General features: G+C 36.9%; 3 protein-coding genes across 7 annotated transcripts; 1 reads left to right on the top strand and 2 right to left on the bottom strand.

Annotated features, from left to right (window-relative positions):
* Nucleotides 1-19,210: 19,210 nt before the first annotated feature.
* On the bottom strand, nt 19,211-30,221 carry abhd5a (abhydrolase domain containing 5, lysophosphatidic acid acyltransferase a). 3 transcript variants are annotated; one of them, XM_026284158.1, is made up of 8 exons: nt 30,151-30,221; nt 29,685-29,765; nt 28,906-28,991; nt 27,631-28,003; nt 26,993-27,147; nt 22,365-22,476; nt 21,917-22,103; nt 19,211-20,388 (listed from the first exon to the last, which is right to left on the bottom strand). In XM_026284158.1, the coding sequence occupies exons 1-8, from the start codon at nt 30,180-30,182 to the stop codon at nt 20,299-20,301; spliced, it is 1,116 nt and encodes a 371-aa protein (XP_026139943.1). In that variant the 5' UTR covers nt 30,183-30,221; the 3' UTR covers nt 19,211-20,298. The 3 variants fall into 3 exon arrangements, with proteins under 3 accessions (XP_026139943.1, XP_026139942.1, XP_026139944.1); XM_026284157.1 differs by having other exon boundaries at nt 29,685-29,789; nt 30,151-30,219; XM_026284159.1 differs by lacking the exon at nt 29,685-29,765 and having other exon boundaries at nt 30,151-30,214.
* A 392-nt stretch (nt 30,222-30,613) lies between these two features.
* ano10a (anoctamin 10a) lies at nt 30,614-71,518 on the top strand. 3 transcript variants are annotated; one of them, XM_026284156.1, is made up of 15 exons: nt 30,614-31,101; nt 33,494-33,644; nt 34,679-34,876; nt 36,956-37,090; nt 38,453-38,572; nt 38,932-39,265; nt 39,359-39,594; nt 40,215-40,270; nt 40,638-40,712; nt 40,825-41,007; nt 42,764-42,955; nt 44,175-44,303; nt 62,152-62,268; nt 63,903-63,919; nt 70,871-71,518. In XM_026284156.1, the coding sequence occupies exons 2-15, from the start codon at nt 33,506-33,508 to the stop codon at nt 70,920-70,922; spliced, it is 1,983 nt and encodes a 660-aa protein (XP_026139941.1). In that variant the 5' UTR covers nt 30,614-31,101; nt 33,494-33,505; the 3' UTR covers nt 70,923-71,518. The 3 variants fall into 3 exon arrangements, with proteins under 3 accessions (XP_026139941.1, XP_026139939.1, XP_026139940.1); XM_026284154.1 differs by lacking the exon at nt 30,614-31,101 and adding an exon at nt 32,654-32,763; XM_026284155.1 differs by lacking the exons at nt 30,614-31,101; nt 63,903-63,919 and adding an exon at nt 32,655-32,763.
* A 784-nt stretch (nt 71,519-72,302) lies between these two features.
* On the bottom strand, nt 72,303-121,966 carry snrka (SNF related kinase a). The gene is made up of 6 exons (XM_026284152.1): nt 121,736-121,966; nt 114,391-115,097; nt 94,696-94,837; nt 83,137-83,349; nt 79,655-79,789; nt 72,303-75,982 (listed from the first exon to the last, which is right to left on the bottom strand). Exons 2-6 carry the CDS (start codon nt 114,977-114,979, stop codon nt 74,653-74,655), a joined length of 2,409 nt encoding a protein of 802 aa, XP_026139937.1. The 5' UTR covers nt 114,980-115,097; nt 121,736-121,966; the 3' UTR covers nt 72,303-74,652.
* Between the last annotated feature and the right edge of the window lie 15,321 nt (nt 121,967-137,287).

Genomic DNA, 137,287 nt, shown 5'->3' with positions numbered 1-137,287 from the left:
TAATCAAGGAACTTTGCTCCCGTACCATGGGAGCAGCAGGCGCAATGATATTAGACCTGAAACTGGTCCCCAGCAACTCTGCTATTACCCATGGTACAGCAGCAAAGTTTCTTGATTATTATGCTGGAAGTGTCAAGTTGTAAATAAGAAAAATAGCAAAACTCTTTTGTCATTTTTGAGTTAGATGCTAACGGTCTAATCTGACTCAATTATCTATGCTGAGCTAAGATAAAAGTGCTACCACCAGACCCAAAGATCGGCTGAATGGATTAGAAAACAGTAAAACTCAACTGTTCAACTCTAGGGGAGTTTGCCTATTTTTAAAACAAGTGGAGTGTTCCTTTAAATCAGATCTTTTTCAGTGAATTTTAGGAATTTTTTTCTCAAATCTCATATGGTGTTCCACAGGGCTCTATTTTGGGTCCTCTCCTTTTCTCCTCATTTATGCTTCCACTCGGTTATATTATTCAGAAACTTAATTTATCATATCATCTCTTTGCAGATGACACTCAACTTTATTGTCCTGTTAAGAACAATAACTGTTATATATCTAATACTTTTTCATGTATTCAGGAAATTAAAAAAAATGGATGGACTTTAATTTTTTACAGTTAAATAATGAAAAAACTGAAATAATGGTTTTTGGTCCAACAGCTGTGTCTTCTGGCATTGTCAAGCAGCTTGGCCTCTGTCATCAAATCTACGCATCTGTTTTAAAAACCTTGGCATTGTCTTTGATCCTACATTGTCTTTTGATAAACAGATCAGTGCTGTTGTGAAAAGCAGTTTCTTTCAATTAAGATCAATTGGTAGAATCAAGAAGATGCTTTCCATGAAGGACCTTCAAACAGTAATTCATGCATTTATAACTTCAAGTTTGGATTACTGCAACTCGATTTATCTGGGTTTGCCTAAATCATCTCTGGATCAATTACAATTGATTAAAATTGCTTCAGCCAGATCATTGACTGGCACTAAAAAAATGAGCTCATTACCTGATTACTCGCCTCTCTACACTGCATGGCTCCCAGTCAAATTCTTTGTTGATTGAAATATCTTGCTTTATGTTTTCAAAGCTCTACATGGTTGTGCTCCACAGTATATTTGCAATCCTCTAATTTTGCAATCCACCTCTAGGTCTTTGGTCATTTGGGCAATTTCTCCTCTCAGTCCCTCGTTTACATTTTAACTATTGAGTTAATATGTGTGGGAGTTACTTTTAGAACTAACCACTGTAATAATTAGTGTTCCCTTAATTGAAAACTTGGGCTTTGTTTAGACTAAGCAATATGACTGGCTCTTAAGTCTAATCATAACTAAAATAACTAAAATTTGGCAACACAAAGGTTTCAAAAATTTCATGACTGCATACCATTAGCTAAGGAAGAATGCAATCTGTCTTTCATGAAGAATACAAACTCAAAATGCATTTCAGCAAACTGAAGTTGGTTGAATTATTAAAAGAATTAAAAAAATTTAAATCTATATTTATGTGTGCTGTGCGTTTTTATGCATGTCATGTAAGCTTAGAAACATGCTAAAGCCAAACTGTGAGTTGATTTAGAAACCAAACAAGGACACAGAAGCAGAAGGATTTTTTTTTAACAGAGATGTACACTTACGCCCTACACACATGTACATTAACTGAGACAGTTAAAAAAAAGTTTTAAAAGCTGAATTTACTGTAACATAGTTGTCATATTTTGTTGGTTTGAAATGTTACTGAAACCACATTACTTATTCATGCTGCTGTGTACACTTGAAACCTTAGCACCAGCATAGTTCTGTGGACATCTGTAAATATACAGAAGATAACAGTCCATTTGAAATATACAGGAGATATATGATTCTACAGCATAGTATTGTTACTGTATTCACAGCAATTTCCTACTCCTGTTCAATATGAAGTGACAGTGCAGTTGTCATTTAATTGTGATATTATAATATAATTTAATAAACATTCATATTTAATATAACTACTACAGTTAAAAATAATAATATTGGAAAACTATATTGCATGGGCATATAATATAAATGCACTTTAAAACTTCTACTTTCTAGAGTTTTGTAATGACATTGTCAATGACATGTTTTTGAAGCACTCTCAGTTTTCTTCTGTTTTATTCACTGTTAATGTGTCACAGGAAGTCAAGACCATAAGAATATGCTTCTTTGTGACAGTATGTGTGTGTGTGTGTGAGAGAGAGACGTCTTTTAATGCGTGTTAAGATGATACTTGTAAGCCAGCTCAATCATAAAGCCATTACTGCAGTCTTATGCTCACTCTCCCTCTCTCACACAGATTTTTCTAGAAATCAGATTTTCTCTGATGTCATTAGTGTGTAATAGACAGTGTGCCTCTTACCTCCAGCATGCCCTGAAGGGTTGTGTAAATGGACATTTTACCACCTCTATAATCTACTGAGGGCAAGAAAACTGGAGAATTGTAAGCCTGGAGCACATGGTGTTTGGAGGGCATTACTGTACAGCAGGTATTTATCAAGCATTTAACGCAAAAGACAATAGTGATATTGATAGTTACAGATATAAAAGTATCTAGAACAAAAAAAAAATCTGGACACAGAATATGAACACAAACAAAAACTGATCATATTAATGGTTTACATTTTTAAGTATGCTGTTAAAAATATAATGTTTAATTTAGTAATTGTGTTTTCATTCACTTTGGAATTTGAAAGGATTTAATCAAAACATCAGGAATTTCTGTCCTTAGCAACAATTAAACCCATGAATACAATATAATGTAATTTAAAATTTGAAGTATATATATGTTTATTATATATACTTCAAGTTAATTTGCTATTCATTTAAATTAAAATGTATTTTATATAGTATTCAAGTTTTTGTTTCCATACTATATGTTTGTGTTATGTGTGTATTTATTATGTTTATATAAATACACACACATACAGTATCTATTTTGAAAATATTTACATATATTTACATCCCTATTTTCATATAATTAATATTTTAAATAAATAAATATATTTAATACACAAGCATAACATTTTTCTGAAATATTTACATGCATGCAAAGTCCTATATATCTGTTACCTGTTTTTGCATTTAACTTATACAGTATATACAATCACCAGCTACTTTATAAGGTAAACCTGTTCAATTGCTTGGTAACATAAATTGCTAATCAGCCAATCACATGGCAGCAACTCAATGGATTTAGGCATCTAAATGTGGTGATGATGACTTGCTGAAGTTCAAACCAAGCATCAGAATGGGAAAGAAAGGGATTTTTAAGTGACTGTGAATGTGGGACGGTTGTTGGTGCCAGACAAGCTGGTCTGAGTACTTTAAAAATTGCTGATCTACTGGGATTTGATAGAAAGGCAACAGTGACTCAAATAACCACTCATTACAACCAAAGTATGCAGAATACCATCACTGAATGAACAACATGTCGAACCCTGAAGCAGATGGACTACAGCAGCAGAGGACCACACCGGGTGCTGCTCCTGTCAACTAAGAACAGGAAACGGAGGCTACAGTTCACACAGGCTCACCAAAATTGGAAAATAGAAGATTGGGAAAAACGTTGCCTCGTCTGATGAGTCTCGATTTCTGCTGCGACATTCAGATGGTAGGGTCAGAATTTGGCGTAAAGAACATAAAATAATGGATCCATCCTGCCTTGTCTCAATGGTTCAGGCTGGTGGTGGTGGTGTAATGTTGTGGGGTTAGGGTTAGGGTTAGGTTAGGGTTTTTTTGGCACATTTTGGGTCCTTTAACATTAGTTAATGTTTAGTAAGTTCATTAGTAAACATTAAAAAGAACATGATCTCTTTTCGAAGTTACGGTTAAGACGACCCATTATTTTATTGGAAAAACAACAAAATTGACTCAAGATACTTATGCAGATGATAAAGGATGTCTTGAATGTCCCCAAAAATACCAATAACTCATTTTCAACAAAAAAAAAAAAAAAAAAACGGTTACTGTTGCATGGCAGTATATCTATAAGCAGTAGGCCGAATAGAAATGCCACTAATAACATTTATGCATATACATGTCTCATATATAACAGAATGACAGAATATGTCACTTTTTATGTGTAAAAATATATAAAGTACAAATATAGCCTACATACAGTACATGTGGCCAGAACCCAGCACAGTCCAGACAACATTCCATAACACCTCATTTGGCTGCCACACGCCATTTACAGCGTTTTCTTTCAGCCCAAGTCGGTAACTGAAATACATGAATGCATTCTGGCCTGGGAGTAGAAAAATAAAGCCTCACTAGGTCAACCATTTAGTTTGCCGAGTTCATTCACATAGTCTGATAGATGCTAAAACTGTGGAACCCCACAGCAGTTCTTCACTAACTGTCAATACCTCACACTCTGTCCGGAACCTCGTACACTACTAGTCAAAAAGCTTCAAATGAGCTACTGAAGGCTTTCAGAGTGCTAAATATAAAGCTAGGGGCAACTTATCAAAGGACTAACAGAATAAAAGGACATAAAATAAAAAAAAAACGAGAGAAGACAGGGAAGGAGAGATGAGCAGAGCTAATGAAGAAGGAGTCTTCCTTTGGCTGAGTGTTAGCCTTTCTGCTTCCAGTAAAAGCTGGTCGTCTTCACAATCAATAGCACCATAATTCCACTGCAGTAATTGCCGTTTGTGCTGAGAAGCGATAGTAAATCATTAGCCAGTGAGACCAGCTATAGGCTCTCGGGAGCTGGAGAAGAGATGGTGACAATCGCTAATAAGGTCAGCGGTGGCAGCTTAACACTTAGTCAAATTCCCATACAGTGAACCACCACGGAGTCTTTCTCACTTTGAGTAGAAAAAAATGACGGGCCACATGAGTGGGAGCAGATGATGGAGCCTGAGACATTAGTGCTGCTATTATCAATGTGAGATTTTCACAAACAAAACTGAGAGAATTCATTGCGACTACAGCTGTGATACTAATAGCTACTTTTATTGCAGGAATTTCAACTTTATTTGCACTTTATTTTCTCGCTAGAAAAGGGGACATATGATGTTGCAAAAAACATGTAGATTTTTACAAAGCTCATCAGCAGGGTGTGCTCTAATTGGCCAGCTATCCAGTGCGTTGTGATTGGCCGAATGCCTCAAGCATGTAATTGAAATGTTACACCCCTCAACATATTGTGATGCGTGTCCTGGTAAGAACGCTGGCGAAACAGGCCAAAAATTAAACCCATTACAATTGAGGCATTTGTTGCATCCAATGAGGACATAATTACTGATTATAATGACTCATACTGTATTTTTATGCAGTGCATTGCATATCGCACTGCGTAAACATAAAACCATGTCTGCAGCGGCAGCCGGCGGCTAGAGTGGGGAACTTTCTCTTCAACAAAGATATAAACTAGTAAATATCTAAAGATTACAAAAGTATTTTTTTTTTTTTTTAAATGATGCAGATCCATTCAGGCTCCCCAAAGCTGCTCTATTGGATTGAAATCTGGTGACTGGAGCCCATTTGAGTAACGTGAACTCATCGTCATGTTCAAGAAACCAGTCTGAGATGATTTGAGCTTTGTGACATGGTGCATTATTCTGATGGAGGTAGTTATCAGAAGATGGGTACACTGTAGTCATAAAGGGATGGACATGGTCAGCAACAATACTCAGGTCGGCTGTGGCATTTAAACAATGCTCAATCGGTATAGGCTACTACTACAACAGTATATCATTAAACAGGGTATTCCATGAATCATAAATAAACAGGATAAAACAAATCTAACCCGATTTCATGAAAGTGCATATAAAAAGTATGCCAAATAAAAATGAAGACTCGTGATATTGATATGCAAAAATAGACTTTGGCATGCATATGCTAAACAATGGGTAGGTATAGAGCTGTGGGGTAGATGTGCATCATATGATGCAAAACCTGCGTATCATATGCACGCCAACCAATTTTGTGTCATATGCATGCGAAAACTGCGTATTATATGCACACCAAACACATGCGTATAATATGCACGCCAAAGTAAATCTTTGCATATCAATACTACAAGTTTTCATTTTTATTTGACGTGCTATTTATAAATCAAATTGACCTCTGTATGCTGTAGACCCCTTATCCAACCTTTAAACCTATGCAAACCACCAAACCAGTCCTTAACCATATAGAGACAAAAGTTTCTAAAATCTCAAAACACAACAGTGTATGCAAAACCAATGGTGTTTTTGATCTCCTGAGTAAAATCACTAAAAAATATTCATAACATCTTACCAACTGCATAGCAACACCCTGTGACAGTTTTAAACTCTCACGTCCTTCGGAAAACGTAAAGTTCTAATAGTTTACGTTAGGATTTCCCCAAATAAAAAATAAAACTAGGTGAGACGACAGCAAAAACGTCAGCTGATGGGATCTGATTAGCTGCACCCACACGCTATTGTATAATGCAGAGCAGCAGGGGAAAATGGTCTCAAGTAATTATCTCATCAGTCACGATGATTCTCTCTTTCTCTCTCTTCATTTCCCTTTTCAAATCTTTCACCCTCCAGCTTGCCCCCGTCTCTGTCTCTTCAGTCTTTTTATGTTTTGAATGACTCTTCTTGTATGGCTCATTCCTGACTCATCTCTTTAGCTACATTTACGCAGTCAATATTTTGGATCGACAACCATATTTTCTTACCGAAGTAACTATCACATTTTAGACAATAGTTCCAATAGAAGCCAAAGCATCAAGTTGCTCACATTTGTTTGAAACCATGCACACGGTATGTGAAAGACTCGGAGCAACAGTGATTTTACAAGAAAGTTTTTCATTTTCTGCTTCCCACTGACTGATGAGAGAAACTAGAATTGTCCATTGAAGCATTGAAATAGACATTTTGTATGCAATAACATAAAGGCTATACCACAAATAAAAAAATAAATGAATATATATATATATATATATATATATATATATATATATATATATATATATATATATATATATATATATATATATATATATATATATATATATTATGTGTAGTATTAATGCACAGGAATCACAGTTTTGGAAAACAATGTATCAACAAATATTATAATTTTAACAATTTCTTTTAGAGCTGACAAGTATAAATTATTTATCAAATATAAAATAATTTAACAAAACCTTTTTTCATGAAATCTCTGCACTTATTTGATATTTTTGACAGCTCTAGTTTTAAAAGTGAGAAACAGCATTTTGTGAAGATTTTTTAATATGGTATTTAACATGGAAATTAAAAATACATATTATTGAATTATAAATGTCTTTAGAGAACAGAAACGTAAAATCTGTCCACAGTATGTGGCTATGCAACTTAAAACAACAAAATGTTAATAATTTATCAATCACAATTATTTTGCAAATGACATGTTTTATATTTGTATAAATATTTATATAATATTTGATATATTTTCACTAAATACACAAAATGGATATTATTTGAAATAATAATTTGAAAATACTTAGACATTAAGTTAAACTGAACTGAGTACATTATTTCGGTTTGCAAACAACATGTTTTTATAATACCATGCTTTACATTTTTTTCACAGTATAACTTTAAAAATGTTAATATATAGTTAACAACGAGATCATCGCTGGAGGTATTTGAAAAAAGAAAAGTGCATATATAATATTGTGTTAAATGTAATTCGGTAAATGAAACATTTTTATAAAGATTTTTTTCAACTTAAAAGTAATCCCCCATAATTGGGACAAAAAACAGTATTCTGTTGTTGTGTGAATGTAGCTTATCTCTATATCATTCTCTTTCTCTCTCCTCTCTCATCTCACTTTTCGTCTCTTGCCACTCTATCTCTCTTCTTTCTCTTTCTCCCTGCATTACTCCATTATGTCCTCATGCACCCTCTCCCTTGAAACTTCAACAGATGCATTTCCTCCTCAGTAATGCAGTAATGCACCGATTTACCTTGTGAGCACCGTGGGTGTGGCGGCTGCTCTGAGGGACGTCTATAGGAGTGGCGTTAACTGAGACCTCATTACCCCTCCCTCCCCCTTCCTGAAAATGCACTCTCACCAGCTGTAATTGCATTGGGGAGATAAGAGGCTTGGTTTGGGACAGGATGCCGCGTGTGCTTGTAAGCGCTGGGGCTGGTCCGACTCGGCCTCTTAGCTTTAAATCAATGAGCCCATCTAGACCTAATGCAGAGCTGGACAACTCCTCCGGAAGCATTAGCCCTATTATTGCTGGCTTGGCAGGAACAACCCATGCGTTCATTTTACACACATACACACACACAATACAGACACAGTTGCATACTCTTGAACTATAATATTTCTAATGGCAAAAGAACATGCAGATGTGAAAAGTATTATGTGTACTGTACAAAAACGAATCTAGAGATACACTCACATGCACATAAAAAATCCCAGTTGTCAGGAGCAGGGGATGAGTAGTCCACTCAGCATTTCGGTTTGCTCTGTACTGTGGGGTCAGCACAGTTAGACAGAAAAAGAGGAAATACTCGGTCTCTCTGTTGTCTTTTGTCCTGTAGCTGTTTTATGGAAGCTCTATCTGAGAGCGCCTGCCAGAGTTTGTCTGCCTAAACAGCACAGACAGAGCCAAGCCCTTTTAAATGAAATAATAATAAAAAAATCTGCGAGATGTGACTATGCTGAGATTACAGGTTTATTTGCCAAGGTACTTTAGAGGAATGCACACATAGGCTGTGACATACACATGTATACCAAATGACGGTCCAAATGCAAGTGTAAAATATAATATACAAAAATCTATTACACACACATATATGTGTGTGTAATAGATATATATATGTGTATAAATATATATATGTATATATATATATGTGTGTGTGTGTGTGTGTACTGTATTCATACATGTGTTTGTTTTTTTGTTTTGTTTTTGAAAGGATGAGATCATTAGATAACTTTCTGGAATATTGGAGTGATTTATGAAACATTTCAGAACATCGTGGAACTAGTCATAGAGGCGAAAATCATCCAACGTACACTTTCAAGTTCATCTCGCCATCTGTTTCACGAGGTAGCTAATTCTTACAAATTTGTACGACCTCACTCATACGATTTTGTCTAGACTGCAGTGATGGGTTGGTTTAGGGGCTGGGTTTTAGGTGTAGGTCATTTGTACAAATTTATACGAATTGGGGAGCTCGTAATTGATGTACAGTTTAGCATGAATAGTATGAAATTGTACCACCTCACTCTTTAGCAAATTTATTATAAATATTAATATATTTTGCATAATATAAATATGATGCTAATATAAACACGCAAAAATATTATTGGTTGCTTTATAATAAAGCAAAGGTTAAGAGTTAAAATGCAACATAATAGCACTCTGAACTTAGCAACAACCAACAACACTTTAGCTTCATGGCAATAATTTTCCGATGTGTGCGTAGTTTGGTTTTTTGAAAGCCTGCTGAGCGATGTTTTAGTGCAGCAGGGACGCAGTGAGCGAGTGTTGAGCTGTCAAGCTTCGCCAGGTCCTGGTCACCATGGAGACGATTGTGCTGTTGTCTCACCTGAGCGGTTTCAGACAGTCAACAGTTGCGCGGCATTTCAGACGTAGCACGTGTGAGTGGCGTATCGCACACTGGCCAACCCAAGGGTTATGGTCAAAAACAGCAGCAGCTGGAATCACACACACACACACACACTCTCTCTACACACGCTCATCAGCTGTCATGTTTTATAGATTTTTATCTCTCTTTGCATGGCACTCAGAACTTATTATTCCATGGGTGTATTTTTAGCACATTTCTAGCCAGTCCAGAGGCTGACAGCAAGCATGAGCGAAATAGAGAATGCAGAAGGGAAATGGTAGATTGATTCCTCCCCTGACTCCTGCTCCAGCTGTGGCCTGCTGAGTGCCATGAGCTGTACAGGAAGTAGTGGCACATTGACGGAAAGAGATGGCTGTGCCCCGGGGGCTGATCACCAATCCTTTCCAAACCTTTTTTTTATTCTCGCTCTCTTCCATACCCTGCAGTGGAGTTTTCCTATACCAACATGCTATCGACTATTTTTTTTTCATGATATATTGGAGCAACTGACCATGTTGTGCTATGGTTCTGTTTCTGTTAAAGTATGATCACATTTCTGAGGACATTTCTGTGAAATTCCGGCATTTCAGTAGGAATCCATGTGATTGTGAGTTTTGCATTAAGGCAAAATCATTCTCAGCACAGATTTAGCTAATTTTCAATTTGGTAACATGTATTTGCATTGCATTGTAGCACTGCATTGTTGCCCTATTGACAATAGACAATGGACCTTTTTGTCTGAAATGTACAACCCAGAAGTTGGGATGTTTTGTAAAATGCTATAAAATCAAGGATCTTTGATTTGTTCATTCTCTTTAAAAAGAAAATGCATTGACAAAAGTACAAAGAAAAAATTTCCAAGGTTTTCACTGACCAACCTAAATGTGTTTTGTAAATACATTTTGATTTTGATGGCTGCAACACGCTCCAAAAAAGTTGGGATTTAGGCATGTTTAACACTGTTTCACATCAACTTTCCTTTTAATTGCAATGTTTCATTGTTTGGGAATTAAGGATACTAATTGTTCAAGTTTTGGAAGAAAACATTTTTGTCCAGTCTTTCTTGAAACAAGGTTTCAGATACTCAGCAGTCTGAGACTTGTTGGTTGATTCTCCATTTAATGACTGGTCATACATGTTCAATAGGAGTCAGATAAATAATAATAATAAATATAGCTGCATGCAGCAATACGAGGCCAAGCACTCCAGCGGCAAAATTAGGAGTTAAGCACGGCATGGAGCAGCAGACCAAATGCAACGAGTCATTAAAGCAATTTTAGGATGATTGTAATTGAAATGGCTGAAAAATCATAAATTCAACCTCTAGTAATATGATTTAATGGCTGATCAGTTTTGACAAACAGGTCGTGCTGTAATCAAATCATCTTGTGTTCTGTGTGAGGTGACAATGGCAAAAACAATGTTGTCATTATGTCACTGCTTTGCAAAAATATAGCCTCAGACTCATTTTGGCACCATGTCTAAAATTTGTCACGGTGCTGTACGAAAACATTTTTGTCAATCAACATGAAATCTATATCTTTTTGTCAGCACTGTCTGAAGATGATCTGACTCGATTTTGGTGAAAATCGGAAAACCATTTGAGAAGGAGTTAGAAAAAGTAGGTTTTTAACATAATAATGTCCACGACCCTAGGAATATTTTGAGACCAGTTTCATTACAACAGCCTAATGCAATCAAAAGTTATTAGCATCTTTTTAATAATAATTATAGGTTAATAAATGTTTTATTATTCTTGGCAAATAAGTGGCGCTGTTACCAACTTGATGTGCCATGGTCAGCATGAGGTGACAATGGCACATACAAAGTTTGGTGTAAATAAGTCAAACCTTTGCATAGATACAGCCCTCAGATGCAGTTTGGCATCTTTCCAACATATTCGTTCATGCGCTAAATTAAAACCATTTCATGTATCAACACAAAATCCATAAATTTTTGAAAGCTTAGTCTGAAGATGATCCGGGCCAAATTTGGTGAAAATAAGACCAACGATCTAGGAGTTCAAAAAGTAGGTTGTCAACATGGTGGACAGGATGTTCAGCCAATATTGGTAAAATTGATATCGCTGTTCTCGTCATGATTCAAAGAGTCTGATTACAATAGGTTGATGTAAAGTTATTTGCATTTTTCTAAATTTCATTATAATTTTTGCGACAAACTTTTTGAGTTCCATGAGGGTATGAAACCGAAGATTTTTGTAATTACTTTCAAATTATACACTAATGCGTTTCATAAAATACAGCATTTTAGAACATAATTCAAAATGTCCGACACCAAAATGGCTAACACGGGATAAGTCAATTTGATTCAGCATAATGCACTGCATCTAAAGAGATTTTTGTGATTTTTTGGTCGAAGCATTCAGAAGTTATGAGCAAAAATATGCATTTTTCATATCTCCTGACCACTAGGGAGCACTGCGATGAAACACTGCAGGTAGTCCCAGGTCATGTATATTATAACACACATCAAGATTGGTCTCAATACTCAAAACCATTTTGGAGATACAGGCTCACGTGCACTTTTCATGCTTTTCGTAGAATTCGTTCACGTGCTTTTCGGAAACACTATGACTAATCAACTTGAATTCCATAACTTCGTAGCAGCATTGTCTAAAGATGATCTGGTTAAATTTTTGTGACAATTTTTCTCCGTACAACCCCAATACGTGCCTCCATGTCAATGATCCCTTCACATGTGCAAGTCACCCATACCACTAGCATGTATGCACTCATATACCATGACACATGTATGCTTTTGCTTCGGTCACTGATGAAAGTCTGAATGGTCCCTTTGGTCTTTGGGACTGAGAACTCAAAATTTGGACTCATCTGAGTACAGAACTATCTGAGGTGAGCTTTGGCCTAGAGAGCATCTGCATAGAATGATGTATAGCTTTCACCTAGAGTAACAGAGTTTCAAGTTGCATTTCATGATGCAGTAGCAGACTGTGTTAAATACTTCTGATCCCATGTGGCTATTTTTAACACCACAGCATGACCGTTTCTGATGCCATGCCATCTGAGGGCTCAAAGGTCAAGCACATTTAACTGAGGTTTCCTGCCTTGCCCTACATGTACTGTTATTTCTCTGGATTACCTGAACATTTTCGCAATATTATGTGTGGTAGGAGACCATAGTATTTTTTTTTCCCATAGTATGGAAGTCAATAGCTATAAGTTACCATGTGTTCAGCAGAAGTAGTGTTGTTTCTGGCTGCCGGTTTTAATTTTTGTTTTAATCTAGTCTTTGTGTGAAAGCTGTCATTTTAGTTTTTATTAGTTTTAGTCATGTTCATACTCTTTTTATTTTATTTTATTTCTTTATTTATTTTTTTGTTTAGTCACGTTTTAGTCAACTAAAAGTCTGAACATTTTAGTCTTATTTTAGTCAGAATTATCCATGACTATTTTCGTCTGGTTTTAGTCAACGAAAACAGATGACATTTAGTCTAGTTTTAGTCAATGAAAATTTTATTTTAGTCTCTTTTTAGTAATGCAATTCTATTTAACCGAGTCAATATAGCACAAGTACCTAGTAGTATAGATGAAACCAAAATTGTATTTTAGCCAAACCAATTTCAAACAAGGTTATCTTATTATATTATTGTTACCTTTATAGACTCAAGAATATATCCATTCCAGACGCGAAAGACACTCTGTTTTGAATTTACAACATAAATTTTACCCACCAAACATGTTAGAAGTACACCTTATGTTTGTACACCTTACAAACATGTTAGAAGGTCCCTTTCTCTGTGTTAGACTTAACTTTGTTTGTCGTTCTAAATAATGCAGTGAGTGGCTCTTGAGGAATTTATTTATTTTTTTGTAAACCAAATTTAGTCTTGTTTTTATTCGTCAAAAATTTAATTATACATTTAATTACAGTTATCATCACATGACCAGCATTTACATTGCGTCTCATCTCGTTTTCATCACTTCATCACAGGTTAATTGACGACGATATTAAGTCAATTTTCTTTGACAAAAGCAACACTAAGCAGAAGAAACTCATACGGATTTACATCATTAATATTTAGGTGAACTATGCCTTTAAAGGCAATTTTCTGTTGGTCAGTGTGGTGAATTCAGTTTGGTGAATAAATTTGTTGTGAAATCTGTGTGGGGAAATATTTGGTCCCACTTTATTTCAATAGTCTAGATATTCTACTAACTATAAGTAGCTTTTCAACTACATGCCAACTAACTAGTGTGATCGTGGCTTTAAATGTTGACTGAATTTTTATTTTACTTTTTTACTTTCAAAATTTCTTCTTGTACTTCAGTGCCAGAGAGACAAGTTGTTCTTTATTCACAATGGCTTTGTGTAATTGTAATGACCTGTCATCTTACCAAGACTTTCCGTGTTGTTATTTCGTTTGAAATCAAATTAAGAACAAACTGCTCTGTAGTTATGCAATTGTAAATGCAATGATATTTCGACACGTAAATGCAGCTGCAGATTCTACATCACTAAATGTTTTTGGCAAGATAACTTAATTTACAGATGAGACCAAAAGCATACGAGGCTCCTTCCATTTTACTCACGGGTGCTATGTTTAAAAAGAGATTTAGGGAGAGTATTAGGATAGTTATGGTCCGTAAATTTCCCTCGATCGCACTGTAGAGAGATGACAGGCAGAGATGAGAACATGGAAAATACTTCGTGTTCGTTAATTCATTAATTAGAATGAAAAATCCCTATCCGCATAACACACATCATAGTCAGAGAGGCAAGGAGACTACTCGTATTCATGGAATATTATAGTTGCTATCCATACATTTTTGGTTTTTAAAATCCCTCCTGCGACTCCACATTCTGTCATTTCCTGTCTGTGATGCCTAATAATTGGCTCCTTGTGGACCACAGGAAGCAATCACTGAGGCATTAACTAATGAAGGTCTAAATAAATGAATAGGCACATGAAGACAGAGAAAACAGACTCTCACATACATCTCATTCCTCCTGAGGTTCGAAAACAATCTCTCTCACACACACTTTAAAAATACGTAGCATTGTGAAGTTTTACTGATGGATTTTAAACAAAGGATTCAAATGTGTGCAATTTTACTCTTGTTTCTCGCTGGGAACCATCTGTGTGATTAATGCTTTACAGCAAAAGAGTGTGATTATTATTAAATTGTGTTATGTGCATGTTGATTCAGACTGAGGTCACTGTCATCTTAAAGTTCAGATGCCAACATCACCATTATGAGTAAGTGTACAAAAATAGAATTACACAATTCACGTTTGTCTGTAGACGTACAGTACAAAGACAAGATGTGTATACTTATGTATGTTCAAAACTATTGTTTTATTAAAGAGATTATTATTGATTTATCAAAAATAAATGGATACTTTTATTCAGCAAAAGTGGCAGTAAACGCAGTTGCAGTTTTACAATATTTCAAATAACATTGTCTATTCATCAAATAAACCTCAAAACAGATCATAGTTTTTATGAATATAATCAAGCAGCACAACCGTTTTCATCACTGAAAATATAGAAAAACAGGTAAATTTTTAATGGATAATCCTTTGTGGGAAGAAGCAGGAGAACTGTAATAATATTACATTGAAATACACAGTAAATATTTATCTTTTTTGACCACTCTCTCTCTCTCATAAAAGGAACAGAGTTTTTCCAAGGACAATTTCAAGTCATCTCAGAGGTCCATCCTCTATTATACAGGCTTTTTCTAATCCAAACTGCACATCCTTTTCCACAACAGATTTCAAAATAAATATTAATTTGTCTCTTACACAGTACATTTAATTTTGTAAGGGCTAAATTTGTAGCATACTGCTTATTTTTGTTTTAGTGTGGTTTTATATTTTTTATTGATTGATTGGTAATGTGTATTTTATCTGCAATTTATGTACCATAATGTAAACTAGAACCATTATCGTTCTGTCATCCAGCACTTTGGATGCAAACTTATTTTTGGTTGCAATGCAACAAAAGCAGAAGCATATTTTCTTCCGTATCCATCCAACTGAAACAAATTACAGGGAAGAAAAAAAATATTCAGTTCAGGGACTTATCTATCTACTTATGTATCTACTGGTTTTGATTGGATGGAGGCAGAACTGAATGCAAGATTGAGGAGTAATTGAGTAAATGATTAAGTCATTTTGATTGAAAATTAAGGTAAATAAAATAAAATGGTAAAACCTTATTTTAAGGTGTCCTTCATTACACGTTACATGTACTTACTAATATGCTAAAAATTATTTATGCATAATTACATGCAAGTAACCCTAAGCCAAACCCTAATTTTAACCCTAACCATATACTAAGTATATGTCGTTAATTAATGTTAGTCAGTACGGAAATGTGTAATTACTTTACACTTCTTGCTTACAAGTGGCTTAATTGGACTACAGAGGTTGTAAATTACATGAAATGTTAAATATCCTAAAACTAATCTAATTAGTAATTCACTTTATGTTTACATTTGCACTCTTGCAAATTATTCTACCTCAAACATTCAGGGAAAACGTCTATAAAATAAAGACTGAAGGAGTTGCTGGAAGCTAAGTGGTAATGACGTTGAAATCACATGACCGTGCCTACACTTAGCTTTTTTTCTTTTCACAATTATATCTAGGCTTCCAATTGAATAAAAGTTGGGTCACACTCTATTTTAAGGTCCAATCCTCACCATTCACAATAAACTCCTAATTTGCTCCATATTAATAGTTGTTAAGTTAAGGTATTGGGTATGGATGAAGAATATGGTCATACAGAATATGTGCTTTATAAGCACTTATAAACAGGCAATATGCTAATAATATGGTGTTATTCTGTGCAGCATGTCACTGTAACACTATTGCAGATCTGTGTGTAGCCTATGCTCTACATCTCTGTTTTCTCAGCCTATGCAGAGAGAGCTATAGAGGGGAATAGTGAGACGCCCGAGAGATGGTGAGAAATCGGCGTGAGAGAAGGGGGAATTTAATAAATTAGATCTAATATAGGCGCCGGGCTGGTCTCCTAGCAACCCAACAGAGCCCTGTCTGCCGAGGGCTGTGTGAAGACCTCCTCCGGCCGTTTGCTGAGACGACCCATAGAGCACTGCTTCTCCTCCCTCTCTGCTGCGCTCGCATAGCTCTAGTGCTGTATACCTCAAGACAGAAAACACACTCCCACAGATTAACCTCATATCTGTCTGTGACTCACAGGAGATTGTAATGAACTCGCAAGGTTGAGCAATTTGTGGTGTCTGTGCGTGGTGTAACACATCTCAGGTGCTCTTAAAAGTCAACTAAACAGCTCACCGCCTTGTGTAAATACCACACAGTCTGGGGCATGAATGATATGAAAATGCAATAAAACATGTACAAGACACGGTGTTTTGTCAATACAACAGAGTGGAACAATTAAACACTGGTGTATATACACTCACGCTGCTTAAAGGTGGAGTTCACTCAAAAATGTCATTTATTCAACCCCACGTCAGTACTCACCCGAATGACTTTTGTTCTTCTTTGCACACAAAACAATTTTTTACAATGACTTTCATTTTATAGACTTAAAAAATCTCTCTCAACTCATAACATTTAGTTTTTAGCTGTCAGTTATGTTGCATTTATACATAGAAATAAAAATAGGCACAATGGCATGGATGTTAATGTGAAATGAATGTGAAAAACATACCTTTAAAAGTATATTAAAATACAACACTTCTATAAAATGTAATCATATTACACAATATAACTGTTTTTACTGTATTTTGATCAATTAAATGTAGCCTTGGTGAGAGTAAGAGACCTTTCGAAAACAAATCTTACAGACCTGAAATATTGGAAAGGTCTATTTAATTAATCTAAACACAGATTAAAACCTAGAACTGCGAATGAGGCTTGTGAGCATCTCCTCTCTAAGAGTGAAAGTAAGAAACCTGAGCAAAAGTCTCCTTGTAATCTGATTGCTGTCTAGGAGAAACAAATCAGATTTTCTTTTCCTAAGGGAGTGGAGTGGGCTGTTTGGAAGTGCATAGTTGCTTCTGAAATCATGCACTCTCAGAGAAGGTACTATATTCAGCGAGGCTGACCATAAAGCAATCTTTCAAAGTAGGTATGTAGTAACAATATGAACATGCTACGGTCCACCATGTTGGCATTGTCACATGACCTATGATGTCAGTGTACAAATCCTTTTACACTGGTCTTGTAAGATCAATACTTTTACTTCACAAGGATGCATTAATTCAATCAAAATTGGCAAAAAATGGCTGTTTAAAATTCAGTTTTGCACTCACAGGAACATTTAAAGGGATAGTTCGCAAAAAAAAAAAAAATCTGTCATTAATTACTCACCCTCATGTCGTTCTAAACAAGTAACTCGTTCACCATGACGATACGTTGTTTTCATCAGATCAAAGTTAAAACTATGTAAACAGTGTGTCCGCGTGGTGGAACAGCATACCTTCTACTCTCTAAAATGGCACTATAGGGTCAAGCAGAGGAGATGAATTGTTGAATAAAGGTTTTTTTTGTTTTTGCACAAAAAAAGTATTCTCGTAGCTTTGTAAAATTACATTTGAACCACTGATGTCACATGGACTATTTTAACGATGTCTTTGCTACGTTTTTGAGCCTTGATCGTGTTAGGATGCTTGCTGTCTATGGGAGGCTCAGAGAGCTCCCGGAATTCATCAAAAAAAAAAAAAAAGAATTTGTATTCTGAAGATGAATGAAGGTCTTACAGGTAATTAATTACAGAATTTCATTTAAATTTATTTAACATTTTTATAATATCACTGTCTCTGCTGAATTTAAATGCAGTGTTGGTGAGCATAAACCAGCTTGCAATACATGTACTGAACTGTAGTCAATAAGATGAATAAAAGCAATCCGTATTTCTTTGTAAATATACCATGTTGCATTCTGTTAGGAACGCAGGTTACCGAGAACAACAATATCAGCAAATTTGTGTGATGCACTATTTGAAACTAGTACTTAGTACTTTCAGGGCTAAAATGTGCTTTTTAGTTTAATTCAGTAAAGTACTCTTGGTCATCCAGCATTACCACATGCACAGGAAGTGCAGTTATAAAGTGCTTCCTGTGGGTTGAACTGGGGGGTCATATTATTGATGTAGCGGATTTTATAATGGCTTTACATTGCCCTGGATGCTTAACTGCATTGACTCTGTAGTCAGTGTCAGTAAGTGTATGTGATTTAACTGCATGGAGTGCAAGTGTGTGTGAGTGTGAGTGTGTGTGTGTGTGTGTGTGTGTGTGTGTGTGTGTGTGTGTGTTGGTGGGGGTGGTGCAGGGCGGTAACATCCCTGCAGTGTTACATTGTGCCCTCTTGTGGATATGAACAGACATTATGTACAGACCATTCGATGCTAAGAACATTTTGTATCATTTCTTAGTTTTTGAGAAACATTTCTGCAAATGGGGAATGTTACAAATATGTTGGGATATTTAAACATTTAACCATGAGTAAGGTAAAAAAAAAAAAAGAAGAAAAAAAAAAAAGGTATTTAATGTACAATATAAATCATGAAAGCGTTTTCTACCTGCTGTCTCATAATGGTCTCCAGACAACCATCTGGCCACAAAGAGTCATATGACCAGTGTGTTTGATACGGCCCTTAGGACAGGAGGCAGCTGTATTCAAGAGACTCATAAAAGAAGTTTATTATTATTAAAATTAACAATAGACGTCGGAGTTGGCACATGAAAAATAGACTGGACAAAACTGGAAAAATATAAATCTGAACAAAATGTTATTTACAAAATCTTTATGGCACCGGTGATTTAATTGTAAAAATATATTGACATTAAAATCACTGTTCCTTACAAAAAAATGCCCATTTATTACTGAATGCTTTTACAGAATATTGACTTGTCCTAAAGCCTTCAATTTCATTGCATTTATTTTGCCTGAATACTTAACAGACTGTGACCTGGGGCTCAGTCTCTCTACATATAATTTGTGAAAACTGTAACACCAGCCTGCAGGGCAAGATGGATTTTAAATGCCAAATTTGATAAATGTTTTGGAAACTGAGGCCCTTAAAAAAGATGTTGTGGGAATCCGTTGAATGAAAATGTTCAGGCTTTACATTAAGTGAACGGCATGGCCAGAGAACACATGTGCTTTCTGTTCATGCCTGTCTCCCTTCTAATCCCATTTGATAGTTTCATGAGGTAGAAAACAAACCAAAATGCTTTAAAAGCTCTAAAACACAATCATTGGTGTCTATATTCATAAAACTCTCATGATAGTTTAGAAACACAAAAGATGAAAAAGTATATCAAAATACTAATAATGAAAACAATTAACAAGGGATTTTTTAAATGCCTAACAGCTCCGATTTGGAGACTTTTGTCTGTGGATTATATTAAGCTAAAAACCTTAGTATATAAACTTTAATAATATATTTTATAATAATCCATAATTATTATATCAAAATCAAAGATAATTTTTTTTTTATATAAACATTTGAATTTTTTCATATCAGTATATCATCATAACTACGTGACATGCAAACTTACTGTTTGGCACAAAAATGCTTACAAGAATCAGTAGTGGTGCAAAACAAACGTGGTTTTCAAACCAAGCGGCTTTCAAACTCTCAGGTTCAAAATTAGGATGCCACACAGATAATCTGCTGCTCACAAGCTGATGTGGAGATACAGTTCTGCAGAAAGCCATGTGTGAAGAGTTTCTGACAGCATGTACCTTCATCAGCACTCTTCAGCTTATTGTTTCACAGACATGAAGTATCTTTTGGTTGAAATCCTCTGGCTGGTCAGCATACACATAGTGCCCTGCGCCTCGTATGGCCTAAAACCAATGCATGTCAATAAGAAGTTTAATATTAGTACTATACATACAGTAGGCACAGCCTAAGAATACCAAGAAAACAACACAATATGTATCAGAAGAGGAATAATAAACTGTAGGTGTTTCTTTTGATCCACTGCCACAGACTGTGATGTAAAACATTGCAATTTGTTAACCTGGCTCTTCTTTCCCAATAACTTGAAGATTACTCAATGTCATTGCAGAACTGGACTAATTAGCTCCGTTATTGTGGTGAGAGGAGCCAGTCTGGAACACGGGCGCTTTCATTGTACAAAGACCTTTGTTTTTTGACTGCCAATTCAAACAATTACAAATTGTACTTGTACAAGACTGCCTGCTCTCAACATTGTAATCTATTAGAAGATTTGCAAATTAAACTCCAACTTAGATTAAGAAGTAACTTGTGAAAGTTATTTCATCCAGTCAAAGCTCCCAATGTCAGTGAAATCCCATAATCATGTAAAGTCACGTTGACTTTGAAAAAATGACCCCATTTGCATGAGTGTTGCTCGTACACCAGTGGGTCTCAAAACAGACTCAAAAATAGTATTTTACCTGCTCTAACCATCAATAATAGCCTCTTTGAAAATGAAAAGGGATCTTGATAAAAAATAAATTCCAGCCCACTCATTTTGAACAGAATGATCATTCAGAAGCATATGCAGAGTTGTAGGTGCTACACAAAGCCAGGAGCAGCACTGTCTGGCTTTTTCCTTATAACCTTATAAGGCCTTTCGCACTGCAAGAACCTATTCATAGTACCAGAACTAATTGTGGAACTACACACTTTTGGGCATTTTCGTACCGCAGGAACTAGGTGCGATTTAAGTAATGGACTGCCTTTTCGAGAACCAAATTAGCTCCTACTCTGGAGCAAGGTCTTACCAGCACAACTGGTACGACCCGTGACGTAAGTAGACACTGATTGGCCAGATGCGTTCGAAAACGCCCTCACTCGCCATGATCTAAAACGCTGTGTAACATACTGTAAACATTGTGTCAACTTATTTCGCAAGTATGATGAACAGCGATAAATATTCGGACACTGAAGTGCAGGCACTTGTAGCAAATGTAGCACTGCCAGATGTTGTTGGAGATTCTTAATCCTCCTTTGCGTTCTTTAAATAGCTTTACGTATACGTCGACATTCCATGTCCATTATTGTGAAACCTGCGAGACACAACAAAAACACAGCTCTGTTCACAGGGTCCTCCATCCTCCTGTTGTCAACGTTGTTCTTCTTTGTTAACACTGATGAACATCGCTGTCGCTGCCGGATTACATCACGTCCTAGTACACACTATTGGTGCGAATGCAACCCTTTAAATGGTACCGAGAAATAGTTTGTGCAAAATCGTCCCAGTACTTTAGTACTGTACATTTAGTTCTGGAACTAAAGCGGTGCGAAAGGCCCTATTGTGACTAGGTGTGCCAAGCACATAGTTTAAAGCAATGCAGAAGTCTCTATGAGTGAGAGTGTGTGTTGAGCAGTGAATGGAGAACTCACAATGATCTCTACATGGGAGTTTGGCCTCATTTCTTTGATTGAATTGCCGGAGTGGCCATCTATGCTGGAGCGTGAGCCATAGATCACTGTAATAGGGATGTCGCTGTGAATCAGGCCAATTCTCTGCAGCATGGGCCTCTTTGCCCAGCCATACGGAATGGTCATGTTTTTAAAGGCTGTTTCACCGCTAAAAAATTTGAATCATAACACAGAAAGAACCATTAAGGGCATTTCAACATTCACACACATATACTGTATAAGGCCATTCACAACAAAAGCATAATGGAGATAGATAGATAGATAGATAGATAGATAGATAGATAGATAGATAGATAGATAGATAGATAGATAGATAGATAGATAGATAGATAGATAGATAGATAGATAGATAGATAGATAGATAGATAGATAGATAGATAGATAGATAGATAGATAGATAGATAGATACCTTGGAATTTGGACATTAAGATGGTAAATATATTCTGTCACTCTGTTATCCGTAAATACAGCTGCAAATTTCTTTTTGAAGTCTGGTCTCAGAGTCTGCACAAGAGTAGGGCCTAGAGAACAATGTGAACACACATCTGTAAAAACTAAAAATTGAAAATCCACCTGAAATCGATCTATCCAAAAATGATGGATAACCCATAAAATTTTCATCTTATCATCAATTCTTCCCTTCATGTGTCGCATGTTCCTATAGTCAGTGACTAATGTCCAGCTCCATTCAGAATCCTACAGAACTCATCAGAAAGCTCTGCAGATTTCCAAGGAACTGGACGTCCATCACTCACAAACTTCTAGGCACACACTACTCAAAATATTGAGGTGGAAAATGGAGGAACAATTTGCTGTTAATAGATTTTCCAATTATTCATTTTATGTCTCTAGAATGTGTGTTTTCTGTTTGTAATTTTGGTGCAATTACTGCCAATCCAACCAATATCAATTATTTTACATTCTCAGCATCTAGAGTACACAGAAAAATAATATTATTCATTTCTTACTTATTTTTTCTCTCTAAAAGGTTGATAAGAGAGTCTATTTTAAACAGTTAAAAATAAAAAAATAAATCTGCAGTTAAGTCTTCCTCCTTTTATTATAAAGAAAAAAACATTCAGCCACTACACGTGACTATTGGTTTTTTTGTTAATCATTCTGGCTAATTTGATTATTGGTAGCTTTCAATTGCTAATAATAGCATCGTTATCATAGATCTGTTTAACATTTTCAACTACTGTATGTTAACAGAACTATGCAGATTTACCTAAAAAAATTTATTCTGTCGGGGCTTGCTCGAGTCAGGGGATTTCTGGCTATGAGGTTACGCTACTCCTAAAATACTGGGGACTTTCTGTGTGGGGATATTATATTTAACCCTTGTGCGGCCCTCATTTGGGAGTCACACTCAGGGTCTTCACGGTCATAAGTGACCGGACACCTAAAATGTAACTTTTTTGCCCCCCAGTAAAATCAGTGGAATATATTTTTATTCAATAATATTTTTTCTTTTTTCTTTTGTATTTTGAGAAAATTTTAAGGTATTAATTCATATTTATGCAATAATTATGAACAATTTTTCTCATAGAAAATAGTACATAATTTTTTTTTCTAATTTTTCTAAATTATTTTCGAATTAATGTTGTATTTCAGATTAAACCAGAGACTAGGCCTTTCAAATAAATTTTTTTTGAAGATTTTTTAGCGCCACCTGGTCAGAGCAAAGAAAGAAAAACATGTAAGTGCATGGTGCAACCACTTATTACCAGTATAGGAATCTATAGAGAGGCTTGTGAATTCCCTTATTGTTTTTAGACATAATTGCTTACTCATATTAAGTAGTGGACTTGAATATATATTAATACATTCTAAAGAGTACTTTTTGTATATTTTTTTATATTTCTTCTGTTATAAATAATGATTTCATGCATTATTTGCATTAAAGTTTTTGCATTATGATTGCAATCAAACCTGAACATATTGTTCAGTGGCACAGAGCTCCTGCAAAAAAATAAAAAATAAGAATCCTCAGAATGGTGCAAAGGACCAAGTCTGAGTTTCTAAGTGCACTGACAAACCCAAGAGGCAGTGCTTGCTTCTCATCGCTGTTTTACAGACAGCAGGTCATAGGTGTGTGCGTGTGTGCGCGCGCGTGTGTGTGTGTATGTGATTATTTAGAGTGTCATACCTTCACTGCTGTTAGATTTTCTCTGCATTATGACTGAATTATTGAATGGATTTCACATTCTCAAAACTTTGCTCTGTGTTACAGACACAGTAGTTCATAGGTGTCTATGTGTAAGTATGTGTGTGTGTGTGTGTGTGTGTGTTTGTGTGTGTGTGTGTGCATCTGTGTGTGATTGGATGTGTCAATATCACACTCTTGATGTTTTATAGTGTTATCCCTTCACTGCTGTGCACTTTTTTCAGTTTTGTGATCGATTTGTAGATTGTGTACACAAATATTCTCTGAATTGTTGTATTTTTGTCTATTTCCCATTCATTTCCTATGGACGGTCATTTTTGACCGAAGACCATGAGTGTTACTATTTTTTTTACGCCCACTTAGACTGTTCGAATCATGCCCTCAATTTTTTTGTGTGTTCACACCCCAAATGCCATGAAGGTCACCGCATTTCATATCATTCCGATGAAGCTGTGATTTTTAACATTTCAAAACGTAAAATATTCCGGTCAGAAATGACCGAAGACCGCACAAGGGTAAAGGGTTAGTTTACCCGAGAATGAAAATACCTCCATCTCAGTGTTTCCCACAGCCTTACACTCTATTTGTGGCAGCACTCCCTAACCCTCATATATATATATATATATATATATATATATATATATATATATATATATATATATATATATATATATATATATATATATATACACATATATGCAAAATCATTTTCTGCCAGCAGGAGGCGCTTTAAGAGCAGGAGAGATAGAAGTTTCTCCGGTAATGACTGTAAAGCAGAGCTGAGCTCACAAACACTGCCTTATCAAGCATTACATGCTAAATGAAATGAAAATTAAATCGAAAATGTTCTAAATACAGTCACAGTTTGAAATACAGTGATATAAAAACACCTGCACCGGTTTTTGATTCTGAAACGTGCAGTGCTCATGTTTATTCAATGAAGTCAAAGCCTTTTGGAAAATCTATTTGTGGCGGTCAGTTTTGATATTGTGGCAGTAATAAAAACAGTTTTTCTCACTTCTGCTGACTGTTGGGAACTGGAAAACATGCAAGTGGATGTTGTAGTTTGTCAGTGCTGTGTGGTTAGTGACGAGAACGGAGAGAAAACAAAACAAAACGCTGTTCACAAATAAGAAACACAAAATTTCGAAATAAGCCAAGATGAGACTGGTTTTCCTTTGTTAAAGTAAGAAAACTTTGTTTCCTTTGCTTCTACATTTCCCAGAGGTGCGCGCGTAACGCATATGTCTTCCATCTTCCACTCGCACGTCTTCCGGTTCCCAGCAGTAGGACTGTGTGATATGGACAAAAAAAAAATTATAATAAAAAAAATCTAATAAAACCCCTGTTCAGGGATTGTTTTTTTTTTTTTTGGCATGCATACATACAGTTGGCATCTAGTCATAGTTGGGGGCATGGCAAGGGTGGAGTCGGCGTGGGGGAAAACGCGGCGAACATCGTATGTATTTGAATGACAAAAACGCTGTTTCTCAGAGACCCGTAGAACAACTGTAGTCTCTTTTAACTTTAATATTCATAAACACTAGTCCATATTGATATTTGATTCATTGTACAGCCCTACTGTAGATGTATTAGCCCCACGGGCTAAATTCACATCTCGTGACGGGGCGTTCCCGGGGCGTTCCCAGACCAACCGTCTGTATGTATTGGTCATAGAGCTCACTGTAGTGGTGCCTCAGGTGTTATATGTTTTGCCCAATATATTTATTGCCCAAGGTTCACACGTGCTCCGTCTGCAGTGTGTATACAGTAAGTTGTGTACGCGGTTCAGAAGCAGCAATGAGAGCGCATTATTGTAACGCGAAAGCACATAAAAATAATGCACGCAAAACTATCCACTCGCACGCAGATTTCCTTTGCTTTGTTAACAAAACCAGATGCGCGTGCTCAGATCATAGACTGTATAAGGCTCAGATACACGCTGCCTTACAACGTGTCTCCTCTCGCTCAACCGGAGTCCTGTGAACTCACAACTCTCTCTGTGCCCATTCGCAAGATATTAAATCTTTTCACACCTTTGTATTTATAAACTTTTCTGTTCTCATCTTTTTACCGCGTGCAGTGTGAACATTCTGATCCGTTAACATGGGCTCGAAAAAAAAAGGCTACGCATCACAGACAGTGTGTGAACCTGGAGTTATGCATATGCCCAGTCTGCTTTGTTCTCGCGCTCCACTTAGGTACGCTGCATTCTGATTGGTTTAGATAACATAATACGGGAGGTCGGGGCTGCATAAAATTGTGCTATAAAGCGATTTAGAAATCGCGCACACTCAAATCGCGATTTTATTTCGATTTCGATTAATCGCACAGCCCTACCCAACAGTCAGCAGAAGTGAGAATAAAAGTGTTTATTACGTGTGAAATATGGATATTTATCTGACAAATACACATGTATTTGCTAAAGGGGGCCTTTATTCACTCTCTAGAGCAGTGTGAGGGACGTTTTATTAAAGATGCGTGCACTTTATTTCACGTCTACTGAACAGTTGACAACAAACACTCGCTTACCCCCATTGAAAAGCTTGGAAGAGCAAGGACAATTTGTCCTTGCAAAACAATTTTACAGCAGCATTTACAAAGAAGGCAATGCGATTAAAGTATGAGATATGAGACAGGCATGAGGTATGATAAGTGACATTCTCCAATTACTGATGGAATAATTTCAGTGAAATTACAAGCACAACATCTTGACTAAATCTGTCCCTGGGTTTCATTAATGGCAGTCTTTATCAAATGGTGTTCCACATCATTTAAGATTTACAAGCACAACTTGAGCCTCAAGCTATCATTTCTCTTTATCTCATTATTACATTTGATTTGCACTCTCAGATTAGAGTAAATTTTACCTAAAGGTCCAGCCAATCTGAGACCAGCGAGAGGGTTGAATGGGCTAAGCATTGCCCCTATAGCTTTGATCCACACAGGAATGGGTCTATCTTGGTCTCCTGGGTCAGGACGCTCTGGAAAACCCCACGGTTCAACCAGAAGCAGGTGCTTTACTCTGGACAGTGCGTAAAAAGAATGACATGCTGTAATAAGTCAGTGGCATATTTTAATTAGATCACAACCACATTAAGATTATTATTTTTTTTTTATTCTCAACTTCCTGCAAATCTTTTTTTTTTTGTTTTTTTGGTAGTAATCAGCACACTTGTATTTAATATAAAAATAAAATATCTTAGTGAGTAAATATTTGCTCAAACTTAAAGCAATTCTCTGTTGTGACTGTGTTGAAGTTCTTTAAGTTACCATTGCATGAAAACAAGGCATAAAATTCCGTTCTAATGTTCTAAGCTCTGCCGGAACCATTATTATAGTGTTTACGATTATGATGCATGAAATGATGCAACAAACTTTCATCATTTGATATAACATTTGAAACTTTTAGTAAATTAATAAAGTAAATTTTTTTTATATTTAAGTTAGATCATGATAAGAATACTTCACTGCCGCCGAGCTCTTTTTTTTCTCTTTAGTTACAAACCTGGTTGGGTATGCGATAGCGTACGATGCAGCCAGATATCCTCCTAGGTTATGGCCCAACATAATCATACTTTCCAGGCCCAGCTTCTCCCTCCACTGTTCGATGGACTCCACAAACTGGAGCTCAGCCTCCCGTGCTTCCGTGTTAAAGTGAGGTCTGGAGCTCTGTCCAAACCCCAGCAGGTCGAAGGCATAAACAGGCCTCTGCTGTGAGAGAGAGTCCAGATTCAGCGCCCAGAGTCCCACACCGCCCCCAAATCCATGCAGCAGCACTAGAGGGGTCTTATTTTCCATTGGCCCCTTAAATACCAATGTCCACAGTGAGTTTTTGTCAGATATGTGGACAAACTGCCTGCAGAACTTGCTTGTGATGTCTGATAAGAATAAAAGGAAAAGAGAGGGAATCAGTAAGTATAGATCATCATCAGTTATGTGGATAATATAACTTTAGAGACAATTTGCTGTTTCTATTAACAATTACAATTTTGAAAGTTTAGATTTTGAAAAGCTAGCCTGATTTTATCCACCTTTTTCCTGTGTTTTAAGTTATGGGAGGAACTTCTGTTTTGGGGAATTTCCACTCAGAAAGATAAGATTAAGATTTTCCTATTTCCTTATCCATAATTGTGACTGAATGGGCTGTGTACATTTTTCAGAAAAATTTCAGAAGTTTGGAAAATAACATTATGTTTGGAATATTAATGTTACGTGATATAACAACAATATCTATAGAAAAGCTGTTTTCAGCTTGTTGCATTATTTTCCTCCTGATTATTTTCATGTTTCCTTTGTATTCCCCTGTAAGTAAACGAAAAAAGACAACATATACTGTACATTTGTGATCTGCTCTTCCGATTTAATTCACAATATAAACCATGAATAATTCCCTGAAATCTTTCATATTTCTCCCCAAATTCTCACGTCTCTTTCCAGGTTTGTTTTGACACAGATGCTGGAAAATGTAATTGTTACAAAATATAGACATAAATTACAATAATGATATTATATATCACGTTCGTCATATTGCTGTGGATAGAAGGAGGATCACTAGGAGTTATTAGTGGTATGTTGAAAGTCATTTGTCAGTGCTTTTACACTATTAAATTTGCTTTTAATGACTGATGGTTAAAGGATAAGTAAAATAATGTCACCTCATTGTAACCGGTTTTTGAAAATTCTTATTATTACATTTATAGAGTGAACTTAAGGGGTCATGGGGTGTAGGACAAAGATGGATAAATTCATACAAACAAAGGACACAGTGGCAGTTACTCACACTGCAGCATCTTCTCTTCTGCCTCCTTCAGTTGGCTCTGGGATGTTGGGCACCAGGAGGGCAGCCAGCCAGTGATCCACCATGAACTACAATACAATGAAATGTGAGCCTCTTTGTCTTATTGAGTAAGGGATAGAATGCGGCTGTATGTCCCAAAAATAAAGAGAAACTAAACCAAAACAGTACTTTCTTAAACAACTGTTGCTATGCACTGTTAAACTGCCCTAAAGCATGATGTCATCATGAGCTATGACTGATTAATGAGTAATGACAAATCGATGATATGGATCTGTCACTGAATCCTTTAAAAAATTTTTTGCAGATTTTAATAGTTAAATGCTATCAAGTTTATTTTGAGCTAAGAGACTTCATTAATAACCTTGAATAAAATGTTGAGTTAAAAAAAAAAAAAAAAAAAAAAAAAAAAAAAAAAGTTTTTAAGCACCTTTTCAATAAAAACTCAGCAGAAAAAAGACACACTCTCACAAAACAAACAGTGCCACCAAAAACACTATTAGGCCATTCGAGTTTCCTCAGAGAAATAGGCAGCCTACTTATAGCACATTATTCGTTTTCTATAATTGGAAGGGAATAGATTTGTTTAGATTTGATTTAGAATATTGGTTCACATTACGTAGTCCTATATGTTGTTTATTAGGATTGCATCGTTGTTTTGTATTAACATGAACACTGTAAAGCGACCAAAACATGCTGCTGGTACTGTAAATGGTAATGGCATTTAGTAGTTAGTTTATGAATTACATTTGGACACATTTTACCTCAATGTCTTGTCCAAGAAACAGAAAACATTGTAGAAGAAACTACGAATACCAAGTAACATCAGTACACGCTGTGCCAGTCTAAAGCAAGAGAATGTAAAAGAGCTGTCAATCAAAGACACAACAATTACATTACAATGAATACGAATACAGGCAATTAATCATTTAGATAGATATTAATTAAAGTGATTATTTATTAAAAAAATTAAGACAGTCGATTGTAACAATATTGACAATTTATAGAAGTAACACAGACCAGAACACATTAACAACAAACAACCTAATATTAGGTTTTATTGATCAACACTGTGGGTACTCTAAAAGGTTAGTTCACTTACAAGATGCAAACTGAAACGAATACAACTGACTTAAACAACAACATTAACAACGCAAATATAAAGTATTTCACACCATTTTCATTTGAAGGGTTTTGTAATTAAATATGTGTTTAGAGGGTCACACTTACCCAGTGTCCGCTAACACTGTCTCCTCAGCCATGTTTTCAGTACTGTTTGTTGTTCAACTTCAATGTCCGACTCGTGTGCGTTGTTCTAATGAGTCGAATCTTTTGAGTGAATCAGTCGAACAGTTCAATTAGCAGCAGTTAGCAGTTCAATGTCTATTGTAAATATGTAAACGGTTTAAACATAAACTAAACTAACCTAAATACATGCTAAACATAGTGGTTATGTATTGCGAATTCCGACCAATATAATAAGCCACTGAGTCGGTTGGCTGACAAATCCATACTGACTCGCGATTTATATGAATCAATTCAGACTGGTTCATTGCAAAGAACCGGTTCAAAAGTTTGATTCACTCACGAATCGGACAGCGCTAGAGTTGATCACGTGACAAAGCGTCAACACCAGTGAAGTTCACTGGTGTTGACGCTTTGTCACGTGATCAACTCTAGCGCTGTCCGATTCGTGAACTCTGATCTAGACTTCCTAGTTGGCTAGTGATTATTATCAGCGTTAAATGTAACGTTACAGTACAGAAGTCGTCTTCACTGCATACGTGTTGTTTGAAGGCACAAATTATGTTTACTTTCGTTGATGTTAAAACGCATGTTTAACGGTGTAACGTTAGACGTTTTCGCGAATAACTGTATCTATTTCAATCTGTAGGCTCTGTATAATTAAATCAGTGTTGATAAATCACCCACAGTTGCATATTCGTGTGTTTGTTTAACAGGTTTGAAAGGTGGGTGGGTGTGATCTAGAATTAGGGCTGTGCCATCTCGATGACGTGGAGGAACTCAAGTCAGCCCTAACTTTAAACCTCTCCGGCTCATGCACTTGAATTAAACACAAATTTAAACACAGTTTTAAAATCAACTGGCTTGAATGGGTTTCTAAAGCGCAGGACTGACGTCTGTTTCGCTTTCCGGACAGCTGATCGCGCGAGCAACACTGTGAGTAGACCGTTTCCATGTCAGTGGGGGTTCAGGCCTGACATACGACTTGTATCTTAAATATGGTACTTTACAAGCATTTAAGCTTTGCAAAGTGGTTGCAAGAGTGACATTTATGGGATACTTGTCCTTATAAATGTAAGTGGGGTCACATATAGCCAGTATTTGAATGTTTCCTAGTCGGGCATGTTTAGCTCCGCCCAGTAACTCATCTGTCAGTGATGTCAAACCCCGTTGACTGTTCATTTACACAGGACAAGCAAAGAAATATCAAATGTAATAAGAATCTCATGCTATTTCTGAGACATGTCCACAAACAGTGCTGCTCCTGCAAGTTTAGTTTTACACAGATCTTCTTTTGTTTTGTTTTTCTTGACACACCTTTTCATGTAATGTTACTTTTCAGGATGTTTTCACCCTTCCAGAATTGCATGTTTAAGGATGCATGCATCTTTAAATGGTTGATGTTATGTTGTAAATGCAGATACAATCCATAAACAGATGCATACATACATTAATCACATCAGGCAGTTTGCAGTGTAGCAGCAGGCAGACACCAAATAACACACACACACACACACACACACAAAAATTTGAAAAATGGGGACATGTGTTATGTCCTCATAAGTCACCCTCTCCTTGTAATACCTGTGTCATACCCATGTCATTATACAGAGTTGTGTCCTGATATGTCACAAAAAAATGCCCCCCCCCCCCCCCCACACACACACACAGACACCTGTTTTGTACCTTTATGGTGACTTTCCATTCACGTATGTAGTTTTTATATTGAACCAACGATATTTCCTCCCTTTTAACCCCCAACCTTTTCCCTAAACCTAACCATAAGAAAGCATTTTGCAGTTTTAGATTAATTAAAACCTCAGACATAATCAAAATATATGTGATATAAAGAATAACAATGGAAACTTGACTGTGCAGTAAATAAGTACACCCCTACATCAGAGGCTTCATGATGTGTTTCTTTTAAGTTTGATAAAAACAACAAGAATACATATTTTGCTCATTCCTCCATACTGTGTGATGTTGGAGGGTTTCTTTCATGTACGGCCCATCACAACAGTTCAACTGGATTAAAGGTCTGGATTACAAGTGGTCTGAAATCCTCCATCTGTAAATTGTTTTACATACAATAGAATTAGTTTGGAAATGCCTAGAAGTCCCTTTCCACACTTTCCTTTAACCTTATAGAATATTGTAGTATTATCATCAGTGCTGATGTAGTGGTGCACTACTCATTTTTTCCACACACAAAATCTATTATTATTATTATTTTAGCTGCAAATGATAACAAAATGTACACTTGAAGATTGGGTACAATACTGCTGGTCAGACCAGCTTAGGTGGTATAAAAATAAAGAGACCACAGTGATACATGAGACACAAAAATAGCACTTGTAAAGTGAAAGTCGTGACATTTGCCAAGTATGGTAACCCATACTCGGAATTGGTGCTCTGCATTTAACCATCCAAGTGCACAAACACGCCAGTGAGAAGTGAACACATCGTGAACACACACCCGGAGCAGTGGGCAGCTATAGATCCAGCGCCCGGGGAGCAACTGGGGGTTCAGTGCCTTGCTCAAGGACACTTCAGTCATGGGTATTGAGGATGGAAGAGAGCGCTGAACACAGACACTCTGTGAGCTGCTACAACTCATAAAAGCATCAGCTCCTTTAAAGCACCTTCAAATCTTGTCATCAGTTTTGTTATTTGACCAACGGAAAACTGATACACAGTACTTTTCAAAATGTTTAGTGCCACACGTTTTAATGTTTTTGAATAATGTTCTCCAAGACTGCATTTATTTGATCAGAAATACAGTAATGTGCTCAAGAAAAAATGTGATATTATTAGCCATGTTGAAAACAGCTGTGCTTTTTAATTTTCATTAGATTTCTTTTGTAATACTATAAAAGCCACATTTTATGATTTTAATATATTTGAACCAAATAAAAGTGTTTATTTCTAAAAAAAAAAACTAAAAAGAAATCCTACAAATTTGAAGGGTACTGTGTATTGGAAGAGTAAGTCATATTATAAAGTGAATTTACTGTATATGTGTTCAGCATCAAGCAAGCAGTACACAATATGTGAGACTGACATTTTTCTGTTTCCTTTGGTTTTGTTTCTTGTTTAACCAACCATGAATTTTATTCTAGCCTATTAGAATAGAATGACCTATTTGCATTAGTCTTCTGAATAACATGAAAACATTTTCATAAGCAGTTATGGATGCAAATAAGGCTCGCTCTTCACAGTGTCAATTGTGTGGCGTTACTTGTGCTGTTTCGTCTGCATTGAAGTAAAATCTAACCCTGTACCTTTTTTATGCCCCTTCCTTGTCTCTTTTTGTCTGTGTGTAACACAGGGATCAGGAAAAATGCAACTTGGCTTGTCGGTTTCTGACAGTGATGTCTCTTCGTTCACCCCTCTGGTGGTCCTGGAGCTAGCTGATGACACTAAAGCAGAGGCAATCTCTTGGTTACTAAACAGGATCAGAGACAAGCAGCAAAATGGAGGTGAGACCCCTGGCATGTTACATCTAGGAAAAGAGGCTGACAGGAACTTAAAATTTTCTGTAATATCTGATGCCTTCTGAAGTTGTCTGTGTTTGAAGTCCATTCTTTGTTTTTCGGGCCCCCGTCAGCGTTACTCAACCACTCTGACCCACCAAACATGGAGCATAGAGGAGCATAGACTATCAAATTCTGCTTGTAGAGGAAACACAAGTGCAAAGTTACTTCATACATATTGCTTGCACAGACAACAAGGAATGACTCTGTGCCATATGAACTGCTCCGTGCCCTATTCATCAATTAAAGTAGTTTGACACTGCAGTGTTACATGTATATAAGTTCTAGTTCTGTAATGAATTTTAACTGTACTTAAACTGTTAAGCTGTCATAAATGATAAAGTACTGCTGTAATGTTTCGATACTAGAGACCAGTAACATGAGATGTCATTGTATCAAGCTGTTTTTATATTTATACAGATTATGGTTCAATGACATGATGTTTGCTTTATTCAAAAGTAAATCGAAAATTCCTTCTTTGATTAGCATGTTTGCACTTTCAGTTTACTATTTCAAAACTTTTGTCTGCAACATCAAAATCATGTGATGTAGCCAGTATGCATAAAAAAAAAAAAAAAAAACAGGAAATGATTCCCTCGTGACTGTTCTCTGGTAAAATGAGCTCCCAACCACCACCCAGTCTACCATCACAAAAATCCTTTCTGCACTTCATCTCTGATTTATCTTGTTTATTAAATTAGATTTCCACTAAACTTGCCATTGTTTACTATGAATAATGCTGGCTTTATGTAATCTTCCTTATGTGTAATGATAAATGAATACATATGAATGTATATACTGTATGTCAACAATGCAAATATCATAAAATGTGACCTTTTGCCTGACAAGAAAATACTTTTTTTAGAGTCCATAAATTGAGTCACACAGTTTTCCTTAGTTAAATTTTATGCACATGCTTTATTCATTGGGAATTTGACATGGTAACGTATGTAGTGTAACATGGTGATTCTGTTTTACAGGAGCAGAGTTGTTGGTGAATCAGCTCCTGTTTCCAGCTCAGGATGATCAGAAGTCTAATCCAAATGTCTTTGTGGTGGGCTCTACATTGCAAAGGCTCTTAAATGGAGCTGAGGATGTTGGATTGTTTAAGGAGTTTCAAGATGGGACAATGCGAGGATTCACTTATGCCAACAGAGAAAGCTTCAAAGACTTTAATGGTGAGATTTGTTAGAAACGAGATATTGATACTTTGAGAACAATTATCTTTATTAACTAGTTGCTTACTAGCATGTACATTACTAGTGTAAGGTCCAGGCACTCGGCCCAAGGAAGGTATCCGGTGCTGGATGAAGGTTTTCTACACGTTTGGTCTTTCGGTGCGTAGAGTTATTCAGTTTAGGTTAAACTCAAATCTGACTCCGTTTTATTATCTAATCTGACTCCATTTTAATTATGACCTCAGATTTAGTTTGAAAGGCAAATTGGTTGTTTGCCTGTCTCTAATTATTATTACTCTGAGATTTGATTATTCTATTTATTCTCTCATATTATTGTACTCGTTCATTCGGGTGCTCATGTCGCTCAAAGATATCGCTTTGGCCTTAGCGTGTCTTATGGTCACATTCTCGTCAGTCTTGGTTATTAGACAGAGGTAATTGGCTAATACTTTAGAAGGCTGCTCATCTGCTTGCTCATTCTAATAGTAATTTTAATTAGCCCCCATAGATTTGTACACACTTGAATAAAGCAACATTATTTCTAGTCAGAGGTCACGACCACTAATATAGGTATAAGCCGACCAATATTACTTTCCCTGATAGTAGTTTTGGTATGGTCATGCCATGGTTTCCCATGTACACTTAGCTAGAGTAATATTACAATAAACCGAGGTGTGGACACACTTCATGCTATGGGCTCATTCCAGCTACAGAAGGCCCTGATCCTTTTGATGCAAACCTTTAAATACATCAGACCAAGACAAACACCCCCCGAGATGGAGACAGATACTAACAATTGGAATTTGCATTAAGTCAGGTCCCAGACCAGGGTAGTTTACACCTCAAAGGGAACAGAATGTAATTTATATGGAAGACCCTGTAAAAGGGCACTCCCATTACAGTCATCAAAATATCTCTTGACTCTTAAGATCTATATTATCTTTTAATCTACTTTTGCAAGATTGAAACCATTGTACCAGTTGCACTGAGACATTTCCAATGATACTAGACATGAGTGTTAGTTCACTTGCATTGACATTTTCATGTAATCATTTTGAGCAGATTGAGTAGAAGGAAGAATGGGTGAAGGGATTTAAAATGAAACAAATGGCCAGAAGGGAAGGAGGTCTCCTGCGCCTCCACTCTGTGGGGTGTCTCGAAGATGCCCGTGTATGTTTGTATTGTCTGTTTCTCAGGAGATCAAAGTATCTCCGGTTCTTTCATCCATACGCTAGAATACTGACTGTTTATTACTATTTCTGAAAAACTTATTAATGTCTAATTCTGAATGACCATATTTTAGATTCCCCCTACGTACACAACAATTACCTTACTAACTATTAATAAGTAGCAAATTAGGTTATTATTAGTTTATTGAGGTTAAAGTCATAAGGGCTGTTTACACAACAATGTTTTCAGTGTAAAACGGGAAACATAATATGCTTTATAAACTTTTTAACTCATATTTTTGAAAATGGGTTTCAAAGTGCAAGTTTTTGGAAATGCCCCTGTTATCGTTTTTGTGTAAACACCCAATATGGGAGTCTTTGAAAATGGTGACATCATGCACATGTGTAGTATGCGTTAGGTATGTAGACATGTACAGTACGTGTCGATTTTAAAGGCAAGCGTTAACAAACATATACAACAATGCTGGAGTATATGGTACTGTTATTGCTACTCAAGAGTTTGCTAACGCTTCTTCACCAAAATTACTGTACAACCAAGGTACTGTTGTTTACTAACAAGGTGACCGCACCAACTACTGAACTGCCATACGTAATATAGCATTTTTTGGCCGTTTTTGCAGATATATGTACGTGCGAATCATTTTGAAAATGTTGTTGTGTATATGTAAAACTTTTTTAAAAGTATTATGTAGACAAGCGCAGTACGTGTCGATTTTAAAGGCAAGCGCGAACAAACATACAGTTTCTTACTACATCATTGTCATGTAAACGTAGGCTAAAAGTGTGACAGGTTTTTCTAACATGAATACAGTATTAAGATACAATACACTCAGTAACTGTATTGGCGCAGATTGTTCTGTGACATTGCGTTGTTACATTTTAATCATAGGAGATGGAGAAGGATTTCTCAGTGACGCAGAGTGTCAATACATTATCAAACATGAGTTGGACACACTTAGGGCTAAGAATGAAGAGCATGTCCCTGGATACCCAAAGCTCAAGCTCTACCCTGGAAAATCAGTTGGTAAGTGTATATCTATAACCAGCTGCATTAGATATATACAGTAACAAAAACATTAAAGTTGCTGTGTGTATTTATTTTATTTAATTTAAAATGCTTCTATCCCAGATTGAAATGCAGACTCAGTAAGTTATTTGTAAATTTTCCACACAGTTTTATACATGCTGGGTCTTTTATGCTTTCAAAATTGTTCTGTTTGTTTGAACGGCCCGGCACAAGAACAGTACCTCAAACAACGGTGTGTATCAACTTGAAATCTAAATTGACCCCATTTACATGTCATCTGTACATCATATTCCTAGAAGCTGTTCATCCTCATAACCTTTAAGCAAAAAGTTTTGAACAAAAATTGCTTCTCTGAGGGGAGGGTGGTGAAAATGCTGGTAAAGGGTTAGTTCACCCAAAAATGTAAATTCTGTTATTAATTACTCACACTCATACTAACCCTCAAACCTGCAAGACCTTTGTTCATCTTCGGAATACAAATTAAGATATTTTTTATAAAATCCCATGAGATCACTCTTTGTGTGCAAAAAAAATAAAATTATTATAAAAATAAAATATATATAATTATTTTCTGCACATGTATGTGCTGTTGTACTATCTAACGTTGAATTCTGACACGAAACAGAAGAAATTATTGAATAAAGTTATTTTGGTTTTCTTTGTGCAAAAAAAATATTTTATTTTCGTAGCTTCATAAAATTGATGTCACATGGACTATATTAATTATGTCTTTACCACTTTTCTGGGCCTTGAACATGTCAGTTGCATTGCTGTACTGTCTATTGAGGAGCAGAAAGCTCTCGAATTTCATCAAATATATCTTAATTTGTGTTCTGAAGAACAAAAGTCTTACAGGTTTGGAACGACTTGAGGGTGAGTAATTAATGACAGAATTTTTATTTTTACTAACCATTTGGCCAATGGCCACACTTTCTGTGTGCTAAAACAATATAAGTTTAAATGTTGATTACTTGGTTATAGGTTATTCAAAAGGGAAATTTTGAAATGGAATATTAATATTGGTGTTTTACTTTAAAAAAGTAATGTTGAAATAAGTCTTAGTATTTATAAGGTCATGTTATCTCAACATGGCGTTTCTCAGGAGTAGGAGACCCTGCACATGTAGAATAAAACTATTTCTTTGTGTTGCTTTACATCAGGGTGAAACTGTCTTGAAATAGAAAAAGTGCAGCGTGGTCAACAGTTGAATTAAATTTAAATTTAAAACATTGCCATTCAGATTGTCATATTTGCTGTTTAACACTAAAGCTTTAGTATTTATTTTATTCACATGTTGTTTCACAGTGCTTTTTTGGTTTTATGTTTAAAATGACATTTTATCTGTAAACTCTTTTCCAGTGCGGAGGTTGCAGTCTAAAGGTGTCCTAATCCAGTATTTTCCTCTCCATAACAAAGAAGACCTTAAAAGACTCTCGTTCTCATGGTACAAAAAGTTCAAACTGTCCTTCCAGCCACTGGGTGAGTCACTCCATCTGTGTGCGCTGGCAGCATGAACTTTAAACCCAACTCCAACTTTATTATCAGTTTTCTGATACAACTTACTGTGAAAGAATTTCACAAGAGTTTTTGTTGTACATTTGATGGGTGTGTTTATTTATAGCTGTTCTCTTTAATTATTTAGGGAATTAAAAAGTACTGTTGATTTGCCTTGCTTAATACAAATGTAAAGTGAAGCAGATTTGTAGTTGCACCATATCAAGGCTCATCTCCACTTAAAGTCTGGTGTTTTTGAACATTAAACACATGCATTGAAACTGCTGTATGCACAGGATGCTATATTGATGGCAGATGTTCTGTTTGTGTCTTCCATGATGTAGATGACATCAGACATTACTTTGGTGAGGGTCTGGCGCTCTACTTTGGATTTCTGGAGTATTTCACATTTGCCTTGGTGCCCATGGCCCTCATCGGTATCCCTTACTACCTCTTTGACTGGGAGGACTATGACAAGTATGTGCTGTTTGCCGTCTTCAACCTGGTTTGGTCTACAGTATTCTTGGAAGTGTGGAAGAGATGTAGTGCTACGTTGGCATATGGGTGGGGAACTCTTTGCCGCAAAAAAGCATTTGAAGAACCAAGAGCTGGATTCCATGGAGCTCTGGGATTAAATCCAGTCACGGGCCGAGAGGAACCGGTCTACCCTAGCTCGAAGTACTAGTTTTTAAATGTTATCATGTTTAAAAAAAAAAGTATAGTATCATGATAAATATGGGATGTTTGACAGTCTTTATTTTCCCACGACAGGCGGCAGTTGAGGATATATTTGGTATCGGTTCCCTTCGTTCTGCTGTGCCTGTATCTGTCCTTTTACGTGATGATGGTTTACTTTGACATGGAGTTCTGGGCCATAAATACATACCATGAAAATCCTAACATTGCGACGAGCATTCTGCTGTTTGTACCCAGTATCATCTACGCGGTGGTCATCGAGATCATGAACTTACTGTATCGCTATGCTGCAGAGTTTCTCACTGAATGGGGTGAGCCAGAAATTCTTGGGTTTTTTTTCATTCTTATTTTATATTCTTTGTTTTTTGTCTTGGCTTAATAACAGTTAACTTAAAAGGGATAGTTCACCCCAAAATGAAAATTCTGTCATTAATTACTCAGCCTCATGTCGTTCCAAACTCATAAAACATTTGTTTATCTTCAGAGCACAAATTAAGATATTTTTGATGGAATCTGAGAGCTCTCTGAGCCTCCCATCAATAGCAACGCAACTATAATGTTCTCAAGTCCAGAAAATATATTCTTTTATTACTATATATAACTATATCCATTTGCGTATCTTCGCAAAATTTAAGTTGAGCCACTGATATCAGTTTATATTTTTATTGATTTTAATTTGAACATTTTTAAATTAGAATGGAGTTAGAGTATTTTAATATATTAATAATAATTTATTTAAATGCTTAAGGCATCACACTTCCTCCTTGAGTTTGCTGAGGCCCCATAGTTAAGAAACATTGGTTTAAATCATATTTATTTGTGATGTTGCCATCATTTCATGGAAAGGCTATTAATGACTCACGCCAATAATTAGTTTCTGTTACCTTCCAACACGAAGGCAAATCACATTCCTTGTATTTCATTTTTACAGAAAACCACAGACTGGAGTCATCATTTCAGAATCACCTTGTGCTCAAAGTTTTGGTGGTATGCTTTCAGTTTTTCTTTTTTTTCAGTCTTGTAATATTGAGCATTGAATTTACTTGAATTTAATGTTTTACTAATAAAATAAATAAAAAAAAAATAAAATAAAATATATATATATATATATATATATATATATATATATATATAATTTTTTTTTTTGCTTCTTTAAATATATTGGGTAATTTTAAAACCGTGATTTCAATGCCTATATGGTTCTATTTAAAAATCATTAGTAACTATAAATGACTGGAATAGTAGTGAAAATGCATTGGTCTAAAGGTGTGGTAACCCTGGCTTTATTAAAATAATGCACATTTCTAAAGCGAAGATTCTGTTTTTATTATTGGATGTTTTTGTTTGTTTCCAGTTTAACTTCGTGAACTGCTTTGCCTCTCTCTTCTATATTGCATTTGTCATGCAAAATATGGTGCTTTTGAGACAGGTAAGTATTTCGGACGAAGCTCAGCAGCTTCGCCAAGCAATATATCAAGTGTAGTTACAAGATGCCTCATGGTTTGAAATGGAGGGAATTGTCTCTGTGTGTGGATCCTCAGAGTTTGGCCACTCTGCTCATCACCTCTCAAATCCTGAATCAAGTGATGGAGGCCTTCCTGCCATACTGGCTACAGAGGAGGAGGAACAAGAAAGTCCATAAGAGGATGAGGAGACTGATGGGTGATAAAGAGCTCCCCCTGCTGGGACAAGTTCAGCTGGAGACCGAAATGAACACCTATCTGGTAGGTTATGGAATTACATTTGGTTCAATAATAATGAACGAAACTTTTTAAAACTGAACCTAAATTTTTCATAAGCTATCAAAAATATGCCATTACAAAAGTAGAAAAAGCACAATGAAAAGGAAAAAAATGAACTCAGTCACACAAATTTAACGGGCTCCTCAAATTCATTCTTCGCTTCATTCTTTGTTAATGTCTTTCAAAGATTCGTTTTGGCTAATGGTGGATTTTGAATTAATTTCGCTTATGCTTTGAGGTTTTTCGTTTGATGTTTTGACACAAACTTCTCGTGGGGGCGGGCTTAACAGTGGTCTACTCTGATTGGATAGCATATTGAAAAGCTCTCGCTGTGATTAGTATTACTAAATATGTAAATAATATTTTACCTTTGATCGTCTCAGTCTGTAAAGATGTCCTTCAAGGCAGCTTGAAGTAAGCTTTTTTTACTGAATGACAATAATAACAATAACAATGAAAATAACAAACTGTTGCACACTGTAACATGAAAAACTTGTATCGATGTAATTGGTTACTTAAGTAACACAAGCTTACTTCAAGCTGCCTTGAAGGACAAGAGCTCATCTTTACAGACTGAGACGATCAAAGATCAAATATTATTTACGTATTTAGTAATACAACGCACAACGTATTGCATACAAATCATTTTTATTAATGCAGAGAACAAAAACATACAAAAGTATAAACATACATCACATAATATCAACCACAAAAAAATAATAAAGAATAAAATAGAACTAAAGAAAAGATCAAAGGCGGAGCAAATTCTAACAGTCCTAAGCTTTCTTATTAGTAGATACTGAAATTACATTCAAATAGTTTTCCATTTCTTTTAGGAAAACAGAGAAGACAGGTTTTTTTTATTAATAACAAAACTGTTATTTTTGTTTGTGGGGTCAGTCATAATACCCAAATACAATGTTTTTCATATGTACTGAGAAGCCTGGCAAAATCTTACAGTTGATTAACACACCAATATAATCCCAAAGTTTCTGAGTGTAGTTACATGACGAAAATAAGTATACAGTTTCTTCAGAACTCAAACAAAAAGAACCTGTGAATGATCTTAAAATAAATGTCTTTCACTTTGTCTGGTAAAAAATAATTTTTTTGCGGTAGAGACCAGATTTAATCACTGCGAGAGCTTTCCAATATGCGTGGCGCGCGCCACAGAATGACGTCTGTACTTCCCGATCAGAGAGCACCTCTCCATCAAAAGCTCCATCCAATCAGAGTAGATCACTGTTAAGCCCGCCCCCATGAGAGGTTTGTGTCAAAACACCAAACGAAAAACTGCGAAGCATAAGCAAAATCTGTGGCAATGTATTCAGAATCCACGATTAGCGAAAACGAATCTTTGAAAAACATTAACAAAGAATGAAGTATATATGAAGAGCCTGTTAAATTTCTGCGACTGAGTTCATTTTTTGCATTTTCATTTTGTTTTTTCTTCTTTTGTAATGGCATATTTTTTATAGTTTATGAGAAAAGTTACATTGAGTTTTATAAAGTTTCGTTCATTATTATTGAACCAAATGTTATTCCATAGTAGGTCCCAGTAATGCAACTGTTATCAGTTGGGTACACCTTGAGTCTCAAAGAATATATAACAAGCACTTTCCCCTAAAGTCCACCTTAGGAGTTTCTTGCACCAAAAAACATCATCATTTAGGTTTTAAATCACAATATATGTCCCTTTTTGACCTTTACATTTCTCTGTTATAACTTCTCTGATCAGGGCACATTTGACGATTACCTGGAGCAGTTCCTGTTGTTCGGCTATGTGAGTCTGTTCTCCTGTGTGTATCCTCTGGCTGCTGTGCTGGTGGTGCTGAACAACATCACCGAGGTTTATTCTGACGCCTTCAAGATGTGCCATGTTTTCAAGCGTCCCTTTTCAGAACCAGCCGCGAACATCGGTGTGTGGCAGGTGAGAAATCCTCATGAGGTCTCAAGTCTCACATCCAGAAGAGCTGGTAATTGACTGTACTTTAGAGAAAGCTTAACAGACAGAAGAAATATAAAGTGCCATAAAAACAGAGTTGAATCTGATGAACTTCAAATGTTTATTTGAATCGTCATAATTACGCTGCATGTCATGGATATCTATGTTAAAAACAAATACAGAAAAAAAGGTGCTATTTTAATATTAGCAATCGAAAATGTGGCCTTCTTAATATTGATTGTTTAAAGTTTCTTACAAAAATAGAAATCGTTATTATTTATGTTTATTTATGACCTCATGCCCTTCTATTCCATATGCCCGTTGTTTTTCATAAAACATTGACCATCAAAAATCATCCTAATATGCGTTTCCTATTAATTTAAAATGAATTGTAACAATGAATGGTAATAATAATGTAAAAGAAGAATTAAAAATAAGAAACATGTACACGGTTATCTTAAACCATATGATAGCATTGTCTGAGGACATAATTTTTACTGTTGGGTGAACTTGCGTGCAAAGGCCCATGAAAGATGGATTTGGCACAGTTTTACTCCTATTCAGAGAAAAGGGCATGCGAAATTGATATCACACAGTGGTGTACAAAGTACACAAATCATATACTTGAGTTAAAGTACAAATGCTCCAATAAAAATATAAGTACTACTTTAAAGTTTGTCTTGAGTAAACGGTACAAAATTACTTTTTTTTTTAATGTACCAATGTATCAAATGTAAAACTCCATCATTTATGTATTTATTTAATGTGATATGCTTCATCCTTTTACCCAGAATACCTCAGAGTCAGAACTAGGCATAAGGAAGATTAGTGGAAACAGACATTTAAATGATCAAAAACATCAAAACACACTATTCTCTCTTATATATCTGATATCCACTTACCATTTTAATTTATTTAGACTAAATGTCTTTATAAGAAACATCTGTCTGTCCCATTTAAAATGTTCTATATGTTTACAAACCAGTGTTATTCTAGTACTATTATAGCATTTGATAATATTTTAAATTAGCTTTTATTATTATTTTTTTATGTGCTGTTGCCATCTTTATTTATTACATTTCTTTCTCTCTCTCTCTCTCTCTCTCTCTCTCTCACACACACACACACCCACACACACATACACACACAAAGGCACACACACTTACAAAAACAAAACTAACATTTCATCTTTTTATTCTTTCAGTTGGCATTCGAGACGATGAGCCTTATTGCCGTGGTGACCAACTGTGCCTTGATTGGTTTATCCCCACAAGTGAAAGCATATTTCCCTGAATCAGACACTCAGCTGATCCTCATTGTGGTGGCAATAGAGGTAACACATTCTCCTGTCCTTAAACTATGATAACCTGTAACCTCCTTTTGCAATGGCCCAGATGGTCCATAAGGTGGCATCAGTGAGTTGTTTTCATTCTGCATGTGAGTGTGTGAGTGTTAAAGGGTGCTAAACTTGGCTGTAGTCCTTGTTTCCTTAACCGCCATCCTGGTGGTTTGGATAATGCAGGAAACATAGTGTACTAGACTTTGTCAGTTTGTGTAAGAGAAGAATCCAGATCCCCACTACAGTGGAGCTCCAGTCCATGTGGGTTAACGTCAGAATTAAACAGGAGGTTCAGTAAAGGATAAGCTTTGCTTCTACCCTCAGGAGACCCGCTCAAAATAACTGACCCAAAGCATGGAGAGAATCACGCACTCACACACAAACACACTAGAGGCTTGTGTTTTTGGGGAAGAGAAAATAGAACTCCTGAAATTCTGTGTGAACCTGGCGGGGATCTGGGGAGGAATTCATTGTGCCATGTCTTGTTTTCTGCTAATTAAACTTCGCAGTAATCACTGGAGTTGTAATTAGGCCATACTGATTTGCGCACGGCATCGGCGTACCGTGACAGAATTTTAAATAAAACTCAAAAACCGGGAGTGCTGTGGGAATAGAAAAGTCTTGACAAACCTCAAAAGCAAATGTCTGTAGTAATTCGGGTTTGTGTGTGGCTTTGTTGTTTCGTTCTGCAACATTAAATCAAGTAAACTTAATCTAAATTGACTCAAGTGAGAGAAGATATGCATGTCAAATCAAAAGCAAACCGTAGCATATTCGCCTCGAATAGGCTGTATTCAGATTGATTGGATTGAGTTTGGCTGCTCCTGCTGGTGGGTGTAAATTGATTTGTTTAGGGCTGGTTCCGCTGGAGAACTGGTGTGCTGGCAACACTGGGACAGCTGCTTTCAGCTCAGGCCATGGCAGGTCAGCTTGTTGCTCCAAATCAACTTTGTTGTTTGTTTGTGGGTGAGTGTATGGTTACACTCTATGCCTGTATTTCTGATGTGTTTATTCATTTCCTGTGACGGCCATTGCACTCATCAACCTTTGATTGCTTGGATGGTAGAGTAGAGGATGTTACATTAGAACAGTTGTGTAACTAGTCTAATGTAACATCCTCTACTATCTATCTATCTTTCTATCTATCTATACCAGGGTAGGCAACAGAAGGCCTGACAATTATTTATATATATATATATATATATATATATATATATATATATATATATATATATATATATATATATATATATATATATATATATATATATATATATATATATATACATTTTGTGAATGATGCTGGCGATTAACTGTGCCGGTTACCTAATTTGGAGGCCTATTAATTTAGACAACGAATTAACAAATAAATAAATCACAAACATGATATTTCTGAATAAAATAATTTTATACACTTTTGTTATATGTAATTTGTCATTTTCAATTAATATATGCCTGCTATCTTCTTCTCATTGGCCTATTAGGCCTCTTATTATTATTAAGTTACTCCTGTTATTAAATTAATATTAGGCTACAATTTATTTGCCCCGCAATAATTTCATAGTGCATCATGGGAATGTGTCGTCACAGCGGCAATGCATTCTGGAAATTTAGTTCAAGGGAGCTACAGCGGAAACCACTCTTCACTCTGGGTGACTAAATGATGTATAATATAAGCCACTGGCTAGATTTTACTTACCAGTGTGTGAGTTGGAGGCTAAGTATAAGTTTAGCACCGATATATTTTCACTCGTCGTAGTCAAGGCCTAATGGTTAGATAGTCGGACTCCCAATCGAAAGGTTGTGAGTTCGAGTCTCAGGTCCGCAGGAATTGTGGGTGGGGGGGAGTGCATGAACAGCTCTCTCTCCACCTTCAATACCACGACTTAGGTGCCCTTGAGCAAGGCATCGAACCCCCAACTGCTCCCCGGGCGCCGCAGCATAAACGGCTGCCCACTGCTCCGGTCCACTGTGTGTTCACAGTGTGTGTGTGTGTGTGTGTTCACTGCTCTGTGTGTGTGCACTTCAGATGGGTTAAATGCAGAGCACAATTTCTGAGTATGGGTCACCACCATACTTGGCTGAATGTCACGTCACTTTCACTTTTTTCACTTTCATAATGGTTAGAGAGATGGACTTGTAACCATGAAGAGCACTATCCCACCCTCGATACCCATGGCTGAAGTGTCCTTGAGCAAGGCACTGAACCCCAATTGCTCACCAGGTGCTGGAACAAATAGCTGCCCACTGCTTGTGTGTGTGTGTGTTCCCTACTCAGTGCTGTGTGTGTGCACTTGGATGGGTTAAATGCAAAGCACCAATTGCGAGTATTGGTTATGGTACTTGGCAAATGTCACAACTTTATTTTTCTTTATATGTTGATTCAATTGCCAAAGTGTCCGTAGAGGGCTCTTATTTATTTATTTATTATTATTTATTTTATATTTTTGCAGAGCAGAATAACATTGAAATCGTGAGATTCAGTCATCAGAAATGGAAGTATGGAAATGATGTAGTGAATAAACACATTATACCTAACAAAACTGAATTGTTTACTTGACCTTATAATTATCTTTAAAAAAAAGGAAAATAAAATCTATTCATTTTAAGCTGTTAGACATAAATAAACATACAGTCATGTCTGTCCCAACTTAATATATATATATTTTTTATTAATTAGTTTTATTGAAGGGGGGAAAATGCTTTTAAATGGCCATTAATGGAGAAAACTGCTTTTTGGAACTATAATAATGAAGTTATGTCATCTAGCAGGTGTGTCTAAATGGACCATGTTAACCAGCCAAAAACCTAGAGCCCTTGGGTGTAACGTGTCAACTTTTAGCTGAATTAGTGGCTTGTGTTTGTGGCTACCTAAGGGACGGTTCTAAACCTGTTTGGAAATAACTGTAAAATTTGTCTGTCTGGTGCCGCAAATGATTCAGAATTATACACTTTATCTTTTATTAATCATGCTGGACTTGACACTAAATTGACGTGCATTAATTTACATTTACTTTATTTAATTTTAAAGGTATAAATGGAGGAAATATTGGTTGTATTAAAGAAATTGAATTTTAATGGCATAATGTTTTTTACATCATACAAACTGTATTTCGATCCTCTTAGCATCCCTCTAAAGATCGTTTCCTCATGGCCATGGGGACCAAAAGTGTCTCCACAACAAAATTTACTGGTATTATTATTCCTGTGGGGAAATTTATTCCACATAATTTAGAGAATACCAGGTCCACATGCACACATTATTGCATGTGTGGTTTAGGGGGCCATTACATTTCTATTCCCTTACACTAACCCTAACCTAAACCTACCTCTTACAGGAAACTACTGCCAATTTTTGAATGACAAAAACACAGTTTAGTATGTTTTTTTTTTAAGCCATTTGGTGTTCATTGACACAGGATGTTATAGTACCCATGTCATTATACACATAATTTATAATTTCAAATTAACGCGTCTAGAGAGAGCAGTAGATATTAGAGTTGGGTCCGAGTCCACCTTTGTCGAGTACGAGTCAAGACCAAGTCCACAAACATCGAGTCCAAGTCCGAGTCCGAGTCCAAAAGGGGTCGAGTTGGACTCAAGTCCGAGTTCTTAAAGGCCGAGTCCGAGTCGAGTCCGCCCGAGTCCAGAAAGTAATTAAATTAAAAAAGATTATAAATTGGTATTGTACATTTTTACATTCTATTAATATTTTAACCTTTCAACCCATTAAACCAATGGCAATATAAAAATGTAATAAAAAAAATACCACTGTTACATCTAGTCATTGCCATTGAACATTTTTATTTTATGTCAACAGAACTAGAAAAGTTCAGCCAATGAGGAGATCCTTAATGATGACATTATGAATTTCTTGTTGTCTTGGAGAACTTGCATCATAAAGTTGCATTGCTTGTTTGGTCAGTTCTGGTCTTGCAAATCCTGCAATGCTGAGCTGTGCAGCATCTGTTGGTTGCTGCTGCTGTCTTTGGTAGTCGGTTGCATCGGTTTTCGGATCACCAGTACACTGAACCGAAAACCGTTTCTTTCGGAGGCGTCCGATTTGAGAACCGATGAACTGATGATAACTGCGCATGCGTGTAATTTTTCAAGTATTTTGTTAAACATCGGAAAGTGTGATAAAACTATATATATATATATGTATATATATATATATATATATATATATATATGTATATATATATGTTTTTTTTAAGATAGGGGCTATGTTTCTAATGTGTATATTGCAATATACACATTAGAAACGTAGCCCCTATCTTAAAAAATAGTAGATTATGTATGGGTCAAAGGGGTTTTCAGGGAAGTTGGACAATAATTAAGACTCTAAAGACTCCATGTTTAATATGAATAAGGGATGAAATATCTGTACTGTATTTATAGTTAATGATGACAGATTCACAAACTGAGTTTGTAATAAACAGAACATGAACACGAGTAGAGCAGCTTATGATACTGAACTGCAGCATGTGCCGGTGTCCTGACATTATATCCTACCCTGTCAGATTTTCCTACCCGGGTTTTGAGCGATTCTCGTTCTCGAGTCAAGAACCGGTTGTATCAGTTTTCAGATCATCAGTAAACTGAACCGAAAACCGTTTCTTTCGGACGCGTCCGATTCGAGAACCGAGGAGCTGATGATACTGTGCATTCGTGATTCAGCATGAAGCCGACTGACTCTCAGCGCGTCTGAACCGAACTGATTCTTTTGGTGATTGATTCTGAACTGATTTTGTGCTAATGTAATGAGTGCGGGTAAACCGAGGGCTTGAATGAAGGGCAATCTGACGAAACATAAGTTCATTTAATAACAAATAATAAGTGCAATGGATTATGTATCCGGTGAACAGTTTTTTTTTTTCAACCGGTTTATTGAATCAAACCGTCCGAAAGAACCGGTTCGCGGAAAACAATCGAACTTCCCATCACTAATCCACACTGATATCCAGTGAGTGGTGCGTGTGTTTCGTCTGCAAGCATGAGACTTCTGCCTGCCGGTGTGGTGCAGTAAAATGACAGAAGGGGAGACATTCATTAATTTATCATTTCAATTTTATGCTGGTTTTATTGTTACACATGACGTGGACTCGACTGTACTTGGAATATTTTCCGAGTCCAAAATGTTCAAGTCCGTGTCAAGTCCGAGTACAAATTCACCCGAGTGCGTGACAAGTCCGACTTCATTAAAAATTGGACTCGAGTCCGGACTCGAGTCCGAGTCCAAGTTCGAGTACCCCAACTCTAGTAGATATTAACGGTAAAAATAGAGCATGAAACGTTTTACCAGCCAATAACTGGTTATTATAGTAAAAAAAAAAAAAAAAAAAAACTAACAATGATTAGTTGTCATATGACACTGTGTATTGTATATGTGAGTTTTGTTATAATCAATTTTGTCATTTTATTAAATAGAAATGTAATATATTACCAAAAATATAGTCCTTTTATTTAGTAAGGACAAATATTGCAGGCAAGGTGCTTTCTCAAAAGCGATAAAAAAGATTTGTTAATGGAATTTTTAAAGCACTAGAGTCTATAAATTCAGGATTTTACTCATTAATAGCTATAGCGATTCTCTGTCTTTAACAAACGTATGTGTGTGTATATGCACATTTCCTTAGAACTCACACACTGGGTAGAAAGCAAGTCACATTCTCTGTCTATTATGCAGGGCGCTTCTCAAGGCTGTCTTTCTATATTTTATTGACTCTTTTAGTTCATTAAGTGGAGTGAGCAGGGATTGGCATCGGATCAGTATGCAGAGGGGGAGGGTTTGCTTCTCATCGACTGCAGAGTGCTTTGTGATGTATGGATCGCTTTCAGAAGTAGTAATACAATATCATATAGTCTGACATGACAATATGATATATACCAATATAGCAGGACAGGACAAACGACTAAATTATTTAGATTATTGCAGCATATTATGACATTATAGAAGATGTTTTATATTGACTGATGAAAAAACAAATGTTTGTTAGCTTACTGGCCACTCAAGATTACACTTTCAGGTCTCTCATGTTCAAAACCCCCAGATACGGTTCAATTTCTGTCAATGTCAGTGGGATTATTACCGTAATTCCTCAAATAAAAACCGGTAGTCAAATAAACGCCGGGCCTCTTATAGTGGCTGGGGGAAAGGTCAACACGGACAAATAAAGGCCGGTCTTCAATAAAGGCTGGGGGAAAATTTGTGCAGCAGAGCCATATAACGAACATACCCGGTACACTGCCGGAGCGTTTCTCATTCTCGAGTCAAGAACCGGTTCCATCGGTTTTCGGTAGGGGTGTGCACGGATAGTCGAACATTCGAATATTCGTTCTGCTGTAATTATTCGATAAATAAAAATTATATTTGAATTCTGATATATTTTTGCTTGCCGTAAAAAAATAAAAAAAAATAATTAATGAATGAATAAGAACTGCAGTCTTTTACAGTGCTTCAAATGTGCTGTGGAGAATCACAGAAAAAGAACGAATTCAAGAACATTGTTGCGGCATATCTCAAGCAACGAATAAACACAGCCAACTTGGAGAATGCAGGGAAAAGTTTTCTTCTCGTGTCCGCCCTCGGCACAAACATCTCAGGTTCCTCGACGAAAACATGAGAGAAGTAAGAAATTTTTTTTTTCTTTTTTACATTATCAGAGCATTTTCATTATCAGAGTGACGCGAATGCAGCCGCCACCACCAGCGATGAAGAGGATCCAGTGTTCTGACCCCGGCAATGCCCACGCGTCAGAAAAGGCTGAGCCAATTCTTCAGCAATGATTATACATTATACATACATATATTATATAATAGCTACGTTAAGTTAAATGACTACGTTAAAGGCTACGTTCTGTACAATAGCCTAATTGCTGCAGGCTGCTTCATTTACTTTTTTTCTTTGTTCACTTTTTTTTTTTTTTTTGCTTTTAATCTTTACTTTTTTGTTTGTTTGCACACATTGTTAAAGGTTTTCAGCTACAAATCATGATGTAGCGCAATGTTCAAGCTTATTGTGTATAAGCTTGTTCAAAAATGACGGAAACAATAAATGTTGCTGAAAAATAACTGAGCTCAAATATTCGAATGTGATATTTGCGGAAAACGCCTATCCCTAGTTTTCGGATCACCAGTTCACTGAACCAAGAAGTGTTTCTGTTGGACACGTCCGATTGAAGAACCGAGGAGCTGATGAAAACTGCGCATGCGTGATTCACACAGAGCGTCTGAACCGAACTGATTCTTTTGGTGATTGATTTCTGAACTGATTCTGCACTAATGTTATGATCTCCGTCCACTGGAACACTATCGTTTTTAATTTAAAATGGGTTCTTTAAAACAATTACTTATCAAACAGATGGAATTAGAAATAAAGGCCTGCCTCTAATAAAAGCCTGCTTCAAATAAAAATCTGTTACCTTCTGCAGTTCAGGTAAATAAAGGCCACGGATTTTATTGGAGTAATTATGGTATATATATAATATAATTTTATATATTATAATTATATTTTTTTTTCACCTGTTTTATCATTTTCCATACCCCCCCCACCCCACCCCCCCCCCAAAAAAAAACTTTTGGGCAAATATTATGTGGAATGATGAGACAAAAATGTAACTTTTTAAAAGATGTATCATGTATGTCCTGAAACATCTGGTGTAAAATCAACACAGCATTTCATAAAAAGGACATCATACCAACAGTCAAACATGATGGTGGTAGTGTGATGGTCTTGGGCTGCTTTGGAGCTTCAGGACCTGGACGACTTGCCATAATTGATGGATCCATGAATTCTGCACACTGTTTGATGATCTGATTCATTCAATTCACAAATATGCAAATAAATAAACACATAAACACTGAAAGGGGGCAAATACTTTTTCACAGTACTGTAGGTCAAAACACTTAAATCAAAACGTGATATGGATTATGGTTTGTGAATATTAATCTGAAAAATGCTATTTAAATATACATCCTGTGTGTTCTGCATGTTTCTGTGTGAATGAATGGCACAGACGTGTGGTTTCGTTTACTACACATACAGTACTGAAGCGTGCGTGCATACATGAACACAAACATAATCTCTAGAACTGCTCTGAGAGTTACTTCAGGAGCATTTTACCATTTCTTTTGAGAAATTATATACAAAGGTCTTCACAGCAACCCGTCAAAATAAAAGTTTGGTTTAACTTGAAGAAACTGTAACAGAAAAATATTACTTAATGTAATAGTAGTACTACTACTGCTAATTAAGTTATTATTAAAGCTTTATTTAAAAGGAATATTCACCAAATTTATTTAGCAGAATAAAACACAATAATAATATTATAATAATATAAACTCAATTAATTAGAGATGCTTTTGATTATTAAAATAAGACCATGAAAAAGTAATCCAGAAAGTTAATGGAAAAAAGAATATGGTAAAAATAAATAAAAAAACTTTCACATGGCTTTAAAAATTTAAATTTCGCTAAACTTTTTATAAATTGCTGTTAAATATTGCAGGTTTCATGATTTAAATTAATTAGACAAGGCTTTAATTAATACAATTTAATTTAACAATTAAAACAGTATATTCTAGAGAAATTTAAACAGAAAAAAAATATAAAATACAGTATTTGGGGAAAAAATAAATAAAACGGAATTTGGGAAAAAAATACAACCGATTTCATAGTGCCTAATTATTATAAACATGATGTCTGTTGCACAAATGGCGCAAGATTTATTATGTTTAGAAGTTTATATTGGGGTTGTGTTTGTGTTTGTTAGCAGTGAGATTTACTGTAGATATGATGGTGCTTAAATAGAGCAAAACAGGATTTGATGTTTTTGTTGCATATGTGAGCAAATAATCTCTGTGCACTCAAAGGTCATCTTTAAAATGATTGGTACTGCAAATGCCCCCTCACTCTGTTATCTTTTCTTTACTTTGCTTTTGTGTGCATTGTTACTGGCTCATGGTGGAATGAATCAGAAAGGTTTGTAAGAGTGTGTGTGTGTGTCATTGCTTGTATTTCTCAGAGCCATGACTGCTGCCTATTTTTGGGCCATTCGATACTCAGGTAATTACAAGATGACATGCCTCAGAGAGCAGTAACTAGGCAACAGTGTAGCCACGGTGACAGGAGACGGCTGAGGATCAGGAAGAACTGAAAAGCTTGATGGTGGGGAGGCTGATTGTGACCTCTGAGAGGAAGAGAGAGAGAGATTTGTCTGCAGACCGATGTTTTTTTCTAACATTTTGCACTGTTTTAGTCTATTTCATTGCTGTTCCTTTGAACTTGCTATTTCTCACAGAATCCTGCAAAATGTACCACAGATTCCATAAAAATATTAAGCGGCATACATGTTTTCAGTATTGATAATAAAAAGAAATGTATCTTGAGCAGCAAATCAGCATGTTAAAATGATTTCTCAATCATGTGAAACTGAAGACTAGAAAAATTCATCTTTGCCATCCCAGGAATAAGTAACATTTTAAGATAGAAATTTTAACATTTCACCGTATTGCTGTTTTTACTGCATTGTACATAAAATAAAAGAAGTATTGGTGGACATAAGGCACTTTTTTTTTAGTCGACTTTTTTTAGTCGACTTTTATGTGAACTAGTCGCTGATGGCGTCATTAATGAATTTAGTTAGGGATTTAGTTATTAAGAAATATTAATTGAACTTTTCAGTTTGTGAAATGTGCAAAATGTGCATTCTCCTGTTCAGTTTCGAGCATCCAGTAATATAATCACACATGTCTTGGGACGCTTTCGGAGTATACATTTATTTGTCATTTTAACTGTTAGTTAACAGAGCGTAAATGTGGAAGTCGTTCAAATATTTCTTATCCTGTTGCGCCCTCTGTAGGACCAGCGACTAGTTGACGTCAAGCTTAAAGCATCATGGCAGAGCATTGAAGTCGACTAGTCTATTAGTCTGTGCAACCCCTAGTTAGTAGCTTGTAGTGCTTCTTTGTCATTGTTACATGCATGCATATTTATGTATTTGCCTGCCCTCTAGGGGCAGGAAAAGCGTGATGTACCATCGTTCTGATTTAGCAGATCCTCTACACCTGTGGACTATTTACGTGAGCTTAAAGGAAGTCAAGTTCCCACACTTCGGGGGCGGAACTTGAGCGGCCGTCCCGAGTCGTAGCTGAGCTCTCTTCTGTGTTTATCCCTCTTATTTCTTATTTTTCCTGTCTAATTTCTCCCACTTGTTGTTATATTCCGTTTTATTAATAAATTCCCCTTTTGATCGAGCCGTTGTGTCATCCCTCTTTTGTGTTATAGCAGTGGCTGTAACATAATTGGGGGCTCGTCCGGGCTTTTTCTTTTTTTTTCCTTTTCTCAGCTGTTTAGTGTGGGAGGAGAGAAAATGTGTATGGCCGTGTTTTCGTCGTGTTTGTTCGATTTACTTTTCGGTTGTGAGTAACTACGAGTGTCCCAGGTGAGTATTTGCCCTATTTATTCAGTAGTCGTCGGGTAGGTTTGAACCTGCCACTTTGTTATTTTGCCTTTTTTATTTTTAGTGGTTATTCGGAGTGGAGGCACGCTTCAGTTCGCCGGCAGCTGATCTTGTTAATGGGATCGGTGTGCAGGTGTTCATGATTTTAGCGTTTAAAGTGGCCTCGAGCCCCTAACGCCACTGAAGACTAGGGAATTAATTTAATGAAATGGGGTAAATACGCGCGTGTTGTGAGATGGCTTTTGGTTATTCACTTTGTAAATTTAAATCGGTAAGTGAAGTTTATTCTTAACTCGTATCATGCGTGGTAATTTCGTGTAGCGGCCAAAATCACTTTGTTTTCTTTAGTTTTGACAGGTAAAGGTTAGGATTTGTGGAAACGATTTAGTGGTTTCATTTGAGTATTTTTCTGAATTGTGTTGAAACCATTATTTTCGTTATTTTTGGTGAATAGCCTACGTGTGTCGAAATGACTTCGGTAGTTGATATATTTCGGGAGTCTCCTTCTGAAGAACTGCTTTTATCGTACACAAAAGAGCAGTTATTGCAAAATGGCAGAGTCTTATAAAGTCGAAATTGCTCCTAGGTATAAGACTTTGAAGGAAACTTTGCGAAACGTCCTTAAAGGCTGTCTAGTGGAGTTAGGCGTTTTACAAATGCCATTAGAAAACGTTAGTGTTGTGGAGGAAGTGGCTGATCCTTCGGTAAGTGAGAATGCTATTCGATTGAAAGAGTTGGCAGTTAAAGAAAAAGAATTGGAGTTAGAGAATGCCAAATTAGAGCTGCGAAAGCGTGAACTTGATCATCAGTTTGCTTTGAAACGAATGGAGTTAGAGATGAGCTCTAAGGCTGCTCACGCTGCCTCTGATGATTTTGATGTCGGCCGAAATCGGAGGATGGTCCCTCCTTTTTGTGAGAAGGACGTTGAGAAGTATTTTTGTCATTTCGAGAGGGTTGCAGCTTCATTAAAGTGGCCTGAAAATGTTTGGTCTTTGCTTTTGCAATGCGTGATAACCGGTAAGGCGCAGGAGGTTTATGCTTCGTTGTCCATTGAAGATTCTGCTGATTATACGATTGTTAAAGCTGCTATATTAAAAGCCTATGAGTTAGTCCCGGAAGCATATAGACAGCGATTTAGACAATACACGAAACTTTCGAATCAGACTTAAGTTGAGTTTGCGCGTGAAAAGGAAATTTTGTTTGATCGTTGGTGCGTGTCTCAAAAAGCCGAGAGTAGAGAGCAGGTTAGACAGTTAATCCTTATAGAGGAATTTAAGAGTTGTGTACCTGTTGCCCTTGCTACTTATGTAAACGAACAAAAAGTAGACACGCTCTACAAGGCTGCTACTCTGGCCGATGACTTTGTTTTAACGCATAAAGTCACGTTCAAGGATGTTTAAAAACCACGAGATAAAGTTCCTGTTGATCCACCTGTTGTGTTGCCTCGCAAATCGTTTAATGTGTTGGCCGCACCTGACTATTCACAACAGTTCAGTATCGTGGTGGACGCTAGCGATGTTGGGGCGGGAGCTGTCCTCCAGCAGATGGGTGCTGATGATGTGGAACACCCAGTGTGTTACTTTTCTAAAAAAGTTTAATACTGCACAGTTAAAGTATTCTACTATTGAAAAGGCGGCATTAGCATTAGTTCTTGCGATTCAACATTTCGAGGTGTATTTGTCCAGCTGTTATTCGATCCTTGTGTATTATGATCATAATCCGCTTATCTTTTTGAACTCCATGCGCAATTTTAATCAGCGTCTTATGCGCTGGAGTTTATACTTGCAGCCATACGACCTTGACATTAAACATGTCAGAGGTCGGGACAACCTGGTCGCTGACGCCCTATACCGGATTGGATAGGCCTGTGGGTAATGTATGTTTTTGAGAAAGGTGTCTTTTAGTAGATGCACTCTCTTGTGGTGACGCTTCACTTTTGGGGGATGAAGGTGTTACATGCATGCATATTTATGTATTTGCCTGCCCTCTAGGGGCAGGAAAAGCGTGATGTACCATTGTTCTGATTTAGCAGATCCTCTACACCTGTGGACTATTTACGTGAGCTTAAAGGAAGTCAAGTTTCCACACTTCGGGGGCGGAACTTGAGCGGCCGTCCCGAGTCGTAGCTGAGCTCTCTTCTGTGTTTATCCCTCTTATTTTTCCTGTCTAATTTCTCCCACTTGTTGTTATATTCCGTTTTATTAATAAATTCCCCTTTTGATCGAGCCGTTGTGTCATCCCTCTTTTGTGTTATAGCAGTGGCTGTAACAGTCCTGAAGCTTTTTTAGCTTGCATCCTTTTAACTATAAGTAGCTTAACTGCTATAGACCATAAGTAACAAGGCAAGTTGCAGTTCATAAGAAACTTACACAAAATTAAAGGGATAGTTCACCCAAAAATGTATACAAAAATTCTTAAAGGTCTTAATTTCCATTTTTGGATGAACTATCCCTTTAAGTTTGGTATTGTATTATTGTCCTGCATTGATTTTTGTAGGCTAACCCTGAAGTTAGCAAAACCCTGTTTCGCTCAACAAAAACCCAATAGGATTTTGGATTATTGTAGAAAATAAGCTCTATGACCAGCAAAATCTTGATGATACAGTACTTAACACATTTTGTTCATTATGAATCAACAAATCAACACAACTTTTATACATTTTCCAAGCTTATTTCTTAGCTAACATGATAACTAATTTCTGTGTGTGTCAATCGATTTTTGATCTGACATTGTGTGATTTTTGTTGTTGTACTATACAATGAGACTCTCTCACTGTGAGTTCTTTTTTTCATATCTGCACTGCAGCACGGCTTTCTACATGATTATAACAAAGGGCAAATTCAGTTTTCGTATAGGCTAATCTGATTTGACTGTGACTGTCTAGATGTCAATGGCTAAATTAGCAATCGGTCTCAATGAAATGTGTATATTTGTGTACAACCCACCCAGCGAGTGCCCATGTTAACCAGCAGACAGGCTCTTCCAGAGTGGTTTAACTGAAGACTGTGCTGTTGCATGACTCCCTAACCATGTCTGACATGCTGCAGGATCAGATGTGTCTGGCCGCTCTCTCACACTCTCTCTCACTTCGTTCCACTCACATCTTAAAGAGGATGACGGCTAGCCTGGAAAGACTCTGACACGCATTTTCTTCCAGTCCTCTGGTCACAAGAGATTGGTCATCAACAGGCTGAACAAATCACGGGTGGTACCCTCTCCTATCCATGATGCTTTTTTTAGTTACATTAGTCATATTACATTGTAATAAATTCCTTGTCTTCACCTTAGCAAAATTTTTGCTTTTGATGTCATAGCTTCTTTAAAGGTGACAAATCATGAAAATGTGAATTTTCAGTGTTTAAAGGGATAGTTGACCCAAATATGTATTATTCAACCTTATGTTCATTCTCTTAAGACCCTTAATTCCTTAATTCCAAATAAAGTTATTTTTGATGGAATCTGAGAGCTCTCTGACTCTCCATAGACAGCAGTGATACTACCACGACTGACACACAGACAAGTAGCAAGGAGATTGGTAAAATAGTCCATGTGCCAATTTTTATGCGCCATAAAACCAATAATCTGCGAGTTTCCAACCACAGCGCCACCACTGTGTTTTCGCATAGATCTAATAAAAACATGCAATTTCTTTTCCAGCTGTTTATCTCCACAGACATAACGACTTTTTTTAACATAAACTTGTGTGTATTTGACAGTTTAAGCACAGTAAGACATTAAAGAGAACTTAGCTTGGAACTCACAAGACGTGTGACTGCCGTTTTCTGTGCATGTGCTTCCGATGTGTACACTCAAAAAACCATAAATCAAAAGTTTCAACTTATATGGTTTAAAACGTATGATTTCAGCATGATTGACACGATAATCAAAACCAAACAGATGTTTTTTTTAGTATCTGAGATAAGAGCTGTAAAGGCACAGCCGTATTCTGGAAAAGGGGGTGGGGCAGCAGCTCATTTGCATTTAAAGAGACATACAGGAAAACACTGTGTTTCTGCTTTCACTTAAATTAGCCATTTTCGAAATAATATAATAAATGATCTGTGGGGTATTTTGAGCTGAAACTTCAGAGACACATTCTGGTGACACCTGAGACTTGCATTTCATATTGTAAAAAGGAAAATATTAATATTAAGATTTTATTCATTAGGGTTCCGTTTACCTATTCAGATAAATTCCATATTTGTCTGTATTTGTGGTGTGTTTGCCTTTTGTTTGTAATTAACATTTGCAATAATGATACAATTGTCTGGGAAAAATATGACGCACAAATAATCTAGGCTTTGTTCTCTTGTTATATCAGTTCTGAGATTCTCATTCTCTCCATCACACCGCTCTCTCACTCAGACAGCAATCAGCCTGAAGAGAGGGTGGCATTTTCCACAGTTCATGCTCAAACGCAGCATCCTTTTGAGTCACACTTCTGCACATGCTCTCAGCTTGTTTTAGGCAGTGCCCTGCAGGAGACTGTGCTTGTCTGTTACTGATGTTCTGTTGTGATAAATCACAGATGAATCATTCAGTTAGTGCTCTCAAACCCCTATACGACTGCAGTACTTAGTGTAGAGAGTTTTTTAGGCTTGCTGGGGAAAATTTCAAATACATTTTCAGATAAACACAGAAGTTCTGTTCCAAAGTCTAGTGAGTTCCTATCTAAGCATCGCAGGCATGCTCACTAGGATAAGGCTCCTCCAAAATTATGCCATAAGGAACCTTTTTTTAACCGAAATCCTAATGAGGTCACATTAAACATTTTCACTGGCAAAATCAAGTTATTACAAATGGAATCTTCGCAATCTGGATTTGCACACAAGAGCAGGTTTTATATATTTATATATATATATATATATATATATATATATATATATATATATATATATATATATATATTTACGAAGTTGTGACAAGCAGTTTAACATAAGGCAGCAATATAAAATGTGATAAAAAAAAAATCAAAGGGGGGGTGAATACTTTCACAAGGCTGTGTGTGTGTATGTATGTGTGTGTGTGATCTTGTTTTTGTGAAATATCAGGACACAACTCTGTATAATGACATGGGTATGACACAGGTATTACAAGGAGAGGGTGACTTATGAGGACATACAGTAACCTATGTCCCCATTTTTCAAAACGCTTATAAATCATACAGAATTAGTTTTTTTTTTTTTTTTTTTGAGAAAGTAAAAATGCACAAAGTTTCCAGTGAGGGTTAGGATTAGGTGTAGGGTTGGTGTAGGGCCATAGAATATACAGTTTCTACAGTATAAAAACCATTACGCCTTTGGGATGTCTCCACTTTTCACAAAAACAAACGTGTGTGTGTGTGTGTCTATATATATATATATATATATATATATATATATATATATATATATATATATAATAGCTAGTTTACATCTGCTGTCCCTGGGCAGGTAAACAAATAAAATGACATAAAATACATACACCCCACATAAAACATCACAATAAATACAGGTCCAGGAAAATAAAATTTTAACCAGAATATAAAAAAGATAATGTACAACACAGTCATTAGTGGTTGCAGATCTGTTGTGATAATAGCCAGTACTTAAGCTTATTTAAAAAAATTAAGAAGCTATTGAGGCTTCGAATGTTTGTAGGTAAGGAATTCCACAACCCCACTACTCTAACTGAAAAGGCTTTTTGCCCAAAGGCTGTTTTTCTGTACTGCGGTATCAAATCTCCCCTGGCAGATGCTCTAGTCCTACCTGCACTTCTGTTATGGGTCATAAGTGTGATGATTCATATATTTATTTGAATTTGGGTCATTTAAGTTCAGATAATGAACTATGTGAATGTTTGTGCATGTAAATGGCCCAGAGTCTCAAATTGGATTTTGATGTATTTCCCAAGCAACATCAAAATATTCAGTCTTTCACTACATTATGTATAATGATATAATACAAATGTATCTCATCCACACAAGAAGAGCAGATTTGGTTTTAGTTTTGTTTTTTGAGTCCCAGGTGGTTCCTTTGTCTCAATCAGTCACAGCTTTAGCTAATGTCTCTTCTGATTTTCAGGAGCTTTTTATAGTAATGCCACTGATCATTGAGATCTCAGCTAAACTACTGCATCCAAACAGAGCTGGAACATTTTCCACATTAGTCAACGATAGCTGTCTAACAGGGATATTAAGACAGATGCAGTTTTATAGGGAATTTTATAAATCATCACTTGCATTTGTAAGCTGGATATCAATCCATATGAATACAGTGGTTTGATCCGAGTCTTCTGAGGAAACACAATCAAACTACTATATAATGAAGAGATTTAATTGAGGCATTTATTAACAAATAAATGTACATTTATCTCATCAAATATAGTAAACAAGCTCATACGAGTTACTTGACTCACAAGAACTATTGAGTTTTGTTCTCACATATAACACAAGCATGTTTAAAATCCATCAAGTATGAATGAGATTTGTTCTCATGCATCAAGCTAGTAATTTTGAGCTTCTGTGTTTCTTTGATGAACTCCATGTAGGTGTGTTAATCAATGTTAAGAAGTTATATTGTCTCTTTGGAAGACTTGAATTAAACTTCTTTATTCATATGAATTACTTTTACACTGTTATGAAGTTTTGGGTGAATTTGAATGTAGGGACCAAAATCCCTGTGTTAGATTATAATATCTTCATCTGTGTTTAAAAGATGAACGAAAGCCTTATGGAAAAGAGGGTGAGTAAATGATGACACATTTTTGAGTGAACTATCACAGAAACATACAGTACAACTACTAGTTTTGGAAGCCAGCAGGAAAACCCATTTCATCCTTAAAATGATGTATTCACATTACGGAGTTGCATTGCAGTATTATTTCATTAACTTTAAGTTCAGAATTTAAATAAAGTCAGGACATCGTTCTGCTGAAGAGTTAAAGCATGCATCTATTATTAATAAATGTACTTAAACCATCAAGAGTTCTTTAGCTCTTTTTGGATCACACAAAGGTGAATAGAAAGCTGGTTTCAGAAGGCAGTGGGCATGTGGTGATCTATTTCACACACTGGAGTAGCAATGACAGCTCACTAATGTGGCCTTTGAACACACAGAGAGCCATAAAATCATCCAGCCATTCAGTATTACTGAAATACATTCCCTTTTGATTTTATATGTCTCTGTTTGTCAAGAGAGGTTCACATTGCAAAAAAAAAAAAAAGCCTCTCTGTTAAATGTCATTGATCAGTCTGGAATTAGACATTTTTAGGTTGCTAAAAAAAAAAAAAAAAAGATATTTGATGTGTATTTAGAACTTAATTATATTACATATAGATGTTACATAATGACAGTCCATGAATACTGTATAGTAAAATAGTCTTTTTCTGTTTATTGCAGCATGTTCTCCTCGCCTTCAAATTCATCCTGGCATTCGTCATTCCAGATGTTCCTAAACATATCCAAGTCAAACTAGCCAAGCTGGAGTTTGACTCCCTAGAAGCTCTTAAGAAAAGGGTGAGTACACATTTGTGCATGTGCACATATCTATTGCATGCAAACAGGAAATGTGACAGCCTATATGACAGGCCCTGTCAGGAAGTACTTCAGTGCAAACAGTATGTGCCTCGGTGGGCTTCACAGAGTCAACAACACATATCTGCGTCAACATAAGTGTTGATGCGGCAACCATTATCTTTCGGCTCAGAAGAGGCGAGAGCAGCATTAACATGCGTTCTGATCATTAAATGATCCGGAGAGACCTTTGTACATGCTGAGATGCTCTGCTGACATACAGAGTGTGTTCAGGTAGTGTTTGCTAATGAGGTTTAGCTATTTAGGCAGATGTTTATCAGCTCGTATGCGGCATAAGAAGTAGGTCACTCACAAAGAAACACATGCAGCAGTCCGCCCAAGCAGACTTAATAATGAGAGGGAAAAATAGTTTTCCTCAAAAGACAAAGGATATGTTTGGAATAAAATACTGACATATTGCTTGCTCCGAACAGCCTTTCAAACAAAAGTATGTAACATTGCTGTTTTATGACCTCATTGTGTTGCATGTTTAATTCAGCCAGCAGGGCTCAGTTATCATCTCTGATATAAATTTGGTTATTTGTAAATCAATAAAAAAAAAAAAAAAATGAGTTAATAAGGAAATATTAAATTTACACTGTTAAAATATTTATTTGCATAATCACAGTTGATACTAATTTAGATTCATGAGCTTATTTTTGAAGCAAGATGATGTTTAATAATGCATAAATGTTGAGATTTTGCTGTAATTAAAATAAAAGCTATTTATAATAAAAATATACAATAATATTATATTAGCTGCTTGTTGATATTGTAGGTAATAAAAGCATCTACCAAATGTCTTTAATTTGAAAACAGTGGAAACTTAATATAGAAATATTGCAGTTAAAAATAACTGTTCTGTATTTTATGAAAGGATTTATTTTTAGAAGAATATAAAGTTCTAAGAACAGCATTTATTTGAAATAGAGTTTTGTAACAATGTAAATGTAAATTTTACATCAATTTAACACACTAATACAAAGAGTATGGAAATCTTTCTGAAATTTCTGAACAAAAACAAACATATCCAAACAAAAGGAGCCTTAAAAATGTAAATTATGCCATCATTTATGTATATTGTTCTTTTCTCTTGTCCAATGAAAGTCATTGGGGTCCAATGGTTTTAGTATGTACACAAACAGTTGAAATATTCTTTAACATATCTCACACAGTAAATAGTCCACACAGTGAAGAAAATCATAGAGATTTGGAATGACATGACAATGACTTAATTTAATTGTTAATTAAACTTAATTGTAATTCTTAAGGGTATCTATCCCTTTAAGACATCTGTGTATATCTGTAAATTTTACTGTTATTCAGAAGTCAAGGTAGGTGGTGCCAGTGGCAGTAATTTATTGTTTATGGATATGAACCTTACCCTGCCTCAATTAGACTGAAACAGTGATTCACATTTATAACATTCCCCATAATGAATTCAGACAACCGTCTCTCTTCTAAAAAGGAAAGGGTGTGCTCTAATATCTAAAGTATTAATAATGATTCCATACAATGTCTGACAAAGCGACAGCATTGACACGCTTTAACATGATTCATTGGCTTTATTTCTACAGAGACGAACCCTCGGTCGGTAAGTCTGTTGCCATGGCTCTAGTGATATGGCACAGTTGGATTGTGAATGACAATGAGCTGGCGTGTGCTGTTGGCATCCAGCGTTTCCTTAATGTGGCCTTGTGTTTTCTCCTCTCACTAACAGCAGATAAGATGTGTGTGATATGGCCCCCCTTTGCCTCTTAATGCCGTGGATTATAATATTTTCCAGTTAATTTGGATACATGATGAGCACTACTCTAATAGTTTGGGATTTTTATGTGTTGGTTTTAGCAAATCACAGCACTAGTGTGCAATGGTGTAGGAACGAAAAGTAGTGGGGGGGAGATTATAAAATCATCTGGTTTATGAATATCAATTGGTTCTACCTTATTTGCTGAAAAGCAGACCCTGATAAATAAGTGCAAGGGAAAGGGGTTTATAATACCTGGGGAGAGCTATTCATTTGCACTGTCATTTATCTTAAAGGAACACTCCACTTTTTTGAAAATAGGGTCATTTTCCAACTCCCTTAGAGCTAAACAGTTGAGTTGTACCATTTGCGAATCCATTCAGCCAGTCTCCAGGTCTGGCGGTAGCACTTTTAGCTTAGCTTAGCATGTAACTACAGAAGAGTCAGGTTTTAAATAGAAAAAATATAGAAACTCTTTGGTCATTTTTAAATGAGATGCTAACTGTCTTGTCAGATTCAATGATCTATGCTGAGCTAAGCTAAAAGTGCTACCGCCAGACCTGGAGATTGGCTGAATGGATTCAAAAATGGTAAAACTCAACTGTTTAGCTCTAGGGAAGTTGGAAAATTAGCCTATTAAAAATAAGTGGAGTGTTCCTTTTAATGGCAGTTGCTCAGCTGGTGCTGGACCCCCCGAAAGTTTGTGAATTGAATTCTGCCATTTCGTTCATGTGCATTTAGTTTTTTTTAAGGCATTCACCTGAGCTGTAAACGCCATGTGACTAGTTAATCTTCTGCAAATAAGAGAGGCCATCTTGACATCTAGCCTTTTAAAGAGACAATTCATTGTTTACTCATCATCAAGTAATTCCAAGACTATACAAGTTTCTTTTTTTCTTTTGATCACAAAAGAAAATATTTTGAAGAATGTTAATAACCAAACAAAATTAGTTTCTGGTAGTCATTGACTTCCATACAAAATACACAATAGAAAGTCAATGGCTGCCAGCAATTTTGGTTACCAACATTCTTAAAACACACCTACACACCTACACAGCTACACACACACACACACACACACAGACACACACACACACACACACACACACACACACACACACACACACACACATATATATATATATATATATATATATATATATATATATATTTGTGTTCAACAGAAGAAAGATACTTTTTTGGAACTACTTGAGGGTCATTAAATGTTGACAATTTTCATTTTGGGGTAAGCTATCGCTTTAATAGCTATTATAGCTACTATCAATCTGTGAAGTAGAAGGTAAAAAAAAAAAAAGAAGACAAACAAAACAAAAAGCTTTTATGACATTTATTTCATATTTATTGTCTATTATAGCTTGTTTATTTCTCAAAAGACCAAAAGTTATTGATGACACGGCCTGTCCAGTAAATTGATCTCTAGAATGAAAATATCCCGTCTCTTATATCACTGACTAGCAACATGTACCAAATCATTGTTCATTGCTGTGGCATAAATCCTATTGGCTTTTTAAATTAAGGGGAGGAACACTTTAATATGTCCTACAAAAAATATGTCAGCACTCTCAGATCTGGAAGGTTTTTATTATTATTAAAACATTCAACATAATCAATTGCAATTGATATGTTGCTGGGTCAGACTACAAGGCTACATTTGCAGATTGTCACATTTCAATTAATCTTGAACGGCGATTACTTTATAATATAATAATATAAAGTTAACACCGAGATTACGTATATGATCCATATCAAGAGTAAGTACAAGAAAAATTGAAAATATGATTCAGTGTTTAAAGGTAGGGTAGAAGTTGTCAGAGAGGCTAACAATAGCAAGCTTGCTTTGAAATCCTAAGGTCCCACCCTTCCTCGCAAATAATTCATTCTCCCGAGCCACGCAAAACATATGAATGCAGACAAGAGGATAATAAGCATTACAAAAAGAGAAGGTGTTAGTGGTTGAAATCAACACTTTCAAAAGAGTACAAAGTGAATAATATTACAATACGGCTTCCAATCTTGCTCGATCTGCAATAGCGTAATGGAACGCGCTGATTTTATAGCATTTTATAGTCTTACGCCTTCAATTATAACAAACCAAATCACTTATCCTGCATCTAACCCTTAACTATGTAGAGAATGAGTAGTTAAATCTAATTTTTTATGATTGTTCGCTCATTAATAGATCCAGAGGTTTATTCAGAGAGGAAGCCATGAAAGCATAGTTTCATAAAGACTGTGTAGTGTAGTGAAGGATCATCTGTGTAGCTGTGGGAGCGTAGCTACTGAAAAGGGAAGACCATTCTCACAGCGAAATGAAGACGGCACATTTAATGGAATGATGAAGCACTTGGCTGACGATCTGCGATGAAGGCGGGGCTCCATAGAAGTTTCATCCTTCTAACATTTTTTTTTTTTTAATTTAGCAGAGAGACACGGGTTGTAAAACACATTGATTATGTTTCAGGATGACTGAAGACGTGATGTTTCTGGGCTTCTACCCCTCTCATTCTCTCTCACAAACTTCACCTGACACCGGCTCATTCCTCTGCGAGTGCTGGCGGTGCGTCTTCACCAGACTCTCTCTGTCATAATGATGGACGCTAGTGTAACGGAGGCCAGCGAGCAGTGCTGTGCAGGTAAACCTCACTCCCCGATCTCAAGAGACGCACTAGCGACAGACGCTAGTGGCTGTAGCCATTTAGCCTCCTTGTTAGTGCGTCCGCCTCCCATGCCGGAAGACCCGGGTTCGAGCCCCGCTCGGAGCGAGTGCGAGGAGCGTCAGAGAGGACCCGGGTGAGAGGGGTTACATTGGTGCCGTGACCCGGATGGGAGTGAGGTTTAGGGGGGTGAGTGTAACGGAGGCCAGCGAGCAGTGCTGTGCAGGTAAACCTCACTCCCCGATCTCAAGAGACGCACTAGCGACAGACGCTAGTGGCTGTAGCCATTTAGCCTCCTTGTTAGTGCGTCCGCCTCCCATGCCGGAAGACCCGGGTTCGAGCCCCGCTCGGAGCGAGTGCGAGGAGCGTCAGAGAGGACCCGGGTGAGAGGGGTTACACTAGCTAACAGCTTCAATGGCCTCGTCCAGATCGGAAGAGTTCAAAAGTGCCAACTGCAGTTAGACGGCACATTTGGTTTGTGATATAAGACTGCAGGACCTCTGGGAGGTGCTTGGTCCTGTGGTTTGAGAGTGCTAGTGATGAGCTAGCAGCACATGACGCCGTTTAGCTGTGTTTCCATGTGTTCAGCAGCTTGAGAGGTAAAGACAGCTGTCAGGAGAAAAGCCTGCCCTGCTCTAGGGCAAAGGGACTCTGAAAATAGACGGCACTTTCAGTGGCAGTGGAAACCCCCTTTTAGTGGCCAGCGTTTGGAAAGGATCCGGGGTGAACTTCAGGAAAAGGCCAAGCTGCCAACACTATCATGGAACCATTATGGCAACTGGCGATTTAAGTCTTTCCGTTTAGCTGAATGAGACCTTTTTAACCCGTAACAGCCGTATGAGTGGCTGATAGGAAAATAAAACAAAAAAAGAGGCTGTCAGTGAGGATCAGACGTGATCTTTTTTGTACATGAAGGGAAATGTTTTGGAACCATCCATGTGTTAATTCACATTTGTATATTTTCTCACTTTAACGTCAATAATTGAGCTCGATCCTTGAAAAGATGTTGGTGTCTACAATTTTCAACCATGGGTGATCCATAAGTAGAAAGTTTAAAGTGTTAAGAGCTGTTTTTCCCTTTAAACGGCAGCTTGTATTTTGCATGCATGCTTAGTCCTGGGTTTTAATTTGCTTCATTTTAGAACTGATAATAAATGGTTTGCTTTTTCCAACAGATGTCAATTTGTTGAAAGATGGAGTCCACTTATCTAAGAACTCGGGTTGTCAGTTTATCACACTAATTTAATGAGAGTAATTATAAAAATAAATAATGTGATACAAATTAATGTAATTAATCATACCTCCTGTCCCTTGCGTAAATACCAGATTACAGATTTCTTTTTACCTTCGGAGCAATTCAAGCTTGAATTACCACCTATAGTGAGTCTGCGTTCAGCACAGACCACCTGATACTGCACCACACTTACCATGTTAACTGAAGGTCAGATGTGTCTAATCCTATCCTGAAGGGCCAACATCCAACAGAGTTTAGTTTGTCCAAACATATCTGCCTGGGAGATTCTATTAATGTTGAAGACCTTGATTACTTTTGGTCAGGTGTGATTAATGGAGGTTGAAGCTAAAGGACAGGGGCCAAGCAGGAGCAGAATTGAACACTTGTAAAAGTTGTGATCAGATGAAAAGTTTGTGGTGGACACCTTGGGACATCATAGATGATAAAAAAAAAAAAAAAAAGTTAAGACAAAGTTATGAGTGTGCCACACAGGACCGGACCTTTGAAAATGTTTGTTTTGGTTGCACAGGGGCAGCTGTGGCCTAATGGTTAGAGAGTTGGACTTCTAACCCAAAGGTCGCAAGTTTGAGTCTCTGTGCTGGCAGGAGTCGTAGGTGGTGGGGGAGTGTATGAACACTGCTCTCTTCCATCCTCAATAACCACGGCTGAAGTGTCCTTGAGCAAGGCACTGAACCCCCAGTTGCTCCCCGGGCGCTGGATCTATAACTGCCCACTGCTCCGGGTGTGTGTTCACAGTGTGTTCACTGCTCACTGCTGTGTTTGTGCACTTGGATGGTTAAATGCAGAGCACTAATTCCTAGTATGGGTTACTAGTAACACTTTTTAGGGTTTTATCTTGTACTATACACTTAAAGGGGCCAAAAAGCTATAGTTGTCAGATCCTGTTTTGCACACCAATGGACCAGTTTCTGATTAGTCAGAGGCTCCGGGGTACTAGCCTCTTTGGCCTGGTCCAAAATCCAGTTCTAGTGCCAAGGAATGTTGATAGCGTGATGGACTTTGTAAGATTGAGTCTGCTTTCGCATCATTGCCTGTCCACCATCTCAGGAAGTGGAACAAGCCAGCCGTCTGAGGCAATCTGTCAACTTGCTGAAGTCCACGAGAATGTGACATGTCCCATGTTAACCTTTAATGGTGTTAAGCAAAATGAAGTCAAAACTTTTAATACAGCCAACATTGCAGTGCTGCAAACTTTGAGTCCGATTTTGGACCCAAATCACCCTTGGTTTTTTTCATAAATGATTAGGCTGTATAGACGATATCTTATCAATGTGACTGTACACGGCCATTCAACCTCTAATGATTTATTGACCCTGAGTTTGCACTTGAAATACAGTACAGTTGTTAACATGAGTGATGATGGAATTGCAGAAGCTTCAAATCTTTTAACCCACCTACTTCTAACATAATCAATACTGACAGGTCCTGTTAATTATCTCAGTTTGCCCATCAGGGCCTTCCTTGTAATCCAGAATATTTGTTCCATTTCGGTGCACGTCAACCACCTTTGTTTGAACACATCAGATCTCACTTTAGTTACTGATAATTCAGCCCACCTGAAGCAAAGGGAGTGTCTCCTGAGATGAGTTTCCACAAATCCAGTCTCTGTGAGCAGCCAAGAAAGATTGACTCACTATGTGAACAAATAGTGTTTTAGAGGAAGGACATTTTAAAGAGGCAATCCTCTTAAATATACAAAAAAACAAATAGACTGGAATGAAATCCTATGCATTCATACTTAATTGTGAATTACCTAACTTAGTTAATCCGAAGAATGGAATTTGCATGCTTTTAACATAATAAACCATTACTAAAATGCTGAGGTACCATTTGCTACATTCGTGTTTGTAGGTAAGTTCTTTTAAGCATTTCAAGAACATAATAATAATAATAATAATAATAATAACAGTAAGTAATACTTTATATATACCCATTATATTTGATTGAGATTATATATGTAATCATTTAATTCCATTGTTTTTCTTGGGGGAATAAAAGGATTAGGAGATTTCAGTGGAGGCCATAGTATGAGAACTGTTGTGTAGACCTCTTTAATTATTGAATGAAGTTTTTCTTTCACCACATTTGAAGGGCCTCTATATCTTGTACCTAGTAATAACCATTGTGCAGTTTTCTCATAGAGGAGAGCAGAGCTCAGTCTCACTGAACTTATACATAGAGAACCACAGAGTCAGCAGCTCCGGCCCTATTGATCTCTCGTTTGGATTAAAAAATTAATTGCACCTAACACTTTTTCAGTGAGAATGTAATTTGCTCTGGTTCGCTGCAGGCAGTGAAACTAATTGATTAAATGAAACTCTGCATAGGCCATAGTCAGGGAGTTGTGGATGCTGCAGAGAAAAACATCTGTTACGGGTAGATGGGTTCATAGTGTTTGTCTTTTAGAAAGATTTAGTAGCTTTCTGTAATGTTCTTTAATTGTTAAAAAGCTTTTCAGAATATAGCAGCATTCCTGCTCCCCTCCATCTCTGAAAACCCAGTGTGACTCATTTAAAACACAGTCCTGCCTGGGGCTGTGTGTACGCTGAACTAAGATCAGTTTCCGCCTTTTATAAGCCAACGTGTAAGACTTCTTTAGACCAGGGAGAACTGATGCTAAATCAGTTCTCTTACATGATGAATCCTGAAAGATTATGAATATAAGCCTTGGTTATTTATGTTACATCTCCTATATAAGAGATTATATGGATGAAGGGGGAACATACCCCAGAGTAGAACATCATATTTTGTGACCATTTGTACACATAGATCCTAGATATTCTTTTCACCCTCTGTTCATCTGTTATTTTGGTCTAGGTTCCCAAGTAAGTTCTAACATTAACATTTTGATACTATTTGTCTTTTCAGAAAACATTGGAAGATACGGAGACCTGAAATACGTGGAATAAGTGACGGGTGACGCCAACACGACGAAAGTACTCAAGGTGTACACATGCTGTAAACGATCTAGTATTATATTTAACTGACTTCGACTTTAAATATGCACTCCTCGCCAAGTTATCCACACAATGGCTTATTGATGCTGTACACTTATGAATAAGACATGGTTTTAAGACAGTTTTCCTGTTATTGAACTTGCACGCGTTGCTTTATTATTTCTCTATATCAATTAAACGGTTAATGGTATAATGAGAGGATCCAATTGGTGCATGATGGGGTCAAAAAACAAGGTTGATTTGGTTGTCAAAGTACTTTATTTTTATTCATGATTGTCTGAAAAATGTTTTAAAGAGATGATTAGAAGAAATATATCAGACATTGGGCCTAAAAAAACAAAACGAAAAAATGGATATAATGTCAATTTTGTTTCATTGTTGGTTCTCATTCACTCTATGTTCTACCAAAGACAAAGCAGTGCCTTGAAACATCTCTGTATTATTTTTAACTCTTATGGCTTTTGTTTACAGATGTCAGGCCACTTCACCCTGTACTGTACTTGAATTAAGCATATTCAATATTGTCTGCCTGAAAATAAACATTTTAAATACCCCTTCATTGCTTGGCATGAGATGTTTGTGTTTGGGACATTTTTGTCATTTATCAGATTTAAACTCCGATGCTGCATTACCAAAAACACCAAAATAAACAGTTCCCCATCTCTTCAGACTTTAAAATATCAGCAATTCAGTAACCACGTTTTCATTTTGTGATCAATGTCCATATTCTGTTTAAGCAGAAGGCTTGATATAGAGAAAGATAAAACTTTTTTTAAGACTAAGGTTTTAGGAGCCAAACAAACAACTCCCTGTGTCTTCACACTTGATGTTTCCTGAAGCTGAGGACTGAGGGCAGTGTGACTAGCCATCTTACGACTCATTCTAATTAAAGAACAGCTTGTCACACTTTCTGACAGTGAAGCAGTCTCAGCGGTTTCCATTGACAATATGCAGAACGTGTCTGTGTGCTCGCAAGGTGCTCTACTGACAACAGCAACAGTGTATTCGACCATGAAGCTGAAGCTGGACATGCACTTGGATAAGAAGTATCCCTGAAAAGCTCTTGGTTATTGAAGACGCCTTGGCAGCAAAAGCGGGCAGTAAATTAGGAGCAAATACCTTTCAGCAGCAGGGGCTTGTGGGCAGCGGTACTTTGTCAAGTTTAACTTCTTTCGACATTGTGTCCAGCGAAACTCTGAACCATCATTTCTTTTATTGTATAGAAAGCACTTTGATGTGAAATATTATCATTGCACTTCCATTATGTATTTTGAAGTAAAACAAACTATTAAATAAGAAAAAAAGTAGGGCTCCAACACAAAAAAGGACAAAGGGAGTCCAGGTTTAAAGACAACATATTTCACATTTAATTCTGGACATCACCATAGCTATATGTAACTTTTAAAGACAAGTTTCTGCAACAGAACATTTATTCGTTTTGCTTTTTCAAAGTAGTTTTTCTCTTTTTTTCTTCTTTTTTTTTTTTTTTTTTTTGTAAGCCAGTACATGGTTTGGTCCTGTAACATTTTGTGGTGGTTCTTTTCGTCTGAATGAATGTGGATCAATAATGTCAAACGCACAACACATGCACATGTCGTTTAGCTGTTTACATCAGGGTAGGACAAAGTCAGAGACTGACATATGCATATAGCACTGTTTTCTTTTCAACCTACCTTTCTCTGTTTTTGACACTCATATCTAATAAGGCTATATTACAGCTATGAACAAGAAGTCCAATACTGCATTTCTAAGTGTAGAGCACCATATTTACACCAATATTTACAGAGTTTATTTTTAAAAACAAAAAGACAAAAACAGAAATACTTAAGATAATTTGGGTCAAGTGAAGCCATTTGAAGGATGTACAGGTTTGAAATATAAAAATTAAACAAAATTATATTTACACACAGCTGCAAATTATAGCTTAGCTTATTGCAAATGCCCTTTAAATCTCGCGACCGATTCTTTCACACCTACAGTCCCGTAGAGCTTTGACTTATTTCTATACCAGTCGATGGTCACCCTATGGCCAACTCTTGAAGCCATATTTCCTGAAAGAGTGGCCATCCACTGAATAGAATACATACCATGCATTTTATTTATCAGTTATCAGGTGGCCAGGTGAAAAAAAAAAACAATTTTATCCCAACTATAAGCCAGTTCAAGGCTCACATCCAAAACAGCATTTTAAAACAGCAGTTCTTTCAAAAAATAAACTTTTAAAAAAATATATGTACATAGTTAAAAACATCCCCTAAGGCCAGTCGATTCGTAGACTGGTATATACAGTAACTCAAAGCTGGAAAGTACAAGAACAACAGGGGTTAGATGACAGATTTTATTTTCAGGAACCGAAAAATATTTATTAAGCCAAAGAAGAGTTGTTAATGGTAAAATAATTTCCCTGTTCAAATTTCATTTTAATAAAGACATTGAGAAAGAGGGGAACTGACTCAATGCTATTCTGTTCTACACAAGCTGAACACTGTCGCTGTCTGTGGGTTTGATTTTGCTCTGGCAGAAACAGCATTGTAAAGGCTAATTACCCCTGCTGTGATTTGTATGGTGTTTAAAGTATCCTAATTCTAGACTAATACTTATACCATAGTGCAATTCTAATTTGATAAAAACTAGGATGAACACATATATGTGTGGGTGTATCCACAGTGCTGTCTGGGTTGCAAATTTGGCAAAACATTATTACTTAAGAGAGTATTTATTTCACAGATGGAATTACAACATTTTACCACTTCAGTGTATAAATTACACGCAAATCCCAAATGTTTCCTGAAATATATAAAAAACTAAAACTAAGTGATTTGGTGTGATGTGAATCAAGAACATGGTGAATGTGTTTTAATGTTATTCATATAAAACAATTAAAAAAAAAAAATATTAAATAAAATTATAGGTTATTTGTAGCCTCCTTTTGGAAATGATCCATTAAAAATATCTATTGTTATTGCAACTGATTGTCATTAACCTCAAAAAGTTTATCTATACTGAACATTTCTAAATGGTGACGTGGAAATAGTAACACTTAAGAAAAAGGTGAAAAAGAGTGTGCAAATGGTTATTCAGTTTAAGACTCATCAGACAGCACTATGAAGTAAAAAAAGGCTTAGTTCTTTACTCTCACTATTGCTTTTACTGTAATACCATCTCATTACAATCATATTGGGGCTAAAATTTACAAACACCAGTTGTGGTCGAGTTTCTTTAAGTGCTTATTTTATGAATTGCCATGTTGTGTTCTATCATACTCTTGGTCTTAATTTAAATATCATTTTATTAAAGGTCATTTATTTATACATACAGTTTCCACAACTCTTGACTGATTGGGTGGTGTTTCAACCATGGAATTCATTTTAAGAAAATTTCATCTCAAGGGCTAAAAAGCAAACTGAACAGGACTTGGAAAACAAATATCGAAGTCTAATTGGGCAAATAAAATAAAGATACAAAAAAGAAAAGGATAGCAGCGTGCACTTCATTAAAAACCAATGGGTCCAAGAGGAGAACTTAATAAATAAGTTGTAAGAATGTTTAAGACGACATAGAAGGCAGATTTAAAGGTCAAGTTGGGATCAAGAGAGGTCATAGACAGCTACTGGTGGAGAACTCAAGTCATCATTTGCTACAAATGTGGCAATAGAAACAATCCACTCTGAGAACCAGCCGTGTGATGTGCCATCATATGACCTGACAGCAGCTGGCCTGGGCTGAGGCACAGAGTAGCCCATCCCTGGGGCTTCGCTGGATGTTCACGGAGATGGTCTTTTCACACAGAGGTAGCTGGAGAACATTATTTTTCAAGTTCAGGTTGTTCTCCTTGACCAGGCCAAGTTCATTTAACATGACTGCTGTTTGGTCTTGATAATGCTCCATCGCCCCAATGCCACCATTCAAAGCAGGGTTGATCACTTTGTCTAGACTGTTGTTAGAACCAATGCACATCTTCCAGGAGGACTTCTCCTGGACTTTGACGCTGGACAGGCTCTGAGGATCTAGGATAAACCGTCCACCACCACAACCTCCAGAGCTGCGATGCTGAAACTGGGAACTCAAGCATAGACTCATGAGTTTCAGACTCTCTACCAGTTCCCCAGCACTCCGAGCTGCACTACGTGTCGAGCCAGATGAAGCATTGTTGTTGTTGCTACGGGAACAGCTGGAAGGGCCTCCTTGTCCTTTTGTACTCCCACCTCCTCCACTGCCCCCTCCTGTACTACCACTATTCCCCCCTCCTGGAGGACTGCCCCTGTCTGGTCCTGAGTTGCCTTCCCCAGGTGGTTTGCTCTGTCCTCCGCTACTTCCACCCCCATTGCCCCCAGAGTTTCCAGGTGGACCCTCACTACTGTCCCTGCGGTTCCTGTTGTAGGTGAACCCTGTGTCTTTGTCTAGTCGTCTGCGATGGCTCTCCGAATCATCATCGCTGGTCTCAGAGCTAGAGCAGCTTGAACCGCGGCCCTGACTTTTGCGCCGGTGGTATCGCTTCTGAGCCGTGCCAGGAGATGCGATGTTCATCTTCAACCGGCTGAGCTTGGGTGGAAGACTCTCATCCATGTCAAAGTCATCATCTGATTCACCTTCCTCCTCAAAGATCTGATTGAGCACTGGGGCACTTTTGCGAGATGTAAGCCGGTTGGTGATGGACAGTGGTTTACGGCGTAGGACCACCTGAGTGGACAATGGTGAAGGCTCCTGTTCTTCTTCCTCCTCCTCATCTTCTTCCACCCGAAAGAGGCAGGTTCGTTGCTTGGCTGAAGCGGATGCAAGGGGAGCCACGACCCCAGGTTTAAGAAGGTTTGGGAGCAGGGCAGCAGGTGCAGCAGAGCTGCTGGAGGCTTCGCTAATCTCCTCTCTGCGGCTCACTTCCAGAAGCCCTTTACTGCGGTGACCATTTAGCAGACTCTCTGTACTGCGAGCAGGAGACTGTGGACCCCCAGCATGAGAGATGGATGAAGAGGCTAAGCTGTCCTCGATGTCCTGATGCATGTCGATTTTGGTTGGCCATGACTGCCTGCAATAAAAAAAGAAAAAGGGACACAGTCCTTGATATAAATAACCTTGCCTTAAAAAGAGTACAATTCCCAAAAAACAACCAAAAACAGCATAATGTGGTAACTTAAGCAGATGATAGTCAGTAAAGCTGGACATTGCCATTTGCCTGACTTTTAAAGACAGAAGCTCTCGAGACTGCCTTAGGAAAACAACCCAAATGTTAATGACAGTCCCTGACAAAAGCCAGATTTCCTTCTCGTGCCAAGCACTCAAGCAAGGAACATGGCGATTAACAAGATAACTCGGAATACTTACTGTAACTTGCTTTTATTGTCTTTTCTTATGTTCTAACCTTCCTGCTAGAGTTTCATTTACACAATAGTATGTGCACTTTCAGGCAAGTTGCTATGGAAAGATATACTCAGTTGAGGCTTTGGAACAAAGTAAATTGGTGAAACATGGTTCCAGCACGTCCTCTCCGGTTGCCCTTTCCGCATTAACACTGTAAACCTTATGCTGGTATGAAGACAAGCCAAACAATTCAAACATTGAGTAACCATTTCTGGGACATAATGAAGTGGACTTCAAAATCGGACTAGTTGTGTTTACAGGCCTGATGAGAATGGATCGTAAACATTATCATATCTGTTCATCATTAAAAAAAAATATTTACAGAAATACTGCAATGGTCTAATAAGGTTGTTGCAAATGCTGCTGTCAGTGTAAACGTTGAAAATTCTGCATAATATCAAGAATCAACCTCATACGTCAAAATAACATTCAAGTCAGAATTTATACTCTACTGCTATATTCTGCACTAGGATCAGGAATTACAATTCTGAGTACATACAGCCTATAAACTCTCTCTGTCTATGAAGGGCACACTGTTTAACATGAACACTGCAGTCCTGATCTGGCTTACCTATAGCCAAGGTCGAATTACATGACTCTGGGAAGAATCTGGGAGGCTCAGTTTGCTTTTCCATTCGGTTTATACAGTCTTGTTCAAAATAATAGCAGTACAATGTGACTAACCAGAATAATCAAGGTTTTTCGTATATTTTTTTATTGCTACGTGGCAAACAAGTTACCAGTAGGTTCAGTAGATTCTCAGAAAACAAATGAGACCCAGCATTCATGATATGCACGCTCTTAAGGCTGTGCAATTGGGCAATTAGTTGAATTAGTTGAAAGGGGTGTGTTCAAAAAAATAGCAGTGTGGCATTCAATCACTGAGGTCATCAATTTTGTGAAGAAACAGGTGTGAATCAGGTGGTCCCTATTTAAGGATGAAGCCAACACTTGTTGAACATGCATTTGAAAGCTGAGGAAAATGGGTCGTTCAAGACATTGTTCAGAAGAACAGCGTACTTTGATTAAAAAGTTGATTAGAGAGGGGAAAACCTATAAAGAGGTGCAAAAAATGATAGGCTGTTCAGCTAAAATGATCTCCAATGCCTTAAAATGGAGAGCAAAACCAGAGAGACGTGGAAGAAAACGGAAGACAACCATCAAAATGGATAGAAGAATAACCAGAATGGCAAAGGCTCAGCCAATGATCACCTCCAGGATGATCAAAGACAGTCTGGAGTTACCTGTAAGTACTGTGACAGTTAGAAGACGTCTGTGTGAAGCTAATTTATTTTCAAGAATCCCCCGCAAAGTCCCTCTGTTAAAAAAAAGGCATGTGCAGAAGAGGTTACAATTTGCCAAAGAACACATCAACTGGCCTAAAGAGAAATGGAGGAACATTTTGTGGACTGATGAGAGTAAAATTGTTCTTTTTGGGTCCAAGGGCCACAAGCAGTTTGTGAGACGACCCCCAAACTCTGAATTCAAGCCACAGTACACAGTGAAGACAGTGAAGCATGGAGGTGCAAGCATCATGATATGGGCATGTTTCTCCTACTATGGTGTTGGGCCTATTTATCGCATACCAGGGATCATGGATCAGTTTGCATATGTTAAAATACTTGAAGAGGTCATGTTGCCCTATGCTGAAGAGGACATGCCCTTGAAATGGTTGTTTCAACAAGACAATGACCCAAAACACACTAGTAAACGGGCAAAGTCTTGGTTCCAAACCAACAAAATTAATGTTATGGAGTGGCCAGCCCAATCTCCAGACCTTAATCCAATTGAGAACTTGTGGGGTGATATCAAAAATGCTGTTTCTGAAGCAAAACCAAGAAATGTGAATGAATTGTGGAATGTTGTTAAAGAATCATGGAGTGGAATAACAGCTGAGAGGTGCCACAAGTTGGTTGACTCCATGCCACACAGATGTCAAGCAGTTTTAAAAAACTGTGGTCATACAACTAAATATTAGTTTAGTGATTCACAGGATTGCTAAATCCCAGAAAAAAAAAATGTTTGTACAAAATAGTTTTGAGTTTGTACAGTCAAAGGTAGACACTGCTATTTTTTTGAACACACCCCTTTCAACTAATTGCCCAATTGCACAGCCTTAAGAGCGTGCATATCATGAATGCTGGGTCTTGTTTGTTTTCTGACAATCTACTGAACCTACTGGTAACTTGTTTGCCACGTAGCAATAAAAAATATACTAAAAACCTTGATTATTCTGGTTAGTCACATTGTACTGCTATTATTTTGAACAATACTGTATATGTTGAATCCCCCCCCCCCCCCAAAAAAAAAAAAAAAAAAAAAGCATTTGTCACCCTCTCATGATCTCTGCTGCATCCTGAGGACTCTTCCTCTCCCAACATCTTCCTCTCCTACATCTCTTTCCCACCACATCCTCTCATTTCTTCCACTGCCTGCTCCTTTCAGAAAGCATCCGCAGCCTCACTGCTTTTCTAGGTCAGTCCAAACCAATTTCAGCCTCATCTTTTAAACACATTTGTCACCCAGTGCGGTGCTCAGAGGATGTGCGTGCTGTCCACACACAGCATGGAGAACAGACAGGGATTCTGACATCTAGCAGAGCTGACCTCTCACAACCTCTTACAGTGAATCCTGCCCCTTACTCCACACAGACAACCTTCTGAGAGACAACAAACCTGCACTTAGCCTGCCTATGTCCACTAATGCATGGCAGACTAATTTGTAACAGTTTTTTTAGACAATTACAAAAAATAATAATAATAATAATGATTAAGAGCATTGCTATCAAATATACTAAGGCAGGAGCCAAGTACAAATTGGAGAGGAAAGTTAACCACATGGTTTCTCCACTGGTTTACTTTGGTACCAGTTCAAGTTTGTTACTAGATGGCATGAATGTACAAATCTCCATGTAATTGGGTTTTCAATTACATTTTTGTTATTATGTCTGTGTTGTGATAGCGCCTGCAGTAAGAAATTCCTAAAATGTAATTACCATTAAAACCATAGGGATCCACTGCCTGACCTTTCTACAAACATAAATAAAGACATTCCACAGGGTGCCCATGGGATTCTGCAATAAAGGAAGACACACTCCTTTCCTCCCCCAATCTATTTTAATTCTTGCTCTCTTGGTATAATGTGGCACATGGCAAAACCAATTGGTTGTAATTGGGAACGTCACAAAAACGTTTCAAACATCTTCAACACTGAGATTTTGATGTTGCACCAAAACCCAGTGTGCTTGATAAAACATACATAACTAAAAGTAGCATTCTTTTGACAAAACACAAATGACTAAATGACAGACAGCTAAGATAGAGTAACTCCCATGAGGTACCTGAAGTGGGCCTTGATGTTGCTGGGGCTGGAAGAACGAGGTTGCACCTCTTTCTCCTGCTTTTCCCTCAGGATCCGTTCAGCCAACAAGAAGTAAGTAGCAGTGATGTGGTTGTACTTGTTTGTCTCTAGGGCTCTGGAGGAAGAGCAAAGAGAATGGACAAGTGAGGAGGAGACACAGACAGTGTTTGAGACAGAAATACCCATTTAGACAAAGCAATCATGTCAAAGAACAAGTCAAAGTCCAGGGCTCTAACAACTAGAGACCCAAGTGGCTTCTATTAGTTCAAAAGGTCTTGTATAGTGCCCCAAATTTTGAACACCTGAGACTAATATAACTATGAAGAGTCCCAGATAACACAATCTCCCAATTCAAATGGGACATTCTGCACCCAACGTTTCAAGCTTGTGAGTCTGGGCATGTTAGCAATGATTACACTGCTTCTTCTGGGATTACATACCAACAATTGAACAAATTAGTTCAAATCAGGTTGCGACGATCTTTTGGTAAGGCTTGAATCCGCGTCATGGCCTGTGTTCATGGCTCAGTTCAGCTCTTAAGGCGCTGAGCAAATATCATAAATAGCAACATAAGTAGTGATCTTCAGGTGAGCTTATATTTTGTGTGTGTGTGTGTGTGTGTGTGTGAAAAGAAAATTGTAGAAATGACTTGTACATGGGATTTTAATGCGATTATTCAGTACACTTCTTTAAAACATATTGAGGGTTCCTTTAAGGCAGACAGTTTCTCACAGTGGGGTTCCCTAGCTGCTGTGGAGTGGGATCAAAGACAAAGAAAAGACTGATGGGTGCTTTGAACCATCACCCAGCATGCATCTTTCTACAAGACTGTACAGCGGGAGTCTTTTGCACTATGTTCGTTTCATGCTCCACTGACAGTGAAATGAACTTATTTTTTAACGCTTGTGAAAAATGGTACCCTACTACTAATAAAACCATGCTGTCTTACAACAGCCTAGATGGACACACCAGTATACACTCTTAAAAATAAAGGTGCTTCATGATGCCATAGAATAACCTTTTTGCCTACATGGTTCCATAAAGAACCTTTAGCATCTGAAGAACCTTTCTGTTACACAAAAGTTTCTTAGTGGCGAAAGAAGGTTCTTCAGATTATAAAAAGGTAAGAAAGAGATGGTTCTTTAAAGAACCTTTGACTGAAATGTTATTTTATGCCATAGCCTCTGAAGAACCTCTTAGGCACCTCTATTTTTAAGAGTGTAAAACATGGCTATTCATTTTCAGATTTCATAAAGATTGCAATTAAACATTGCCAAATTTACTGGTGTATAGAAATAATTTTTTTTGTGAAACAGAAACTGAAAAGTTTTCAATTGGCCAAAAACTAAAACTGAAAACAACATGAACATTGTTTTCAGGTGATATATTAAACCAGCCATAATTCATATTCTTCAGCAATGAACCACCTATCAATATTTCAGCCCAAAAATGTTTAGGCCTACATGTTGCTACTCAAGTATAATTTTTGGTTACAGTAAATTATATCCACATACAGTAGGTGTTATGTTTACCTGTTGTAGCTTATCCAGGCTGTTTGTATGAAACTTATGCTGACACAGTCACAACGCAGCATCAGAGATATACTATTAAAAAGTCACTGTTTTGGTTATTGATTGCTGCCCTCTAAAACTACTGCAGTTGCCGGAATTTTGGTACATCACTAACTGACTGTGTAGGGCTGTGACAAACGTGATGTCTACTGCCACCGGCGGTAGTGCATGCGACATTATGCACTTACCAAGCATAATATGAAGTTTTGTATACAAGTGTAATAACAGTAATAGTTGCAATTTTTTTTTATTTAGACTATAAGTATATGGTAATTCACAAATTTCCTCAGACACCATGCACAGCGTTTCCTTTAGATTGGCAGGTTTGAGCGCAGGAAAATACAGTTTATGCATTCAGCAAATGCATTTTCTGTGGTGCAATGGACCTTGTTGGGAAACCAAATACAACATCACCGATCTGGAGCCATCTCCATTCATGTCACCCATCCGCATTTGTACAAGTTCCCGTAATCACAAACGCTTAGCTGGTCAGGTTTGGTGAGGCTTTCTCCAAACTGGCCAAATACAAACGAGACGGTGATAAATGAAAAGTGTTAACACAAAATGTGGCAATGATTCCTATTTCAAATCGAGCGCATTTTAATTTTTAATTTTGGGTGAAATATCCCTTTAATAGTAGTAAAAAGTAAATAAAAAATAATAGTTTTTCAGATACATTAGGTTTACTTTAAATATTTAATATTTGTTGGTTAACATCAATGACACGAATAGGTACTTAATAAGGAATGCTGTCCCTTTAAGACGGCATGCATGTAATACTGACATACGTTCAGTTTTTACCCACCTGTTCACCTTCACTTAATCTATAGCTGTATTTTCGTGAGATATTCTACATGATAGACATGTGGACTGCTGTGTGTGTATTTGAGTGCTGAGCACTGATCGTGCGTGTAAATGAGAACTGACGAAGCGTAACATGCGCGAGAGAGAGCACCGCCATCAGCGCGATTCTGCCTATCCCGCCTTCAATAACTTTAAGTTTAATGGACAACAAATTGTGACTCCTGGGGAAAACAGGACATCTGGTCACCTCATCCTTACCCTTTTGGGTGCTAACTGCTAAGGCTATTGTTTCAGATCGATAGTTCACGTTTTGGTAGTATATCCATCCACTGCGGCTTCTATAATGAGACTAGATATGCGAATGCCCCTTATCTGATTGCAATCCAATGACAGGGATGCACATTTAAGGACAAGACAGTAGCCTATTGGATGTATTTTGAATGTCCGGTAGTCCTCAAATAACATTATAGTCCCATCTTGTCTTGTTAACGAAGACACGGCATATATTTTATCATAGTTTTTATCATCAGATATTAGTTTTAGCTCTTCAAAGTCTCGTCTTCATCAAAGAAAATTGGAGCCAGGTGACGCAAATTATGCTGACGTGAGATATTCACGTCAATCTCGTCTTCCGCAAAGGTTCAACAATTTTAATTTGAATGGAAAATTTGCCCGACGCCTTCTTATGCATGCCAATCAGCGAAGAGCTTACTTGCACATCTGGTTGAATCCGAAAATGGAGGAGTGCATTATTGTAGCTGTTCGCGGGCAACCCGAAATCTATGATACAACTTTACCGAGTTGTGTGCACCTCTGTATGGTGCTGTGAACCCACACGTCCACGTTTGGCTTTCCAGATGTTTTTCGCCTCACTCGCATGAATAAAAACATAGCGCGAGTTGATTACACAAGCTGATTACACAAACCTGGAGGCCCTTTCTAAATAGTCTTTCATTTCAAGACAGTCCTGCTTAAGAGAAATCAAAGAATGACAGAGAGGTATTTCTTCTGTGGAAAATGCTGTACATTAGCCTGAGGATATCCCAGCTTCTTAACATTTGTATCACAAGCCTACAACAAGCCTTACTCGGTGATGGCTTCTCTGTCGGCGATGTCTCCCAGCACCATGCGTTGGATGATGCTGTTGTGTTCCTCTTCTGACAGATTCTTGTGAGACACCAATGGGGTGCTGTATTTAGTGGCTGGAGATGGGTCCACTCCTTGCAACCATGCGTGGCTCTCGATCTCCTCCAGCGACGCTCGCCTCTTCGGATCCCTTTGTAGCATTCGGTTTATCAGGCTGTGAAGAACAGTAAGAGAAGATGAGGATACAGTTTTTTGGAAGGATCAGAGGTTAGTACAGGGCCTGTCCAATATGTATCTGGGGGTAAATGTGCAATGCTATTCAGATCATAATTAAGTTATCATGTTTCATTGGTAAAAATTCTAAATCAATTAACGCTTAGCCAGACGCCGGTTATTCACATTAAAAGCAAACGGGGAGCGCAATGTGCTTGAGATGTTGATGCCACAGAAGGGCCTTTCTATCATTAGCCGAAGAGAAGCCAATAAAACTTGTATTAGCTGACTGAAAATGACTTGAATTGCTGTTGCTGTGAGTAGCCGCTGAGGCAAAGTTCGAACGGGGCGCATCACCATTCAGCACACATACGTGGCAAAATTACAGCCCAACCACCATGAAAGAGCCGAAGAGATTCAGCAGGCTCACAGCAGCAGAAGCAGCCCAGCCTGCTCTAGTTATTATCTGCACGCAAGAAATTGGTTAAGGCCGAGAGAGAATAAATAGATATGAGAACTGGGGAGAGAATCTGCCTGTTTGTCTCTCCTTGGATATGCGGCCAAGCTCTTATCAACAGACATTACATCTGAAATTTCCATTACAGTGCCAAAAATGGGATGTGGAACAATGAGACACTTTTAGAACAGAACCGAAGTGATTAAAGCCACAATTTCTCCCTGTCACAATATGATAGGGGACAAGACTGCAAGTTGTCAGGACGACATTTCCTCTCCAGGGTCTCAAAAATAACTACAGTCATTGGGCTTTCTGGCAACAACAGCTGTCATTAGGGTAACGTAAAAAGAGGGTAATTATCAAAGGCTGTGGGACAAAGTAATGGGGTCCAGATGTAACCTTTCAATGTCAACATTAAAAAGCCCAAAAGAACAAACTATGCACTGCATTTGACATCTCAAATGTTCAAATTACTTTACCTATATATATGCAGCTGAAACATTTAACAGTAAAAATGAATGATTCTTTGTCATACAGATATTCTTTGCAGTTTAATGTAAGACGTTAATACACTATCTGCTTTGAATTTACTAATAAACTATTGAACCATTTAAAGGTACAGTGCATATTTTCTTTTTCACTTTGATATCCATGAAAACAACAAACTTGCAGTTTCTAGTAAGATGTTAATTTACTAGCTGCTCTTAATAGTTGGGGTTAGAGATGGTTTTGTCTGATTCAAATCTCTTTTTTTTACAAATAAATTAAGATAAGCTCTTGAGAATCATTTGTTTGCAAATCAGATGAAACTGGTCACATTGCATATTCTAGATTTATTAAAAAGAACTGGGTCACTGGGAACTGGGAGTTGTTTGTTTGTGAATCAGGATACACTGGTCATGAGGTCTGTTTTTGATTCACTAAAAAAAAAACTGTAATTTTTTCATGAATTTGGCTACACTGGTCAATTTGTATAAATGTTTTTGCACACAGCATCACTGCTGAAAAGTGATGCACTAAACACTGTTGTCCAATGCCAATCTGCAATCCCTGTTAAGTTTTCCCACTAACATTACTGGTTCCTTAAGGCAAAGGAGGAAGCAATGTACCTCCTTCCAAACAGAACATCAAAAAAAAAAAAAAAAACACCACTTAGATTCATAACCAACTATTTACTTTCAGCCCGTCACTGTTTTTAACACGCCGTTCATCTATGAAATATTCATGCTACAGTAGAGCTTTCCATTTCTGCACTCCACAGTGGAAAACAGCTTTAGCTGCAGGAAGAAAAGGCTTCAGGGCTTTATCTAAAACAGTTATATTTCCTTCTCTGTGAGGATTTACGCTCTTGCCACAATCTGGAAATGACAATTACATCTAGTTGCTTACCTCTCCGAGTAGGTCATTTAACTACTTAAATGTTCTTATCAGCTGAAAACAAGTCGAAATTCCCCAAAAGCTAGAGTTTTGAGTAGTTTGCGGTTGATAAGGTGAAGAACTGTCTCTCAGCTCAATAGCTTATATTTTAAATGCAAATCAAATGTGTGAAAACAGGGGTAGTTGTTTAATGAGAGTGAGAATATTATGCAAGCAGGCAGTGACTAAATTAATCTGCCTGACATGGTTGCCTTAAAATACCCGGTCTGAAAAGCCCTGAAGATAAAAACCAAATCCAGACAAAAGAGCTTAAAATGGAAATCAGAGATACTCTGACAAGCTGCAAATTAAAATGATGAGTGAATCAAATCTAATGCGAAAAACACTGAAATATGAAACTATAAAATGCTACAACATAGATAGCATGAAAGAAAAATGCCACTATTTTGCCAATTAAACAAAAACTGAATGCCAAAAAAGGAAGTTTAGACATAAAAAAATCCAACAATTTTCTTTCAATCTTCAAGAAAAGATTGACCCCATATTTTGACCCTTAAATCTAGCACTATTGTAATCCTTTTTTTTTTTTTTGCACTCTATGTTTTCTAACTGCTTGTTTACTTTAAAAAAGCCGTTAACACTAGCATTCCTATCTATCTATCTATCTATCTATCTATCTATCTACAGTATATACATATATAAATACCTTGCTATATGTACTGTTAGACTAACCAAGACTTGTCCTAGGCGCACTTGCATATTATTGCTCTTTTGTTGGTTTTGATTGATTCTATTGTCCTCATTTGTAAGTCGCTAATAAGTGACTAAATGTAAATAAATTTTTAAAACCATTTTATGATATGTAACCCTGGACCACAAAACCAGTTTTAAGTCGCTGGGGTATATTTGTAGTAAGAGCCAACAATACATTGTATGGGTCAAAATCGATTTTTCTTTTATGCCAAAAATCATTAGGATATTAAGTAAAGATCATGTTCCGTGAAGAAATTTTGCAAATTTCCTACTGTAAATATATGAAAACTTTTTGATTAAAAAAGTTGTCCAAAAAAGTAATAAAAAAAAAAAAAAAAAAAAAAAAAGGTAATCTAAAAAAAAACTGTTTCCATTTGTTGGCACATCACCTTTAAGCCTTGTAATATCAAACCTTTCATTTTAAGTAAAATTCAGCTAATATGCTGGACTGTGACTGGCTGCAGTGAGCTCAGGTGTGGAAGCTGAAAGCGCTGGACTCGTGGACTGACTCTATCTCTCTCTCTATGAAGCCAGACTGCTGTCAGCAACTACTTCCCCTGAGACTCCACACACCGCTCGGATCTCCAGCATGGCAGGGAGCCCTGATAAGACTCCTACTCAATCCTAATAATCACTCGATTGCTGCTGAACGCTCCAAAACACTGCAGCAGACCACTAGCTACCACACACACAAGCCATTTCAAGGTTGGGACACAAGTGAATGTTTTTAGTCTAACATAGAAGTAAATGTCTACTCGGTCCAGGTGAAGGATATAGAAAAGAGAATAAATTATCACACTTGGACTTCAGCAGGGATTTGTCAAGGATGTTCTTCCCCTGAGCTGAGAAATGGGCACTTTGATTGTTTAGTCTAAATTTATCTCCAGTATCTCTGCTAGCGGAAAGGCCTTCGCAGAAACAACCATATCTGCTTGGAATGTTTACGCTCTTCCTGAGGTTTCTGAGGATAAAAACAGCAGACATCACAAAGAATAATCAACAGAAGACACAATATTTAGCACACAAACGTCGGATGCAAGTTTATGCTCTCTTTTTGTCTTGCACCAAGAATGTGGATGACATCCAGAGGGAATTCAACACCCACCTCCTCCTCAAGGAATGTTGTGTAAAAAAAAGTGACTAAATAATGACGAATTATTAATGTTAACGAAGATTGACATGAAAATGGTGGCAGATGGAAGCACAGCCATGTTGATGAGCCAACCGCTGCTTGTACATGCATTAACCACATGGTGTGCTGCAACGCCTATCAAATTCATCTGTGATTCTGCAGCGATGAGAGAAAGCAGCCTGACAGCAGTCACAGGGCTACAGAGAGGGCTAAATCAGACAGCTGGCTCTTTTGGGGGCCAAAATACACCCTGACAGTGCATGCCAGCACTGGATGTTTATGTTGGACAAGCCAAACTAAACACAGAAAAGGAATAATAAAGTCATGGGAAGAATTTGCAGAAGTGGACGTAGAGCAGGGCACGCCCTGATGGGAAGAGATATTAAAACAAAATGACAATCTTTCCTTGTGTTGACACACTGGCTAGGTTTTTTTTTTTCTTTCGGTTTATTTTGTTGGGCATTTTTAGCATTATCTTTTAAATGTCTATACAGTTTTACTAGATTTAGTTTATTCAGTTTATTATTTTACTTCAAATTAAAAATAAATAATTTTGCTAAATATTTTTTTATTTTGTGTGTGTGTGTGTGTGTTTGTGTGTTAAAATAATAATAACTATGAAAATATCAAATTAATAGTTAAATTAATTAACAATAACCCTGTGCATTAATGACAGCAAACAGAACTACTGTACAAATCCAATGACTTATGCCTCCCAAAACAGTCTACAATCAATTTAAAGTTTTGTTGTTTATTTTTGAAGGAGAAGTGTTTTGTCATAAAGTCAATTAAATTAAATAAAAACAAACATACATATCTGGTTTAGTCTAGCCATCTTCTCCTAAGAACATAAAGGGCTTAAAAGCTTGGTTAAAAGCATGCTTTAAGTAGAGTGATGGAATGCATAAATATTACACTACTGAAAGGTGAAAGGAATCCTTCTAGAGAAAACCATAATCATCTATAATATTGTTTTTAGGGGAGACAGTTTGCTGATAAAGCCATAAATCACATTTACCACACTACGCTGTATCAGACAGTATGTCTGTGCAACAGAGCAGCAGAAGGAGTTTCACCGTGATGCCAAAATGACCCGGCATAAAAAAAATAAATAAACAAGAAGGGTGAAAGCACAGGACAAAAACAGAAAAATTATTTAGGGGGAAAATAAAACTGAACCAAACGAATAATAAAATGCTCAGAATTTTTTCATGCATCACTTGCTCGCATTTGAACGTGCTGAGAGAGCTGCACATTAAAAGATAATCCTCCAAAATTACCATATTTATTCAACTTCCAGAAAATAACAAAAGGCATGAGGACTGAGAAATGCAGGAAATGTCAAATTATTAACACACAAAATGAATACATCACCTATATAAAAAATTAAAAAAAATTGTTGGGAATGAGATCCAGAGGCAGTTTTTTTGGTGTTCTCTGCTGACAGAAAGAGATTCAGCTCAGTGCATTTGGAGCTGACTGGACCCCCATAGAAAGTTTAATCACATGCCAACAGCCAATTAAGCCCAGTGCTCTCCACATGAGCGTTTCCGCAGCTTACTGCGTTAACCTTATTAACAAGTAAAAATGTTGACTAGGGGTCTAAATTGTGTAGTTACCCTTAACTACTTGTACACAAACAAATACATTCTATGATTTTACACCATGTCCTAACCAGATGCACAACAAGTAGGTTGCCAGTGAATTTGTGAACAAAATGTTGTGCGAGACCACATGAGCAGTCAATATAATAACTTTTAAGATTTAATATACAATAACGCAAAAACTGGGATTGTGAACCAATGCCATTTCACTGTGATACTCTCTCACGCACATGCGCGCATACATAGTCACACACACGTGCATGCACACATGCACACACATGCACACACGCTCAACGTGCAAAACTCTGCATTTAAACATTTAATAACAAATATTTTAATTTATTTACAGTAGCTGATTTAAAAATGCCAGATTGTCGTGGCAAAGTCAGAATTGCCTCCTCTCCTAGGTTCACAGAACGGTCATCCATAAAATGCATTCATGTTCTTTTGTAAGTAATCTTAAAAATTCCCCAAAATTTGTCTACTCTCGGAAGGCCAAATAAAGTGCTTTTGCTTTCGCCTAGATACAAACAGCTTCTCTGTGACATAGCCTCTTCAACACTAACTGCGGTTACTGAAACCCCGCCTTCTTTCTTTTGCGTGAACCTTTGGGCAGCATTACGCAAATATTTCCACATAGTGATGTAGACATGTGAGGGCGTGTTTGAATAAGCAGTTTTAGAGTCTTAACTTTGATAAAGAATATCTCTTTGGATTTGAGACTTTAGTCTTTGCAAATTTACAGATCTTCTTTATGCAATCTTCTTTATCCAAAGAGAAAGGAAAAACTGAAATCGCATTCTATGACCGCATTAAGAAAAACTCAGTACCTGAGCGTTATTGATAATGAACTCTCAACCACGATACTGCAGAAATAGAAACCATTCCAAAAATAGAATCTCGTTTATACTGCTACAACATTGTTAGTAAGACTTCGCAGACATACAAACATTTATATATATATATATACTGCCAACACCGTAACATTACAAAGCTGGTTGAAAATTAGTGAAGTTATCCTTTAAGGCTGGAAAATACTGTCTTGAATGAATTCACTGTCCATTTTCCCTACGAGCTGTGCTGTGAAATATGTCTTACTCGTTAAATAAACTGGCTAAACTAGATTATTCTGAAGTCATGATGATGCAGCATTGAATAACCAACTCCTTTGTAGTAGGTCCCAATTTGTCACCTTTACAAAGACAAAACCAAAAATTCATTTCAACTGAAAAAGTCACTTGCATTTCAATGAGTAATTGATCTTTATGCAGGTATGTACTGAAATATTTACCACTAGTTACACAGGTTTTGTTTCATTGCTAAACTAGCCCAACTTTTCTTCTCATTTCCAGCGGAGAATTGTGTGATACTTCTAACAGCCTAACAATGTCAGGGTTCTGTCACTTCGATATAGTTTATTCATGCTTTTGTGAAAGAGCCCTGACACTCCCGTCATGTCGTTGTTTTCATGTGAGCGCGCAACTTTGAGTGTGCTCGAGCTGTGTGCTCTCATCTGCGTGTCTTGTTTCCTTGTTTCATGTTGGAGCATGGTGTATGGATCCCGGTACTCATGTTTTGTTGAGGTTTGGACACTCGCGCTCCATGTTCTGTCTTGTTGTGGGAATGCGCGGTCTCAAGTTTTCCGAGTGTGTTGTGTCTTGCGTAGCACACGGTTCATTCTTGTGTTGTTGCACGCAGTTCATGTTCCTATTGGCTGTGTGCTGTTATGTCTTGTGCTGTGTAGCACGCAGCTAGTGTTTTTCATTGGTTGTGTGCTTTTATGTTGTCATGTCTTGTGTGAACACAAGGCTTATGAGTATTCTCATTAGCTGTGTGTTCGTGTCTTGTTTTTTTTTCAAGCACATGGCTTTTGTCCTTGTTTTCTGTGTGCCATGTGCTCTCTTTTCTATTGTCTTGACCCCGCCCATTTTGTTTCCCGATTATTGCTTCATTTGACCCACCTGTCTTCCCTCATTACCCTCCTCATTTGGTCCCTATTTATTCTCCATGTGTTTGCGGTCCAGTGCGTCGTCGAATGTTCCGTCGTGTACCCTGTCCTGCCAGCCAGTCAAGTTTCCAGCTGTGTTTTTCCCTACAGGGTAGTTTTTGTTGTTTGTTTTGTTTTATTTTATTATTAATAAAGCCCATTCTCCTGCACGATTGAGTCCTCGCCTCTGACAAACAATGGCATCCCGCAGAGAAACGACGTTAAGACCCAACACATTTCCTTACCCTGCTGCACAGTTTCCACCTTGTTCTCTATGGAAGTGATAATGACAGGATGAAGTCTGCAGCACCATTATAACACATCCTAACTTTTCTGATGTGTTTGAAATGTGTTTTGTTACTTGAAAGTATGATAAGACATTAAGTATGTGGAAATAACAATCTGCTGAGACTGTGGGTTGTCAATGTGCTTATTGAATTTATATAAATATATAAGCTATAGCCAAACTTGACAGAATTGTGGCTTAAGTTTAATGATATGAATATATAAGACAAAAAATATATTGAAAAAAAAAAAAACTTTAAGAAATCAAATTTTCAGATTTTCTAAATATTTGGGAGCAAACATCATTGCATGTAAATAATTACAATTAACCATCATGTCAATATGTAACTTACATGAACTTGTAATGCAACTAATTTGCATACATATTGAAAACACACACACACACACACACACATCTGCAAAGACGATGTTCCAAGTTAAATTTCTGCTCAAATGGTGGCAGGGCACGCAAAGCACGAATAATTTTGGCCCAGATTTTGTCCACCAGCTGGACATGAACATGCTTTTGTGTTCTGCACTGTTTCTCTGTGAACAGACTTTCTATTTAAGCTTAGCTATAAGCAGAGTCTAATTTTAGCTGTTGGCAGTAGTTCTGAAAGATGTTAACACTAAACATGTGTGCTCACAAAGCCCGGACAAAGAACTGGAAAACAAACACACACTGGCCTGACATGCAAGTTCCTGAGGACAAACAGCAAGAGACAGCTAGTAGTGTGAGTTAAACGACACAGTTTGGAGATGGGGGTTGTGAATGAAAGGTTAGTTCTGGCTTATGCCTGGAGCTTATCAGTTACATAACCATGTTGTTTGACACGAAACGATCAGTATGGATGTGGCAGCCTATCAAACGCTGACTTAAGATAAACCAATCACAAGTACCCTGACACCTTAGGGACACATCAGATATCTTTATGTCTATTATTATACAATTTCATTTCTATTTTGAACTGCCTTTAATTCCTGGGATGGCAAGGATTAATCAGGCATGTGATCAGCTAGAGGCAAAAGAGAAGGAAAATCTGATAATGCCCCAAGCCACGCCCACAAGCCACAACCCCAGCACTCATTATTTAAAAAAATATATATTTTAGCACATAAAAATATATATCTTGTATCGTAAAAATACTTACTATCCTGTAAAGAATAAAAAGCAGCATTTAAAAATAATGACAACAATATAATAATGATATATTATAATAAAGTACTATAATATATTAAAGTATATAGATTATAGATTATTAATACATGCCAAAAGTTTGGAAACATTACAATTATTAATGATTTTGAAATTACTATCTTCTGCTCATCAAGGTTGAATTTATTTGATCAAAATAAAGTACACACATTCACACACACACAAACACACACACACACACACACACACACACACACACACACATATATATATATTAGGGGTGTAACAATACGCGTATTCGTATTGAACACTTTCGGTTCGGTACGCGATACGCATTATGTAACGAACGGTTCGCTGGACTAAATAATTATATAAAAAAAAAAAAAAAAAAAAAAAAAGTGTAATATAATGATATGCGTTCAACAAGGTAGCCCAACCCAAACGACGTAACAGGCAACGCCCCGACATCCCCGAAGAAGAAAAAAACACCAACTTATATGTTTATGTTAGGCTACTCAGTCAGGCGTTTGCTCACTCAGTACGCGCTGAAGGCTCGTTGCAAAATAGCCAATGCGTTTAACAGACCAGAAATAGAAGATCCTCCAATAACCAACAGGACTGGTGTTTGGGTGCACTTTGGATTCCCTGTAAGCTATAATGGTGATTGCAAGAGAGTGGTGGATAAAAAAAACAACGGTATGTCGCATCTGCTACACCAGTACACCAGCGGGAATACAAAAAAAAAAAAAACACCAGCGGGAATACTTGAAACATGTCAACTCATTTACACCGACATCACCTTAGTGTGTCAGTATCTGGAAAAAGACGAAAAAGAGGAGAAACATACAAACTATCTTCGCAGCATTTAGACAGACATTTCGAACGGATTCAAACAGGGCAAAAGACATCATCGTGGCGATTGATAGGCTACATTTACGTTATAGCCGCGGATATGAGACCTTACTATTTACCATTCATTCTATCATCACCATTATAGCTTACAGGGAATCCAAATTGCACCCAAACACCAGACCTGTTGGTTATTGGAGGATCTTCTATTTCTGGTCTGTTAAATGCATTAGACATTTTGCAACGAGCCTTCAGCGCGTGCTGAGTGAGCGAGCGCCTTAGGGGCCGTTCACATATCGCGCCTAAAAACGCGTGGAAAACGCTAGGCGCGTCTTTCTCCTCCTTTCCAAAGCGCTCGGGCAGAAGCGCCCCTGAGTCTTCTGCCTTTGCTAAGCAACAATGACCTGCTCTCTCCATGAAGATGAGGAAATTTCAGCAAAGGATAAATGGATTTGCAACTCTAAAAATCACTTGCAGTAGGCTAGCTCTGCTACTAAATTTATTTCAAAATTGCAATCCATATACAACTATGATCAGCTGTTCCTTCATCTTGGCTGAGCTTTCAACGTTGTTACGGGAAAGGATGAAGCTGATTGGTTAGTTCTTGTCACATGACCCGCAGTGCGCTTGTGGCATTCTGAGAAGTTGAGATGTTTTTACATTTTGTTGTATCTAAAACGTACCGAACCGAACCGTGACATCAGTGTATCGTATCAAACCGAACAGTGAATTTTGTGAACCGTTGAACCCCTAATATATATATATATATATATATATATATATATATATATATATATATATATATATATATATATATATATATATATATATATATATATATATATATATATATATATATATACATACACACACACACACACACATACATATATATATATATATATATATTAAATCTTGTGAAATATAATTACAAATATATTACAATTGAAAACTTTTTGTATTATAAAATGAAAAGTTACTCCTGTGATGCAAAGCTGAATTTTCTTCATCAGTACTCCAGTTTTTACTCCAGTTTTCAGTGTCACGTGATCTTTTTAGAAATCATTACAATGTATTTGACTCAAGAAACATTTCTGATTATTATCAGAATAATCAGAATTCTTCTGCTTCATATTTTGTGTGGAAATGATGGTGCACTTTATTTTTCAGGACTTTTTTGATAAATATAAAGTTTAATGAACAGCATTTATTTGCATTTATCTAATATATTAATTAAATTTGTTAATGCATTTATTAAACAGACACAACATTAGTGAAAACAGGCAGAGACAATGGTAGCTTTAGCAACATTAGCCTTACAGAGAGCCAAGAAGATTTTTGGAAAACAAAATATGACTGTTTATGATTTTTTTGAATTATTAAACAATGAGTGCATGGATTTTAACATTATAGCCACACAACTGTGTTCAAACACCTTATAAAAGTGATTTTTGCATTCTGTGGCACCTTTAAGGAATCTTTGATGAACAGAAAATTCTAATGAACAGCATTTATTTTAAATATGTTTGTGTTTCTGAGATGGTCACTCGGAGTCTGCCTGATGTAGCTTATTAACATCCATGTCAACATTACTGTCTGGCTTTCTAGATAATGAATGTACAGTGAAAGGCTCCATTAAGCCATTGTCTCTCAATAGCCCAAAGGAAAAAATGTGGACATTCAAGCTGTAGGAAATGCCAGAGATGATCGGACTGGTGCCAAGGCTGAGGTTAAGGTAGCAACTTACTCTTTGCAGGCGTTGGAGACGTGAGCAGGTACAGTGTATTTGCAGTCCATGATCATAGTCAGAGTTTCGCTGTCGTTGGCCTCTTGGAAAGGGGGCTGACCACACACCAGCATGAAGAGGATGACCCCTAGACTCCAGATATCTACAGGGAAGAGGGTTAAAATGTCATCAGCATTTTCAATAGACTGTTTAATTCATTAGAATACAGAAGAGAGAGAGAGAGAAAGAAAGAGAGAAAAAAACATCATAGAGCCTTCATTGTCTCAGGAAGCCAAACTGAAACAAGACAGACAAAGGTCTACATACCTATAATGTCAACCAAGAATTTGGCAAAGAGTAACATCCGGCACATTATCTGCATTCATTTTAAGTTTTTATGATTCTCAATAAACGGTGTCTGCTCATTTTCCTATGGTAGGGGTACACTTTCACAGGTGGTTTTAGTGCAGACCTAATTTCAACTGATTTATTTAATTTGCTTAGTGTGAATAAAAGCTGCCATCTAAACTTGGTTGCAAAGAAAAGGACCGCATGATTTGGTTAAAAACAAAAACACATTCTGGATTACATCAACCAAGTGTTGAAGAGACTGAAGAGAGACCAGAAAGAGCATTGTGAAACGAACATTCTGAAAAAAAAGATGGATGGACTAAGTTTGCTTCCCTCAAGTTTAACTCCTTCAAATGTACCGAGTTTGAACACAATTGTAAAGGATTAATTCAACCAAAAACAAAATAACTGTGATTATGGTATACAAAAGAACCATGTGATTCAGATTGACAAGAGTGTTCTGTAGGAAAGGGGGGGCAAACTCAATTTAATGTCAAGTGCAATTAAATGTACAAACAAGTGTGGACACAATTTTTAAGGATTAGTTATCCCCTCAAATTAAAAGCTTATCATAATTTCACAAAAAACCTCAAATGATTCAGACTGACAAGAGTGTTCTGAGAGAAAAAGAGACGAACTGAATTTACCTTCGAACTCAACAAATGTACCAACAAGTGTGAACACAATTTTGAAGGATTAGTTCAGCCCAAAATGAAAAGTTAATTTAATAATAATAATAATAATAAAAGAACCAAAAGATTCAGATTAAGAAGAGTGTTTCTGAGGGACAGGGGAACTAACTGAATTTGGTTTCAAACTTTATCAAATGTAACAAATATGGACACAATTTTGAAGGATTAGTTTACTACAAAAATTTAATTGTCATCATCCCACATCATCTCAAAGATTTCTTGTGTATTATACTACCAAAGAAAAGAATTAAATAAATGCATTGTTAAATTTTAGAATGAATGCAGTGCATAGAGAGAGTGACATGCGGGTTTCAGACTATGACTAAAATAGTCCCAAATGTGACAAAAAAAAAATTATAAACATTTGTGACAATGGCTTATTATCTAGACACTACTGGCAGCAGTTGGGAAAACTAGTAGAGAGTTGGCACACAGATATCCCAGGATTTGTTCCTGAAGTTTTTACTAATCACAAAATGCTTCAGTTTTAGAGACATGTGGTTTCTCAAACTGATGACAGATTTTCTGTGATTGTGTGGCAAAGTGTGATATGCTCAGTGACTCTGTGCTCTGGTGGTGAACAGTGGAAAGTTTGTGAGAAGTGGCCGAGCCTATTAACAGACATCAAATCAATTTAGCAGCGTGGGTGGCCCAAAGACTGAGAAAAATGGTTTGCAGTCCAAATCTGCCCCAAGAGCCCTAACAGTCAAAACACAAGTGATGTAATTAACAAGTGCTACAGAATGTTCAATAACTAAACAGTGGAAAAAAACTATATATGAATAAATAAATCAAAAACTATATATAAATAAAATAAAACCATTACATGAGCAGTGGCATGCACTTCCTAATCTTAAACCAGAAATTGTAAGTACATATAACTGAAATGAGAGAGAAAGTTTGAACAAAACTTCCATTATCCCTTCTCTCTCCAGAGATGTCACCACAACTACGGCAACAGTTTGCAGTGGCAAAAAGCAAACCACTTTAATAGGCCCATTTTATGAAATTGACAACACATTTGAGAAAATGGAAGAGGCATGATTTCTTCCTCTAGCTTGCACAGATGGCAGAGGTGCATTTCTGGAAGGTAATGGGAGATATTTGATCTGATAATTGCCCCTCGGAGAGCTCCAGTCTGCCGCGGAGTGTGCAGCAGTACACCTGAGGCACTGAGCAGCCGTGGTTATGCACTGTGACAGTGGCTCTGGACTATTTCCGTCCCTGCTGGGACTGATCGGCTGTAATGACCTGTACACCCACAGGCTGTGGGTTCGCTCTGATCACTGACAGACAGATGGATCAGAAACAAATCTGACCCAGCAAGAGGTCACTGTAGAGCCAGATATCCAGCAGTGTTTAAAACTCTACCATTGACACAAGGGTAAACACACAGCATGCTCTACCGATGGACAATATGATTGTGAGAGCTTTGTCAGTTCTGATTATTACATTTCAACTAAAAACAGTTCATTCGTGGTGGCAGCAGATAATAATATTATTTAGCATGTAGTCTTTTGCAGCCAGATTTCTGACTATGAGCAATGGTCCCGGTCTTCAAGTATTCACTTAAGGCCGATTCAGACCAAGAACAATAGCTATAACTATGCATATGTTGTATGGTGATAATGTTCTGTATAAGCACACACTGCAGTTATGTTGTCTAAATTCTGATTGGCTGTAAATGTTAATCAACTGACTTTTTTATTATATTGTTATAGCCGTGGCGTGGACTCCTATATTCTCAAGGAATTAGTGAAAGTGAAAGAATTAAGATGATAATTAAAACTTAATAGATATAATTATCTTCCTTGCTGTGAACAAGCATTTAGAATTGTAGCTCTCAATGGTAAAGTGAAATACTATATGTATTAATTAATTCAAAAATACTATAAAACGCAGCTCATACCCACAAAGGTTTAAATGTGTATCCAAGATGAGCATGTTTTTAATTTCCCAGTTTAAATCAATTTAAATATCTGTTCCATTTGGGATGGGCCTACAGTCAAAAAATACATTTGGCATCACACTTTGTTATTAAAACATTTACAAAATTGTTTCACTGCTTATTAATATTTGAAGACTTTCATCTGCCAAATCAAGCAACACGATTCTGACTGAAAGTCAGTTTCAAATATGTCCCACGTTATTTTTTCAGTCATTAAATTTACACTTCTTGATAATTGGTGTAAAGGTTTTCAAAACCAAATGAAAGAGATAATCCATAAAACACACCTTCATGATGCCAATGGTCTTGAAATATTAATGCTTTCAAATAAAGGCCTGCGGAACATGCCATGCTCCAATTTTAAACTATGAAAATAGTTATGAAAAAATTGAGAATCAAATGTACTCGACTGGTTTCATAATCCATCTGTAATATGAGACTTTGCATGGATAAAAAGAACTGCACTGACCATTATGAGCACCAGGAAATAGAATGGAGAGCTATGCCTTAATAAATCAAAGTCTGTTTAATTTTGAATGACTGAAGGCTATCGTCCTGAATCAATGAACAGACCAATATGCTTAACTCTATAATAAAATAAATAATAGAAAAAAAGTTATGACATGCCTTAAACAGTAGAGCAATGCACTAGCAATACCAAGGTCATATTTGATTCCCAGGGAAAGCAAGAACTGATGAAACGTATAGCTTGAATGCAAAGTCACTTTGGCTTAAAGCATCTGCCAAACGCATTAAATAAACGTAAAACTGTAGGATTGCACTGGATCTTTCTATACTGCTGAACAAAGTAATTACCTGGGACCGAAGAAAAAAACACCGTATTTTTCAGACTATAAGTCGCACCTGAGTATAAGTCGCATTTGTCCAAAAATATGACATGACGAGGAAAAAAACTTATATAAATTCGCACCGGACTATAAGTCGCATTTATTTAGAACCAAGCACAAAGAGAAAACATTACCGTCTCCAGCAATGAGAGGGCGCTCTAGAGAGCAGCATAGAGCACCCTCTGGCGGCTGTTTTCTCTTGGTTCATGTCTCTTAGTTCATTTCTCTCGGTTCATGTCAAATTAATTTTGATAAATAAGTCGCACCTGACTATAAGTCGCAGGACCAGCCAAACTATGAAAAAAGTGCAACTTATAGTCCGGAAAATACGGTAAATAAAAATTAAATATGTCAAAAACAAAAATGCTGTTTTCACTCAAGTCATTCCGAACCAATAACCTTCATTTACATTAATAGCTTTAATGTCTATTTATTTGTCAATAACTTTACGGTTGAACCACCGATGGCAGATGGACTATTCTGACGTTGTCTTTCATCCTTTACTGGACCTTGACAGTGTAATTTACTTGGCAGTCAATGGGACAGTCACAAGCCTCCTGATTTTCATCCAAAATATCTTAATTTGTGTTCCAAAGACGAATTAAGCTTTTACAGTTTATAATGACATGGGGGTAAGTGATTTATGACAACATTTTCATTTTGGAGTGGACTAACCTTTGAATTAATTTTTATGTGGCACTCCATATGTATTGCAATAATCCTGCTGTCCACAGAAAGATCTGGTTGAAATAATTTGAGCCCTGATGTTTCAACGCTTGACCTGTGCACAACTGTAGCTCGCCGTTTAACTCCATCCAACGTGCTTGAAAACATTGACACATATCATGTGAAAGGGCCTTTATTCACTTGATGGCTTCCTTCAGTCATTCAACAGAGGACTCAGCACACTATTATAACAATCACAGTCAAGTTACTGATAGATCATGCCTTCACCAATTCATTCCAGAAAAGAAACCGCGACAAAAGCCGTACACAAACAAAGACACTGAAACTCTCATTGAGATACTGACATCATAACGATACGAAGACATTCAGAGACAACATCTCTGACATTCACAGCTTTTTGGCACATCAAAAAGATCAATCCATGCAAAATAAATCAAACAACTCATTTCAGAGTCTGAGTACTATATAAATGCATTTGGCGACAGGACAATGCCTCAAACACACTCTTTCCAGTGCTAGAGAAAGACTAATAGGTTGTGGCCAAACAAAGGGCTGCTTTAGTGTACGAGTCCATCTGTGGTTCTCTGTCTGTCAGCTGTGGATGAACTTCAAATGTAGCTCCCGCATAAAGAAACAATGGCTCAGTCTGTAATAGAACTGCAGCAAGTCATCAACAGATGCCATCACCACTAGACTCCTTGGTGACTGAAGTGCTTTTCTTTGTGTCAAGCCGTCAGATGTAGCTCTATCCATTTGTTGTTCGTTGTCACAGTGCACTTGATGCCAAGGCCCATTCTGAAAAACTTGGGTTAATTAAACCTCAAGATTGGACAATGCTCAAGCCTGGATGCATCTTAGACTGTTTCACAACCTTGGCGCTAGAAACGTCTGCACTAAACATAAAATATTTACAACATAATGTAATCCAATATCGATTTGCTAGCATGGTGTGCACATACACAGTCCAAACCCGTACTAATCTCAAATGCTTTAAGATTTTAAATGCCCTGCTGAACAGCTAAAATAACAAGAATAACTCAATGTATTATTAATAACAACAATAAAAAAATAATTTAAAAAAATCAATCAATAAAAGTTGCATTTAAAAATTAGTTATTTTATTTTACTGTTAAATAAAAAAAAATTAAACATGACTTTAACAGCTTAAAATATGCATATTTATTTGTTCCCGGTTCCACGGTCTTCCCATGCTGCTCCATACATGCATAATGTGAGTGAAAGTCAGCATGTTAGACCTCTGGGGTTTGCTGTAAACTAGAGCTCTCTTGAATTCCGACAACCAAAAAGCTCACATGGAAAACTGCAGTGAACTAATATTCTCAACAGTGAATCTGATTACTACAAGAAGAAAAAAAAGGGTTAGGCTTTATAGTCTGAAGAATATAAACTCATTTTAAGGATCCATTTGCAGTAAATTTTCATATGCAGTAAAAACACTATATCTGCATTGTATTATCTGTGATTTATTGTAAACTAGTGTCAGATTTATGGTATTTGCAAGTAAAAAAATAAAATAAAAATTAGCATTCCCATAATTCTTCTAAAAATTGTTTTGTATTTTCAAATTTTTTTCGTTATCTTATATCTGTTAAAGGCAAAATTAAATGCTAAGTTAATTGCCAAATTAACTATATCGCTATTAAATGTACAGTAAGAAGTTGTATATGTTACTCCATAAAACTGAAGCATTAACACTGTTCTCACTCCATAAGTTTAATTGCAAGTTAAATTCATAATTTAACAATTAGAGGCGTCATGCATTTTCTTAAATAAAATTGATGTGGTTTGAATTCGTTGTTTTTTGTTCAATTTTCTAACCCTAAGTATGAGTAATAGTGCCACATAATCCGCAGGACTGCATGACATGACACTTTCAAATACACAAGACCTTAACTAGTGGGGTACTATTACATAAGACTCACTGGCCAACTGGATTTCAAAAAGTCATAAACTAAAAAAAAAAAAAAAAAAAAAAAAAACTGGTCCATCTCTAAATCAGATGTCTATAATTACAGTTTAACAAATGTTAAGTCATAAAAAAGGACTTTTAAATAACTTTGGTTAAATGTTAGTTACCCTGTACTTGTTACACATACAATGACTCATGGCATTTGGACACTTACATGTTGGATGAAACAAGATAGGAAAACATTTGACATTTATTTAAAAACATAAAACTGGTCCAGACATAATTTACAAGTCAAGCTATAAAACCATTTAGAGCTAAATAAAAGCTTGATGAACATCTGAAGTACCAAAGGAATTAATTTATTAATTAAAAAAGTAAATAATAAAATGAATAAATAAAACATGCATTTAAACAAAAAGTTAATATATTTTTGCTACATTTAACATTTTAAACATGACTTACTGCTTCAGTTTTGTAAGTTTATTTGTCAGTTTAAATAGTGAATCATTTAAGTTAACTACATTTTTTAAATTCCGATAAACTAAACAGTTTAAATTTATTTATTTCTAATAAATTATTGATTTATTATTGATTTAAATTAATTATTGATTATTGTCACTTTATTAAATACATTTTCAGAAACAATAATATATATATATATATATATATATAATATTATTATTATTATTATTAATTACCTCCTGAATATAAAATGCACACAAAAGCCATTCAGTGTGGTTTAATAACATCCTCTGACTGCTGACCTGAACCCATAGGGACCAAAACAATGAGGACTATTTAAGTTTCACGGGAGGCCCGAAAGGGTTTTTGTATGTTTGTGGCATCTGTGTGCTCTAACTGATGTTCCAGCAAGAACTGAAAGTTACAGATTTGTAGCACATCCCTATTTGAGAGCAGTAGGTTCATGAGAAAAAAAACTGCTTTGCGCTCATTTGTCCCATCACTCCTAACCACTGTGTTGCCTCCTTCTGTTCTATCACAAAATAAAGAGTCCTATTGAAACAAATGTCAGACAGCTACTGAAAAGACTCACTGTCTGAGAAGAAAGGTGTGTGTTACTGAATAAGGAAGTTGCGTGCAAAATCATGCACACACAAAACAATATGAAGTGCCTAATCACTGCCCAGACACCGGCGACAACAGAGAAAACCAACTGGGGAAGGACAGTCCGTTTTACTTTTAGACATTAATAATGTTCTCGGCTCACGCAACTAGACCAGCTGATGTTGCTTGATATTAACGGAATCCTCAGAGTTCAGAAAAACAGATTAATAAAAACATTTCATCTGAAAATACCATCAGGGAAAGCAATCTTGATGTGAGCAATGAAGGGAACAACTGGCATCAAAAGAACACTGCTAATACATTGAAGAACACTGGTGGCTTATACATTGTATATAAGGTTGCTAAAATCACAGAAAACAATTTGATATATGACATCACTGTTTTTCAAAATAAAGTTTGTTCATACATTTAGATGTTGATTTATGATTAAATTTAGTCAACTAGTGTTCCAGATTAAAACCTAAAGGGATAGTTCACCATCAAGTTGTTTTTAAACTTGTAAAAGTTTAATTTGTCTATTGAACACAAAGAAGATATTTTGATTAATGTTGGAAACCAGACAGTTGACGGTAGCCACTCCCCACATCACACACAACACACAATACTATGGAGGTCGATGGCTACCGTCAACTGTTTGGATACCAACATTCTTTAAACTATCTTCTTTTGTTCTCAACAAAAGGAAGACACTCATACAGTTTTTATAAAAACATGGGTAAGTAAATGACAAAATTTAAATCTTTGGATAAAATTTGCCTTCAAAAATAAAACATCAGTTTTTCTCCCTGACAAAGAATGTTTCAGAAATGATTATTAATTGAAAAAAATAAATCAATAAATAAATTTTTAAGAATTTATAGAATTATTATATTACATTAGTTACAGTTTACCAGAAGAAAATAGCTAGCATGCCAAATTAAAAAGTAATTGCCAAATTAAAAATATATATATTTTAAATTAATATCATATAAAAGTATTAATTTATTAAATAATAATAATAAAAAATGATTAAACTAAACTATTTTGAATTATGTACTGATATAAGGATTTTTATTTAATTGTTTAACTATTATTTTTAACCCTTTATTTATTTATATTTATGGTGACTGGGCCAGTGAAAATATTGGCTGGACAAGTGCAAATCTGGGCCTGTCTGGGAATTTTTTTTTAATGATAATCTTGTTCAGCACTGAAAGAGTGGGACATATCAGCGAAGCTGCACCTGGAGCCTTTTTTCTTGTGTCCTGGTGTCAGGGCTGATGGGTGATCTGAACGGGGGGCACATGTCTCTGGAAAACCTCACGAGTGCCGGACACACCTGGTTCAACAGCGGCAGCAGGTGTTACCATAGCAGCTAGCGGCCTGGTTTAATGACTCTCCGGGTGGACTTCACATTGTACACCTGTCTCTGGCAAAATCAGGAAAAGACACCACTCTAAACATAGTTCCTCCATTTCCTTTAATAGCCTGCACCATCCATCTCTCACGTTAATGCTCTGCTCCCTCTCTCTGTAATCCAGAGCTTCAGCACTGCACAGCACAGAAGAAAGAGACATGGGAGGAGCAGATACACCTCACTGCCATCCCCTCGTTGTGGTGCCAGTGCAGCAGAAGTGACGGCACTCGCGTAAGCGTGCAGGCAGCATATGTGCCTTGCTGGTGCTTTAATTAGAGATTGGGGATTAGTCACTTGGCAACTTTCTCTGCTGAGCTCACCGCACCAGTTCTCTCCAGTAACCAGCTTCAGAGAGGAGCAGTGTGCTGCTCCAACAGAAAGTATGCATCATTTCCTCTTCTAACACACATGCAAAAAGAGTCACTACACCTCACCAAAAGACACAACAGGCTGACATCCTGCTTACATTAGTTTCTGGTAACAGATGGTTAGAACAGGAATCTATATATATATCAGGATATATATATCAGCATCAGCATTGATTCAGAGATTTTCCAAATGCATCGTCGACTCTGCATGGCTCAGTTTGGCACGGCACAGCTCAGTTTGTGCTTCCACTGCAGTTTAGTTTCGCTTTAGAGTGGGTGGGATTATTCACATGCCCCATCAAGATCTCGCTGGATCCGCTCCTCTGCTATCAACGAGAGGAATGTCTGTACTTCCTCAGCAGATAACAAAAATTGTTTTTTTTTGGTTGTTAAAAAAGGTGTGCTCATTTAAAACTAAAGTTGCATTCGATCCTTTGCTGGCTGTGCTGATGTAAATCTAGTGGTTCTGTTGTGTCTGTCACAAGTTCAGTGACGCAGGTAGTGAATATTCTCTCCAGCCAATACATGATCAGCAGAGTTTACATCACGTTTTGTTAACTGAAAAAAGTACCAGGTACCAGGCTACTGTACCCAGTGGAAAACCCCCCAAAAGTGAACCGTATTGTGCCGTACCATGCAGTGGAAAAACACCATTAGAAACAGCCGTACTCTGCATGTTTCCACATCCTTACACACACTTGAACTTAAAATAATACTCATAAAATTCATAAATTCATAAAATTTTACACACAAATGTGCCATCTGTGGTTAAAATCTAAACTCAGAATGATTCCAGAGGAAATTGCGATGCATTCTGAAGATTTGAGCATAGATTCTGCATCGATTAATCATCACAGTCCTACATTGTGTTATGATTTTTGATGAATAGAAAGTAAAAAAAAAAAAGGCATTTATTTGAAATGGGAAATCTTTTGTTACTACGTAAATATCTTTACTGTCACTCTTGAGCAATTTAATGCATCTTTACTGAATAAGTGCTAATTTCTTTAAAAAAAGAAAAAAGAAAGAAAGTAAGTATAAGTACCGTATTTTTCGGACAATAAGTCGCATTTGATTATAAGTCGCATCAGTCTAAAAATATGTCATGATAAGGAAAAAAACACATATAAGTCGCAATGGACTAGAAGTCGCATTTATTTAGAACCAAGAACCGAGAGAAAACATTACCGTCTACAGCCGCGAGAGGGCGCTCTGTTGTCAGTCCTCTCGCGGCTGTAGACGGTAATGTTTTCTCTTTGTTCATTTCTCTCAGTTCATGTCAAGTTAATTTTGATAAATAAGTCGCACCTGACTATAAGTCGCAGGACCAGCCAAACTATGAAAAAAAAGCACGACTTATAGTCTGGAAAATACGGTAAGTATATATCTTACTGACTCCAAACAGTATTAACATACATCCAGTTAACCTCAAGCCCATTACACAAGGAGCTATATACGTAAAAACTGTGTATCATTTCAGCATATTGCCAGATGTAACCTGTGTTTTGGGAGCCTGAAACTGCTATTTTTTGAAAACAGGTCCCAGATTGGATAAATCTAGTTCCTTCGCTTTTTTCGTGTGTACAGCCAATCTGTATATTTTGTGAAACGATGATGTCATCACCCCACGTCTCGACCCTAATCAGACACCCGTCACATCACATAACAGCAAAAATTGCGGACTACATGCTTGTGTTTGTGCTGCAGAAGCTACTGAGCCTATCGGCTTCACTAACTTTACTGGCTTTTCTTGTTGTGTTGGGTTTGTATACAACATGCAAGGTTTATGCGCATGCAGGTATTTCTTGAGACGACGCAATGTTTACGGAAGAATGAGAGGGGGAACAAATATTGTTTAGGGAAAGCTCTGGCTTTGCCCTTTAGGTTCTCTGACAAGTTCGTGACAAATCATTCAATATTTATTTATTTATGAATATTTTCATTCAATTAGTCATATCTTTAGCAGACAAGGCCAAGGAAATGATTGACTGCACTATCCTCTTTTCTCTTATATCAGTTTCATTCCATTGGTTTGGGATGTCTTGATGCCAATATTTCATTAATTTATAATAACAGCAGCAACATTCATGCTCTAGATAATAAGTTTCAAAATATATACACTACTAAACACACTTGCTTATTTAAATAGTTGACTATTAATACAAACAAATAAAAAAATTGCACAAATTGCCTTAAAGCATTACTCAAGTAAATACTGTTCCAAGGTTTTTCAAATCATTATCTGAGAAAACGGTCAGTAATAAAGACAAAAATTTAATGCAGTGAGTGGTTATTTTTTTCTTCTGGCCAATATCGTTCCTTTATTAATATTAATGACATAATAGAGAGTGACAGGCAGGTCTATTAGCCTAATGCACTGTCAAGGCATAATGCAGTGATTTGTTTCGACTGTTTACATCAATCCTGCACCAGGATAGGAACTTGCGTTTGACTTTTCACACACACAAACTTGTCACGCACAGCAGCATACCATAAGCTACGCACAGTCTCCATGTATTGCGTGCCGATTGTTCGAATGCAGGCACCTGTCATTATGAAAGCAGTACAAGTGTCAGTACTTTGAACTCCCTACACTGTAGCAAGACTGGTATTGCTACTTTAAAAAAAAATGTATTGACAAAGTACTGGTATTTTTTTTACATACCCAAGTAGTATAAATAGAATATTATTGTATTAATATACCTAGTCATGGTAGTTGTATTGCAAAGATATTACAAGCTATCCGAAATACTACTATTACATTATATTTACATTTATCTTACTTAAGATATTGTGGCACGATGTGGGAGTGAAAATCTGTTTATATTACATTTCACTAAATATTGCATTTTTAAAACATAAGTCTTTAATAAATAATGCAATAACTATAGCATAAGTGCCATTTCATGATGTTCTGATGAAAGATAACTTCAGATAAAGTCATTTATCGCAGGCGTGAGACGCTCGGAGGTGAACCTGAGCTGTTGACTTGAGCTGAGGGACACTGCTGGAAGTGTGCAAGAAAGCTGAGAACATTCAGACAAAATCTGGACTTCAGCCATCAGTCTTTAGGTACGTGTGTGTGTGTGTGTGTGTGTGTGTGTGTGTGTGTGTGTGTGTGTGTGTGTGTGTGTGTGTGTGTGTGTGTGTGTGCGTGTGTTTGTGTGTGTGTGTACACATTTGCCTTTGGTGATGGTTTCCAATGACTGAATGGACAGGGTTCTAGATTGATGCAGCTACAAAAAACTACTACATGTGTTCACATATGCCTTTTGAATGTGTAAAATGGGGACAGTTTTTCTCATTTAAATAGACTAGTAAAATAAATGCTGGTGCACCATTTTTTAAATGCTTTGCAGGAATTTTCAATAGTCTGCTGATAAAGTTGGATTTTCAAAGAAGAACAATACACAAATTTAATGTGTAAAACAAACAAAAAAAACTCTTGCGAACTCTACTGTCATGGAGCCAATCAACCAACCGTGGTCAAGACTGAATGAACATAAGTGTTCATGGCCCAGGAATTCCGCCTGTGTTTTCCGGTGTTTAGATTATCATACAACAAATCAAACCAAAGTCAACACTACAGAGCTTAAAGAAAAACATGGAAAATATGAGCTTTGCTATAAATAATAAATATTTAAGATTACAAGGACTTGATGCGAAGAAGCCACTATTTTGCCATCATTTAATAAGGAAACTATTTAATTAACAACATCCAAGGACACGATTTTCCATGTGCTGCTTGTTACACATACTTCAAAGATCTCATTAGATTTGAAATAGGGCCAATATTTAAGACAGAAGCTCTGATTTGTTTGTCAGAGGCAGGTATGGCACCTTGCATAAAAGCCCTGTGATTACCAGGCCTGTTGCTATAATCAATATATCAACTTATCGCGCAATATATGTACATGACATAAATAATTTTTGGTGACGCAATTTATCGCCCATTATATTTACTTAAGAATTAATGTCACCATGTTTTGTACATTCCACTTTCGCCTGTGTCTTTTGGATCTTCTTGTACATAACATGGCATAGTCATGAGCTGCTAGTTCAAATTTTTAAAAATGTTTCTACAAAAAAAAAAAAAAAAAAAAGTTTAATCTGCAGATATGGTCTTGTTTAGGGAACTGTGCCATTGTGCATATGGACATCTGACTGCTGAGTAGTTTACAGAGAAAAGAAGGTCAGGGCAAAATCTGTAGATGGAAGAATCTCCATTCAAGTTCTTTGTGCATTTTTCTTTTTTTCTACTTGTTACTTTTGCACTTTTTGTTTTATTTATTCAGGTTTTTTAAGGTATCTAGCATTTTGATACTTAATTTCCATGATCTAAATATTCTTAAAAATCAAAAGTTTGTTGTCATTTGTAAGGGTGTAGGCCTTCTCGCATTATTATGCTGTTACATTATGAGTATATATTAAGTGGCATAAAATGGTCTTTAAAATGACAATATTACTGCTCATCACAATTATTTTTGGGACAGTATATCACACAACAAAAAGTTGTTATCGTGACAGGCCTAGTGATCACATGAACTCATATAAAAATAAATGCATGCTCATCTAATAATCACAGTCTGTCTCTGAGGCTGCTGATTTAAAAACTAGCTAAACACAGACAGTGCTAGACAAATATTAAAGTCTATTTTTAGTGCTGATCAAAGCCTGTTCCCACAAAGCTGTACAGATTAAACAACATGAAATTTGCAAGCAATTTTACACACAAGTCATTTAGTGTTGATTTTTTTTAACACTTTTACAGAAGATTAATTAAACAGCCTCTGAAGCAAAATCAATCATATTAGCATTTAATTTAGAGAGTATTTGCAAAAACAAACAAAAATAAAATAAAAAATAAACATGAATTAAATTAGAGTCTACATTTCAATAAATTCCCATGATTGAAATTCATAATTAAAAAATGTATACAGGTGTTCAACGATCGTGGGGAATGTATTCAAATACCATTGTGCATGGTTTCCCTGACAAAAGACTTGTTCAGGTGTAATTATGTTAACTTAGGCTTGACTCTAAGTGAAGAGTTCATAAGTGACATCTGAAGGAAACCAACAAGAACAAACACGTCAAGGGAGGATTCAACATTTTCATCAATCTTTTTAATCAGATATCATCACGCACCATGCTATCAATCAACTAACTGAAGTGGAAAAGTCAAATTCCTTTCATCGTCTCGAATGGGAGCAACTTTCACAAGCCTGTTTTTCTCAATAGTGTAAAAGCTCCTTTATTTGTATTATAGTAGATGGCTTAAAAAGGTCAAAGCTAAAGTGATAAAAATAAATTAAGGATGGGCCAGGATAGTCAAGCATCTGCAATCTGATTCAAGAACAAATGAGAGAGATAGAGGAGTGTAAAAGGGGTTCCAAAATAAATATACCTATCCAAAAACCATTAAAGGTATACCACAAAATTACAAATAAGCTGCTGCCGTATACGTTTATACTTATTGTGCAATGTTAAGCTCTGATGAAATTAATTTCATCCCCTTTCTGATTTTCCAAATAAACCCTGAAAATTATTTAATTATGTTGAAAATGAATCCCACTGCTCATCACTTTTATGAAGATGAAGAGGCCAAGATTAGGACATCTTGGCATGCGTTTCCATTACTGCAGAAAACCCGGCATCCATTAAACCAAGTGATTGCAAAATGAGCAATTCAATACTGAAGGTCACTGCCAGTCATAAGTATTTTGGCAAAGCTAGTACATTAGCTAAATTCAGCTTAAATGAATGAAAAGCATAACACCTAATGCTCGTATCATATAGCAGATCTATTTTCTTCTTGTAACCTTGTTATAAATACAGCTCAACAAATGAAGTTTATGCAGAGCTGTAGGTGCTACACACTACCACAACACAACCAACACAACGTTAGGTTATTTACCCCAAATTTTACCATTTGTGTTATTATAGCATTTATCCTGGTTTCACATAATATTTCATCGCAGTTGAGCTTAAATGTATACATTTAGAAAAAGAAACGATTGCAATTCAAGTAAATTGAACAATACTGGCTTGACAGGGGTTAACCCATCAGGTATTACACTATCCCTCTCCTGATGCATTTATCCATCCGCATTACAAGAAATTACCCCAAATACAGGACCTGACAGTTAGAGTCAAAAATACACCTGTCTGCTTACAGAGATGCATCTTTCCAAGAGCACCAGTATTAAAAAGGCTACCCAGGCAAACACTGAACAAATTATTATCGATTAGGAAGCGAAACCAGAAATCACCTCAGCAGGAAACCCACAGGCATCAGAGCACAATGTCTATTTGATCACACTGACAGTGTCAATAAAGAGTGTTTAATCAGGGCTCCAGCAGGGAAGCTCAGCTCAAACAAAGAGCGGATTAACTGTCCCACCACCTGCCTGTTTAAGGGCTGGAAATACAATTAACCAAAGACGATGCTTCAACAACTGCAGTGTTGTGACAGATCGTTACCACGCAAATGTGTACAGAGATACAGTACCAATCCGGTTTAACTATGCTATCTGTGCTGGGATAAATTTGCACCATGCATGCTTTAATGAAAGCCTTGCAGCACAAACACTCCTCTTTTCTACGGATATTAGTTTTTTTTTATTAGCGATACACTGATATTAGATTTGTGGTTAACACAGATAAGCGGATACGCATTTCTTATGTTATGACAGATGTCCTACAATCCTACATTTTGCCAAATAAATTAAAAATAAAACATTCAAAAGTACAAAATAAATACCGTTTTGAATGCTACACGATTAGGCACCCCAACAATAAATGGATATTCATTTTGAGATGTGCTACATTTAAATGTAGCAATTTTTATTATGACAAATTTATTTGTATTATTAAACAAAGTGAATGTTGAAAAGATTCTACATTTAAAATGAGGATAAATGAGCATCTGAAATGAATTTAATGAAATTATCTGAAATTATTTTTACAAAACAAACAAACAAACATAAACCTTTGTATTTTATATAGAAAATCTTAGATACAGCTAAATGTTAGCCAATCATTTTCTTTCTTTCTTTTTTTTTTTTTACATTATAGTATTTTTTAAGTTGTTGTGTACAGTTGATATCAAGATCTTCGCTGCAGTAATTCATTAAGTAAGGAGACATTATACTGATTAGCATAATTCATATAAAGTACTAAATTAATGACATCAACAGGTAATTTTTACATTTACATTTAGTCATTTAACAGACACATTTATCCAAAGTGACTTACAAACAAGGAACATGTAAGCAATCAAAAGCAACAAAAGAGCAATGATATGCAAGTGCTATAACAAATCTCAGTATTTTAATCTTGATAACAATATCCACTTTTCTCGATTTATTAAAAACAATCATCACGATATTGGCCGGCTCATTATTTATCCTGAAAATGTGTTTTTAATTTGGCATTCGTGTTATCTTGCATCGCTAACAAGTCTTTACTAGCGTTCATGCTTGTGGTTGGCAGATGTGAAGAGCTTTAAGCCCCAAAACAGAGCTTTTTTTTTCCTTTAAGGATACACTCTGTGCCCGGTGTTTTACTTAATATATGCAATCTGGCAACCTTGTGCACGCACTCGCCAATGGCGGAACTAACGCTGATGATATGAAAACATACATGTGGTGGTGTTTAGCAAACTCTCTATTCCAGTGTTGCCAACTTAGCAATTTTGTTGCGAAATTTATTAACTTTTCAGACTAGCCTCGCAACTTTTTCTTCCAAAAGCACCTACCAACAATTTTAGCAATTTTTTACATTTGGCAACTTTGATGAGTGTCTCAGACAAACAAAAAACACACTTTTCCATCCAAATTACACAAAAAGAGGAATTGTTAATTTATGATTCACTTTGTCAGTAGCTTCTAGTAGGGGTGCTCCGATCACGATCGGCCGATCGTTAATGCGCATCTCGTCAGTAAAGCCGGTTATCTAATCAGCGGTTAATTCCATCAGGTGCTTGATTTCACATAGAGCAGCTGTTACTACACAGAGCCGTTGTTAACTGAGAAGATGCGCCAAAAAACGCTGAAAATGAAGTGGATTTGCGCATCTTCTCTATTAACAACGGCTCTGTGTAGTAACAGCTGCTCTATGTGAAATCACGCACCTGATGGAATTAACCGATCGGAGCACCCCTAGCTTCTAGTTTGTACTTTTTCAATTGTTGTAAAAGTACTTTTTATTATTTTGGAGTTTACAACTTAACATTAAAAAAAAATAAAAAATCCATTTGCTTCTTAGTCAAGCACCCAATTGAGATCGATGTCCGTGCTTTTGCCTGCTCTTTAAAACACTAACCAAAACCATGAGTTTTACATTATCATAGTTGGAAGTCAGTGTATAGTCAGTAGAAGTTGGTTACACATAAAATGTTATTGCATTTACCCTTTTGATAGAACAATCATTATTAATAACCGTGATTATAATTTTAATCAAAATAATCATTATGATCAGTTTAACCATTATTGTGCAGCCCTACCCTAGTTGATGGTTCACAATGCTTTTGAAAGATGCTCAGGGCTCTCTCCTTTGTCGCTCTGTATTGGCCAATCGATGGACTGAAGCTTTGCATGCCCCGACATGCCTACCGCCTCTACCACCTCTAGCCTCGGAAAGGTTAGACCTCAGCCTGCTTCAACTTGCTTGCTTGCATTCATTATCTTGGGGAGCTAACATTGCAATGATGAAAGGAATCCGCCAACGCACTTCAAGAATCCATGGCCTAATAATCTAGAACTTGAAGAGCAAATGACAGTTCCTCTTAATAACTGACGAGAAGAACTGCATTTGGAGTATCTAGGGTTAATGGCTTTGTTCTGACATGTTTTCTGATAAAGAGGTTAAGCTGTTTTTGGCAGAAGTATGCCAATGCCTTAAAGTGACAGATAATAAATCCATAGACTGTGCTGCTGTTAAACCACTGATCAGCACACTCACACTGGAGACAGTTTACCAAGTGCAAGTATAAGGGCTTGCAATTGTATCTTTCTGTTAGACTACCAAAATATATCACTGCCCTGCCCGAAAGACTATCTTGAATAGTGATATAAAATTCCTTCCTTGATTCACGTTGTTCATTCGCTTGTAGGGTTGAAATTGATCATAGTTTATCATTTTCACATTTTGCCAATTTAAACATTCAAGCATTTTAAACCATTGAAGCACAAGAAGACGTTAAAATAATTCAATTAGCTACTTGCTAAAGTTTTCTTTGCGCCTTATTTTATCCGTAACGTTGTTGTATTTTATTTATCTATGCATGAAATTTGTTAATTTGATCTTATTTTATAACTGATGGTTAACTTGTCTTCAAAAATGTTCGACTTTCATTAGTTCTGCTCCTATTTTTTGCTGTGGTATCAAAGTACTTAAAGCATTCTTTAAATAATAAAGTGTTACTTTTTTGCTCATCTAAAAAAACGACCTGATCTGTGATTCAAAATATGTAATGCGAACCAAGCTATGTTTTGTGTGAACCAATTGCACCCCTACTCTCCTGACATGCAATTTGAAGGAAAATAGAATCAAGAAAGTTTTTGATTATGCTGATTTGTCAACAGTGAAGTTCGGGCTACCAAAATATGAATAATGCCTGCCCAAATGGCTACAAGGGATTTAGAAATTTTGCACGCCCTGTGTATGTAAGAAACACTATCACTTTATTTTCATGCCATTTTCCACACCAATGCAAATGTTAAGCACAAAAAATTGGCCTGTTTTTTGCATGTGGCAGATGGCATGATAGTAAGTGTCACATAATGAAAAACATATGACCAAAAAAACACAGTGAGACCTTGTAAAAATTACAGAGCTCTTATTGGTTCTTCATTGAATGTCAGTCTGTGACACAAAAAATAAATAAATGCCAGAACTTTTTTTTAGGCTCAACATTGATTATTTATAATTTTTTCCCCATTTGACTGGTGAAGTCAGATTTCCTCTTGCCTTAGTTTGCCAACAATTTTACTGGCTCCAACACAAAACAAGATATGACTTGATCAAAATAAGTTTTATTTATAGTTATATATTAGGTTATTATATTAGGTTTAGGGTAAATACATTTATTTTATCTATATTTTGATTTCAGTTTTTTTTTACGGTTTTAGTCTTAGTAATGATAAAAAACTTTCTGGATAATAAAATATTTTTATTATGGGGGCAAAGGCAGTTTCCTCAACTGATCATGATCGTTGCGGCAAACAACCTCCTTAACACATGATAAAATCACTGTAATCCTAAAACAGTTTTTCAAGACACTAAAATAATGAGGAAATAAAATACTGTATGATAAATGCCATAGGCCATAGGCATTTAGGCCATAGGCATTTATTTGTTTTGAACTTTGGAGTCAGATTTACACAGCAGAGTTACAAACACACTTACCCACAGCAGGTGCATCATACTCATCTCCCAGCAGGATCTCAGGGGCAGAATAAGCCAGCGAGCCACAGCTGGTGGTCAGCTTCTTTCCCGGCTGAAACTTATTACTGAAGCCAAAGTCGGTGAGCTTGACCAGGCCCTGTTTCTCAAAGAACACCACATTCTCCGGCTTCAGGTCACGGTGAACCACGTGCAGCCGGTGACAGTACGAGATGGCATGCACGATCTGGGCAAAATATTTCTTGGCCAGCTCCTCGTTCAGTCCCTCCTCGTGCTTCATGATGTAATCAAACATGTCACCACCATCGCCGAGCTCCAAGATCAGGTAGAGCTTGGTCTGCGTGTCGATGACCTCGTAGAGCCGAACGATGTTGGGGTGCTGAACCAGTTTCATACAGCGGACCTCCTGGAACAGGTGACCGGTCGCAACCATGTCAAGCTTGGTCTTATCAATTACCTTAACTGCCACTTTTTCGCCAGTGAAGACATGACGCGCTAGTTTGACCACGGCGAAATGGCCACGGCCGAGCGTCTTGTCCAGGTCATATAGTCCAGCGATCTTTCCATCATACCCGCGCTTGATTCCTGCCATGATTGCTGGTCCTCCGGTGGGATGGAGGGGGGAGCGGCCCCTGGAGCTTAAACTGGAGGAAAAATCCAGCTCACTTCAGCACATTGGCTGGTAACAGCAATCCCATGTTGGCAGGTTCCTGATAATCAGAGATACACAAATACAAAAATTAGTAATTAGAACACAAACAGCCATAAACTGATAATAGCTACAATTATAATTTTAGGTTAGAGAACATAGAACCGTTCGGTTCTCAACAAACGGTTCGGCACGCATCTTAAATTGGACAAAGCATCTGTAATATGGTTTGCTAAAAAAAACACGTAAAACAAACAGGGTTCAGCTAATATATGTTTCTGTTTTTGTTCTGCGCATTCTGGCTTATCAGACATTACAATAATAGGGGAAGTCGTGGCCTAATGGTTAGAGAGTCGGACTCGCAATCGAAGGGTTGTGAGTTCGAGTCTCAGGTCCGCAGGAAGTGTGGGTGGGGGGAGTGCATGTACAGTGCTCTCTCCACACTCAATACCACGACTTAGGTGCCCTTGAGCAAGGCACTGAACCCCCAACTGCTCCCCAGGCGCCGCAGCATAAATGGCTGCCCACTGCTCCGGGTGTGTGTGTGTTCACTGCTCTGTGTGTGTGCACTTAGGATGGGTTAAATGCAGAGCACGAATTCAGAGTATGGGTCACCATACTTGGCTAAATGTCACGTCACCTTTTTATTCACCTTAATAGTGATGGGGAGGAAAAAAAACCTTGGTCAACCAACTCACTCTTATTCAATGCGAATACCCTATGCTGGAATATGAACAGTCATTTATTCGGTCATCACCCGGTTTTTATTACATGGCTCTTTGGAATACTTGATTCTGATTGGTCAGTCGCGACATTCTGAGGTATGTTATCCCTCGATAACAACCTGTAAAAGCTAATAACACAGGCTTATCCGGGTAGCAGCAGTCTTAAATGTCCCTTAAATGTCCGTTTAGTTTGAATTTGCCGCTTGCTCGCAACTGCTGTCTTCACGGAAGCTTTCTGTTCAAATATTTAAACTCAAATCAATATTTTGTATCTAATTATTTACTTATGTGGCAAGTAGCCGTGTAATAAGCGGGATAATGTACATCCAGCAGGTTGTTCTCGTTGAATAAACCTGTGACTCCAAACCGTGAAAAAGTTGAACCGCTCCACCCCTATTTTATAACATTTTTAATCTTGCATACTGACGTCACATTGAAGACCTTGAAGCTCTTTGTGGCCCAATGGTTTGACCAGTGCCATTACATAACCAATTTTTGCATTCAGGAAAATCTCAGAATCAATGCTGAATAATTTCTCAATTCGCAATGCGATTTATTTTCCCAGCCCAAATTTGAAGTGGATCAAAAAAGTCATTGCTTGTTAAACTGTACAAAGGTCAAACAGTTTTAACAATCAGAAGCATTGCAGGGAGTAGTTAGCAGTGTAGTAACCAATGTTTTTTACTCTACTTTAACAGCCAACTTTAACTCTTTATTCTAGTTGCAATAATACATTATTCGCATGTTTATTTAGCCCAATAGCAGATTTCACTCAAAATCAGAGTACTCCCATCATGCCAAGCCACAGAGTGGTTCCACTGCCACAAGCATTTAACATGGAGCATCACAGATTTGTATTGATTTCCTCTCGTTAGTGTAAAAATAAAAGCCACAAGTCTGGCAAGTAAGCTAGCGCTCCAGAAGAGAGGCTGCCTCCTAAAAGGACTGATTCAATTTTAGTGGCATTAACCTCAGGCCAGTGCTGGAGTTGACTTCCATGAGAGCAGCCATGACTTTCACATGTGCGTACCATTCTATTTATTCTCCTTATCGCCCAAAATCATGTCACAAATCAGAAAGAGATAATGTATAAAATGAACAGGATTGTTAAAACACATGCACATTGGTTGTATGAATAAATTTAATCTGGTTACCACCAGAATAGCACCAAACACCACAACAGGAAACAGTGTTCCTAGGCAATTCAAGTTAACAATTTAATGTGTTGTTTGCATACATTATTCAGTTACTTTCATAACAGCTAAGAGGTGTTACTAAAAAGCTTGACATGTAGCATATAATAGGGTTGCACGATAAATATCGGCCGATAATTAATGTGCATCTTGTTATTAAAGCCGGTTCTCTAATCAACGGAAAATTGCATCAGGTGCGTGATTATTGGCCGATATTTATCGTGCACCCCTAGCATTTAATAAAACAGTAATGTTAATAGTGTGTTGTGAACACTAACAAGAACAATTCTTTGGCTTTATGCAACTTTTGCAACTAAATATATTAAGCAATTATCTTTAGAAATTAAATGTTTATTTCTCCCAAAATATAAGTTTTACCATTTACTCACCAAGGTGATTATATTATGAAAGAATTTTCATTTTTGGGTAAATTATACAATAAATTCTTAAAGTTAAGGGATCATTCAGATCCTTAACCCAGTATGAGTAGCGGCAGCATGCTCGCCTTAGCGAAAACCATTAATTTTCCATAGTGCTTTCATAGTACACAAATTATCGCTCGGTTCATTAACAATGAACACTACAGGCCACTACACCAGCTTTTGTTCAGCTAAAAGAAATCTCTTTTCTCTTTTCATAAAATGGAGCTTGTTGAGGTTAGAGGAGCAATCGTTCAAGGATTTGTATCATTGTTTGGCCCCATGCACTAGTGATTATGTTGTCATCATAAACAGCTTTTAATATTATAATATTATAACATTAGTATGCATTTAAAAAATCTGGATATCTTCCAAACAAGGGGGCCCAAACCCTGCTGTACATAAGCAAAGTGGGAGATTAACACAAATACCATTTCAGATTTCAGCTTGCCTATTGAAAAGCCTACAGCAAAGCCTAAATAAATCATATCCCTCGGTAATGCCTAATACTGGCCGCCCACCAATTACCGCGCAATCGTAATGGATTTAAATGACCCCAGCTGCACAGTCAAACCCTAACTTAAATGTTTCATGCCAAAACACTGAAATCAGAATACATTTACAGTCCTTTCACAATTACACAGCTCCACCTTTTTTTGGAAAATTCTTGACAAAGGATATCAGCCAACAATCTGCCAGTGAATGAATGTTCATTGCCAGGAATGTACTGTAACTGTTGTGTAATATTGCAGTCTCTCTCTCATTACACAGGTGAGATCAGCAGAAGTTAACCCTATAAAGCCTGATGTGTGAAATAATGGTCAGAAATGTAGTAGTCACTGCTGAAATGTAAAAAAAAAAAAAAAAAAATTTTGTAAATCAGGCTTTTATGAACAATAGGGACGTAACAATTCACTCAACATTTTAATTTCACGATTCAATTCGATTCACGATTATTTGAACAAAATTAGATTTAAGACAAATTATAAACTAAATGTGTCCTTTTATTATTGCTTGGATAAAATGCTGCACGTTTCTTTGTAAAATTTAAATGTAACACTATAATAATATACTAATATACCACTTGCATATTATTGCTCTTTCGTTGGATTTGCCTGCTTCTACTATTTGACTGCTTGGATAAAAGCATCTGCTAAATGACAAAACTTAAATATAATGTAAATGTAAATAACAAGACTAAATTAAAATTTTACAACAATCCCCAAATCAAATAAGTAACACAAATAAAAGAAATCTCTTCATATAAACTAAATAATAGGGCTGGATGCTGATTCAGATCCAGATCAATTCGATTTAGATTCACAAGATCTCAAATTGATTCGATTTCGATTCTCGATTCTCTATACTCAATTCTCGACTCAAGTCAATGAATATAGATTTAATACAAATACTATATGTATAAAAAAGAACAGTGAACATAAGTTTACACTTGGGTAATGAATAAAAATTAATTAACCACAAACCTGTACATTAAACTCTTTTATTTTTGGTAATAAAAGAGGCATTAAAACAGAACCCATCTCCAATTTTCAAATGCATACAATTATGTTAAATAAATACAAGTTTGATGCAAGATGAAAAATGCTTTGTTCTTGTCCACAACACTATCGTCTTGCTTACGAAATCTAAAATCCTTCCATACCTCTAACTTTTTATGTGAAGGTGGCATCAACGTCGACAAAGCACCTAAAACCGTTTAAGCCAGTGGTTCTCAACCTTTTTTTCCCATCGGGCCGCATTGAGGCCCGATGGAAAATCGCACAAGGCACAATAGATGAGGGTGACATCTAATGGAGAAGATTTGTAATTAAATTAACGCTAATCTTACGTTCACAATGTCTGCGGAAATAAATATGGAAAAAAAAAAACGATTCATGGCCTTTGAGAATCGATTTTGAATCGACCACATTTTAAAAAACGATTAATCGAAAAATCTATTTTTTTTAACCAGCCCTATAAAGTAAGTCTCTGTCTATGCTCTTTCCATTTAAAATTAGAGGCAGGCAACCACTGAATTTTAATCATGATACAAACAAAGATGCTGCATACATGAGCAGTTTTTAATCTTATTTAGATTGTATAATTTTGAAATTTGAAGCAAAAACAGAATGATTTTGACTTCAGTTTTGTGAAACTATACATAAAAATATCTGCATGAAACAGAAACAGCGAACAAGCTGAATGAGACGCAGATTCACTCTCTGCCAGCAGGTGGCGCTTAAAGCGTTTCCTTGGTTTCTGCTGTAAACAAAACAGTGCTGCATTTACGAACTTTAATATGCATTATACAGAGGCAAGATGAAAAGAAAAATTAAATCTAAACTTTTCTAAAAACAGTAAGCTCCCCTCATAAATACATTCAAATAAACTTCTAACCCTAATTGAATTGTGAACTGTTTAGCATCTCAAGCGATTTTAATCGTTACATATATTGTTACATATTTTAATCGTTTTACAACTGGATCACGGTTAATCGTTACATCCCTAATGACCCATATAGAATAATATTGTCAAAATATGTAGTTCTTACTCAAAACTCAATTTTATTCATAGGCAAAAATATGCAGATGCTGTTATTTATATTGACAAAAAGTAAGATTATCTTATCTAGTTGTAATTTACATAAGTGAGATCTTGGTAACATTTTATTATGAGGTGTACTTGTTACATGTTACAACCATTACAATAACAATATATTACGACTTATTACATGAAAATAACCCCAAGAAAAACCCTAATCCTAACACTAACCATATGGTAATTACATTTACTTCATCCATATTACTCAGTACTTAGATGTATAATTACACTCTAACAAGGTCACCTTAAAATAAAGTATAACCAAGATCTTTATTACAGCACAACACAACATCTTTAAGTCAGTATTTTAATGTATTTTAATGTTTATGACCAAAGCTCTGTAGTTTTAAATTGTGAGGAGCGAGAAACAGTACTTTACAATGATTATTGAGAGATATAGAAATAAGTAAACCTTTTTTATCACATTTAATACGTTTTCGTAAAAATTGAATATGGTTAATTGATCAAACCTAACAATATAAAATTCCTTACATTTACTTTATAAATAAAAACAACAACAACAACAACAATAAAGACTTCCCAGAAGAAAAAAAAATAATGAATCTGAAGATGGAAATTTTTAGAATTACACTAAAAGCCTTTTACTTTGTAAAAATGTATGACCTATCAATGAGAAGGAAGAAAGCCTGCAAAAGATAGTGTAAAACAAGTTTTTCAGCCAACACTTATCGTGTTGATAATTTAGAGGCCTTGCATGTGTCAAATATGGTACAGTCGGCTTTGTAAGGTTAAAAGTACTCAAACTCTTTTTTTCTTTACATCACTAGACCAAAGGGGCAGTCATGTCTTGCATATTAACGTCACATTCCAACCACAAATTACAAGACAGTCACCTGCAAGCCAGCAGTTGCATGCCTAGTTTTACCTTTCAGGTTGTGTAACATGATTACAGTACACTAAGCTGTAGGAACGTGTTCCACACCTTACACATACCAGTGTGACATGAGCTATATCGATCAGGCTACAACACTAGGGAACTGAAACTGATCTTCTGAACTCTGCAATTGAGTATAAGAGACCTGATGAAGAATTAAACCTCTAAGTGAAGACTTTAAGGCTCCCAAGAAACCACCAACCCTTTTCAAATCCAGCAAATTAAAGTCTGTTAATGTTCATAATGCTGTTGGACAAAAGGAATCCTGCAAACACAGACAAGCAGCAATGGATCAGTAATGTGATCACAAGCGTTAATACTGAGAGCAGCAAACCACAGCTACCAAGATGCTCAAGCTCAACAGGAGCAAGCATGCAAAACCACATCCAGCTTCATGTTGTAATGCAATTAACCAAGCTTATTCTGTAAACCAGAGTTCCAAGTCCACCATCATGAAATATTCTCCTAGCACCAATGCTAACAAAACCACATGTGGAAAGAGAGAAACGCATCCATGTCTGGTGATGATCATGGACACATCATGTGAATGCACACCTGATATGCCCATGCATGTCAGGCCTGATCTGGCCCATAAGCTCCTTATGAGCTCCATACATCCATAGAGAGGAAGAGGATATAAATAATAGCTAGCTGACAATAGGTTATTCACAGACCATGATGATCGGATCCACTGGAACAAGGCCAATCCAGCATCGTGTGCCCCAACAGAGCATGCATACAGCTGTCAAATCGCATCCAGTTTAACGGATGTTGTTTAACGCACGTTTATTGTGGGTTTTAACCAGATGCTAACCGGCTAACAAAGTTAGCATTCTAACGCACTATCACACAAAGCTTTGACTTACCGCTCGTTCCGGCGAACATTAAAACCACTTCAAACTCCGAAACGTTCCGGTGGCTGTAGATCCGCGAACGGCAGAGGTACGGCCCAGCTGAGTATGAGTCCAGCCCTGCGTGCGTGTGTGTGTGTGTGTGGTACACTGATCAGTGTGTGTAAAGGCTGCTGGTGGAAGAGCGACTCTCAGCGCTTCTCGCTCTCCGCCCTGAAACCGTGAACTGCACGCAAACATTAGATGAGAAACATTGTGACGGGCTACACTGAAAAAATACCATCAGCAGGGGGCGCTGTGTGGCTGTGGCTAATGCGCTTACATGTAGACGAGAGCCGTGGTGTAGACTGACTACTCGTTTATGTGTTTTTTTTTTTTTTTTTTATTTCTTCATCGTAATGCTAATTATGGAGCCTCTAGTCCCCCCAGATGATAGTAAAAAAAATGCTCGGGTCTTAAAAAGTGTGAAGAGATAACCATAATGATGTGGAATTTCAACAGGTAACCTGTAAGAATTATCTAGTTGTGACCCGTTGTTTAGAAATTACTTAGAATAATAATAATAATAAAAAACATTGCTGGTTGTTTTGTGAATATATAATTATTTAATAAATTTTATTATTTTATTATTATTATTATTATTATTGAGGTTTATACATCATTTGAAAGCTGATAAGCTTTTCATTGATTTATGGTTTGTTAGGATAGGACAATATTTGGCTGAGATACAACTGAATATCTGGAATCTGAGGGTGCAAAAAAAAAATAATTAATTAATTCTAAATATTGGGAAAATCGCCTTTGTCCAAATGAAGTCCTTGGTAATGCTTATAACGAATCAAAATTTAAGTTTTGATATATTTACGGTAGGAAATGTAAAAAATATATTCAGGGAACATGATCTTTACTTCATAGCCTACCGTAATGACTTTTGACATGAAGGAAAATCGATCATTTTGACCCATACAATGTAGGCTGTGGTCTAGGGTCACATATGGTGTTTTTGCAAACAGTCCTCAAATCAGACCAATCATAATTCAAAAAAGGCAAAAAGAAACAAACAATCAAAGGCGCAAAAAAACAAAACAAAAAATCACTGTACTGAATATATATTTAAATAATTTTGTCAAACATGTAACATAGCATACTGCTGCTCCAATCAGTTGGCCCGTCACTTTCTTCATTAGCATCAGTTTGCTTTCCCTTGAAAATAGCTTAAATATCTGTCATCAACACGTGTTCGCAGGATTATTAAAACACGTTATTCGTTGTAAAATAAATACAACTTCATTTGAAAAAAGCGCTTTAATATCACGTGACAAGTACTTGCCCAATCAGAGGTACAAAATAGATGCGGAAATAGAAATAATTCGTTTTAAACTTCTTGTCTTTTCTAGGTTTTCAGTTCAGTTCTAATATTGAAACGTCCGCATTCTTGAACGTCTCTGGACGGGTTTTAAATTGTGGAGGACTTTTCATCTTCTAGTTGTTTTTAAGCGAACCTATTTTGTGTGGGCCAGAAAGTTATATTTATATTGCTCGTAACGGCACACGGAGGAGTATGAAACCTTGTGCAAATTGCGTCCGAAATGGAACTGCGGTCAAGCCAGCCGCCAAGTAGAAAAGCACGGTCAATCTAGCCGCCACGTTATTTCGAGGGTCGCGTATAAACTACGTATTACGGTAACACCTTCAGAGAACTGATCTGAATGGAGTGCTCTTCCAGCGAACGCTACTTTTTTCCCCCAACACACAGTCCGTTACTGTCTGATGCTGAATACCAAAATAAAAACCCTCTAATACTCATATTACAAAAAAAAGAACAATAATATATGCTTGTTGCATCTCTACATTCGAAAAGCTATACAAATAAAAGTTCTAGAATGCACAGACAGAAAGTACAGTGTCCGCTGCATGCTGCTGCATCTACTTTAAAAAATCTATAAAAAGTAAAGTTATAGATTGCACAGGCCACTTTCACCTCAGATTGAGAGTACACCTTGCCACGATGTCAGATGCATCGTTTCAGGACAGTCCGATGTGGAATTACAATATAAGAGCCTCTCAAATCTCATAAATGGGATGCTGCATCTCTATTTTCAAAAATCTATAAAAATCTAAGTTATAGATTGCACAGGCAACTTTCACCTCAGTTTGAGAGTACACCTTGCCACAATGTCAGCTGCATCGTTTCAGGACAGTCTGATGTGTAATTACAAAATAAAAGCCTCTCACATCTAAGAAAAAAAAAAGCTGCATCTCTACTTTGAAAAATGTAAATTTAAAAAAGTTATAGATTGCACAGGCCACTTTCACCTCAGATTGAGAGTACACCTTGCCACAATGTCAGCTGCATCGTTTCAGGACGGTCTGATGTGGAATTACAAAATAAGAGCCTCCCAAATCTCATAAACAAGCTGCTTCATCTCTACTTTCAAAATTATATATTTAAAAAAGTTATGGATTGCACAGGAAACTTTCACCTCAGCTTGAGAGTACACCTTACCACAATGTCAGCTGCATCGTTTCAGGACAGTCTGATGTGTAATTACAAGATAAGAGCCCCCAAAATATAATAAATGAGATGCTACATCTCTATATAAAAAAATCTATAAAAATTAAAGTTATACATTGCACAGGCCACTTTCACCTCAGATTGAGAGTACACCTTACCACAATGTCAGATGCATCGTTTCAGGATGGTCTGATGTGAGATTACAACATAAGAGCCTCCCAAATCTCATAAATAGGATGCTGCATCTCTATATTCAAAAATCTATAAAAATCTAAGTTCTACATTGCACAGGCCACTTTCAACATAGATTGAGAGTACACCTTACCACAATGTCAGCTGCATCGTTTCAGGACAGTCTGATGTGTAATTACAAAATAAGAGCCCCCCAAATATCATAAATGAGATGCTACATCTATATAAAAAAATCTATAAAAAGTAAAGTTATAGATTGCACAGGCCACTTTCACCTCTGATTGAGAGTACACCTTGCCACAATGTCAGATGCATCGTTTCAGGACGGTCTGATGTGAGATTACAAGATAAGAGCCCCCCAAATATAATAAATGAGATGCTACATCACTATATAAAAAAATCTATAAAAATTAAAGTTATACATTGCACAGGCCACTTTCACCTCAGATTGAGAGTACACCTTACCACAATGTCAGATGCATCGTTTCAGGATGGTCTGATGTGAGATTACAACATAAGAGCCTCCCAAATCTCATAAATAGGATGCTGCATCTCTATATTCAAAAATCTATAAAAATCTAAGTTCTACATTGCACAGGCCACTTTCAACATAGATTGAGAGTACACCTTACCACAATGTCAGCTGCATCGTTTCAGGACAGTCTGATGTGTAATTACAAAATAAGAGCCCCCCAAATATCATAAATGAGATGCTACATCTATATAAAAAAATCTATAAAAAGTAAAGTTATAGATTGCACAGGCCACTTTCACCTCTGATTGAGAGTACACCTTGCCACAATGTCAGATGCATCGTTTCAGGACGGTCTGACGTGAGATTACAACATAAGAGCCTCCCAAATCTCATAAATGGGATGCTGCATCTCTATATAAAAATAAATCTATAAAAATTAAAGTTATACATTGCACAGACCATTTTCACCTCAGATTGAGAGTACATTTTGCCACAATGTCAAATGCATCGTTTCAGGATGGTCTGGTGTGAGATTACAACATAAGAGCCTCCCAAATCTCATAAATAGGATGCTGCATCTCTATATTCAAAAATCTATAAAAATTAAAGTTATACATTGCACAGACCATTTTCACCTCAGATTGAGAGTACATCTTGCCACAATGTCAGATGCATCGTTTCAGGATGGTCTGATGTGAGATTACAACATAAGAGCCTCCCAAATCTCATAAATAGGATGCTGCATCTCTATATTCAAAAATCTATAAAAATTAAAGTTATACATTGCACAGACCATTTTCACCTCAGATTGAGAGTACATCTTGCCACAATGTCAGATGCATCGTTTCAGGACGGTCTGATGTGAGATTACAACATAAGAGCCTCCCAAATCTCATAAATGGGATGCTGCATCTATATAAAAATAAATCTATAAAATTAAAGTTATACATTGCACAGACCATTTTCACCTCAGATTGAGAGTACACCTTGCCACGATGTCAGATGCATCGTTTCAGGATGGTCTGATGTGGAATTACAAAATAAGAGCCTCCCAAATCTCATAAATGGGATGCTGCATCTCTATTTTAAAAAAAAATCTATAGAAATCTAAGTAATAGATTGCACAGGCCACCTTCACCTCAGATTGAGAGTACACCTTGCCACAATGTCAGCTGCATCGTTTCAGGACAGTCTGATGTGTAATTACAAAATAAAAGCATGCCACATCTAAAAAAAAACCCTGCTGCATCTCTACTTTGAAAAATGTAAATTTAAAAAAGTTATAGATGGCACAGACCACTTTCACCTCAGATTGAGAGTACACCTTGCCACGATGTCAGATGCATCGTTTCAGGACAGTCTGATGTGTAATTACTAAATAAGAGCCCCCCAAATATAATAAATGAGATGCTACATCTCTATATAAAGAAATCTATAAAAATTAAAGTTATACAATGCACAGGCCACTTTCACCTCAGATTGAGAGTACACCTTACCACAATGTCAGCTGCATCGTATATGGACGGTCTGATGTGGAATTACAAAATAAGAGCCTCTCAAATCTCATAAATGAAATGCTGCATCTAAATTAGAAAATCTATAAAAAATAAAGTTATAGATTGCACAGGCCACTTTCACCTCAAATTGAGAGTACACCTTGCCACAATGTCAGCTGCATTGTTTCAGGACGGTCTGATGTGGAATTACAAAATAAGAGCCTCCCACATCTCACAAAAAAGCTGCTGCATCTATACTTTGAAAAATGAAAATTTAAAAAAGTTATAGATTGCACAGGCCACTTTCACCTCAGATTGAGAGTACACCTTGCCACAATGTCAGCTGCATCGTTTCAGGACGGTCTGATGTGGAATTACAAAATAAGAGCCTCCCAAATCTCATAAATGGGATGCTGCATCTCTATATAAAAATAAATCTATAAAAATTAAAGTTATACATTGCACAGACTATTTTCACCTCAGATTGAGAGTACATCTTGCCACAATGTCAGATACATCGTTTCAGGATGGTCTGATGTGAGATTACAACATAAGAGCCGCCCAAATCTCATAAATAGGATGCTGCATCTCTATATTCAAAAATCTATAAAAATCTAAGTTCTACATTGCACAGGCCACTTTCAACATAGATTGAGAGTACACCTTACCACAATGTCAGCTGCATCGTTTCAGGACGGTCTGATGTGAGATTACAAAATAAGAGCCCCCCAAATATCATAAATGAGATGCTACATCTCTATATAAAAAAATCTATAAAAAGTAAAGTTATAGATTGCACAGGCCACTTTCACCTCAAATTGAGAGTACACCTTGCCACAATGTCAGCTGCATCGTTTCAGGACAGTCTGATGTGGAATTACAAAATAAGAGCCTCCCAAATCTCATAAATGGGATTCTGCATCTCTATATAAAAATGAATCTATAAAAATTAAAGTTATACATTGCACAGACCATTTTCACCTCAGATTGAGAGTACATTTTGCCACAATGTCAAATGCATCGTTTCAGGATGGTCTGATGTGAGATTACAACATAAGAGCCTCCCAAATCTCATAAATAGGATGCTGCATCTCTATATTCAAAAATCTATAAAAATTAAAGTTATACATTGCACAGACCATTTTCACCTCAGATTGAGAGTACATCTTGCCACAATGTCAGATGCATCGTTTCAGGATGGTCTGATGTGAGATTACAACAAAAGAGCCTCCCAAATCTCATAAATAGGATGCTGCATCTCTATATTCAAAAATCTATAAAAATTAAAGTTATACATTGCACAGACCATTTTCACCTCAGATTGAGAGTACATCTTGCCACAATGTCAGATGCATCGTTTCAGGACGGTCTGATGTGAGATTACAACATAAGAGCCTCCCAAATCTCATAAATGGGATGCTGCATCTATATAAAAATAAATCTATAAAATTAAAGTTATACATTGCACAGACCATTTTCACCTCAGATTGAGAGTACACCTTGCCACGATGTCAGATGCATCGTTTCAGGATGGTCTGATGTGGAATTACAAAATAAGAGCCTCCCAAATCTCATAAATGGGATGCTGCATCTCTATTTTAAAAAAAAATCTATAGAAATCTAAGTTATAGATTGCACAGGCCACCTTCACCTCAGATTGAGAGTACACCTTACCACAATGTCAGCTGCATCGTATATGGACGGTCTGATGTGGAATTACAAAATAAGAGCCTCTCAAATCTCATAAATGAGATGCTGCATCTAAATTAGAAAATCTATAAAAAATTAAGTTATAGATTGCACAGGCCACTTTCACCTCAGATTGAGAGTACACCTTGCCACAATGTCAGCTGCATCGTTTCAGGACAGTCTGATGTGTAATTACAAAATAAAAGCCTCTCACATCTAAGAAAAAAAAACTGCTGCATCTATACTTTGAAAAATGAAAATTTAAAAAAGTTATAGATTGCACAGGCCACTTTCACCTCAGATTGAGAGTACACCTTGCCACAATGTCAGCTGCATCGTTTCAGGACGGTCTGATGTGGAATTACAAAATAAGAGCCTCCCAAATCTCATAAACAAGCTGCTTCATCTCTACTTTCAAAATTATATATTTAAAAAAATTATGGATTGCACAGGAAACTTTCACCTCAGCTTGAGAGTACACCTTGCCACAATGTCAGCTGCATCGTTTCAGGACAGTCTGATGTGTAATTACAAGATAAGAGCCCCCCAAATATAATAAATGAGATGCTACATCTCTATATAAAAAAATCTATACAAATTAAAGTTATACATTGCACAGGCCACTTTCACATCAGATTGAGAGTACACCTTACCACAATGTCAGATGCATCGTTTCAGGACGGTCTGATGTGAGATTACAACATAAGAGCCTCCCAAATCTCATAAATAGGATGCTGCATCTCTATATTCAAAAATCTATAAAAATCTAAGTTCTACATTGCACAGGCCACTTTCACCTCAGATTGAGAGTACACTTTACCACAATGTCAGCTGCATCTTATCAGGACGGTCCGATATGGAATTACAAAATAAGAGCCTCTCAAATCTCATAAATGAGATGCTGCATCTCTATATTAGAAAATCTATAAAAATTAAAGCTATGGATTGCACAGGCCACTTTCACCTCAGATTGAGAGTACACCTTGCCACAATGTCAGATGCATCGTTTCAGGACAGTCTGATGTGGAATTACAAAATAAGAGCCTCACAAATCTCATAAATGGGATGCTGCATCTATTTTCAAAAATCTATAAACATCTAAGTTATAGATTGAACAGGCCACTTTCACCTCAGATTGAGAGTACACCTTGCCACAATGTCAGCTGCATCGTTTCAGGACAGTCTGATGTGTAATTACAAAATAAAGGCCTCCCACATCTAAAAAAAAAACTGTTGCATCTCTACTTTCAAAAATGTATATTAAAAAAAGTTATAGATTGCACAGGCCACTTTCACCTCTGATTGAGAGTACACCTTGCCACAATGTCAGATGCATCGTTTCAGGATGGTCTGATGTGAGATTACAACATAAGAGCCTCCCAAATCTCATAAATAGGATGCTGCATCTCTATATTCAAAAATCTATAAAAATCTAAGTTCTACATTGCACAGGCCACTTTCAACATAGATTGAGAGTACACCTTACCACAACGTCAGCTGCATCGTTTCAGGACAGTCTGATGTGTAATTACAAAATAAGAGCCCCCCCCAAATATCATAAATGAGATGCTTCAGCTCTACTTTCAAAATTATATATAAATAAAATGTATAGATTGCACAGGCCACTTTCACCTCAGATCGAGAGTACACATTGCCACAATGTCAGCTGCATCGTTTCAGGACGGTCTGATGTGTAATTACAAAATAAGATCCTCTCAAATCTCATAAACAAGCTGCTTCAGCTCTACTTTCAAAATTATATATAAATAAAATGTATAGATTGCACAGGCCACTTTCACCTCAGATTGAGAGTACACCTTGTCACGATGTCAGATGCATCGTTTCAGGACAGTCTGATGTGGAATTACAAAATAAGAGCCTCACAAATCTCATAAATGGGATGCTGCATCTATTTTCAAAAATCTATAAACATCTAAGTTATAGATTGCACAGGCCACTTTCACCTCAGATTGAGAGTACACCTTGCCACAATGTCAGCTGCATCGTTTCAGGACAGTCTGATGTGTAATTACAAAATAAGAGCCCCCCCAAATATCATAAATGAGATGCTGCATCTATTTCAGAAAATCTATAAAATTTTAAGTTATAGATTGCACAGGCCACTTTCACCTCAGATTGAGAGTACACCTTGTCACGATGTCAGATGCATCGTTTCAGGACAGTCTGATGTGGAATTACAAAATAAGAGCCTCACAAATCTCATAAATGGGATGCTGCATCTATTTTCAAAAATCTATAAACATCTAAGTTATAGATTGCACAGGCCACTTTCACCTCAGATTGAGAGTACACCTTGCCACAATGTCAGCTGCATCGTTTCAGGACAGTCTGATGTGTAATTACAAAATAAAGGCCTCCCACATCTAAAAAAAAAAACTGTTGCATCTCTACTTTCAAAAATGTATATTAAAAAAAGTTATGGATTGCACAGGCCACTTTCACCTCTGATTGAGAGTACACCTTGCCACAATGTCAGATGCATCGTTTTAGGAATATATAATTTCGAAAGTAGAGATGCAGCAGCTTATTTTTGAGATTTGGGAGGCTTTTATTTTGTAATTACACATCAGACTGTCGTGTAGACATTTTGGCAAGGTGTACTCTCAATCTGAGGTGAAAGTGGCCTGTGCAATCTATAACTTAGATTTTTATAGATTTCTGAAACGATGCAGCTGACATTGTGGCATGGTGTTCTCTCAATCTGAGGTGAAAGTGGTCTGTGCAATCTATAACTTTTATTTTTAGATATTTTTGAATGTAGAGATGCAGCAGCTTTTTTATGAGATTTGGGAGGCTTTTATTTTGTAATTACACATCAGACTGTCCTGAAACGATGCAGCTGACATTGTGGCAAGGTGTACTCTCAATCTGAGGTGAAAGTGGCCTGTGCAATCTATAACTTTTGTTTTTATAGATTTTTGAAAGTAGAGATGCATCAGCTTTTTTATGAGATTTGGGAGGCTTTTATTTTGTAATTACACATCAGACTGTCCTGAAACCATGCAGCTGACATTGCGGCAAGGTGTACTCTCAATCTGAGGTGAAAGTGGTCTGTGCAATCTATAACTTTTATTTTTATATATTTTTGAAAGTAGAGATGCAGCAGCTTTTTTATGAGATTTGGGAGGCTTTTATTTTGTAATTACACATCAGACTGTCCTGAAACGATGCAGCTGACATTTTGGCTAGGTGTACTCTAAATCTGAGGTGAAAGTGGCCTGTGCAATCAATATTTTTTTTCAATATATAATTTCAAAAGTAGAGATGCAACAGCTAATTTTTGAGATTTGGGAGGCTTTTATTTTGTAATTACACATCAGACTGTCCTGAAACGATGCAGCTGAAATTGTGGCAAGGTGTACTCTCAATCTGAGGTGAAAGTGGTCTGTGCAATCTATAACTTTTATTTTTAGATATTTTTGAATGTAGAGATGCAGCAGCTTTTTTATGAGATTTGGGAGGCTTTTATTTTGTAATTACACATCAGACTGTCCTGAAACGATGCAGCTGACATTGCGGCAAGGTGTACTCTCAATCTGAGGTGAAAGTGGCCGAGGCTTTTATTTTGTAATTACACATCAGACTGTCCTGAAACGATGCAGCTGAAATTGTGGCAAGGTGTACTTTCAATCTGAGGTGAAAGTGGTCTGTGCAATCTATAACTTTTATTTTTAGATATTTTTGAATGTAGAGATGCAGCAGCTTTTTTATGAGATTTGGGAGGCTTTTATTTTGTAATTACACATCAGACTGTCCTGAAACGATGCAGCTGACATTGCGGCAAGGTGTACTCTCAATCTGAGGTGAAAGTGGCCTGTGCAATCTATAACTTAGATTTTTATAGATTTTTGAATATAGAGATGCAGCATCCTATTTATTAGATTTGGGAGGCTCTTATTTTGTAATTCCACATCACACCGTCCTGAAACAATGCAGCTGACATCGTGGCAAGGTGTACTCTCAATTTGAGGTGAAAGTGGCCTGTGCAATCTATAACTTTATTTTTCATAGATTTTCTAATTTAGAGATGCAGCATCTCATTTATGAGATTTGAGAGGCTCTTATTTTGTAATTCCACATCAGACCGTCCATATACGATGCAGCTGACATTGTGGTAAGGTGTACTCTCAATCTGAGGTGAAAGTGGCCTGTGCGTTGTATAACTTTAATTTTCATAGATTTTTTTATATAGAGATGTAGCATCTCATTTATTATATTTGGGGGGCTCTTATTTTGTAATTACACATCAGACTGTCCTGAAACGATGCAGCTGACATTGTGGCAAGGTGTACTCTCAATCTGAGGTGAAAGTGTCCTGTGCAATCCATAACTTTTTTAAATGTATCATTTTGAAAGTAGAGATGCAACAGCTAATTTTTGAGATTTGGGAGGCTTTTATTTTGTAATTACACATCAGACTGTCCTGAAACGATGCAGCTGAAATTGTGGCAAGGTGTACTCTCAATCTGAGGTGAAAGTGGTCTGTGCAATCTATAACTTTTATTTTTAGATATTTTTGAATGTAGAGATGCAGCAGCTTTTTTATGAGATTTGGGAGGCTTTTATTTTGTAATTACACATCAGACTGTCCTGAAACGATGCAGCTGACATTGCGGCAAGGTGTACTCTCAATCTGAGGTGAAAGTGGCCGAGGCTTTTATTTTGCAATTACACATCAGACTGTCCTGAAACGATGCAGCTGAAATTGTGGCAAGGTGTACTTTCAATCTGAGGTGAAAGTGGTCTGTGCAATCTATAACTTTTATTTTTAGATATTTTTGAAAGTAGAGATGCAGCAGCTTTTTTATGAGATTTGGGAGGCTTTTATTTTGTAATTACACATCAGACTGTCCTGAAACGATGCAGCTGACATTGCGGCAAGGTGTACTCTCAATCTGAGGTGAAAGTGGCCTGTGCAATCTATAAATTAGATTTTTATAGATTTTTGAATATAGAGATGCAGCATCCTATTTATTAGATTTGGGAGGCTCTTATTTTGTAATTCCACATCAGACCGTCCTGAAACAATGCAGCTGACATTGTGGCAAGGTGTACTCTCAATTTGAGGTGAAAGTGGCCTGTGCAATCTATAACTTTATTTTTTATAGATTTTCTAATTTAGAGATGCAGCATCTCATTTATGAGATTTGAGAGGCTCTTATTTTGTAATTCCACATCAGACCGTCCATATACGATGCAGCTGACATTGTGGTAAGGTGTACTCTCAATCTGAGGTGAAAGTGGCCTGTGCATTGTATAACTTTAATTTTTATAGATTTTTTTATATAGAGATGTAGCATCTCATTTATTATATTTGGGGGGCTCTTATTTTGTAATTACACATCAGACTGTCCTGAAACGATGCAGCTGACATTGTGGCAAGGTGTACTCTCAATCTGAGGTGAAAGTGTCCTGTGCAATCCATAACTTTTTTAAATGTATCATTTTGAAAGTAGAGATGAAGCAGCTTGTTTATGAGATTTGGGAGGCTCTTATTTTGTAATTCCACATCAGACTGTCCTGAAACGATGCAGCTGACATTGTGGTAAGGTGTACTCTCAATCTGAGGTGAAAGTGGCCTGTGCAATCTAGAACTTAGATTTTTATAGATTTTTGAATATAGAGATGCACTATCCTATTTATGAGATTTGGGAGGCTCTTATGTTGTAATCTCACATCAGACCGTCCTGAAACGATGCATCTGACATTGTGGCAAGATGTACTCTCAATCTGAGGTGAAAATGGTCTGTGCAATGTATAACTTTAATTTTTATAGATTTATTTTTATATAGAGATGCAGCATCCCATTTATGAGATTTGGGAGGCTCTTATTTTGTAATTCCACATCAGACTGTCCTGAAACGATGCAGCTGACATTGTGGCAAGGTGTACTCTCAATTTGAGGTGAAAGTGGCCTGTGCAATCTATAACTTTAATTTTTTATAGATTTTTATAGATTTTCTAATATAGAGATGCAGCATCTCATTTATGAGATTTGAGAGGCTCTTATTTTGTAATTCCACATCAGACCGTCCTGAAACGATGCAGCTGACATTGTGGTAAGGTGTACTCTCAATCTGAGGTGAAAGTGGTCTCTGCAATGTATAGCTTTACTTTTTATAGATTTTTTTATATAGAGATGTAGCATCTCATTTATGATATTTGGGGGGCTCTTATTTTGTAATCTTACATCAGACTGTCCTGAAACGATGCAGCTGACATTGTGGTAAGGTGTACTCTCAATCTATGTTGAAAGTGGCCTGTGCAATGTAGAACTTAGATTTTTATAGATTTTTGAATATAGAGATGCAGCATCCTATTTATGAGATTTGGGAGGCTCTTATGTTGTAATTCCACATCAGACTGTCCTGAAACGATGCAGCTGACATTGTGGCAAGGTGTACTCTCAATTTGAGGTGAAAGTGGCCTGTGCAATCTATAACTTTAATTTTTTATATATTTTTATAGATTTTCTAATATAGAGATGCACCATCTCATTTATGAGATTTGAGAGGCTCTTATTTTGTAATTCCACATCAGACCGTCCTGAAACGATGCAGCTGACATTGTGGTAAGGTGTACTCTCAATCTGAGGTGAAAGTGGTCTGTGCAATGTATAGCTTTACTTTTTATAGATTTTTTTATATAGAGATGTAGCATCTCATTTATGATATTTGGGGGGCTCTTATTTTGTAATCTTACATCAGACCGTCCTGAAACGATGCAGCTGACATTGTGGTAAGGTGTACTCTCAATCTATGTTGAAAGTGGCCTGTGCAATGTAGAACTTAGATTTTTATAGATTTTTGAATATAGAGATGCAGCATCCTATTTATGAGATTTGGGAGGCTCTTATGTTGTAATCTCACATCAGACCGTCCTGAAACGATTCATCTGACATTGTGGTTAGGTGTACTCTCAATTTGAGGTGAAAGTGGCCAGTGCAATGTATAACTGTATTTTTTATAGATTTTTTTATATAGAGATGTAGCATCTCATTTATTATATTTGGGGGGCTCTTATCTTGTAATTACACATCAGACTGTCCTGAAACGATGCAGCTGACATTGTGGCAAGGTGTACTCTCAATCTGAGGTGAAAGTGTCCTGTGCAATCCATAACTTTTTTAAATGTATCATTTTGAAAGTAGAGATGAAGCAGCTTGTTTATGAGATTTGGGAGGCTCTTATTTTGTAATTCCACATCAGACTGTCCTGAAACGATGCAGCTGACATTGTGGTAAGGTGTACTCTCAATCTGAGGTGAAAGTGGCCTGTGCAATCTAGAACTTAGATTTTTATAGATTTTTGAATATAGAGATGCACTATCCTATTTATGAGATTTGGGAGGCTCTTATGTTGTAATCTCACATCAGACCGTCCTGAAACGATGCATCTGACATTGTGGCAAGATGTACTCTCAATCTGAGGTGAAAATGGTCTGTGCAATGTATAACTTTAATTTTTATAGATTTATTTTTATATAGAGATGCAGCATCCCATTTATGATATTTGGGAGGCTCTTATTTTGTAATTCCACATCAGACTGTCCTGAAACGATGCAGCTGACATTGTGGCAAGGTGTACTCTCAATTTGAGGTGAAAGTGGCCTGTGCAATCTATAACTTTAATTTTTTATAGATTTTTATAGATTTTCTAATATAGAGATGCAGCATCTCATTTATGAGATTTGAGAGGCTCTTATTTTGTAATTCCACATCAGACCGTCCTGAAACGATGCAGCTGACATTGTGGTAAGGTGTACTCTCAATCTGAGGTGAAAGTGGTCTCTGCAATGTATAGCTTTACTTTTTATAGATTTTTTTATATAGAGATGTAGCATCTCATTTATGATATTTGGGGGGCTCTTATTTTGTAATCTTACATCAGACCGTCCTGAAACGATGCAGCTGACATTGTGGTAAGGTGTACTCTCAATCTATGTTGAAAGTGGCCTGTGCAATGTAGAACTTAGATTTTTATAGATTTTTGAATATAGAGATGCAGCATCCTATTTATGAGATTTGGGAGGCTCTTATGTTGTAATTCCACATCAGACTGTCCTGAAACGATGCAGCTGACATTGTGGCAAGGTGTACTCTCAATTTGAGGTGAAAGTGGCCTGTGCAATCTATAACTTTAATTTTTTTATAGATTTTTATAAAAAAAAATCCTTGAACTCCTTGAACTGTCACCTTATCGTGGTGGAGAGGTTTGAGTACCCGAATGATCCTGGGAGCTATGTTGTCTGGGGCTATATGCTCCTGGTAGGGTCTCCCAAGGCAAACAGGTCCTTGGTGACGGGCCAGACTAAGAACAGTTCATAAAACCCCTTATGGCAAAATTAAAATCAAGGACCGTGACGTCGCCCGGCATGGCGCAGCCGGGGCCCCACCCTGGAGCCAGGCCCGGGGTTGGGGCTCGTATGCGAGCGCCTGGTGGCCGGGCCTTCCCCCATGGGGTCCGGCCGGGCTTAGCCCGAAGGAGTGACGTGGGGCCGCCCTCCTGTGGGCTCACCACCTGCAGGAGGGAGCGTAAGGGGCCGGTGCATAGAGGATCGGGCGACAGTCGAAGGCGAGACCCCCGACGACCCGATCTCTGGACACGGAATCTGGCTTTAGGGACGTGGAATGTCACCTCGTTGGCGGGGAAGGAGCCTGAGCTTGTGCGGGAGGTCGAGAGGTACCGACTAGAGATAGTCGGGCTCACCTCAACGCACAGCTTGGGCTCTGGAACCACACTTCTTGAGAGAGGCTGGACTCTCTACCACTCTGGAGTTGCCCATGGTGAGAGGCGGAGGGCTGGAGTGGGTTTGCTAATAGCCCCCCAGCTCAGCCGCCATGTGTTGGAGTTTACCCCGGTGAACGAGAGGGTCGCTTCCCTGTGCCTTCGAGTCAGGGATAGGTCTCTCACTGTCGTTTGTGCCTACGGGCCGAACGGCAGTGCGGACTACCCGGCCTTCTTGGAGTCTCTGGGAGGGGTGCTGGAAAGTGCTCCGACTAGAGACTCCGTCGTTCTACTGGGGGACTTCAACGCTCATGTGGGCAGTGACAGTGACACCTGGAGGGGCGTGATTGGGAGGAACGGCCCCCCTGACCTGAATCCGAGCGGTGTTCTGTTATTGGATTTCTGTGCTAACCACGGTTTGTCCATAACGAACACCATGTTCAAGCATAAGGG

The sequence above is a fragment of the Carassius auratus genome, chromosome 16 (assembly GCF_003368295.1).
Source record: "Carassius auratus strain Wakin chromosome 16, ASM336829v1, whole genome shotgun sequence".
NCBI lineage: Eukaryota > Metazoa > Chordata > Actinopteri > Cypriniformes > Cyprinidae > Carassius > Carassius auratus.
Note: the sequence above shows the minus strand (reverse complement) of the source record. Positions and strands in the feature narration are given on the sequence as shown.

Coding starts and splice junctions, on each gene's coding strand:
- abhd5a (XM_026284157.1), bottom strand. CDS start 30,182: ATGGCTGAGGAGACAGTGTTAGCGGACACTGG. Junction 22,477..26,992: donor CAGATTGGCTGGACCTTTAG/GTAAAATTTACT, acceptor ATTGTTCTCTAG/GCCCTACTCTTGTGCAGACT. Junction 22,104..22,364: donor CTTAATGTCCAAATTCCAAG/GTATCTATCTAT, acceptor CAAATTTTTTAG/CGGTGAAACAGCCTTTAAAA.
- ano10a (XM_026284154.1), top strand. CDS start 32,734: ATGGAAGAGAGCGCTGAACACAGACACTCT. Junction 34,877..36,955: donor AAGCTTCAAAGACTTTAATG/GTGAGATTTGTT, acceptor TTTTAATCATAG/GAGATGGAGAAGGATTTCTC. Junction 40,271..40,637: donor TTGTGCTCAAAGTTTTGGTG/GTATGCTTTCAG, acceptor GTTTGTTTCCAG/TTTAACTTCGTGAACTGCTT.
- snrka (XM_026284152.1), bottom strand. CDS start 114,979: ATGGCAGGAATCAAGCGCGGGTATGATGGAAAGATCGCTGGACTATAT. Junction 79,790..83,136: donor GACAGAGAAGCCATCACCGA/GTAAGGCTTGTT, acceptor CTCTTCCTCCAG/AGCCCTAGAGACAAACAAGT. Junction 75,983..79,654: donor AACATCAAGGCCCACTTCAG/GTACCTCATGGG, acceptor TTTTTATTGCAG/GCAGTCATGGCCAACCAAAA.